We start from the raw sequence: 144179 nt of genomic DNA on the forward strand, positions 1-144179 counted from the left end.
AATATGTTCCAGAAAGGGAATGGAATGAATTTCTCAGATTTGGCATTTAAAAAATAAGTCAATCCAAAGCATTTTTTTTACCTCCATTCTTCCCTGCCAGGGCTTAAACCAGCATCAGTGCGATGAATGTTGTTACCGAGGTGTGTGTTGGATACTTCAGAGGGATGAATGTTCAAACGGGGAGACCCTGCAGAGGTCCAAATGTCAGAATAAATAACGAATCTAATAATGTTTGTGCTACAAAAATTCGTAGCCAGAATATCACCTACAAAATAATATTAAGGTATGTATAGGATTACTCTCTTTAACTCCAGATCTACATACATTGGAGATATGAATGTATTATCATGGCACATAAGCATAGCAGTAATCATTTACTCTAAACTTTTTTCATTTTTTTATGAAATGCGGCTAGTCAAGAATCTGGCTACAATAGTCCCAATTTGGGGGCATATCATCAAGGGACGGCGATAAATAACGCAAAGTGCGCTTAGCTCTTTTTTATTTATCGCCATCTATCTCTGGAATTTATCGCCCTGGTAGCGCGTTATTAACAACGCATTTCTCCAGGGCAATAAGAATTCCAGCGATAGCGGGAAAATCACCCATTTGCAGGGATTGCCGTTTTGTGGTCGTATCAGCATAATCCACCCCCAATGTAAGGGATAGGCAAGTCTGCATTTTAGCAGACGTTAGTTTTTTGCGAAAACTGCGGTTTTCTCCAAAAACTAACGTCTGCTTAAATGCTGGGGCAGCCTTCTAAATATGGCGATATGCACATCAGCGAAATTTGCAAGGTTGTACTGCCAAGTGACTCTCACTTTGCATCTCAATAGAGATGCAAAGGGAGGTGTCAGGTAAAAGGGTGCTAACATGCGCTAATGCATGTTAGCACCCACTTGTAAATAGGGTGAAAAGATTATCTCCACTTTTTTGGCTTTTAAAGCGGAGATAATGCCCTTGTTAATATTCCCCGAAATATTCTGGTGGTACACCCCTGCAGAGCTCAGTATGAAATCGAGAAAGGGCCATGGTCTCCTCACATGTTCTCTGATTGCAATAACATGAGTGCTGTTCAGGGGAGGTATACTATCTATTAATAAAGTGTCAAGAGATACTAAAGTAACAATGGACTAGTACAATATCAGTTTTCGTTAGTCCTTTTTGGCCTATGTCTTTAAAAATAGTTTCAGTATGGGCTTGTCTCGTCAAGTTATGATCATCTCATGTGTATGTTACCTCATCCTTTAATCACATATGACTCCTGAAAACTTTTCAATAGAACTTGAAGGGTAATATTTAAATTAGATAGGGGGCTGACATGTTTGTGCAGCAACAAGTACACAACAGGCTACCAGGGGGCTGAGCTCAGGTTAACTGAGCGACTCAGAGTTCACTCAGACAAAAAGAGTTATTTTTCCGTGAGGTTGGCAATCACTCACCCATAATAATAATCCAATGTTCACATTTACCGAATGATTATTGTGTTTCTGACAATGTATGAAAGTCACAACATTGGGAACAGAGCATGTTCAATGGTGAAAGAAGGTTATATATTATAGGTAAGCATGAGTGTCCCTGGCCCTCCACGCGGCTGTCCCACCCTTTAACCAAGTGGATTTCCTGCATGTTTTTCTTTTTTCCTTGTTTGAGTGCCTCCGCTCTAAATCTAAGGGGTCTTTGGTGGCATCAGATCTGGCTAGAGACAATTTGAGCTGAATGCCAGGTCTCTGGTGATCAAGAAAAGAAAAAAACAAAGGGGCTTTAGCTCGCCACCTTAATTGACAGTAAATTAGGGATGAATTGCCTAGTACATTTTGTCTGCCTTTGTATTGGTATTCTTTGAGTCCTCTTTGATGATAAACAGGAGAGTGCCCCTTTAGTATTGGTTGTTGTCAACACCTGTTTAGTAGCCACTGGCTGGAAAAAGCTGTGCATGACACATGTCGTTTAGGGCTGCTTTTATTGGTGGAGCATTGGAAATCAGCCTGCCTGAGGAGGAGCTCCATTGCAATGGGTGGAAGTGGGACTTGGTCTGGCAGCTGTGGCTGCTGCGCATGCCTATGATGTCTCTGTGTGTGTGTGTGTTCGCCTTGCGACAGGCATCCTCTTTTTCTTTTGGGGAGCTGAAACGCCTCCCAGTCACAGTGCTGTCTATTGCTGGTGCACTGCACTGCTTACCCTAGGCTTTACCATGGCCACGCTTCAAGAGAAGATGTGTATCACTACTCACTAGCCCCTGGCATAAGCAACAGAGAGTACCAGGGCATGAAGGTGTGGGACAAAGACTGCAGGCAAGGATAGCAGCCAAGGCTGGTAACGCAGCATTCCATGAAAGATGATCAATATCTAAGTAGCGCCTCATATTGTCCAAGGATGAGAAGATGTGACCCTCATACCATGATTCCATCTGCAGTGTGTGTGAGAGGGCTTGGTTGCTGGTGAGGTGAAATATCTCTGTGAGCTCTTCTTTTGTGTATCCTGAGTGTTGGGGTTTGATACATAGTGTTAGTGGTAACCTGTGGCTGCTGTCTCCCTTCTCCCAACATGTTCTCATTCCAACCTCTCTGAAATGTTTCCTAAAGCTGCATGAACTTTGAGAAGTAAAGGCATTTTCTTGATGTCTAGGACTGGTCAGAACGGTTCCAGCATACCATACCGTGGCATGGTCAGAACAACACCTACAACAAGGATTGGCCCACATGGAAGACCAGGTAGGAACAAATGCAGAGCTCTTGAAGTGAAGAAGGCCTGCCTTCTCCTTTCCGCATCTTGTGATTTGTGCTGCTGTCTGACTAGAAATATACACAGACGTGTTAAGGCATTTACAACGTGGGCTCTGGCCCAAAGCCCCTGTTTATCTGGAGCCCCCTTGAAACAGCGGCTCTGATTTCCACATAGTTCTGCGAGGATGACCTTGAATGCCTCCGAAAAATAGATTGCTTACATTTATTTCTAATTGGAGTGATGTGTGGGAGTTAATTACAGAAACCTTTTCAACAACATGCTACATCCATGAAAACAAAGTTACTTTTAGATCTAAAGAGCACCTCACAAATGAGAACTGGCAGTGGGTCGCAGAGATTATTTGCCATAATATTAGTGAGCTTTTGTTATGTCACAATTTTAAATACACTCTTCACTATCCCGGAATAGTAGATGAACGCACATTTAGAATTTGGACCAGTGTGCCTATGCAGCATGGAAAAGCTACTGCTGGATCATAAATGCAAAAATGTTCCGAACAGAGGCCCCTGAAATACGTTTGGCCCAGTGCCCAAAAAAAACCTTAAGATGTCCCTGGACATACACAAAGTGAGGAGGACAGTTTCACCTCCCATTGCCTACTGGAGAGACGTGGGGCACTGAAAGGTAAGTCACATTGAATCAATAGCCCAGCAAGGATTATTGGAATTCTGGGCTTCCCCTTTTCAGTAGTAGGGGCAAAACAAGCAAGACTGGAAAGACAATTCCTGCTGCTGTACAGTAATGCTCCATGCCCTGAACAGCCTTTAGAAGCATGTGTTACCTCACTGAGGGTTTAATCAGTTCAGCCTGTTCTCTAAAAAAACTGGATTGACTCCATGTAAATAGCTTTACTCTTTTTAATTCACTAGATAACGGTAGGTGCAGATTAGAATATATGCCCACTCTCATGAAGGAAGCAAACGCTGATTTCATGTAGGCAAACCTGGGGATTCTGTCTGTGGTGATTAGCGACAAACAACCAGAGAGAATCAACCTGTTAGGCGTTTGGTCCTCCTTGTTCCAATCTTTATTCAGCACAGCAGGGAGCTTGATAAATCTGTGTAGAACAGACTAAGGAAATGAACTCAATTGTCTTGCAAAGCTTGCCACTGCCCCAGTAATTTTGATGAGTTTGGCTATCTTCCCCTCTATAAGTTGCTTCCAATTATTCTTAGCATCGAATAGTATCCCTATACATGGAAAGGCAGGTAATAAGTAACCCTTGGCAATGAACTCTGCTCCGCTAGCATAAGTTGCAGAGTTTGATAACTTTGCATTTCATTGAATACACAGAATTCATGCAAGAGTTCTCTCTCCGCTATGCAATGGAGTTATCTACTGTACCCACAACCCTTTGGTAACTCAACATTCCCTTTATATACTAAAAAGCATATAAACAATTCATAAAAGTGAATTTTGAAAACCATCAGGCAATGAGAGAGGTGATGATTTTGGGGTCACCCCTTATCTAGGGTGAGGGCAAGCAGATGCCTTGAACACAAAGAGCATATCATGCTGAACAATTCGGTGGTGGTACCATCCTCCTAGGACCACCCCATGCAAAGTTATGGCCAAAAATACAATGCCATCCAAAGTCCCAGCAAAGCATTATGGGGCGATATTCTAGAGTCTAGTGAATATTATAGTATTAGCTCTCAGCTCAGTCAGAGAGCCTGCCCCTTGAGGAGTGTATTGATATTGGATACTATAATATTCACTGCACTCTAGAATATCGTCCCATATGCTTTTCAGGGCCTTTGGTTGGGATTGTATTTTTGCCCATACCTGTCCTTGGGGTGGTCCTAGGAGGATGGGACCACCACCGAAACATTTCATCATGATGTGCTCTTTGTGTTCAAGGCATCTGCTTGGTCCTTTCCCTAAGTTAGGAAGGCCCCAAATCACATCTCTCACTGATTGCTAATTTTCATTTTCACTTTTGTGCAATGACATATGCATTTTAGCATGTAAAGATAGAATTATTTATTGTTTAACTAAAAGCACTGTTTGCTATATTTTCATTTTTGTGAGATGGCTATATGTATTTTATCATGCAAAGATATATTTATATATATATTTACTAAAGGGATGTCAGATTTCTGTTTAAAACTTTTATTAATACACAACAACGGAATTCATACAAAAACTCTGGATTAAGCTAATGTAACCACATTCCATTGATAAAACCATGTTACCTTTAAATGCTACAAAGCATGTAACCAATTCACAAAAGTGAGCTTCGAAAAATATCAGTCAATGAGAGAGGGGATGATTTTGGGGTCCCCCCTAACCTAGGCGGAAGACCAAGCGGGTACCTTGAACACAAAGAGCATTTCATGCTCAATCATTGTGGTGGTCCCATCCTCCTAGGACCACCCCAATCAAAGTTATGGGCAAAAATACAATGCCAACCAAAGGCCCAGCAATGCATTATAGAGCGAGATTCTAGAGTTTAGTGAATATTATAGCATTAGCTCTCAGATGAGTCAGAGAGCCTTCCCCTTGAGGCATGGTTTGATATTGGATTGAATATTTACTGCACCCTAGAATATTGTCCCATAATGCTTTGGAGGGCCTTTGGTTGGGATTGTATCTTTTGCTCATAAATGTGCTTGGGGTGGTCCTAGGAGGATGGGACCTTCACCAATTGTTCAGCAGTATGTGCTCTTTGTGTTAAAGGCATCTGCTTGGCTCTCTCCCTAGGTTAGTGAGGACATCAAAACCATCACCTCTCCCACTGCTTGCTACATTTTTATTCTCACTTGTGTGAAGTGATTATATGCATTTTAGTATGTAATGATAGATTTACTTGTCGTTTTACCAAGGGTATGTGAGGTTTCTATTTTATTAATTAGGGTGAGACGGAACGGAGTTGCGTAGTGCAATTCACTGAGTTTTTGATCAATTCTGCAGAATTCTGTGTAGTGGCACTCTGCCAACTATGCCCACCCTTAATAATAAGGAAGGTTTAGGACTGCCAAAAGGTTACAGTCCCATATTGAAATAGCAAATTAGAATTGCACCACAATCTGCAGTGACAGGCAAGAGACATGTTTGGCAGGGATACGTTAGTAGGTGGCACTATAAGTACCCCAGCCCAATGGGTTAATGTATTCTAATATACTAGGAAGTTATAAGTAAACTAATTGTGATAATGGTATTTTACCATGTTTTAGGGAGAACGTGAGTACTGGTTAGTGTTTGTAAATTGCCCAGAGCACTAAAAGACAAAAACAATGGGTTCAGCAGAGAAAGGAAGTCAAGGCAAAAAATTTGGGGTGACTCTGCAGCCAGGCCACATCTGACACTCTCTAGTTAGGAATTACTGAGGTATCTCATACAGTGTATTCAAGGGATTCTGAATTCAGCAAGCAGATTCAAGCTGACTTTACATGAAACAATCATTTGCAATGCATCATCTTTGGGACCGTTTATGTATTTAGCTATGCAGCACATTAGCCTGGGTGTTGAAACATCTACTGGTCTTTAATATTGAGGGAAAGTGAGCACTAAACTGTGAGACACACCAGGTATGGAAACACATGGAGAGAAATATTGCCTTTCAGTGGTAAATAGTTTAGTCCAAAGCTCTGTTTTTAATATAGAATCAGGGCCTTCTGTGGCCATATCACTCAAAATACAAGATTTGAAAAAAATATTATTATCTACGTGCAGTGTAATAGGTCTGGTATTTGTGAGAATTTGAGCATTTGGCATTGTAAAATGTACATAAAAAAAGTGCTTTTTTAAAAGAATTCGCAAGTTACCACCAACTACAAGTTGATGGTAATTTGCGAATTCTTAGTCAAAAATCGCAACACTGAAATGCTTGATACATTTCAAATATTAAAGCGCAATTTGCCATTCCTTAAAAGCCTCGCAATGTTAAGGAATCGCTAAATTAGCGATTCCTTAATATTGCGAGGCTTTTTGAATGATACATTCCAAATCCCGTTTTTTTGTCGCAAACTCTGCTATTTTCCGAATCGCAGCGTTTGCGACAAAAAAAAACGGATGATACATCTGCCCCTGTGTGTATAATGCATAGTGTTAAAAAAGTGGACTTCTGATAGATTGAGATTAATTTCATTTTCAAGCCGTACCTTTGTCGGACAGTCGAACCAGCCGGTCTGGGCGCAACAGCTTTACTGGGAAATTAGCTGGATGCACCAACATTAGTAGCGCTTGCAGCAGGACCAGGCTACAAAAAATAAATAAAGGATTAGTAGTGCTAATCTATTTCCTCGCTACGTGCCACCTCGCCCACTAAGATCAGGTAGTCTGGGTTTGGTCTGCTTTCCTAAAACAAGGCGGCAAGTCTTTCTCTTACGAGGCAGCTAAACTATGAAATATTCTGCCCATGGAACTGCGCCTGAACCCAAATAAGATTATTTTCAGGAAAGCACTAAAAACCTGGCTCTTTTCAATGGCCTAACTGGTGGCTCGTCTGTATTTTTCTCCTATAGCGCCAAGACGCCTTGGCATAAGTGCGCTTAATAAATAATTCAGTCAGTCAGTCAATGAAATGCCATAACGTTAGCAAACTGAAGAAAATATTGACAAAAGCAGTAATGTAAAAAAAATAATTAATAAGGAAATTGCTAGCAGTGTCACTTCAGCGATAAAATTTTTTGCAAGTAGAAGACCTGGGTTTAGGGATATATTTCATTATATTTTTTGATACATCATTAAAAAAAGGTTATCAAAAGTAGGAAGAATATTTTAACCTGACTAAGGCACAATTTCACCAGGTAAACATCACCCAACTTACTATGTCAGATTGATTACAGTACAAGGATATTTAATGTAAGCAATTAATGGTATTTATACAGTGCAAACCTAGGATGGCAATGAAGTGCAGAACAATGGGAAAACCCATTGAAACTGTAGGAACAACAGGCACATTGATGTGCGCATGCTCAATTGTGGAGAAGTTACGGCATGAACATTGTAGGGGAAGGAAAATCCTTTAAAGAGAGTCGTCTTCTGTTTTTGAAACTCAGGAGCAGCAACATTGTCGTGATATCACCAGGGCTTTAAATGGAAGCTTTTTCAATAGTATTTACAAGCCATAGTTGCTGCTTATTTATCTTATGAAACTAACAGCCATTGACAAAGACAATAGTCCTGACTTGTGGGTATGATGTTACTTGTTGTATCATATCTGGATGGAATAATAAATACAGCAAAATACAAGTTGTGCGGCACATTATGTTAAGCGCAGATTTTTACCTTACATGTTTTAAGCCACTCCCTTAATTACATTGGCCACGCCCATTTGAGAGACCTTCTGTATTTTTATCCCACTTAAAGTGCTATTAGTGGGTCCATTGCAGTCTGTTGGAGGCCATAGATTGGCTGTCCTTAAGCCCATAGGAGGAGTTCAAGGCGCCCCAACCAGAGTTCTGAGGAGCTCGGAGGCTTCTCGCAGAGGACGAGGGAGCTCACTGCAATCTCCCAAATCACGGATAAAAGGATCATTTAAACAATGGACACGAGTCCCAAATAATGGACGATTACCCTGCTGGCAAATGCTTTTTAACTGCTTTCTTTATTTGTTTGCTGTTTGGTGTTTAAGAAAGAAGAAAACACAGTTTCCAATGCTCATCCAAATATTTAACCGCCCAGACTTAAACATACAAGTTAAATAAAATAAAACTCATCCAGATCGCAGGGCCTGTTTAGGCAGATATGTTATTGCTTGGATGAAGGGTCCACACTACCAACTCAGTAGTCTTCCCTACTCTAAAATAGGGCAGGAAACAATGCTCTGATAAAAGAGCACTTAAGCCTGATCGCAACAGCCTGCACTTTACATACAGAACTAGGTACCCCAAAAGGTGCTCGAATAATGTGGGGGAAGCCACCTTGTATTACGACTGCTGCCGCACCCCAGAGTGACGAGTCCGGAGATTAGTGTTACTCACCATGACTGATGTCGGGGTTCCTCTCTCTGAGGAGACAGATGCACGGCTGCTCCTCACTTCTCTGCACCATGGAAAAGAAGAACCCATCGTGGTGATGACGTGCCACATAGCTGCACAGTGGGGCCCACCCCGTCCACCTCTCAGTGCGGCTGCCAAGCTAAAACAGGCGTGTGGACTTAGGAAACCTCCTCATGAATGAGAAACAAAAAGCATTGCAACAGCTAGTACTTTTATCCCGTCTATGAATGTTTTTAGCTATAACGCAGGCGTGCTGCTGTCCTGTTTCCCGATTTATCCCCGCCCACAACCAGGCAACTGCTGACTGACTTTTGGCGCGCATGCATACGATGGAAAGCATAGGTGCACACTACTTTAAAAACAAGCATTTGTAATGCAATAGATCTCACATTTAGGTGAGTCCTATTGCATTTTAAAAGGGAGTACGGGTGAGCAAAAAGGCACAAACGGATGTTAGGGGGGGTTAGTGGTGTCCCGAGAAATCATGGACTGTGGGAGGGGATGGGGGAGGCACGGGAACAAAATAGTGTTTACAGAAAAGGGGCGATAGCCATGGAAGGACACAAATGACAACATGGCCGTCAGTAGGAGGGACTAACATGGCTAAAACCAATGAGAAGGCTGCATGTAGGACCTAAGCCAATACAAAATATGGGCGGAGAGTGGTCGTAGCTTTAGCAAAGTTTCCACGCTAAAGTATATACTGCATGTCTCAACGCGACAGCGCAAGCGCTGCCTAGGGGAGACCAAAAAACGATGTTGTCATATTCTCAGACATGCCCTTTGATCTGTCAAAATCCCAACATTTGATGCATTAAACTAGGAGAGAGGTCTTTCTCTTTTCTAACAGTTAAGCTGTGGAATTGTCTTATGTTACTGATCAGGAGTACACCAAATCACAACTGCGTAGAAATCTTTTTAAAACATGAGTTTCCAAACTTCCTTAGTCCATTCTCTGTTCACCGGTAAGTTAGGTATGTAGTGCTGGGACATCCTTGAAAAAGTTTCTGTGCTTTAGAAATAATATTTCATTCATGCATTCAATTGATAGGTTATTATTCAGGTTCAGGCATTGGATCTGACGCGTGCTTGCTTCTGGTTCCCAATGAACCATTCTGATTATCCCATTAAATAGTAAAAAAATGTGATGTGCCTACTGATGGACTTGGTCTCATATTTTTCCAGAAAGCCAGAAATTTAAATCTGGCAAGAGCAGAAGAACAATGGTCCAGGTGTGACATATTACATTGTTCTATTCATTCCTATTCATCGGAGGAATGTGGCAAAGCTGAGAGCCTTTACATGCTGACTCAGAGATCAACAAGGAAGATAGGCATATGCCTAGTACAGATTGTCACTGAAACAGCCAGGGGACAGTGTGGCGTCAAACAGAGAGGCCATAGTATTGCCTAAACCTGCAACCACCTCTACTGTCCCACCAGAACCCTTTGTCCGTCCCATTGAAGGACTCCAACATGTGAAACTCAAGTCTCCTTAGCACCTGGCACACCAGCCTTCCCTCTAGAGTTTCTCTTTCCTCTTGTACAAGGAATGTACTATATGGGAAGCAAGCACTCTTGAGGGCCATTGTTGAGCTCATTGAAAAGATCTTGGAGGGTTTTACTACTCTTTAGGAGGGACAGACTAGACTACTCGGCACAGAAATATCACATCTGATACTCATTCAAGCACCCTTTACCCATAGCAAATGAGCAGTCATGGCACTGTGTTCACCCAGCCTTCTTCCATTGTCTCTTGCCTCCATCTGAAAGTGTCGGGCCACGGTCCCCAGTGCAATTCTCTGTACCTGGTGACTGCAGAGGCATGTGCATTTTAAAGGATACATATAGCATATTTGACAAATACCAAGCTACATGGTTTATTCTTGATACAGCTGCAGGCATTTCATGCCTAACATCTTCATTTCTGGTCCTTCTTCCTAACCGCTAACTATTCTAAACATAATGTTCAACAGCTGCTTATCTCACAGTAGCTATAGGCCATATGTATCAAAATCCTCATTTGCGATTCTCAAATAGTGATTTTTTGCGAACCGCTATTTGAGAATCGCAAAATGCTATGTATGTAGGATTTGCGATAAATTTTGCGAATCCTACATATTCCTTAATTGCGAATCTCAAATTGTGATTCGCAATTAAGGAATACCTCCAATTAGAGAATCGCAAATTGGGAATGCAATTTCAAAGGTGCAAGGGTGTCAAAAGGATACCCTGGTGCACCCCTAAAATAAGCATGGGTGCACATGTGCTGCATATACATGCCCTAAGGGCATGTATGTGCTTCACATTGCACGTTGAAAAATGCAAAAAAGTGCATTTTTAAAAGAAATCGCAAATTACCACTAACTTGAAGTTGGTGGTAATTTGCGATTCCTTAAGGCCAAATTGCACTTTTTTGGTGCTTTATACATTGCATTTATTGATTCACAAAATTTGCGATTCCTTAAATGTAATCGCAAAATAAGGAACCGCAAATTTTGCGATTCCTTATTTTGCACGCAGATTTGCCTCATACATATCATTAAGCAAAATTGCGTTCGTAAACACTGAAATTCTGAATTTCGGCATTTGCAATCGCAATTTTGCTTGATACATATGGCCCTATGTCACTACATTTTTGGTATGTCAGGGTACTCTAGCAGTAACTATGTCACTTCTAAATTGGGAACATTTCTTCTTTCTCCTTTTTGAAAAACAAAACACCCAAAAATAAAAAAAAAGGAACGATAACAATTATAAAAAATAAAAAAATAATACTTGTTGTGATTGTAAAGGCTCTTCCTGATTACCTGAATTAGTTGTTTTGCTCTCATGTTATTATGTGCAGGCATTTCAGATGTTACTTCATCATGTAGATCCTGTCTATTTACTGAGTCTCTCTTTCCAAGCAGTTTCTTACACTGTGTTTCAGCACAGAGGTTCAAAATGGCTTCAAATATGTTTAATTGATAATGTGTGTTCTGGTCCCATCTTGTGCTGTCGTTGCTGATCCTTAGATTCCCGTTTTTTTCAATGGGGACGAGTGAATTATACATTCTTAGTTCATCATTTGTTTCTGTTTCACTAAACCTAAAAAGCCCATAATGATAACTTTATTTTTGTACATCTTTAATTGTTTCTACATATTTCACTGTTATTATGGACTCTATTTCTCTGTGTACTACTTCGTCAAACTCTTCTGGGTACTTGTGGAAATGTGTTGTTAACGAGTTTGTCAGGATTGTCCATACATTAATTCTGCGGGAACTGCCCCAAATTGAGTTGCGTTTCTATAATCTTATAGATGTTTGATACAATGGGGGATATGTACAAGGAAGTGGCGGAGAGAGGCGTTTTCCCGTGCATTACTCCCATATATTTTGTATTTCATCTCATAGGTGATACGCCACACCTACAAGTTGATAGGTGAAATGTATTTCCAGTAAAAAGTGGGACATTGCCTATTTTAATGTACCTGGGTTAGCTTATGTTGAAAAAATATCGTTCAAGACAGGAAGTGCTACTGAGGCTGAAGTTGATGTCTCCAATTTTGCAACTAGGAAAAGTGAATGTTGATCAATTATAACAAATAAATAATGTCCAGAATATAATGTCCTTAATAATTTTCTGCTAAAACTGACCACACGGCATAGGGCAGTTTTGACCTGCAACTCTTCAGTATTTCTTTCCCTTGCAGTACGTTGACATAGATGACACATTTGTACAACTTCTACAACTTGAGTACCCAGCATTGGGAACCATACTCTTGTGGAAAGTGTTTTGTTGCTGATATTCTGGTGTGGCTCTCAATTGCTATGTCAACTGCACACCCTTGCAAAACTCATTGAACAATATATCTGACACCCCCTAAAAGTATAGCAGACTATCTCACAGTTAATGGAACTAGGAAATGTTAGATTTTTCTCACTCTCTCATATTGTGTTACAACACTGTACAGGGCTATACCCCCAGGTTGTCTGTCACCCCAGATGTGTGGACATGGCGGACACTTTGATCATGGGACATAAGTTTGAAATTGTGTGTGTTTTTTTCATTTATTGCATTATTCTATAATTGCTATAAAAAGTTATTTTGAGTAGTAAAACATTCTTACAAGTATAGATAACCCCAACCACTGTGTTAATTTTATAAACTCTGAGTTTGTGTGTCAGATTTACTAACAATTTTCACTACCTGGCACAGTGTTGTTCTGAGCATTACTTTCGAACATAAGCCCTGATTTGCGTTGGAAAGTAGCCCTAAAGTAATGCAAATGAGTGCTCTATGCTACTATGCTCTAGTTTGTGTTAATGGAGTGTACAACTCATGGATTTTGGCGTTAATCCCTCTCTACAAACATTGTTAGAATGCACTTGCCACAAAAAAACTATAGATCCATAGGGCAAGCATTATATAGGTGTAACGTTTTATTTTATTCAAATGTTTCCAACTTTGCATGTGTGCTGCACTGCACAGCATAGAAAGGCAGCTTTATTAAAGCATAGTATTTTGTACTGCTCAGTATACCTACCGGTAATCTTCATTACTCCGATTTTACTTTCCTTGACCTAGTACTTCATGAGATTTAGGGCCATATGTAGGTAATTACTATTTACCGATTCTAAAATACCGAATTTTTCTGATTCGGTATTTCAGAATCAGTAAATGGTATGTAGCTAAAAATTCGGTAAATATTACCGATTCGTTAATATTCACTATTACCGAATCGATTTTTACAGATTCGGTAATTCCCATTCATTCCTATGGGCCTGGAGGAATGAATAGGAAGCCATTCACTATTACCGATTCGGTAAATACCGAATCGGTAATGGGGGAACACATTCAAGGGTGGAAGGGTGTCACACTGACACCCTGTTGCACCCCTGAATTGTGCATGTGTTCAGTAAATAATGATTCGGTAAATACAGATTCGGTAAATACCGATTCTGTATTTACCGAATCATCACCTACATTGGAAATGGCTCAATACCGGTCGGTAAGTCTGAAATTTACCGAATTTCGGGTTTACCGACCGGTAATGAACCACCTACATCGGGCCCCAAACCTCTTGTATTCTTGGTACAAATGGTCTCTTTTTTTCAATGAAAGTGATAAAGAAAGTGGATCAGCTCCCTCTATTGAGTCAAAATGATTTCTTTATTTTACAAACCTCTGTTTTGCGATGTGCCAGTCACTGTGGTTGCGAGACAAAAATGTGATCAGGACCACTCACAATAGTTTCTGGTGGCACCAGTCACATCTTGCAATTGGACAGTTTTGGTTATACTAGACTGTGACTTCAACAAGCAATGTTTCCAGAGCTGTAAGTCCTAGAAAAATGGTTACAGACTACCTCCTTTAACTTGTGAAACCAGAACATGTGCCGGGGATATGAAGCCTGACTGCCTTCTAATCCCTTATAGGCTGAAGAAGGGGGCAATATGGTTACCTTTCAAAACATGAAACAGGCTGGGGAAGATGCACTCTTACCCTTACATCAACGTCAACCAAAGTCTAGGAACCCTAAAGAGTCAGCTTTGTATTGAGATTTAAGAAACATCTGGATGGAGAAAAGCAATCAAGCAGAGATTCTGTTTTCGGCCACAGTCTTCTCTCCTCATGTAGGCCTCCTTGGTGTCCAGATAAGAAGAAAGGAACCAAATGCAGTACTTATTCTCATGTTGCAGGGTAGATCCATCCAGAGGATCTGCCACAATGAAAAGTGTGTAGAAGGCTCTAGTCATGAAGAAGACAGCTATCCCTGTTATTGGTTCAATCTATCACATCTGTGTCCACAGTTCATAGTTCAAGCAGTTCTGACTTGTCGAAGTGGTGCATTCATTGGCCTCAGAATGAGACTTCCATCTCCACTTGTTGCAAAAGGAGATAAGCACAACACTGTACATGAGGATGAGTGTTCCTTTTCCTGCATGCATATGTGTTCATCGATGCAAGCGAGTTAAGTGCTATTGACAAAAGCAAATTCAAGTTAGAATAAGTTGCAAGATTGGATTAGGATAACAATGTAGTTCATATTCAATTACTTTTAACTTTTCTGAAATACACTAGCATGAATGTACACAAAAAGTGTGATTGTTATGTGCTGGGGGCAGCAAATTTTATGTACTTTTGTAATGATATTATTAATCTTTCGTCATGATAATATCTCAAGTATCATCATCGATTTTGAAGGCGGATGGAAGACTGGCAATGGCTAGCCTGTGATCAGTCTTTGCAGAAGAGGTAGGAACTAATTGTGTGCTAGCATATTACTTGTGTTCCCATGTAGGGAGATGTAATTGATGTGTACCCATTACAAAGCATTGAGTATATCAAGTTGAAGCACTCTAAAGAGCCTTTGTTGCAATTTACCCTTTTTTAGTTGATACTAGTGGCCAAATGTTCTTAAAAACACATTTGGAAAATATAGCCCCAAACATTTTTTGGGGGAGAATGCCTCTTATGTAACAGAGCTTTTTCAGCTGGACATCACAAAGAAGGTACCCATCATTGTAGAGCCTGCTTGGTTACTACTCTCAGCCTGCCCTGCTGAAGGAATCCAAACTCAAAAAAAGTGACCAGCTGAACTCCACGTGAAGCGGTTGCTCCTGCCCACCTCCCGACCTACAAGCGCCACTGTGGTATCGTTAGCGCTGCCTATCCACTGGCATTTTCATCTCTGATTGGCATTTTCAGTCCTGATTCAGCGCCCAGTTTCCAGCGTAGCGCTCCGCATTTGCGTAGTTAATTGGCGATATTTGGTCCTACGTGCATTGCGCTGCTGACTGTCGTTTACCATTTCAGGGCTTTACAATATTAATTGCAGACCTGTGTGCATAGCGCTGCTGTTTGAGTCCTCGCATTTGTTTATTTGTATTTTCATTGACCTCGCATAGCGTCCTGTTGTTGTTTTTGAGCCCACCATTTTGTTGTGCCTGCAGCCCTCCCCCTTCGCTAACGCCTCCCAGCTCCCCCTCCCACGCTCCGCCCCCCTCCACCTCCCAACTTATGTCAGTAGGACCTACGCGCAGCGTTCACGCGCAGTGATCGCGCCCCATGCGCGCCGAAGGTGCGCCAAAGGTAAGCCCGTCTACGCCCGTCCGCGCCTGGACTGCGCCCAGCGCCAGACCCCCTGGCCCTCGTACCACCCACCCCACCCGCATTACATACGACGCCACCACCCTCTTAGCCCTAAACCCCGGCCGTTCCCCCAACTGCGTCCAAGCCGCTCCTGGACACACCCATGGACCCTTCTCTTGCAACTCCTGCAAGTTCGACGGCACCAAGAAAAACTCCTCATCCACTAACACCAAACAGATATCTGACACCAACCACCTACAATGCATCCTGCTCAACACCCGCTCGGTCCACAGGCACGCCATCGACCTCTGGAATCTACTAGACACCATCTCCCCGGACGTCGCCTTCCTAACAGAAACATGGATGAACGCCTCCTCAGCCCCAGACATCACCATTGCCATCCCGGAAGGATACAAGATCATCCGTTAGGACCGCACCGACCAAACAGGAGGAGCCAGCGCCGAACACCTTCACTTCCAGATCCACACCGACCCCAAGACCACACTCAGAGGCACTTTCCTCTACCGGCCTCCAAGGCCCCGTGCACAATTCAGTGACGACATCACTGACTTTATCACCCCACACGCCCTCCCCTCCGAGGAATACATTCTATTGGGAGACCTCAACTTTCACCTGGAAAAGAGGAACGACAGCAACACCACCACCCTTCAGGACAATCTCGCCAACCTCGGACTCAAACAACTTGTCACTACCCCCACCCACATTGCAGGTCACGGACTCAACCCTATCTTCACTTCCAGCAAACATGTCTCCTTCAGTCACATCACAGCTCTCCATTGGACGGACCACAGCTGCGTTCACTTTATCTATAATAAGACCACAACCCACAGCCATCCTCAACCTACTCTGCGAAGAAACTGGAACAAAATCACCATCGACCATATCTCCTCAGCGCTTCTTCAAAACCCCCCTGCCCACCCCTCAAACCCCGACCAAGCAGCCATTAACCTCACCCAATGGCTATCCAACAGCGCCGACATCCTAGCACCGCTGAAAAAACGTCAAACCAAACTAGGCAGCAAAAACGCCTCCTGGTTCAACGATGATCTTAAGAAATCGAAGAAACTGTGTCGCTCCCTCGAGAAGGCCTGGATAAAAGACCCAAACACCAGCACCAGGGACGCCTTCAAAAACGCCACCCGCATACACCACCAACTAATCCGGTCTGCCAAGAAAGCCGCTTTCAAAGACCGACTAGATAACAACGCCCACAACAGCAAGGAATTATTCAACATCGTCAAAGAATTTACCAGCCCTTCACCCAACTCCAACGACATCACCCCCTCTCAAGCCCTCTGCGACTCCCTAGCCTCATTCTTCCACAACAAAATCGCAGACAGCCACAACAGCTTCGACAACCGACCCGGAGACCAACCCACCCAACCTTCTGCAGGACCTTCAGCCCCCTTGAACATCCTTAATGACTGGAACCCAATCTCCACTGAGGACACCATCCACCTGATGAACTCCATCCACTCAGGATCCCCCACAGACCCATGCCCTCACCACATCTTCAACAAAGCAGACTCCATCATAGCACCACACCTCCAAGACGTCATCAACTGCTCCCTCAACTCCGCCTCCTTCCCGGAAAGCTGGAAACATGCAGAACTCAGCGCCCTTCTGAAAAAACTCACAGCTGACCCCACCGAACTCAAAAATACCGCCCCATCTCGATCCTTCCATTCCCGGCCAAAGTCATTGAGAAAGCTGTCAACAACCAGCTCGCCGCCATCCTCGAAACCAACAAATCCCTCGACTCCTCACAGTCCGGCTTCCGAGCCAAACACAGCACTGAGACCGCCCTCATCGCAGCAACAGACGACATTCGAACTCTACTGGACAATGGAGACACAGTCGCCCTCATCCTCCTCGACCTCTCCGCAGCCTTCGACACAGTCTGTCATAGCACCCTTCTACAGCGCCTCAGAAACATCGGAATCCAAGGAAAAGCACTGGAATGGATCACCTCGTTCCTCACCGGAAGAACCCAGAGAGTCCGCCTTCCACCATTCAAGTCTGAGGCCACTGAAGTCATCTGCGGTGTACCACAAGGATCTTCACTCAGCCCCACCCTCTTCAACGTATACATGAGCCCCCTCGCGGCCATCGCACGCCAACACAACCTCAACATCATCTCCTACGCTGATGACACTCAACTGATCCTATCACTCACCAGAGACCCTAACACTGCCAAAACCAACCTTCATGAAGGAATGAAAGAAGTAGCCGAGTGGATGAAGCACAGCCGTCTGAAACTGAACTCAGACAACACAGAAGTCCTTATCTTGGGTACCTCCCCCTCCACCTGGGATGACTCTTGGTGGCCAGAGGCCCTTGGAAAAGCACCCATCCCGACGGACCACGCACAGAACCTGGGCGTCATCCTGGACTCCTCACTCTCTATGAACAGACAAGTCAACGCCGTTTCATCATCTTGCTTCAACATTCTTCGCATGCTCAAAAAAACATTTCGCTGGATCCCCACCGAAACTAGAAAAACAGTCCCCCACGCACTGGTCACGAGCCGCCTGGACTACGGAAACACCCTATATGCCGGTACCACCGCAAAACTCCAGAAAAAACTCCAACCCATCCAGAACGCTTCAGCCAGACTCATACTAGACATCCCGCGTAAAGACCACATCTCTGGTCACCTGAAAAACCTCCACTGGCTCCCCGTCAATAAGAGGATCACTTTCCGCCTCCTAACCCACGCACACAAAGCACTTTACGAACTGGGACCCGAATGCCTCAACGCACGACTTTCCTTCTACACCCCCTCTCGCCAGCTACGATCCTCCAACCAAGCCCTTGCTACTGTACCTCGCATCAACAAAACCACCATGGGAGGTTAATCCTTCTCCTACCTGGCAGCTAAAACCTGGAACTCACTTCCTAGTCACCTTCGCCTCACTCAGAACCACCTAGCATTCAGAAAGCAACTTAAAACTTGGATATTTGACAAGTAATTCCCCACCCTTCTTCAAGCGCCTTGAGACCCTCTGGGTATGTAGCGCGCTATATAAATCTTTTGACTTGACTTGACTTGACATAAATCTTCATCCAACGAATGCTGCAAAAGGATCCAGATAGTCATAGGTAAAATGGTTGGTTTCATAAAAATCTTTCACAGTTTTTAGTCAGTCAGTGTTGATAGTAGGTGCATTGGCAACACCTCAGTCTTTAAATATTCAAAGCAAGGTATAGTGACAAGAATATGTGAAAATAGTGCTATCACCAAGCATCTGGGATAGTGATGAAAACATGACACCAGACTTTTGGAAAGCATAGAATGCAGTGTCACTTGGAATGCTGCTGCAAAAAGTTTCTTTCCAAGTTCAAAAAAGATTGGAGTGATATTGGTTGTATTTGTAGTGATTCTGCTACATATATGAAATAATTGCTATGATGATCTTTAAAATCGATATCTGAGCTGAAGTGCTTCCTTGTAAGAGATATTTGCCCCTTGTTAGATGGTATGCTGAAAGCATCTTTGCAATCTTCAGCGTTAATGAAGAACACATTTTTAGTCTATTCTGGTGCACTGTTTTGTTATGCACAGGAACTAAAACAAAAATATTTCTCATTTTGTGCTTGTGTGGCATCAAAGAAAGAGTCATCCCAACTGTGTTGCTTCTCAGTCCAAGGGGCTGTGAATGCTATACTATCCATGTGTCAACTGTTTACAGAATTACAGAGTGATGATGCCAACGGCAAGAAATGTGAGGATCGTTGGTCGCATTTTGCTAGTGATGTGAAAAAAGTACACTCTACTGCTTTCTTAGATTCTTACAGGAAAACATAACTGCTGTACCGGACATATTAAAAAAAACAGAGTCTGAAAAAACCCTTGTCTGCCAAGTGTTTAGCATTATTGGTGTAGATGTGAAACATCTCCTTGAGAGTAGGCTGGCCAGCAACTTTAGTGACATTAGAAATGCACCATGTTCCATGTTAGAGAGCTTGCCTTTTGGTAAGCAAAGGAATGTTCAAGAGCAATCCAGGAACTTTTATTTTACAATGTATGAGAAATGGCCTGCAACTATGCATAGAAATGTCCCTTCACCATCCATGGCATTTGAAGTCAATGAAACTTCACTGTGGCTCCCGCCTCCCGACCTCTGCTCCCGCCCCCTCCCCATCTGTGTCCATCCGTGCACAGCGTCAGACCCCCTGGCCCCATGTGCGCCGACGCTGCAACGATGTCAACACCCTTCACGCACTCAATACCGGCCAACCCTTCACCTGCTTCCAGGCCACCCCGAAGTTCACCCATGGACCCTTCACCCACCGAAAGTGCAGCTACCAGCCAGCACACAACAGCATGTCCTGCCCTTCCCACCAAAGCAGGCCACAACAGTCTCAGATGCATACTACTCAACTCCCGCTCAGTCCACAAGAGCGCCGTCGAACTCTGGGACCTTCTCGATTCATTGTCCCCAGACATCGCTTTCCTGACAGAGACCTGGATGAACGCCTCCTCGGCGCCCGACATAGCCATAGCCATCCCGGACGGCTACAAGATCACCCGCAACAACAATCCGCAACAACAATCCAGGAGGAGGAATCGCCATCGTCCACCGGAACACCATCAGAATTTCAACCAACATCGAAGACTCCCTCAGCATGGCTGAACACCTAACTTCCAGATCCATGTCAATCACAACACCACCCTCAGAAGAACCCTTGTCTACCAACCCCTGTGTGACCCCAACCGCAGTTCAGCGACTCCATCGCCGACCTCAGCAGCACCCCCTCGCCTCCACAGACTACATCCACCTCAGAGACCTGAACTTCCACCTCGAGAACCCCAACGACAGCAACTCCACAACCGTGATCGACAACCAAGCCAACCTCAGACTCAAAAAGCATGTCACAACACCCACCCTCTGCGCCGGACATGCGCTTGACCCCATCTTCCCTGCCAGCAACAACATCACCTTCAGCCACACCACCGAACTCCACTGGACTGACCACCACTGCATCCACTTCTCCTTCGAGAAACACACCACGCACATCCAACTGCAACGAATCCCACACCGCAACTGGAACAAAGTCACAGAAGACCAGCTCCTCACCGCCCTTGCCTGAGACCCTCCATCCGAGCCCTCTGACGCCAGAGCAGCGGTCCACAACTCCACAACTTCAGACAATGAATGGACAACTGCCCCGACACCCTCTCCCGAATCAGGAAACCCACCAACAGGCGCACCAACACATGAGCCATCTGGTTCAACCCAACCTCCATTCTTCCAAACAAACCTGCAGGAGAATCGAGAATCAGTGGCACCAAGACGAGACAACCATGCAGCCCTCAAGAATGCCAGACACAAGCACCACCAACTCATCCGATCCGCCAAAAGGACCTCCTTAAAGGAATGCATCGACAACAACGCACACAACAGCAAAGAGCTTTTCAGCATCATGAAAGAACTCGCCTCCCCAAGCTCCAGCACAAATGACATCCTGCTGTCTCAAGAACTCTGCGACTCCCTATCCACCTTCTTCCACCGCAAGATTGCAGACATCCACAACAACTTCGACACCCAGACACCGATGACAGGCGCCGACATTCCTGACCCAACACCCACCGAACACATACCAACCTTCTACTCTCGTGGAACCACCTCAACGACGAAGACACCATCAAAATCATGAACACCATCCACTCCGGCTCTTCTTCCTACCCCTGCCCCCATCACATCTTCAACAAAGCAAGCTAAATCATCGCACACCAACTCCAACAGATCATTAACAGCTTCTTATTTATTTTATTTATTTTTGCACTTGTACTACGCAACAGCTACCCAAAAAGGGTTTCCCGTAGAGCTGGAAACACGCCGAGATCAACGCAGGGACATCTTAAGGATTTTGGGGGCCATGGCCAAACCTATTTTGGAGGCCCCTGTTCTGAACAGCAATGAATTTATGATCTAATTTGAGCCCCCGTTTCCCACGCTGTTTCCGCTTCCTCAGCTGCGTTAGCGATCCAGTTTGCATCACAGGCATTAGCCCATATATTCCTGATGTAAACTGACGCGCACAGCCGACAGCGGTAGGATGTGATGTTTTCGGCCCTGCTACTAGGTGTTTTATACTTTTAAAATTTTATATGTGTGGCTGAATAACTCTGTGCTTTTTAACAATTACACCTACTACCGCGCATTTGCACTTTACTTTATGCTGCTTGCATACACCTCCTTAGCTGCTCCGATGCACATCTCACTTTTCCTCCAGTCCTGGTCCATTGCAGCTGATACATCGATTGTGCGGAGGGCTGGGGCTACTACCTGGCTCCTCACTTCCGCCCATGCAGTTTCTGCTTTCTCAGCTGCATTAGCGATCTAGTTTGCATCATAGGCATTAGCCTATATATTCCCGATGCCTACGGACGTGTGCAGCGGGCGCTCGCCACTGGCGCACCAAAGGCAAGCTCGTTTGCGCCCGTCAGCGTCCCGGAGGCACACAGCGCCGGCCATGCTGCCCAGCTCCCCTGCGGTGATTTTCTAGGGAAAAACTGTTTTGCCTTAGGCGGCTACCATTATGTCAGTGTACAGCGGCTGATCAAGCTTGGAGGTAGACTTTTGATTCAATAATTTCAACTGGTCTCTTCTCAGCCCAGCAAACTAGCACCCACGATCCTCCCACGCAACAATAAGTGTTAAAACAGTAAGAAAACAGAGAACTTAAAGGCCACCCTTTTAAATTGTCACACTATGCAAAAGCATGAACCACACATTTATGACCTACTTTTAGACAAACAGCCTGATCTTTTATTTCTCACTGAGACCTGGCTGTCTGAAGCCTCCAACCCTACTATCATCTCAGCCATCTCTACGGGTTATAAACTCTTCAGGAGGGACTGACCGAGTGGGAAGGGTGGTGGTGTCGCCATAATTTACAATACAATACTAGACTTGAAGCTTTCCTCCCCTCCCGCCCTTGCGGGCCTCATCTCTCCGTATGTCCCCACGCGGTCCCTCAGGTCTGAATCTCACCATCTGGCGATTAAGCCTAGGTTCAGACTGAGTAGGATGGGAGGACGCTCCTTTCGTATTCTGGCGGCTGATCTTTGGAATTCCCTTCCTGGACACATTCGTGCCCTAAATAGTCTCACTCTTTTCAGACGCGCCATCAAAACTCACCTGTTTGTCCCTGTGATGTGATCCTTCTGTTTTAGCTCTGATCTGTTATGTTGTGGCATCTGATCAGGCGCCAGGACGCCCCTTCGCTGGGGCAGCTGTGCGCCAAATAAATGTTATTAACATAACATAAGATAACTGTGCTCCCATCCCGATGAAACACATTGAGGGGGCAGAGTCCTTAGGCTTCCACTGTATCTTATCTCGCCACCGTAGCATAGCTGTTTGGCTGATTTACAAACCTCCCAGTGCAATTGGAAATGTTATTACTATGCTAAATACAGCCATCATCTCCCTGGCCTTCAAATACAACTGCCTTATTCTGGGAGATTTCAGTATACATATGGACCATGGAAAAGACCCTCAAACAATTTCCTTGTTGGAGAGCTGCAGGCCGGCAACATGTTTCCATTTATTTCTTTAGCCACCCATTATAAGGGCGATACCCTAGACAAAATCTTTCCCACCTTTGACATATCAGTAAGCCTACCTCTTCCCATTACCTAGTCTGACCACATCCTATTAAAATGTGTCAATCCCAACTGTGTCACAGCTGCTCGGGCTAACGCAGGGCAGAGGGTCCCTAATTACAGAACGCTCTATAAAATATCTAGCCCGATGTTAGCAGACGCCCTCTGTCATTCGTCACTGGAGCTGTCTGGCTCCCCCAACTCGGGTGCCCTCTCAGTTGATTCATGGCTCCGAACCAACATTGGTGCAGCGGGTACCGGTTGTTTCCCGCTCCTCAAAGAGGTCGGCCCCACTAGCTCCATGGTTTAACGATTCCCTCAGATCTAGCAAAAGAAATTGTAGAAAAATTGAACGGGAATGGCGTAAATCAAAGTAAAATAAAGACACCTTAAAAGCTCATTACATTCTTGTAAAGGCAGCCAAGAAAAACTTCTTTCAACCCAAGATAGAAAATGGCCAAAATAAGAGTAAGGAAATCTTCAGCATAGTTAAATCCATTACCGCCCCGAAAGCCGGCACAAAGGAAGGGCCATGCACGGAAGAATGGTCTAAGCAAATAGCTCTATTCTTCCATGAAAATATCTCTGTGATCCAACAAGCCTTCACTAACATTTCAGAGGAAGAACGGACCATCTACCTTAGTTCTAATAGCAAATTTCCCCTCGTGGATTCTCCGTCGGATTTACCAGCTTTCCCTGAGTTTCAGCTTTGAAGACTCACTTACCCCCTCTCCAGAGCATTAAGTCTTGCTCTCCTATCGATCCATGTTCAGCAAATATCCTGAACCTATCAGCTCCCACTTTAAACCCCACGGTAAACCAGCTCTTTAATGCTTTAATATCCCCAGGAACATGCTGAAATGATTGAAGAATGCTAAGATACTTCCACTGATAAAAAAGGCTAACGCCAAACCAACGGACCCTGCTACCTACAGGCCAATCACCCTTATTCTGGCCCTCTCCAACGTATTAGAGAAGCATGTAAACAAGGCCCTCCAAAAACACATTGAAGATGGAAAGCTCCTTCATGAGCCCCAATACAGTTTTAGGGGTAACTACAGTATGGAGTCCGCTCTGCTGGAAGTGACTGAATTTCTCAAGGGTAAGCTGGCTTAGGGAAGCAAGGCTGTTCTGATACTGCTCGATCTGTCGGCGGCCTTCGAAACAGACTCACATGAGAGGCTCCTGGAGAGACTTTCTAACATCGGCCTGGGGACGACCACCTTAACATGGATGTAATCCTTCTTGGCAAATAGATCTCATACCCGGTTCTGGCCATGAATGTAGGTATCCCTCAGGGCTCCATTCTCAGTCCTACCATTTTTAATATATATCTATCCCCCTTGCATCGTTAGTAGAGGAAGAGGGCACCACAATTGTTTCCTATGCTGATGACACTCAGCTGATTTTTACATGTGAAAAAGAAACAACTTTTACGGGGCAATAATTAGATTTTGCCTCACAAACGTTTTTAACTGGCTTAAGATCAATCAGCTGAAGTGCAATCCTGACAAAAATGAAGTTGTTTTCTTTGGTAATCCAGAAACGCCTGACTGGAGCTCTTGGTGGTCAAAAGATCTACCGCCCCCGTTGGCGGAAAAGGAAAAAGGAAAAAACTTAGGAATTGTCACAAACAAGACACTCTCCATGCATTTTCAAATCGAAAATCGAAATGGCTCTTGCTTTGGCATACAAAAATAATTCCTGCCACTGTTACTGCTTGAGAGCAGAAATATCGAGGTGCAGGTTCTGGTGACATCAAAGCTTGACTATGTCAACAGCTCGCACCTCGGTCTTCTGGAATACCTTATCCAGTGCCTACAAGTGGTACAAAATGCAGCGGTCGGAGTTGTCCTGAGACCTAAACCCAGATCTAATATGACCCCTATTCTTACGTCTCTACACTAACTCTGCATAAAAGAACGGATCGACTTCAAAGTGATGAGCATCTTTATTAAAGCTTTCCATGACTTAACAGCCGGCTAACTAAATAAGCGTGTTAATCACTACACAACATCTAGACCCCTAAGATCTTCCAATGCCAACCTGGCCATCATGCCTAATATATTCTGTGCCCGCACTGGAGGCAGATCCCTCGGCTTTCTAGGTGCAGAATTGTAAAATAGACTCCCTGAGTCTCTGAGACTAACCACAGACCTACTCTCTTTCAGGAAGAACTTAAAAACCTGGCTTTTTAATAACTGATGGGTATTTTATGCATGTTCTCCTCCTGCTGTCACATGCCAGGACACTCTAGTCCGAGCAGCTGCATGCTTTATTAAATACACTATTTCATTGCATTGCATTAGGCCCTGGTAGTGCAAAGGAAACTCGTCCAAATTCTAAGGGCCTTATTTATGAGCCTTTGCTTCACTTTTATTCTGCCGGCGCACCACTTTTTGTGACGCACCAGCAGCGTAAAAAATTTGCCATGCTGCGCCCTATTTACAAAATGACGCATCTAGACAGATGCGTCACTTTGTAAACCCCTGCACCACATTATAACTGCACCAGCTATAATGTATGTAGGGTGGGTGTTCCCCCGCAAATAGCCTCATAAAAGTGGCGCATTGAAATCTATGAGAACTCAGTGCACCACTTCTCGGATGCCATTGCGTCAATATCTTAGACCTGCCTCACAGCAGGCGTACGACTGATTCAGCCCCTTTTACATGTGGCTTGCCCCATGTGAAAGGACACATTGCTGGAGTTGCGTCTATTTTCAGACATACCCTAGCAATACATCACTTTTGCGCCTACAGATACATCAGAAATACTGACGTATCTGTAACTCCTTAAGACATGATGCTTCATATAGTAAATATGACACATCCATCATGTCGCAAGGAGGGCGCACTAAGAAGTGACACAGGGATGCATCACTTCTCATAACTAAATCCCTAAATGTGTTTACATCTAATATTAAGGGATAGTTATGTGCGTTTTCAATATTGTAACACAGCAGCACCTCCTCAATATTACTGCAAATAATCTCTGTGACGCCTTCCCATTTCTTATGTTATGCCTTGTTTTGATCTAAAAGAAACTTTTTTTATGTATATTGAAAGAAACATTGCAAAAAACACAGTTGATGGACAGAATGCAGAACAATGTCCTACATTCACCCCAGTACAAAGATATGGGCCTAAATCCATCGTTTTTTTGCACTCCACACCACCCTAGGTCAGACAATGGCTATATGCAAATCAGCATTGACCCTGTGCCATATTGCAGGAAACATAAACACAACATTTCTATGCAAATGGCTGTAATAGACACATCAAGTACATAAAAAAATAAATGAAAGGAAAACAGTATTAGGTCATTAGGGCAAAACTCTGGAGGATGGAGCTGACTCTGTCAGGAGGACCCCTAAAAGGCTGGGGCCCTGGGCCGGAGCCTACTTTGTCCATCCATTAAAACGTCTCTGGATCAACGCCCTTCTCAAGAAACCTAAGGTGGACCTAAAAGACCACAAGAAGTTTTGACCCATCTCCTTGCTCTTGTTCCCGGTGAAAGTCATTGAGACCGCCAACAGACAACTAACCCATTTCCTGGGGGAGAACAACATCCTGGACACCTCCAAATCGGCCTTCCGCAAAAACCACAGCACCGAAACCGTTCTCATCGCCGCCACCGGCGACATCAGGATCCTACTGGACAATGGCGAAACTGCAGCCCTAATCCTCCTGGACCTGTTGGCGGCCTTCGACACTGTCTGCCACCACACCCTAAGCACATGGCTCCACGATGCAGGGATCCATGAAAAAAGCCTGGACTAGATCACCTCCTTCCTCACCGGCAGAACTCAGAGAGTCCGCCTCCCACCATTCAGATCTGAAGCCACCACGATAACCTGCGGCATGCCCCAAGGATCATCCCTCAGCACGACCCTTTTCAACATCTACATAGCACTGCTCGCCAACATCGTCCGAGCACACCACCTCAACATCTTCTCCTACGCCGATGACACCCAGCTAATCCTCTCCCTCACCAAGGAGCCGGCCACCATCAAATCCAACCTCCATGAGGGAATGAAGGCCATCGCAGAGTGGATAAAGACCAGCCTTCTGAAACTGAACTGTGACAAGATGGATGTCCTCATCCTCAGCTCCACCCCTTCTGCATGGGACGACTCCTGATGGCCGGCCACGTTGGGAGCTGCCACGATACCCATCAACCATGCACGCAACCTGGGTTTCATCCTGGACTGATCGCTCTCCATGACCCAGCAAGTCAGCGGAGCATGCGGAGGGTGTTGGAGTAGTAGGAGGAGACAGGTTTGACTTTCTGGGTCATGGAGAGTGTTGAGTCCAGGATGAAACCCAGGTTGCATGCATGGTTGGTGGCTGTCTCCTCCTTCTGCTTCAACACACTCCGCATGCTCTGCAAGATCTACAGATGTATCCCCACTGACACCAGAAGGACGGTCACCCATGCACTCGTCAGCAGCCGACTGGCCTACGGCAAAGCCCTCTACACGGGAACCACGGTCAAACTCCAGAAAAGACTCCAACGAGTACAAAACGACTCCGCACGCCTCATCCTCAGTATCCCCCAACACAGCCACATCACAGCCCACCTGAGAGACCTGCACTGGCTCCCAATCAACAAGAGGATCCCCTTCAAGATCCTCGCCCATGCCCAAAAAGCACTCCACAATGCTGGACCGGCATACCTCATTGAACGACTCACCTTCTACACTCCGAACCGCCAGCTTCTCTCCGCAGACCACACCCTCGCCACCATCCCATGCATCCGCCGAACGACTGCCGGCGACAGATCATTCTCTCACCTCGCCGCCAAGAGCTGGAACACCCTCCCCATCCACCTGCGACTGACCCAGGACCTGCTGACCTTCAGGAGACTTCTCAAGACCTGCCTGTTTGATCAGTAGCTGCTCATCCCTCCCTCTAGTGCCTTGAGACCCTCACAGGTCAGTAGCGCACTCTCTAAATGTTCTGATTGATTGATACAAGTTCTAGATCCCATTCCTAAAAGGAAATTGTCTCTGTAGTTTCAAAAGTGCTGCTTCATTTTGGACCACTTCAATAACTCTGAGGACATGAGAGCCCAATTGAACGCAAATGTTGCAGAACCTGCCCAGAGAATCACAATCTTCAAGTGCACCAGTATTGGCACAGACAGCTGTCAGTGGCCAGAGTTAGCAAATTGTGTGCTAGCTGTTTCGACGTTGCCTGTGTCAAGTGCCAATGTTGAGAGGGCCTTTTAACAGATAAAAGTTTTCATGGGAAGGAAAGAGCGAGCGCACATGACCAAAGACTCACTGAAGAAGTATTGTGTGGTGTACTACAGTAAGTTTGAGTTGGAAAAATGTATTTGGACCTCATATACACTGTACATATACTGTCTATAGGTGCTGAAAGCAAGCAATAATAAAATCAAAACTTTCCATAAACACCTGAAAAACACAGTTTCTGTTGTTTTTAAAGCCACAAAAATGTGCAACTACTAATAATTACTGTTCTTTTAATGTATTGAAATCACTTGAAAACATTGAAGGAAACGCACAAGAATTTACCCAAAACAGAAACTGAAAACAGGTTTACACTACATTGATCCTGATGCTTTCTCTTATGTCAATGACATTTATTTGACTGATGACGAATTGATATCACATCTAGTACGTGTTGACCGCATCATATTGTCCTTTGCCGACTTCGGATACAAATTTAATTTTGCTAAGTCTCATATGCCTATTTGGCAGTTCTCTTTTGCGGTTATGAAGGAACGGGGTTAGCCCCCCACTTTCTGGAGAAATGTGCTCAATTCCAGCCTCCTTCTACTCTTAAGAAGTTACAATCTTTGCTGGGTAAATTTGAATTTCGGGAGGACATACATTCCTGATTATGCTCACCATATCAAACCACTTTATACTTTGATCCAACCCTCTTTTTCATCTTTCCGCTGGCTTATGGAACATACAGAAATTCTACGGTCTTTGCAGTCTGAGCTGCTTGTGACCTACTTCTTGTTAACTTGTGACAACACAACTAACTCAGTCATACGGATTGTAACTGGTACTGTGGGTTTCACTTACCTAACATTCAATGAGGAAGATATAGTCCCCATTGTCTACAAATCGCATTTGGAAACATCAGTAGAGATGTGTTTTTCCCCCATTGAGAAGATTCTTACTGCCATACAGATGGCGAACCCGTAGGAATGCCCTTTGGTGCAGGAGTAACTCATTCTTATAGTATCGCCTGTGCCTACTCTAGGGCAAAAACACTAATAGGGTAACCCAATATTCCCAAGGAACTGGGTATAATCAATAACACAGCAAAAATGGTTCCTTATGGAATTACTTCACGTTATTTTGAATTTCGAATTTGTCACAACAGTGAACAGAATTTCAAGACGCTCAAGAGATTATTATCAAAAAACCCAATTTTTTTTATAGTTTTTTCTCATAGGATACATAAAAACATATCCTATTCATATTGCAAAGGTATAAATCCATATATCTATTCATGTATGGCAACTCAAATACCCACTGCTACCCGTTTTTTTGACATGTGCAGTGGTTTCTGACACTTTTTCACACAGTATATGGACAATATTTACAAATTTGCCATATACACATTATTCAACACTTATATACATAATTTCATTACAAGACCGGAGGCTACATTATGCATACGACTTTTAATGCAGATCCCAGCAGCCGCATCACAATACCAAAGTTCCAAATGGAACAACGGCAACAGCTAAAAGCCATAAGCCAACAACAGACAGCCTCTTTTAAATGCGGCTCCCAAGCAGATAAGTCTAACCTTATAGTTTTCTCTGATTATCTCTGTTTTATCGTTTTTTAGAGGTTTTATATGTTACATGTGTAATATATTGGGGTTTCTTTGATATTGCTATGAGTGTTTCCTTATGGTGTGGCAGTTCCCTTCCCCCGTAATCCTACACACCCCTTCCACTACCGATCTCCAATATATGGTGATTCCCTCAGCAACCCCCCCCCCTCGCTTACACGCAGGTTGGTTGAATGATTTTAAGATCTCTACCTTAAGTCTGTAACTTTCTCACTCGACTCCCTCCACTCGTCGAAATATTTAAATCCTTGTCTCCCCTTTGTCCGTGCCTGGCACGTCTTCATCCTGGCGATAAACATCGTTTCTTATAAGGTACGTATCGTTTTTTACTTATTTTTCCTCTATTTCTTGGTCGGCTTTCCCCTCGTGCTCAACAGCGAGAGACTCAGCGCATTAAAGGAATGACCCTAGGCAACAGCGACGCCGGGTCATCAGGTTGCTAAGGGCATTTCCTTTACACACCTCGCATCGGCGTAGGATAGAAGGGTGTTTCTATAACAACCCATCAATGACAGCACACGCTTGTATCCACCGGCGAGTGACAGTTGGCATATTTTCGAGCGAGTGGTTTTTTGACATATAAATGTTTGGAAATAAGAGCACGTTTATTTGAAATATCCCTGATTGCCTGAATCTAAGAGATTATTCACTCTTAGGATATTACTGATTAGGTGTTTCACTCATTGGCTGTGTCTCTTTATATAAACACAATGTCCAGCTCTGGTTCAGAGGAGGCTTCTGCACCTTCTCAAGATATCACCAGTAACAAATTAAAAAAATTGCTCCAATTAGAGAGAAGATCTTGTCTAAAAGAAGGACTTTCTAGTGTCATGAGTTCTAAACGTTCTACAAAACAAGATGACACAGTCTCTGGTAAGAGGCTAAAAAAGAGCAATAATGTTGGTTTGAACATGGGAGGTCTTAGCACCTCGTCAATTAGTAGAGGTCCTAGTACCTCAAGGAGCGAGGGAGGTCTTTACACCTCAAGTGGCTTGGGTGCCCTTGGCGGCACAAAGAATAATGGTGTCCGAAGCGACACACATTTTAGAAATGCTCACTATGATGATGATCGTACCTCAGATGAATCTGAGTTTTTAGACGAATATGTACTTGATCTCAATGACCAAGACCATGATTTTGGCGAAGGTCTAGAAAATACAAATTCCTCCACTAAGGATGTGATTTGCAACCCCTTGGGTGAGGAGATGCACTCACCTCAAAATTTGAAACACCCACAGAGCTCAGAGTGGTACCCTCAAGAACATGTTTCCAAATTTGTTAAAAAATGGATTAGATATCCCTTGGAGAGAGAAACTCATAACATTTTGAGAGCAGAATGTACAAGACCCTCGGTCGGTGATAAGACTTGTTACACCCCCAACCTTGATCCTGATTTGATCAAATTTCTTTTTAAATTGGGGCGTGACCCCAGGAAGGGTATGGAGAAATCCTTTAAAACCTGTCAGGATTGTCTTCTCGCCGTCCTTGGCCCTCTCACGGGAATCCTCGACTCTGCAGAGGAGTCCCATTTGGAGGGAACTCACCTCGATACTGAACTAATAAGAGGATGGAGCCAAAGGGCTATTATTCTTTTGGGGAATGCCAATGCAAGCATTAATGCTGAAAGGCGTAGAGTGGTCCTTACTCGTATTAACCCTAAACTCGCCGATCTTGCTGATAAGAAACCTACTAATAATCACAAAGGGCTTCTCTTTGGCGAAGATTTAATTAAATCTCTTGGCAAGTATGTTTCCACATTTACTGCCTTAGACAGAGCGCAACAAAACATGCGCAAAGTTTTCAATACTGGAAATATTCTTTTTGGAAGGGCCGGAAGACGAGGCCAACCTTCCGGCCGTTTCTCCCAGAGGCCCAATTTTAGATCATGTGGAGGTGGCAGAGGCTACCAGCAATACCAACAATATCAACAATACCAACATACAAGTCCGCAGTTCTACCCTCAAAGGGGCAGAGGACAGCGTGGCAGAGAATTCAGAGCACGTGGATCAAACATCCAGAGTAACCCCTCAGGCGAGTGTTTCCCCTCTACCTTCCCTTTCTTTCCCCTCAAAGGTGGGTGGGAGACTGAGGTATTTCCTAAAAAATGGGGAATCCATTACTCAAGATACTTGGGTTCTAAACACTGTAAAGGGTTTTACAATAGATTTCAATCAAGAACCTATTCAGCTTTCTCTTCCAAAAAGTATTCCCATGTGCCCGGAACAACAAGCTATAAAAGAAGAGGAAATCTCTTCAATGATTCAAAAAGGTGCGATTTTGGAGGTTCCTATGGAACTCATAGGTTTTGTGAGCAACCTTTTTTTAGTCGAAAAGGAAGACAAGGGTTGGAGGCCGGTCATAAACCTTCGACAAGTAAACAGATTCATTTCTTACAGACACTTCAAAATGGAGGGTATTCACCTCCTGAGACATCTACTCCTAGAAGGGGACTGGTTGGCCAAACTGGACCTCAAGGATGCCTATTTTACTATCCCGATGGCCAAGGTTCATCAACGTTTCCTCCAATGTCTATGAAAGGGTCGCTTATATCAGTTACAAGCTCTACCATTTGGTCTCTCTTCCGCACCATGGTGCTTCACAAAGGTGATGAGAGCCGTTGTCTCCCACCTAAGATCAAGGGGTGTTCGTCTAATTATCTACCTAGACGATATTCTAATTATGGCACAAGAAAAATCACAATTAATTCGAGACCTGGATTTTATGATGGAACTCATAGAAAGTCTAGGTTTCATCATAAACAGGGAGAAATCTTACCTGATTCCCTCAAAATCCTTAGAGTTTCTAGGCTTCACGGTCGACATCACCCATTGTCTCCTCCTTCTTCCTTCGAAAAAAATCTCGAAAATAAAGAAGCAAATAAAACATGCTCTAAGCAGACAGTCTCTCTCCCTCAGGGACTTAGTCAGGTTGCTAGGTCTCCTTTCATCTTCAATTCAAGCAATTTTTCCAGGGCCACTCAATTATCGGGCTCTTCAGAGGGTCAAAGCGAGAGCTCTGAGGTCAGGCCTTTGGTACGGAGATCAGATTTCTCTGGACTCAGACTCACATTCAGAATTGATTTGGTGGCTGAACAACCTGGAGGCTTGGAACGGGAAAGCCATTTTTGGCTCTTCCCCAGAATTCGTACTGGAGTCGGACACCAGCCTGCACTGCTGGGGTGCTTGCCTCTCAAATAGAAACACTGGAGGACTTTGGTCTCAGTAGGAGTCTCTCCACCACATAAACTATCTGGAGTTGACGGCCTGACTTTATGCTTTTATGAGCTTCAGAAATTCGCTTCAAGGAAGGTCTGTCCTTTTAAAAATGAACAACATGTCGGCGGTAGCTTATATCAATCACCTTGGAGGCACGAGGTCTGCAGACCTCTTGGATTTAGCAAAGAAACTTTGGATGTTTTGCCTGGAGCACAAGCTTGCTCTAAAGGCAGAATACCTTCTGGGCGCTGCCAACTCGTCCGCGGATTGGAACTCCAGGTTCCTTGTGGATTTCAGCGATTGGAAGCTGAACTCTTCTGACTTCAGGACCTTGAATCAAGTTTGGGGCCCTCTGGAGGTGGACCTTTTTGCAAGCAGACTCACCTCCCAACTTCCAGAATATTTCAGCTGGATGCCCGACCCGGGTGCTCGGGCATTCAACTCCTTCCTCCAGTCTTGGAGGGATGTCAGGGGATATGCCTTTCCCCCCTTTGCGATGATTCAGAGAGTGCTTCAGAAGGTAAGACAGGAACAGTGTCTCCTCATTTTGATAACTCCCTTCTGGCCCTCCCAAGCGCGGTTTCAAACAGCTCTGGAACTAACTTGCAGTATTCCTTTCTTGATCCCTTCTCTGGGATATCTTCTCACAGATTCAGAAGGTCGGATATATCCTTTTATTCTCAAGCAGACTTTATACCTTCTTGCCTGGAAGGTGTCAGGAGATCTAACGAAATCTCAGGACTTTCGGACGCGGCTTCAATTCTCCTCAAGGAGTCTTGGGCACCAGGCACACATTACAAATACAATAGAATCTGGAAACTTTGGGTTTGTTGGTGCTTGGAAAGGGACCTGGATCCCTTGGAGGCCCCTATCGTTGACGTGACTAATTTTCTAGTTGAACAATTCGAAAAGGGACTTAGTTATAGATCCATTAATTGCTTTAGGTCGGCAATTTCTGCAGGACATACCCTCGTTAATGGTAAAACCATTGGAAAAATGTAATTATTTGTAGGGTTATGAAGAGTATTCGTCTTAAAAGACCCCCTAGACCCAAGTATGATATACTTTGGGATGTTAATTTGATTCTTCGTCTCTTTAGTAATTGGCCTTCTAATTCTCTCCTCAACAGGAAGAATATTTCTATTAAACTGGCTACTCTTTTATGCCTAGTTTCTTGAAGAAGATCCTCAGATATCCATTCTCTTGATAATTCCTATCGTTCATACAATGTTTTTGGCGTCAAGTTTGATATTCATAGTCGTACTAAAACCATGTCTGACTCCATATTTTACCCACGATTCGATCTGCATCCTAAACTCTGTGTCGTTGAGTGCATGAAGGAATATGACCTTAGAATGGATGACATTTTGAAGGCTGCTGATTGGTCCAATGCAGGTACCTTCGCTCGTCACTATTGTAAACCCATCCAACACATGTCTGATGCTGTTTTAGGAAGCTTCCAACATGCATAATGTAGCCTCCGGTCTTGTAATGAAATTGTGATTCTCATATTTACATGACTAGAGAATCTGGATTTCATTAAAGACTCGGAGGCTGACATTATCCCTCCCTCCCTCCTCCGGAGGCATTCCAATAGATATTGTTACCTTGTACAATTTATTCTAATGTTAATTTTTTCGGTACTTTGATTTATGACCTTTGAATTTGATCTTTTCTCGTGACATGTTTTGAATGGTGTCTATTGAGATTTTTAGATTGATTCCTTTATCTTTTTCAGATAATGCCTGATCTGGACTGCGCCTTTTTCAAGACTACGTCTGCCTGGACTTCTTCCTTTTCAGCCTTCTCCAGTCAAGTTTCAAGTTATGCTGTTTATTTTTCCTTGTTCCGAAGTTTGATTCTTCTCCAACTCAAGCATTTGAACTTTGAACTTTATCTTCTTTGATGTCCTCATTTTAAAGAAGCTGTGTGTTGTTGGCTCATGGCTTTTAGCTGTTGCCTTTGTTCCATTTGGAACTTTGAATTGTGATGCGGCTGCTGGGATCTGCATTAAAAGTTGTATGGATAATGTCAGCCTCCGAGTCTTTAATGAAATCCAGATTCTCTAGTCATGTAAATATGAGAATCGCAATTACAACACAATGATTGATGATAATAGACATAAAAAAGTGTCATATAGTCAACGTTTCGGTCTCACACACTGTTATTCCTCCAGACCATCATCAGGACATGTGTTGCACCATGAATCTATCATAAAGCAACATATATATATATACTCAGCATACTGGTAAACAATCCCTTGAGTACACATATGTGTATTGTCTGCCCTCACCAAAACAGGTCATCTAAAGTGTATATGTACAGTGTATATTTGCCAAACACCTTCAACTCCCAAAAGTGCCAAACGTGCATGAACACCTAAACATCTTTAATCTAATTACATTAGTTGTGCCGTACATTACATCATTGTGCCATGCACACGCAGCTTGAGTCAGTATATAAGCCTTAGTACTCACAATAACGACTGGTATCTAAAACCTTAACCATCTGGTCCTACAAAGAAGAAACCACAGCCAATCATAAACAACTGATTCAAAATAAATTAACCACAAGACCCTGATATCGTGCATCTATCTTACCGTCAGCCTCTTTTTGTTAGGAGTCTATAAATAAAATGAACACACAGGCTCATCAATTCTGATATTCTCTCATGTTATCAGGATCTTAACTTTACATGTCCCCATATACAAATCCAAAACTGTACTTGCATATAAGGAAAGCACTATATTCTGCCCGTGTAGAATCTAGAGAGGGAACATAAGCATAATGCGCTAAGGTCAAAACAATGGTAATTACATAGCCCTATGAATCCCTTTTCTTCCAGTTATAGTTAGAAACGTACTTTTTAAGAAGATTGTCTTAATCAATCATCATTGCACTTGCTCGTCGCAACAGTCACGTGTTTGTCAGCATCTTCCTGATTATTTATGATTTCTCATATGGTCATGTGACCAGGCCTTGCAAAAGGGTGTTGGCTATCTTGGGAATTAATCTAATGCCTGATCTTACATAGACCGAGTTAGGCAGTCAGGCAATATGTCCAATATATACAACACGATGACTACTCAGAAATTTTCGTACTCGTTTTATTTCAACAATGTGCTTTAAGGGACGTATCTCGTTAAATCCTTCGTCTTAACAGTAAAATATTGCTGACGCCTATCTCTTTGTATATGGCCTCCTTATAGATCGTGTGATCAGAACATACAGAAGCGTGTCGGCCATCTTGAGATCTCATATGAGGCCTGACCTTTCATGGACTAAACTAATCCGTCAGGCAAAATGTACAAGGACTAATGTTGATTACATGTAAAAACATGAACCACCAATCACAAACTACATAAGAACGGAATAATATATCACTTTCTGATTCTAATGGTCACATATCAGCTTGACTCTTCATATTGTATACTACATATTGGAACTTTACAGGACCAACTCTGTCACATCAGTTTTTCATGAACCAGGTCATATATTGCACCTCACAATAATATTAGCGGAGGGTTGCCAGCACTTGCCATTCCACAAAATAATGTAATTCCTTATCAACTGTGTTTGCTGACCAAATCCACCTGTTTTCCTTTTGAGTGAGCAGACGATCCACATCATGTCTTCTTTTTGAATGCTTAACAGTTTCTAAAACAAACCATTTCATATCACATGGGTTATGATATTTTTCTAAATAATGTTCCACCAAGGGGGCCGTCTCAACTTTGCACCGTATCCGACACTGGTGTTGCACATTTCTCTTTTCGATTTCCTGTGTGGGTTTACCTATGTAATACAAAGCACACACACATTGTATACAGTAAATTACATTTATCGTTGAACAATTCGAATGTTGTCGTAATATCCAGTTTTTTCCATTAATAGAACAAGATTTTACAACTGACGTTGTCTGACAAGCGACACAAGAGCCACAAGGAAAGTGACCCACAACAGGCATTAGTCCCCACATACTTTGAATTGTACTGGCAGTTTGTTCTTTATAAGCTTTTACAAGATGATCCCTCAGATTGCGTGATGATGGCCGGCCACGTTGGGAGCTGCCACGATACCCATCAACCATGCACGCAACCTGGGTTTCATCCTGGACTGATCGCTCTCCATGACCCAGCAAGTCAGCGGAGCATGCGGAGGGTGTTGGAGTAGTAGGAGGAGACAGGTTTGACTTTCTGGGTCATGGAGAGTGTTGAGTCCAGGATGAAACCCAGGTTGCATGCATGGTTGGTGGCTGTCTCCTCCTTCTGCTTCAACACACTCCGCATGCTCTGCAAGATCTACAGATGTATCCCCACTGACACCAGAAGGACGGTCACCCATGCACTCGTCAGCAGCCGACTGGCCTACGGCAAAGCCCTCTACACGGGAACCACGGTCAAACTCCAGAAAAGACTCCAACGAGTACAAAACGACTCCGCACGCCTCATCCTCAGTATCCCCCAACACAGCCACATCACAGCCCACCTGAGAGACCTGCACTGGCTCCCAATCAACAAGAGGATCCCCTTCAAGATCCTCGCCCATGCCCAAAAAGCACTCCACAATGCTGGACCGGCATACCTCATTGAACGACTCACCTTCTACACTCCGAACCGCCAGCTTCTCTCCGCAGACCACACCCTCGCCACCATCCCATGCATCCGCCGAACGACTGCCGGCGACAGATCATTCTCTCACCTCGCCGCCAAGAGCTGGAACACCCTCCCCATCCACCTGCGACTGACCCAGGACCTGCTGACCTTCAGGAGACTTCTCAAGACCTGCCTGTTTGATCAGTAGCTGCTCATCCCTCCCTCTAGTGCCTTGAGACCCTCACAGGTCAGTAGCGCACTCTCTAAATGTTCTGATTGATTGATACAAGTTCTAGATCCCATTCCTAAAAGGAAATTGTCTCTGTAGTTTCAAAAGTGCTGCTTCATTTTGGACCACTTCAATAACTCTGAGGACATGAGAGCCCAATTGAACGCAAATGTTGCAGAACCTGCCCAGAGAATCACAATCTTCAAGTGCACCAGTATTGGCACAGACAGCTGTCAGTGGCCAGAGTTAGCAAATTGTGTGCTAGCTGTTTCGACGTTGCCTGTGTCAAGTGCCAATGTTGAGAGGGCCTTTTAACAGATAAAAGTTTTCATGGGAAGGAAAGAGCGAGCGCACATGACCAAAGACTCACTGAAGAAGTATTGTGTGGTGTACTACAGTAAGTTTGAGTTGGAAAAATGTATTTGGACCTCATATACACTGTACATATACTGTCTATAGGTGCTGAAAGCAAGCAATAATAAAATCAAAACTTTCCATAAACACCTGAAAAACACAGTTTCTGTTGTTTTTAAAGCCACAAAAATGTGCAACTACTAATAATTACTGTTCTTTTAATGTATTGAAATCACTTGAAAACATTGAAGGAAACGCACAAGAATTTACCCAAAACAGAAACTGAAAACAGGTTTACACTACATTGATCCTGATGCTTTCTCTTATGTCAATGACATTTATTTGACTGATGACGAATTGATATCACATCTAGTACGTGTTGACCGCATCATATTGTCCTTTGCCGACTTCGGATACAAATTTAATTTTGCTAAGTCTCATATGCCTATTTGGCAGTTCTCTTTTGCGGTTATGAAGGAACGGGGTTAGCCCCCCACTTTCTGGAGAAATGTGCTCAATTCCAGCCTCCTTCTACTCTTAAGAAGTTACAATCTTTGCTGGGTAAATTTGAATTTCGGGAGGACATACATTCCTGATTATGCTCACCATATCAAACCACTTTATACTTTGATCCAACCCTCTTTTTCATCTTTCCGCTGGCTTATGGAACATACAGAAATTCTACGGTCTTTGCAGTCTGAGCTGCTTGTGACCTACTTCTTGTTAACTTGTGACAACACAACTAACTCAGTCATACGGATTGTAACTGGTACTGTGGGTTTCACTTACCTAACATTCAATGAGGAAGATATAGTCCCCATTGTCTACAAATCGCATTTGGAAACATCAGTAGAGATGTGTTTTTCCCCCATTGAGAAGATTCTTACTGCCATACAGATGGCGAACCCGTAGGAATGCCCTTTGGTGCAGGAGTAACTCATTCTTATAGTATCGCCTGTGCCTACTCTAGGGCAAAAACACTAATAGGGTAACCCAATATTCCCAAGGAACTGGGTATAATCAATAACACAGCAAAAATGGTTCCTTATGGAATTACTTCACGTTATTTTGAATTTCAAATTTGTCACAACAGTGAACAGAATTTCAAGACGCTCAAGAGATTATTATCAAAAAACCCAATTTTTTTTATAGTTTTTTCTCATAGGATACATAAAAACATATCCTATTCATATTGCAAAGGTATAAATCCATATATCTATTCATGTATGGCAACTCAAATACCCACTGCTACCCGTTTTTTTGACATGTGCAGTGGTTTCTGACACTTTTTCACACAGTATATGGACAATATTTACAAATTTGCCATATACACATTATTCAACACTTATATACATAATTTCATTACAAGACCGGAGGCTACATTATGCATACGACTTTTAATGCAGATCCCAGCAGCCGCATCACAATACCAAAGTTCCAAATGGAACAACGGCAACAGCTAAAAGCCATAAGCCAACAACAGACAGCCTCTTTTAAATGCGGCTCCCAAGCAGATAAGTCTAACCTTATAGTTTTCTCTGATTATCTCTGTTTTATCGTTTTTTAGAGGTTTTATATGTTACATGTGTAATATATTGGGGTTTCTTTGATATTGCTATGAGTGTTTCCTTATGGTGTGGCAGTTCCCTTCCCCCGTAATCCTACACACCCCTTCCACTACCGATCTCCAATATATGGTGATTCCCTCAGCAACCCCCCCCCCTCGCTTACACGCAGGTTGGTTGAATGATTTTAAGATCTCTACCTTAAGTCTGTAACTTTCTCACTCGACTCCCTCCACTCGTCGAAATATTTAAATCCTTGTCTCCCCTTTGTCCGTGCCTGGCACGTCTTCATCCTGGCGATAAACATCGTTTCTTATAAGGTACGTATCGTTTTTTACTTATTTTTCCTCTATTTCTTGGTCGGCTTTCCCCTCGTGCTCAACAGCGAGAAACTCAGCGCATTAAAGGAATGACCCTAGGCAACAGCGACGCCGGGTCATCAGGTTGCTAAGGGCATTTCCTTTACACACCTCGCATCGGCGTAGGATAGAAGGGTGTTTCTATAACAACCCATCAATGACAGCACACGCTTGTATCCACCGGCGAGTGACAGTTGGCATATTTTCGAGCGAGTGGTTTTTTGACATATAAATGTTTGGAAATAAGAGCACGTTTATTTGAAATATCCCTGATTGCCTGAATCTAAGAGATTATTCACTCTTAGGATATTACTGATTAGGTGTTTCACTCATTGGCTGTGTCTCTTTATATAAACACAATGTCCAGCTCTGGTTCAGAGGAGGCTTCTGCACCTTCTCAAGATATCACCAGTAACAAATTAAAAAAATTGCTCCAATTAGAGAGAAGATCTTGTCTAAAAGAAGGACTTTCTAGTGTCATGAGTTCTAAACGTTCTACAAAACAAGATGACACAGTCTCTGGTAAGAGGCTAAAAAAGAGCAATAATGTTGGTTTGAACATGGGAGGTCTTAGCACCTCGTCAATTAGTAGAGGTCCTAGTACCTCAAGGAGCGAGGGAGGTCTTTACACCTCAAGTGGCTTGGGTGCCCTTGGCGGCACAAAGAATAATGGTGTCCGAAGCGACACACATTTTAGAAATGCTCACTATGATGATGATCGTACCTCAGATGAATCTGAGTTTTTAGACGAATATGTACTTGATCTCAATGACCAAGACCATGATTTTGGCGAAGGTCTAGAAAATACAAATTCCTCCACTAAGGATGTGATTTGCAACCCCTTGGGTGAGGAGATGCACTCACCTCAAAATTTGAAACACCCACAGAGCTCAGAGTGGTACCCTCAAGAACATGTTTCCAAATTTGTTAAAAAATGGATTAGATATCCCTTGGAGAGAGAAACTCATAACATTTTGAGAGCAGAATGTACAAGACCCTCGGTCGGTGATAAGACTTGTTACACCCCCAACCTTGATCCTGATTTGATCAAATTTCTTTTTAAATTGGGGCGTGACCCCAGGAAGGGTATGGAGAAATCCTTTAAAACCTGTCAGGATTGTCTTCTCGCCGTCCTTGGCCCTCTCACGGGAATCCTCGACTCTGCAGAGGAGTCCCATTTGGAGGGAACTCACCTCGATACTGAACTAATAAGAGGATGGAGCCAAAGGGCTATTATTCTTTTGGGGAATGCCAATGCAAGCATTAATGCTGAAAGGCGTAGAGTGGTCCTTACTCGTATTAACCCTAAACTCGCCGATCTTGCTGATAAGAAACCTACTAATAATCACAAAGGGCTTCTCTTTGGCGAAGATTTAATTAAATCTCTTGGCAAGTATGTTTCCACATTTACTGCCTTAGACAGAGCGCAACAAAACATGCGCAAAGTTTTCAATACTGGAAATATTCTTTTTGGAAGGGCCGGAAGACGAGGCCAACCTTCCGGCCGTTTCTCCCAGAGGCCCAATTTTAGATCATGTGGAGGTGGCAGAGGCTACCAGCAATACCAACAATATCAACAATACCAACATACAAGTCCGCAGTTCTACCCTCAAAGGGGCAGAGGACAGCGTGGCAGAGAATTCAGAGCACGTGGATCAAACATCCAGAGTAACCCCTCAGGCGAGTGTTTCCCCTCTACCTTCCCTTTCTTTCCCCTCAAAGGTGGGTGGGAGACTGAGGTATTTCCTAAAAAATGGGGAATCCATTACTCAAGATACTTGGGTTCTAAACACTGTAAAGGGTTTTACAATAGATTTCAATCAAGAACCTATTCAGCTTTCTCTTCCAAAAAGTATTCCCATGTGCCCGGAACAACAAGCTATAAAAGAAGAGGAAATCTCTTCAATGATTCAAAAAGGTGCGATTTTGGAGGTTCCTATGGAACTCATAGGTTTTGTGAGCAACCTTTTTTTAGTCGAAAAGGAAGACAAGGGTTGGAGGCCGGTCATAAACCTTCGACAAGTAAACAGATTCATTTCTTACAGACACTTCAAAATGGAGGGTATTCACCTCCTGAGACATCTACTCCTAGAAGGGGACTGGTTGGCCAAACTGGACCTCAAGGATGCCTATTTTACTATCCCGATGGCCAAGGTTCATCAACGTTTCCTCCAATGTCTATGAAAGGGTCGCTTATATCAGTTACAAGCTCTACCATTTGGTCTCTCTTCCGCACCATGGTGCTTCACAAAGGTGATGAGAGCCGTTGTCTCCCACCTAAGATCAAGGGGTGTTCGTCTAATTATCTACCTAGACGATATTCTAATTATGGCACAAGAAAAATCACAATTAATTCGAGACCTGGATTTTATGATGGAACTCATAGAAAGTCTAGGTTTCATCATAAACAGGGAGAAATCTTACCTGATTCCCTCAAAATCCTTAGAGTTTCTAGGCTTCACGGTCGACATCACCCATTGTCTCCTCCTTCTTCCTTCGAAAAAAATCTCGAAAATAAAGAAGCAAATAAAACATGCTCTAAGCAGACAGTCTCTCTCCCTCAGGGACTTAGTCAGGTTGCTAGGTCTCCTTTCATCTTCAATTCAAGCAATTTTTCCAGGGCCACTCAATTATCGGGCTCTTCAGAGGGTCAAAGCGAGAGCTCTGAGGTCAGGCCTTTGGTACGGAGATCAGATTTCTCTGGACTCAGACTCACATTCAGAATTGATTTGGTGGCTGAACAACCTGGAGGCTTGGAACGGGAAAGCCATTTTTGGCTCTTCCCCAGAATTCGTACTGGAGTCGGACACCAGCCTGCACTGCTGGGGTGCTTGCCTCTCAAATAGAAACACTGGAGGACTTTGGTCTCAGTAGGAGTCTCTCCACCACATAAACTATCTGGAGTTGACGGCCTGACTTTATGCTTTTATGAGCTTCAGAAATTCGCTTCAAGGAAGGTCTGTCCTTTTAAAAATGAACAACATGTCGGCGGTAGCTTATATCAATCACCTTGGAGGCACGAGGTCTGCAGACCTCTTGGATTTAGCAAAGAAACTTTGGATGTTTTGCCTGGAGCACAAGCTTGCTCTAAAGGCAGAATACCTTCTGGGCGCTGCCAACTCGTCCGCGGATTGGAACTCCAGGTTCCTTGTGGATTTCAGCGATTGGAAGCTGAACTCTTCTGACTTCAGGACCTTGAATCAAGTTTGGGGCCCTCTGGAGGTGGACCTTTTTGCAAGCAGACTCACCTCCCAACTTCCAGAATATTTCAGCTGGATGCCCGACCCGGGTGCTCGGGCATTCAACTCCTTCCTCCAGTCTTGGAGGGATGTCAGGGGATATGCCTTTCCCCCCTTTGCGATGATTCAGAGAGTGCTTCAGAAGGTAAGACAGGAACAGTGTCTCCTCATTTTGATAACTCCCTTCTGGCCCTCCCAAGCGCGGTTTCAAACAGCTCTGGAACTAACTTGCAGTATTCCTTTCTTGATCCCTTCTCTGGGATATCTTCTCACAGATTCAGAAGGTCGGATATATCCTTTTATTCTCAAGCAGACTTTATACCTTCTTGCCTGGAAGGTGTCAGGAGATCTAACGAAATCTCAGGACTTTCGGACGCGGCTTCAATTCTCCTCAAGGAGTCTTGGGCACCAGGCACACATTACAAATACAATAGAATCTGGAAACTTTGGGTTTGTTGGTGCTTGGAAAGGGACCTGGATCCCTTGGAGGCCCCTATCGTTGACGTGACTAATTTTCTAGTTGAACAATTCGAAAAGGGACTTAGTTATAGATCCATTAATTGCTTTAGGTCGGCAATTTCTGCAGGACATACCCTCGTTAATGGTAAAACCATTGGAAAAATGTAATTATTTGTAGGGTTATGAAGAGTATTCGTCTTAAAAGACCCCCTAGACCCAAGTATGATATACTTTGGGATGTTAATTTGATTCTTCGTCTCTTTAGTAATTGGCCTTCTAATTCTCTCCTCAACAGGAAGAATATTTCTATTAAACTGGCTACTCTTTTATGCCTAGTTTCTTGAAGAAGATCCTCAGATATCCATTCTCTTGATATTTCCTATCGTTCATACAATGTTTTTGGCGTCAAGTTTGATATTCATAGTCGTACTAAAACCATGTCTGACTCCATATTTTACCCACGATTCGATCTGCATCCTAAACTCTGTGTCGTTGAGTGCATGAAGGAATATGACCTTAGAATGGATGACATTTTGAAGGCTGCTGATTGGTCCAATGCAGGTACCTTCGCTCGTCACTATTGTAAACCCATCCAACACATGTCTGATGCTGTTTTAGGAAGCTTCCAACATGCATAATGTAGCCTCCGGTCTTGTAATGAAATTGTGATTCTCATATTTACATGACTAGAGAATCTGGATTTCATTAAAGACTCGGAGGCTGACATTATCCCTCCCTCCCTCCTCCGGAGGCATTCCAATAGATATTGTTACCTTGTACAATTTATTCTAATGTTAATTTTTTCGGTACTTTGATTTATGACCTTTGAATTTGATCTTTTCTCGTGACATGTTTTGAATGGTGTCTATTGAGATTTTTAGATTGATTCCTTTATCTTTTTCAGATAATGCCTGATCTGGACTGCGCCTTTTTCAAGACTACGTCTGCCTGGACTTCTTCCTTTTCAGCCTTCTCCAGTCAAGTTTCAAGTTATGCTGTTTATTTTTCCTTGTTCCGAAGTTTGATTCTTCTCCAACTCAAGCATTTGAACTTTGAACTTTATCTTCTTTGATGTCCTCATTTTAAAGAAGCTGTGTGTTGTTGGCTCATGGCTTTTAGCTGTTGCCTTTGTTCCATTTGGAACTTTGAATTGTGATGCGGCTGCTGGGATCTGCATTAAAAGTTGTATGGATAATGTCAGCCTCCGAGTCTTTAATGAAATCCAGATTCTCTAGTCATGTAAATATGAGAATCGCAATTACAACACAATGATTGATGATAATAGACATAAAAAAGTGTCATATAGTCAACGTTTCGGTCTCACACACTGTTATTCCTCCAGACCATCATCAGGACATGTGTTGCACCATGAATCTATCATAAAGCAACATATATATATATACTCAGCATACTGGTAAACAATCCCTTGAGTACACATATGTGTATTGTCTGCCCTCACCAAAACAGGTCATCTAAAGTGTATATGTACAGTGTATATTTGCCAAACACCTTCAACTCCCAAAAGTGCCAAACGTGCATGAACACCTAAACATCTTTAATCTAATTACATTAGTTGTGCCGTACATTACATCATTGTGCCATGCACACGCAGCTTGAGTCAGTATATAAGCCTTAGTACTCACAATAACGACTGGTATCTAAAACCTTAACCATCTGGTCCTACAAAGAAGAAACCACAGCCAATCATAAACAACTGATTCAAAATAAATTAACCACAAGACCCTGATATCGTGCATCTATCTTACCGTCAGCCTCTTTTTGTTAGGAGTCTATAAATAAAATGAACACACAGGCTCATCAATTCTGATATTCTCTCATGTTATCAGGATCTTAACTTTACATGTCCCCATATACAAATCCAAAACTGTACTTGCATATAAGGAAAGCACTATATTCTGCCCGTGTAGAATCTAGAGAGGGAACATAAGCATAATGCGCTAAGGTCAAAACAATGGTAATTACATAGCCCTATGAATCCCTTTTCTTCCAGTTATAGTTAGAAACGTACTTTTTAAGAAGATTGTCTTAATCAATCATCATTGCACTTGCTCGTCGCAACAGTCACGTGTTTGTCAGCATCTTCCTGATTATTTATGATTTCTCATATGGTCATGTGACCAGGCCTTGCAAAAGGGTGTTGGCTATCTTGGGAATTAATCTAATGCCTGATCTTACATAGACCGAGTTAGGCAGTCAGGCAATATGTCCAATATATACAACACGATGACTACTCAGAAATTTTCGTACTCGTTTTATTTCAACAATGTGCTTTAAGGGACGTATCTCGTTAAATCCTTCGTCTTAACAGTAAAATATTGCTGACGCCTATCTCTTTGTATATGGCCTCCTTATAGATCGTGTGATCAGAACATACAGAAGCGTGTCGGCCATCTTGAGATCTCATATGAGGCCTGACCTTTCATGGACTAAACTAATCCGTCAGGCAAAATGTACAAGGACTAATGTTGATTACATGTAAAAACATGAACCACCAATCACAAACTACATAAGAACGGAATAATATATCACTTTCTGATTCTAATGGTCACATATCAGCTTGACTCTTCATATTGTATACTACATATTGGAACTTTACAGGACCAACTCTGTCACATCAGTTTTTCATGAACCAGGTCATATATTGCACCTCACAATAATATTAGCGGAGGGTTGCCAGCACTTGCCATTCCACAAAATAATGTAATTCCTTATCAACTGTGTTTGCTGACCAAATCCACCTGTTTTCCTTTTGAGTGAGCAGACGATCCACATCATGTCTTCTTTTTGAATGCTTAACAGTTTCTAAAACAAACCATTTCATATCACATGGGTTATGATATTTTTCTAAATAATGTTCCACCAAGGGGGCCGTCTCAACTTTGCACCGTATCCGACACTGGTGTTGCACATTTCTCTTTTCGATTTCCTGTGTGGGTTTACCTATGTAATACAAAGCACACACACATTGTATACAGTAAATTACATTTATCGTTGAACAATTCGAATGTTGTCGTAATATCCAGTTTTTTCCATTAATAGAACAAGATTTTACAACTGACGTTGTCTGACAAGCGACACAAGAGCCACAAGGAAAGTGACCCACAACAGGCATTAGTCCCCACATACTTTGAATTGTACTGGCAGTTTGTTCTTTATAAGCTTTTACAAGATGATCCCTCAGATTGCGTGATCTTTTAAAAGCAAACCGTGGTGATGCTGATCCAAAAGTAGTTACACATGTAATCAAATCACTTACATTGTCTTGTGAGACTTTAGGTTGTAGCAGGGCCTGTCGATTCCTACATCTTTTGACAGTCCAGCATCAACCAGCACTTCCAGGATGGCACATATGGTAGGCGTGGATGTGCAGGACAGACATAGGTATGCAAACCACAGATATGTCCATGCAGGCCATAACTGCTGGTGACTGGAGAGTAGTGAACAGTGGATGCAACCATGTCACCCCTGGCTGTGGGTCAGATAGCGGAAATGTCGCTCGCTGTGTCCCCCCCTGTGTGAGTGAGTGTAGTGGGTTGGCCCTGAGTACGCCAGGGCTGCGCAGGGGTGTGGACAAAAACCCCATGGTGCAGAGAGTGGTTCTTTCCCGGTAAGGCAAATGTCACTGACAGGGAGGCACCCCGCAGTCTACCACAAGGCGGACGCCATGAGCAGCTGGGTCTGCGACCCTGTGCGCCTTCTCACCCCATGACGCTGATACCCAGACCAGGCCTGCCCACCCCAGTGCCCCCAGGCCACACTGCTCACCTGCCAACACCGTTGTGTGTCAAAGGGTGACCACCATGTTCCGGTGCAAGCCCCAAACCCGAGTCTCTCGACCTCTGCATCCTCGGCAGACCATTGCTGGCCGCCACGATGCTGGCCCACATTACTCCTTTCTCATAGACATACTCCATGGGCGTCCTCATCGTTCCAGTAGGTCCCACATGTGGAACTCTGTCCTGAGTCATGAATGGCAGTGACACTAAGTCTGTGGCAGTGGCCACAGTACCAGTTTCCTTTCAATCAATGAGGCATAATTGCATATGGCACACCGGCGAAAACATGGTGCCACTAACCCTGTTCAACTCAAGCCGGCGACACATGGTGCCATTAAACCTGTGCGCTGTAAGTGACCGTCAGCCTCTGGCAGAACATTATTGGTGTCTGAGCCTGTGGCCTGGAGGTTGTCATCAGCAACAGGCAGGTACAGACTTGGTCTCTGGCATGAGTATGTGGCATTCATGTCCGCCATGTTGCCGGACACAGGTGGTATGTGCCCTCTGCATCATGCCGTGGGGGTAGACCTCCTATTCTCCCCCAAGACACTCTTCGGTAGGCACCTATGACACATACAAGACCCTGCACTGCCTTCATTACCCTGCCCCAGTCTCCCACAGGTCAATGTCCCACGGCGGTGGGCCCATGTCGGACGCTGTGCATCTGGGGCCACCAACCCTGTGCGACTCAAGTCCTCCCCCCTTGTTGTTCTGACATTGCAGTGATGAGTGCCTGATGACTGTTGGAGTTGTAGCCAGCACAGCTACTCCCTGAAGGCTGGCTTACACTCACCCCACAGACAGCCCGCACAGGTGTGACTGGATTAGTGGGCCTGCCTGCTTCACATCCTGCCGGAACAAGTATTGACTCTTTTCTTCCTGCACTGTCACAAGTGTTCAAGGATATGCACTCTTCCCTTGGATGATGACACGCCTCCGAGACCCGAACAAACCCACCCAGAGGCAGTTCAATGCGGCCCACATATGCACCAGGGGCATTGTTGAATGCACATTTAGCGTGTTGAAGTCACGTTTCAGGGGCCTGGACGGCACAGGTGGAAAGCTCCTGTACAGCCCGGACATCGTGTGCAAGATGATTGTTGCATATTGTGTGTTGCACAACATTTGTGTACGCACCAATGCACCATGGATCCCAGTTCCAGAGGTACCGGAAGATGATGGGGATGATGGGGTTGGGGTCCCACATCCCACTGCAGCTGCGGTAGGAATGGCCCATAGGAACGCCATTATTGACAATTACTTCTCATGAGCACGTGACATTGTGGTCGTCCCTGGCAATCATGGGACAGTACAAAATGCCCAAAAGCACAGCATGTGTGAATAAAACATATTTGCAGGTTACAGTTTTTACTTGTACATTGTCATGTCACAGTTTCCTGATGTGCCAGATGTCATTTGCCATGTTGTGCATCCGTGGTACTTCGCAGTTGATGTAGTTTTTTACTGGCATTTTCTGTATGCTGTTTTTGTGCTTTTGCATGCATTACGTGTGGGTATTGCTGGCCTCTCGCTGGTTATCACTGTTTTCTTATCACGTTTGGGTACATCGCGTCTTGTTTACATGTTGGGGTTTTGTTTTTATCTGTGTCGCAGTGGTTGTATCGTGGACATTGACTGCGTTTTTGTCAGACTATCGCATCGTACTACTGTTTTGTGAATCCCACGTTGACACAGCGTTATTTTCCCAGGATAGGTAGCGATGTGTAAAATTGCGTTAGCATTTTTTGGTGATGTTTAGCACACTTTCTTGTGAATGTACCCCTAAGTCTTTCTTAGTCCACACACAGTCTCTTGGTGACTGCACGGCTCAGGTGGCTGAGCTGCAGGCTTCAGTATTGGCTCTGGAATTCACTGATCCAGATGTACTTACACTTGCAGTGTGTGATTCTTTTTATTGTGTACAGTCTTTTAATGACATTTGTTCTCAGAACGATTATCGGGACTCTAAAGGTAGGGAAATCAGGAAGTCAAGCATGAGACGCTTGGATTTGAGTGGCAGCTCTTAAAAAAACTTGCTGCTAACACATGTTATACATACTCTTGCCCATCAGTTTTTGGGAGCATATGCTGTGGGTAATTCTTTGGCTGATGAGGCGGCCAAATCCTCGTATTCAGTAGCAGCAGTTACAAGGTCCATGACTAAAATTGATAATGACATTCTGACAGCTAAAGCTTCTACAAGGGATGGGGCGACATTCCCAAAAGTTTTCCCTTCTAAGTATTCTTATAATTTATCACCAGAACAAGTTCCCTTCGCATCCATTCCACCTGTTGGGGATCGGCTGATTTCTAACGAGTACCGCAGTATTCCGTTAATCATTGTTACACAGAAAGGCATGGCATCTGCACATGCTGGAGTTTCAGCGACGGTGTCTCTTTTGCAGCAGCATTATTGATGGTTTTGTCTGTATAGACAGACTCATAATTATGTACTTTCTTGTGACATTTGTCAACATTTTCGACCATCCACGGTTGCACGTCCACTTCATACACAGCTATACATCTCAAATCAACCATTTGGATGTATTTATCTTGATCACTGATGTCCTTTGACGTCCGACACTGCCTATAAACATATTATCGTTGCAGTGGATTTGTGCACTAGACTCCTTTGGGTTTGGCTGTTACGTAGTGCTGGTGCTCAAAATGTCATTAGAGATTTTTGTTTAAATCTGTTTTTATTTATTGTCATATTTGTATTGTATATCAGGTCATGCTTCTACATCACAATTCAATTTGTACACAGGGATGCTCCTGAGCAGATTTTCAACATAGTTTGTCTCAATGAACACCAGAGTCACGCTCAGCCTATTAACTGTAGCGGCAATGCCCTAGTGGTTTACATTTATAGAGATTTGTTTTTCATTACCGGAACATTTGCTTGTGGTACCTTTCATTGTGACCAAGGTCCTGCATTCACCTCTAAGGCTTACAAGGATGCAATGAGGTCAGTGGGGGTACTATTGTAATTTTGGTCTCGATACAGGCCTGAGGGCAATTCTATAGTGGGGCGAATGAACCATGATTTCAAGCAATCTTAGACAGCTAGAGTCTTATGTACTGGAAGGGGTTAACTGACTCATTCATATGGGGTTCAAAGTACACTTAATAATCTCCCAAGAAGATCTCTGAGTGGGTGGACCCATACAAAATGCTCTTTGACATCAAAATGTTTGAGCCAGACCTTGGTCTAGACATTGTGACAACCTAAATAACCATTGTGCTATGTTACAGAATCTTCAAAAGACTTGAGACACTCTTGCTAAAGCTGAGTTGCACTCATCCGAGGACACAGCAGTGATGATCCCAGTCACAGGGTGGCTTCCTAAAGTTGGAGATCCGGTTCGGGAGAAGATAAAAAATAAAAATAGAATTTGGTCCCCATTTTCTGTTCTTGGATTAAAGGGCATCTGAACTGTGATTTTGCCTCCACTACCTGGATGCAAGGAAAATCGCTACATTTCCATTGAACATGTCAAGGTGCACCATTTGGCCGATACTGAATAGTATGGCCAAAACATTCCCGCCAAGAGTTGGTGCACTTCCTGTGAGGTCCTGGGCGGAGAATACCATACACCAGGTGGTTGAAATGGAAACCTAAATTGATGTGCTGCCTGTTTTGTCATCGCTTTCAATGACTACACCTCATAAACATGTCTCGCCGCCTATGGAGCCTAATGTGGACATTCCTGGCCTTGCGCTCCAATCAACTTTTAATGCTGGCCGACCACCTTTGTAACATTTAGCAACTGTGGTTTATTACATGGACAGAGATAACTTTTCTTTTACTTCGTGTTCCTCATCGAATTCTACTATGGAGGAACCCTCGACTCGTTTTTTTCCTTTTCCTTTCCTGGTTTTGCAGAGTTTATTTGGTTCCTTCTTGGACCTACATTTGGATGGTACTTACAATGGTATTTCTCTCCATATGGATTGGGTTTGTGACTTTCATTTTTCTTTAAACTAATGGACAATTTTTGCCTGAACGCTGTAGTTTACACTTGGTTGATGGTGTTTTGGCCCCACACACCCCATCTCATATAATGAAAAGAGTTCAATCCCATGTTAACATATCAGCTGTGCCTGTACTAGATGGCATCATTTGGGATAAAGTTCAAAGATTTTGATGTCCTCACTAACCTAGGGAGAGAACCAAGCAGATGTATTGAACACAAAGGGCGCATCATGCTGAATGATTGGTGGTGGTCCCATACTCCTAGAGCCTCCACAGGCACAGTTATGGGCAAAAAATACAATCCCAACCATAGACCCTGCCAAGCATTATGGGAAAATATTCTAGGGTGCAGTGAATATTATAGTATCTAATATCAAAATATTCCTCACGGGGAAGGCTCTCCGGCTCAGCTGGGAGCTAATACTATAATATTCACTAAACTCTAGAATCTCGCCCCATAATGCCTTGCTGGGCCTGTGTTTGGCCTTGTATATGTTGCCCATAACTTTGCTTGGGGTGGTCCTTGGAGGATGAGACCACCACAATCATTGAGCATGATATGCTCTTTGTGTTCATGGCATCCCAACCAAAGGCCTTGGAAAGAATTATGGGACGAGATTCTAAAGTGCAGTAAATATTATAGTATCCAATATCAAAACATTCCTCAAGGGGCAGGCTCTCAGCATGCTGAATCCTTGAATTCTGATTTCAGAGTATGTGTGACTTCTGAACCCTGAGAAATGTATTTTTTGTTTGTTATTATGTCCCAAGGAACCAGGTTTTGTTAAATTGTTATCATATATCTTTGTCAATTAAGCAGTAGAATGAGAATACAGGCTGAACAGTTAATGATTTAATTACTCATTGGTAATCCTTACTACTTTCTTTTACTCATAACAATACTTATAGTCCTCCCTCCTGGTTCCCATTTCACAACCTGAGTCACGTTATTTTGCTTGGAAATATACTGGAAGTGTAATGGGTTTAAACCCCCTTTATTACTGTATTGGTAGGAAGAGTTTAAGGAAGGGACAGAGAATTTTTGAACTATGATATTCGATTGACTACATTTAGGTCACATTGTACCAGGGTAGAGGTAAGACAACTCATAAAGTAAGTAATGGTACAAGAAAAGGGTATTCATTGTAATGAAGATCCCAGGTAAGTAATTGAATCATTAATGCTCAATATTAGTGTGGTTTCTTGGGGCGAACAGTGGAATGTGGAGTAATGTAAATTCTACTAGTTGTTGATGTATGCTTAGTGGACTGTTACAGAGACAGATGTTGCTGGGACACTCTTAGAGGTTTAGCCGTGCATTGAGTTTTTATATTCTGGTGATGAGGAAAATACTTTGATTTACTCTTTATGCTCCAACACAGCAATTTGTATCTGCCTGCCACCTTCTACGATGATTTATTGCAACATAAAACTCCCCATGGCGGGTGAGACTGGAGGTGAGATTAGAGTTAATAATCAACTACTCAACTTAGATCTTGTACGTGATGTCGTATTTCGGGATTTCTTCATGATCTCACAGACTTTCCAAACTTAGGGGCATATTAGCAAGCCTCAGCGATAATCATCGCTGAACATGCTTAGCGCGTTTTGTACTAACGCCGGCTATCGCAGGAAATTATCACCAGGCTAGCGCTGTATCAACAACGCTTAGCGCTTTGGCGATAATATTTCCAGCAATAGCCGGTGATATGGGGCGACATCGCTGGAAAACTAGCGATAATCCAGCAGAATTGGAGATAAGCTTGCTGATAGGGCCCTGTGGCCTCAACCCTAGAATCCACCTTCAATAGTACACATATTGTAGTCAAGAAAAAAACAGATGTTAGGATCCAGTGTTAAGGGGCATTATCGCTACTATTATCGGTGCTTCGTGGCTCTGAGGCATCCTTGTTAATATCGCAATGCTGTATCAGCGATGTTTTACATGGATTCTATGTGAGGAAAGCCTACTTTGCATCTAATTAGTGATGCGAGGTGCGCTAATGCATGTTAGTGCCGCCTTGATGATCGTGCGTTATTAGAATCGCCACTTTTTCAGCACTATATGCCGAAAAAGCGGCGATATGTGTCTTGATGATATGCCCCTTAGAGTTATTTGGCAAAGACAAGTAGGTTTGTGTGCTGCAGCTCTCAGCAAGACGCATTTGCTTACAATCAGCATTGATGCATATGTACCTAAAGCAAGAGGGTCAGACTGCAGTTGCATCTCAGAGGTTCTGCATGCAATCGGGTTCTAAGAGCCCGTCAGTGCACACATCGCATCATGCATTTCACATTGCATATCATCATGCAGGCCTTGCACAGCAGCCATCTTTGATTGGGGAGTTCTACATTCAGTATGGGAAAATCACCATGATCTGCACATCGTATAAACCTATTTTATTAGGAACTTGCTAAACTGTAATTCACATACCAGCACAGGCCATTGTGAGCCTGTTTCAAACAGTGGTGATTTACACACCTATGCTATTGGATATTGACATACCTCGCTTTCACCATAGTAGATAATCAACTGCGATTTGCGCACCAACTGGATGGATTGTAGTTGTTTAGAGAGTTAACTGTCATTTTCATGGACTCTGTAATGTACTTTAATGGTTCAGTGGTTTAGTCTACTAAATTGATATCAACTGTTATATTTAATGAGAGACTAAATGTGTAACAGCTGTTATACGAATCAAGCAATTAACATGCAAAACGTGTCTCCCCCACCATTTTTCCTATCACATCCTGGAGAACCATTGATTAGGTGGAAAAATGGAAACATTTATTTTCGAAATATGTCAGGGCATCTGGACCTATTTTGAGTGCGGAGAGGAACGGACCATTGTTTTTTCAGTATTTGGATCCTGAAGGGAGAGAAATATTTGATCATCTTTCACAATTGTCAGGTTAAGAAATTGATGCCAGGCATGCATTTTAAGTGTTTTAAAAGAAATTGGATGGTCATTTTTGACCCACAGTTTCATCAATGTTGGAAAGATTACAAAGGCTAGATTGCTTGTATAAATTTAGAAATAATTTGGTTTAGTGGATAAGAGACCAAATCATGATTGGATGTATTAATGATAAAGTCAGAGAAGAATTGTGGTCACAAGATGATCCATCATTAACAAAAGTTTTAAAGTTAGCTACAAGATTAGATCATAGTCTAGCATGTGTGGAAGTAATGCAAAGAAAATCTACCCATAGTTGAACCAGCAGTGCAGTATCTACAATAAATAAATCAAGTTCTGGGGTGATGTGGGGCAGTAGGCCACATGGCTGATCACATGAAATGTTCAGGGTGGAAGTTAAGTTATACACTATGCTTACGGAAGGGACCTATGAGTAAGAGTTGTAGGAGTAAGAGCCGTGATTTTTAAAGTGAATTAACTAATGCATGATGAGGAGGAATGTGAAGAAATAATATTTCAAGTGACTAGTAAACAAGGTGATGGACCGCATGATGATGTGATGGTAGAGGGACAGAAAGTAAAGATGTTTTTGATTCGGGAGCAAAACACACAATCATTTCACAAGAAGTATTTCTGAATAACATTAAGAACAAAGTACTTTTTAAAGCAGACATAAGACTGACTGCTTATGGGGGTGCCCCCATAAAGTTGGTGGGGAAATTTGGGGGAGTGTTGGAATGTTTATGAAGATTGGCTGAAGGCAAGATTAATGTGGCTGGTAAAGGTGTGGTGGTGATGAGCTGGTTCCAGCGACGAAATTTAGGATCCATGTTGGATCTCAATTCTGACCCACCTATTTGACTGAGAGATGATGTAGATTTGAAAGTTGTTATATAAAATGAGTTTTGCAAAGGAATTCTGGAAGTGTTCAGTGATTCTTTAGGCTATTTGAAGGGAAATGAACATAAAATTCAAATTAGAGAAAGTTCCAGTCCCATGGTTAGCAGGATGAGGAAGGTTCCTTTTGAGGTTAAGAAAGTGTATCTTAAAGAACTGGGGAACTTGAAGCTACGGGAATGATTAAAAAGGTGGAGGTAACAGATTGGTTTTCTTCAGTGGTGATAACACGGAAGCAGAGTGGGATATCAGTGTGTGTGTGTCCTTAAGGGGTTTGAACAAGGCGGTAGTATTGGACAGATTTCATTGGTGTGTATGCTGGGTGATGTGAGAAGGTTTTCCATGCTAGACCTAGCCTCTGAGTATCACCAGATCAGGTGGTTCTCACAGGGGTTCATTAAGCACATAGATTAAATAGCAAGCACGGTTGCTGCGCCCACTACTTACCTTTTTACAAAATTTTTGTTTAAAAGGGAGAACACATTTTTCTTTCTTCTTTCACACACACAAAGGGAGAGAGCAGCTGATGATGATAAGTGGGTATACAGGCAATTACTAGCCAGCAACCCCCTTGGGTGTCGCTACCGTGAGATACTCTCTCTCTTCCTTCACAATTTGTTGATGAAAGTGGAATTCAGCCTGTTTGATGTTGTTTTTAGAGTAGAGAATAAGACACCGTGACATATCAGAGTAGTGCAAGTTGACACACTCAAGGGAATTCGGAAATTATTGAGAACCCTTAGATTGTCATTCCTGTTGGGTGTAGGTGTGATAGAGGTGAGGTCCTTATTGTTTATATGGGTGAAAGTGTACCAGGATGATATCTTTATTTTTGAAAGCACTCGCGAAGAATATGATGAAAGATTTTGTAAGGTTTTGGGAAGGTTACAGGATAAAGGCTTGATTCTCCGAGTTGATACATTTCATAGAGATCAACTTGACTTTTTTGGTCACAAGTTGACTAGGGAAGGGTTGAGACCCAAACAGGAACTTGTGCAAAGCATCAGATTGATACCTGAGTCACAAAACAAAGAAGAGTTAGCATATTTCTTGGGATAAGTGAAAAGTTTTCAGAAAAGATGTTTGTGATGACAAGTTTGTTAAGAAAGAATGTTTAATTCAAGTGTGATAAGAAGTGGTAAGATGAATTTTTGTGATTAAAAGGAGAACTACAGAATATACAACATTAAAAATGTTATTGTACATAATTTAAACATGTGATATGTATAGATGCAGCATGGCTTTGTTTCAGAGATGAGTTGGGGTTAAGAGAACTGTAACTTTTATTTCACATATCCTTAAACCAGCTGAGGTCAGTTACTTAGTTATTGACAGCAGCACACTTGTAGTCTTCTGGGCAGTGAAGAAATGGAAAAATGTTGTATGGGGCCAGGAATTTACAGTACGAATCGGCCATAAACTGATAGGGTAAAATTGTATCAGATAAGCAATATTTCTAGCAGAAATGTGATTTGGGTAACGGCGCTATAAGAATTCGATGTCCAGGTTGTTCACATGTGGATTGATTGTCTAGAAAGGTCAATTTAACTGATGTGGAATAGGATGAGGCAGTAGATGATAAAAGGTGTGTGTTGTGAATGAAGGTGCTGTGGAAAGGGAAAAGTAGAGGAAAGAAGTTTGTGATGATAGGGTGTTGCTAAATGTGATGATAGAGATGGAAAAAAGTTGGGGAGAGAAGAGGTTAATGGATGAAGAGGTGAAGCCTTTTTGTTGTATTAAGGATGAGTTGGCATTTGATGAAGGCATAGTGTTCAGAAAAACAATATTAATTCCTTCTGAGTCGATTCAGAAGAAATTGGTTTGCATGGCTCATGAGGGTCATCAAAGCGTTCCCAGAACTAAGGATCACTTATGTTTGAGTTACTGGTGGTCAGCAATGGATAAGGAGATAGAGTGAGAGGTGAGGGAGTGCATGGCAGTTTGTCTGAGTGACAAATCGTGTAAGACCAGAGAACAACCCATGGTCATTCGAGAACGTCTGAATAAAGCATGGGATGACATTGCTGTGGATAAAATAGGACCATTGAGTGGGTTGGCACAAGGAAAGTTCATCTTTGAGCTACTAGATCTGTATTCAATATGGCCGGAAGTAAAGGTAGTGAATGAGGTTAGCTCCGAGAGAGTTTTTTGCTGCAGTTTTGGCAGGAGAAGGTTTGCCAGGATCTGTATTACCAGTTAACGGTGTCCAGTTCATGTCAAGAGAAATTAGCAATTTACTCAAAGAGAAACTAATGATACAGTGGGGAGACTAAATTTAACTTTAAAATATGCTATACAGGTAAGAAAGAGTGCTGGGAAGATTGGAAAAAGGAACTTTTGAATTGGTTGGAAGAGTATAAACTGTCTCCTCCTGCAACCACTGGTAGATCTCCTTTTGAATTGTTCTGAGGGATGAGGGCTAATTCCATGTTGTCACCACCTTAGCTAAAGGAATATAAGGGGATGGAGGTAGGTGTTAAAGAGTTGAAGAGTAGAGTGAGGAGAACATTGGATGAATGGAAAAGTAAGACAGGCAAAAGCAAATAAGTCAAGGTTCTGTGTGTTAAAATGGTGATATTGTGAAGGTCAGAGCTCCAGTTACTCTTGGGTTGTATTCCAAGTACAGGAAGCCTCTGAAAGTCATCTAAGTATTTAAAAAGGCTGTGCGAACAGAATATGGTTGTATGTGGAACTTGAATAGAGTTGCGAATTTTCCACAAGGCCTTGATAAAAAGAAAATGGGTGAAGAAATTATGTAGGGAACAGAGCGGAACCAACTGAGAGGATGGAATACAAATCAGAAGAGTCCTGAAAGATTCAAAGATTTTGTTATGTATAAATGAATCGTTTAGTGTATAGTATTATGTTTGCTACAGAAAGGGAGATGTGTGGTATCTTGGGGTAGAAAGTGGAATGTTAAATATGTAGATTCTACTAGTTATTAATGCATGATTAGTGGAATGTTAGAGACAGTTGGTATTGGGACACTGTCGGAGGTGAGGCCATGGACAGAGCTTTTTTATGGAGTACACATATACCACCAAGATAACTGCCTCTACTTTTCTATTCTAGTAATTGCCATAAATTGTCAACACGAGTAAACACTAGAGTCAGTGATAAATGAAATTGTGTAAGAACAGTAACTGTATTACACGAATGCCAGTTCTTGGCTGCCACTGTTTGCTACCACATAGCATCAGGAAGATGAGTCTGACAGAAATGTAAAATTATGCCCAGAAATTTACATCTAGAATGCAACTTTATACAGGATTCAGGGGCTGGCATTCATGAGCTTATTTTGGGAACAATTTGAGGAAATGAGCTCATTTTGCATGTAACCATGTTTTTTCTCCATTTGCAGTAACCATAAACAACACCAAAAGCTGGAATTTCGACAAAGAATCAGTGCTAAAGGTAGGATCATATTGAGTCAAAGTGGCATAATATGGCATGACACATACTGCAGAATGTCACCTCTTCAATGAGAACATGGGAGTTAATATGAGCATTTTAATGACACATCCAGGGTTGGTATCAAATCTGGTACTCAATTCAAGCGGACAAAATCAAGATAATAGCATATTTGTTAACAAAAATCAGGCACATAAATATAAATACAAATGTTAATCACATGACTCATGAAGTCGGCCTGATGAGTCATTGTTTTTTTGTACCAAGAAATTGCAGTGGCTATTAATTAATTCCAAGTTGTTGTTTTCTATGTTTTAGATGACTCTTTTCAACCTTCTGGAATACCCAAACCAAACCTCGGTTGTGGAGTTCTTCATTATGTGTTTCTCCAGCTACCGCCAACTACAGAACATTTTCTTTGCTGCTTTCCTCTTGATCTACCTGCTCGCCATTTCAGGAAACCTACTTATTACAATTGTCATACATTCAGACACTCATCTTCACACTCCCATGTACTTCTTTTTGGTCAATCTGGCTCTCTTGGACATCTGCTTTACCTCAACTGTTATTCCCAACATCATGGTGATCCTGCTTTCTGAGACCAAGTCCATGTCATATTGGAGATGCATGGCACAAATGTTCCTGCTCTCCGCTGCTTTGGGCACTGAACTCTTGCTTGTCACAGTCATGTCTTTTGATAGGTACGTGGCCATCTGTAGACCACTACATTATCCAATCATCATGAGTAAATCAGTATATATTTCATTGGCAGCTGCAGTATGGATTCTTGGCATTTTAAACTCCATTCTTCATGTTGGCTTGATCTTGAAGCTGTCATTCCTTGAAAAAAATGTTGTGGACCACATTTTCTGTGAAATACCAGCTGTGACCAGGGTTGCCATTTCTGATACTTATGTAATTGATCATGTGACAATGGTTGCAGATATCTTCCTTTGCATGGTATGCTTCATCTTGATAATCATAACATACACCTACATCCTTTCATCAATCTTAAAAATGCGCTCTGCCGAAAAAATGATGAAGGCCTTTTCCACCTGTGCTTCTCACCTATTGGTGGTCTGTTTGCTCTATGGCACCACTAGCTACACCTACCTACTCCCTGCTATGGGCTTTGGAGGTAAGAAGGATAAGGTAGTGTCAGCCCTGTATGCAGCTGGATGTCCAGTTTGTAACCCAATGATCTACAGCTTGAGAAACCAGGATGTTAAGCAAGCCTTCCTCAAGATCTATTCCAGTTATTTTCCCTCATTTAAAAATTGATAAGAGTTATGGGCAGCTATATTTATTAGAATGCAAGGAGTTCACATTCTTATGAATAGTATACTAATATTGTCAAGCAATGAAAGTTTTAAGGTATTAAAATATGTTGGAAGCTAATGAGAGCCCAATAACAATTACGAACTACTCATCTGTGTGGGCAATAGAGTTATGGAGAAAACATCTATAGAAACAATTTTTAAGACGATAGGCCTGATTTAAATGGCAGAGTCGAACTTCATTGCATCAGCGAACATTATGGTGCATCCCTCTGAGTTAGAATTGAGCAGACCAGACGTTTGGTGACAGCAGAGAGTACTCCGTCACCATTTTGGTCAAACCCCTCCAGTGGCCCCACTGAGTAAGGGCTCTTGGAGGTTTGGCTGTATGTCTGCCCGCCTAATTATTTGGGAGGCCGTACGGCTGATTTGTAGTGCCCGTCACTGCCTAGAATACTTGGAGGTAAGGCCATTGAGAAGAGATCCAAGCCCCTCTCGCCATAGGAGGAAACTCCCATGGCAAGGGAGGATCATTGCGTTTTTTATTATCAAAAAGAAACTCCCATTTTGGGAGTTTCATTTTGAAAATTAAAAAATACATTGTAAGTTTCCCAGATGCAACCTCACTGACAGCAGTTTTTGCCAATGCTAGAAATGTCCACTCGGCCGGGGCACTTTTTTAAACACGGCAGACATCACTTCTGTCAGTGCGATGGGGTAATACACTCAGTTGTCCTGGGGAACAAACAAACCACCAATCAATATTTAAATCGGGCCCTGTGCTCATATTCAGTGCTAAAGTGGCTATACTCCAGTATCACAGAAAACCTCATTGACGCTATAGACCCAAAGATATTTTCAGATGTTATGGCTCAGATTTAGGAAGAAGTCCCACAACTTGGGGCAGTAATCAAGTGTCTGCACTCCCTTAATTGAAAGGGAGAGAGCAGGACAGCACGAAATCTGCAAAGATGTGACGTTGTTTTTCACACTCCCTGCGCTTGTGCACATTAGGTAGTCATGCGCCAATACAGACAGCCTTGTGCCATAGTGCAAGGGTATCTGCAGTGCATGACGCATAGGTTCTGTAATGGAAGGTGGCTCTTCCAGTAAAAACCTATACTTTAAGAGTTTTGTTGAAAAGCCCAATGAAGACACCTCCTTTGTGCGTCTATCTTGATGAGGTGTAGGATTTTGGTGATAGTCCTTTTAGATAGGGATTTGTAGCAAAACATGCAGGTGGTTGCATGGGAACGCCCATGCACCATCCATTGAATGTCCTCTTGACTCAAAGGAATGCAGGGCAGCACTTTGTGCAACAGTGCATTAATTTGGGATACTATCAAATGCAAATCACAATTTGTGTTTTATAGTAAATCTCAACTGAACACTTTGCATCAGGTTTAAATCAGAAAAGTAACACTAACCACAGGCAACGTATCTGTAAATCTAGGCCTATGTGTAGTCCTTTATTTAATATAGAGCGTGATGTGAGAGGATAATCTGTAGGCATTGATATGATTGTGAAGTGCTGGCTGTATTAATTGAAAAAGAAAACAAATTAACGACTGATGGGCATGACATAAATTATGAACCATCAAAAGTCTGCCGTATCTACTAGTGGTGTAGCTGATGCAATACTCAGGGGCCTCATTGGCCAGGACAACCAGTCTGCCCTTCACTGGAAAAGTTATGAATTATTTGAGTTGTCTTTGAATTCTATTTTTCAATCAATCAATCAATTAATCAATCAGGATTTATAAAGCATTGTCAATCACTTGATAGGGTACCCAGGCACTTCCAGGTCATGTAGGCTTATTCAAACCACCCGGTCTTGAGGGCTATTATGAATTCCGAAAATGAGGTAATGGTCCAGAGTTGCGTGAGGAGGCTGTTTCCGGGCTTTTCTGTGATGTTCGAGAAGGACCACGCTCCACTTCTACATTGCTAAATGAGGGTAATATGCGGGAGTGAAAGGGAGGCAGAGCGTAGTCTTCATGATGGTTGGTGGAAGTTCAGTAGGTGGTTAATGTATGTGTGTCCTTGGTTGTACAGTGCTTTGTGTGCTTGAGTCTGAAGCTTGAATTGGCATCTCTTCTGTGTGGTGAGCTAGTTTAGTTGCCTGAGGTATGGTGCAGTATGGGTTTATCGGGGAAGGTCGAGGATGAGTCTGGCTGCAATGGTCTAAAGTCTCTGTAGGAAGTGTGTTGCCGAAGTCCAGTCAGCTGGTGATTAAGGCCTGTGTCCCGGTGTGTCTCGTGTACAGAGTAGCCACTAGAAGATCTTATGTAGCATACACAGAGTGAGGAAACAGACAGTGAAGATGGAGGTAATCATTGATTTTATGGTGAGCTTAATCTCAACAATGATTCAGAGTTGGGGTGGGCGGAATTTGCGTAGTCAGGCGACGCAAAGCTCAGCATAATGGTAAAAAATCTCTGAGAGCATGCAAAAATTCAGCGAACACATGGAATTGCTTGTTATGCCCGTTCGCATTGCTTTTTTCCTGTTTGTGAATGCTGTTTCCATGCTCAGGGGGAAATATCTCATGAACACGCATTTTGAAAGCACGAACAAGCAAAACATTCCGCAAAGCTGTGGATTGCGGAGTTTTGGGCAATTCCGTGTTCTCCGAAGGGAACACAAAATAATCAAAATTCTATGAATGGAATGGAATTTACTGCTCAGGCCAAATTCAGAGGTTTCTGGTGTGTCCGGAGGGAGTGGGTGCAGGTCCTAGTTCTTATGGCCACAAGGAGTCATTCCATGTATTGCTGCTGTTGTTTGTGTTCAGCTGCAGACAGTTGTTCTTCATCCAGTCAGAGACATTTGTCATGCATCTGTGGTGGGGGTGGAGTTGTTAGTGAGTGAGAGGATGAGTTGGTGTCATCTTCATAGGAAATTATGTTGCGATCTTGGGATCTGATGATGTTGGCCATTTGGGTCATATATGCATTGAACAGCATGGGGCTGAGGGGTGAACCCTGAGGGGCACCACAGGTAATTCACTTTGGTTCATCATTGAAAGGTGGATAATCTGGGCCCTTTCAGTGAAGACAGAAGTGATCCCTCTGAGCGCGTACTCTTGGAATCCAATGGGGTGGAGTCTTTTGGTCAGTGTGTGGTGTGATACGATGTTAAAGTCTGCTGAGGAAAATCAAAGCTGAGGAGGGTTCGGATATAGATGGTAGCTGCCAAACGGTGGATGTAGTGCTGTGATTGCTGCAGAAGCTGGATTGAGCGGAGTCGAGTAGCTTGTTCTGCTCCAGGTGTGTCATGAGCTGATTGTTGATGATATTTTACAGTACCTTCACTGGAAATGTGAGCAGGGAGATTGGCCAGTAGTATTTGAGTTTATTGGGGTGGCCCGAGATTTCTTTGAGTAGTAGTCTGATTATGCATGTTTGCAGGCGATTGGGAATATTGAGGTGGTGATAGAAGGGTTGAGTAGGGTTGTGAGTTCCTGGCCGATCCTCTGGTTTCCGAGGTTGAAGATGTGGTGTGTTTATAGGTCTCTGGGAGCTCTTGAGTGGATTTTTTTCATGGTGGAAGTTGTGTCCTGAGGATATTCCAGGTCGTCAGTGTGTGGTTCATATTGGTTACGGTGTTCAAGGAATGCTTTGGTATGGCTTGGGGTTCGACGTTTCTGTATATGATTGTGGAAGAAGTGGGCGAGTTTCACGCACACCTCCTTTGAGAGTATAATGTTGTTTGCGCTAGCAGCATGGTTGGAAAATTCCTTAACGATGTTCTTGGTGCTGGTGGTGATGCATGCAGCAAAGGCTGTCTTCTTTGCGGCCTTCAGCAGGTGGTGGAAGAGGTTGAGGGAGGTTTTGAACGCTGCCCAGTCAGAGGTGAAGAGGTGATCTGCAATCCCTGTTTGGTGAACGTTGCCGTAGCCCAGTCGGCCAGAGATGATGGCCTGGATAATCGGGCGTCTTGAACTTTGGAGTACCTGTTTGACTATCTTATGAAGCATGTGCAGGATGAAGAACCAGGAGGAGGAGATGGAATTGACCTGAGTTGTCAAGGTTAGCGTCTTGTCAAGAAAGATGTAGGATCTTAGCTTGCACAGTGGGGGTAGGAGTAGGTCTGAGTTCTGAGGGCCACCAGGATGCACCTCATGAGGAGAAGATCAGAACCTCCTTGTCCTTCATTCAGTTGTGACGTCCGTCATGTAGTTGTGAAAGTTGGTCTTAGTGTTGGGGGTTTTCTTTTGGAGAGGGAGAGGATGAGTTTTGTGTAGTTGGTGTAGGATAAGATGTTAAGTCCATGGGTTTTGATGATGCTGGCCAGAGGTGTCATATAAGTGTTGAAGAGGGTGGGGCTGAGGAGCCTTAGGGTACTACACAGATTTCCCGGGTTTCAGAGTAAAAGGCGGAAGTCAAACCTTTTGTGTTCTTCCAGTGAGTAATCAGGTGATCCATCTGAGACCTGCTGCTTGGATGCCTATGTTGTGCAGCCTTGTGATGATTGCGTGGTGGGAGACAATATCGAAGACTGCCAGGAGGTCTAAGAGAATCAGAGCTGCAGTCTCTCCTCAGTCAAATAGGTCTCGGATGTCATTGGTAGACACTATGAGGGCTGCCTCAGTGCTGTGGTTGCAGCAGAATCCGAATTGAGAGGAGTCAAGTACGAGGTTCCATTCCAGATGTGGGGAGAGTTGTTGGTTGATTGCTTTTCCTAATATTCTAGCCAGAAACAGGAGCAGAGAGATTGGTTGGCATTTAGAGTTTGTTGTGGTCCGGTGATGCGTTCTTTTGTAGGACGTTGACTGAATGTTTTCAGTCCTCTGGGAAGGTTGTAGTGTCTATTGAGGCTTTGAACAGTGTGGTGAGTATGTGGCTGTTTCTGACTTTGCCTAGGTTGAAGATGTGGTGAGTGCATGGGTTAGTTGGGGCCCCTGAGAGGACTGAGTTCATGGTGGTGGGAGTGTCCTGTGGGGCGAGCTGGCTCCATTCAGTTAGTCGGATATCTGTGGTGGGGGTGGGTCATTGTGTTGTTTGAAGAAATGGGTGGCCTTGGGCTGGGGTTTGAGGTTTCGTAAAAGTTGGTGAACTTGTCATGGAAGAACTTTGAAAGTTTTTTGCCAAGTTCCTGTCGGGAGGTCATGTTTTTTGCTGAATCTGATGAGTTGGAGAATTCTTTGAGGATGTTGAAGAACTCTTTGCTGTTATTGGAGCTTGATTTGATGAGTGAGGCTAAGGCCTTTTTCTTCTATTCTGTCAATTGTCTGTGATAGAGGTAGAGGGCAATCATGAAGGCAGTTCTATCGGCGGTGTCCTTGCTGGTGTACTATCTCCTTTTCAGTACTTTTTTTAGGTTGTAATTTAGTGGTTCTAAGGTTTTCCGTGTATTAGCTAGTCTGCTTTGTGGACCTTCTGTGACGATAGGAGTGAAGCTTTTGGTGCAGTTGGCAATCCAATTGTTGACGTTTCTGATGTTCTGGTGTAGGTTGTTAGAGGAAACGGTGTGGCTGGGGTTGAGGGCATTGAGCCATTTGTCCTTAGAGACTTTGCTATAACTGTGGTGGGTACAAAAGGGGGTGGTAATGGACGGAGCATCTGAACCAATCAAACACTCACACCCAATCAAAAGATCTGGGTTTAAACCATCACAGTTCTTTAGCCCACTCTGCCGCCCCAGTTCAGACATGGCTATATGCAAATCAGTCTGACCCTGTGCCTCATGGGAACAGTCCAGCCCGAACTGCCAAGCCATGTCTTCCCTGGACCGGAAACAAGCTTCCGAGGACCGGTTTCTGGCATTCCAGCCGTCTTCAGCCCGGCTTGCTTGAATCCAGTGGCAAAGTGAGCAAGGGACTCACGTCTGAGCATACCCAGCCACACTTATGGCGGCCAAAAGTGGTATAAAAGGGGGGTGGGGATGGACGGAGCATCTGAATCAATCAAACACTCACACCCAGTCAAAAGATCTGGGTTTAATCCATCACCATTCTTTAGCCCACTCTGCCACCCCAGTTCAGACATGGCTATATGCAAATCAGTCTGACCCTGTGCCTCATGGGAACAGTCCAGCCCGAACTGCCAAGCCACGTCTTCCCTGAACTGGAAACAAGCTTCCGAGGACCGGTTTCTGGCATTCCAGCCGTATTCAGCCCGGCTTGCTTGAATCCAGTGGCAAAGTGAGCAAGGGACTCACGTCTGAGCATACCCTGCTACACTTATGGCGGCCAAAAGCGGTACAAAATGGGGTGGTAATGGATGGAGTATCTGAACCAATCAAACACTCACACCCAGTCAAAAGATCTGGGTTTAATCCATCACCGTTCTTTAGCCCACTCTGCCACCCCAGTTCAGACATGGCTATATGCAAATCAGTCTGACCCTGTGCCTCATGGGAACAGTCCAGCCCGAACTATCAAGCCATGTCTTCCCTGGACCGGAAACAAGCTTCCGAAGACCGGTTTCTGGCATTCCAGCCGTCTTCAGCCCGGCTTGCTTGAATCCAGTGGCAAAGTGAGCAAGGGACTCACGTCTGAGCATACCTCGCCACACTTATGGCGGCCAAAAGTGGTACAAAAGGGGGGTGGGGAAGGACGGAGCATCTGAATCAATCAAACACTCACACCCAGTCAAAAGATATGGTTTTAATCCATCACCGTTCTTTAGCCCATTCTGCCACCCCAGTTCAGACATGGCTATATGCAAATCAGTCTGACTCTGTGCCTCATGGGAACAGTCCAGCCCGAACTGCCAAGCCACGTCTTCCCTGGACCGGAAACAAGCTTCTGAGGACCGGTTTCTGGCATTCCAGCTTGCATACTCCTCAACACCCGCCCTGCTCGCAAACATGCCGTCGAACTCTGGGATCTGCTTGACACCTTCGCCCCAGACCGAAACCTGGTGGAACGACTCCTCAGTGCCTGACATCGCCATAGCCATCCCGGAAGGCTACAAGATCACCCACAGGGATCGCACCAATGGAACCGAAGGAGGAATAGCCATCGTCCACAAGTCCAGCCTCAAGGTCGCCAACCACGCAGCCGACACCGTCCACACCGCCGAACACCTGCACTTCCGGATCCCCACCAACCCCAACACCACCCTCAGAGGAACACTCATCTACAGACCCCCCTGGACCCCGGGCTCAGTTCAGCGACTCCATCGCCGACCTCGCCAGCACCCACGCACTCGCTACCACGGACTACATCCTCCTTGGGGACCTGAACTTCCACCTCGAGAACAACAATGATGCCAACTCCGCCACCCTGATTGCCAACCTCAACAACCTTGACCTCAAACAACTCATCACCGTACCCACCCACGTCGCCGGCCACACGCTGAACCCTGTCTTCTCCACAGGCACCCACGTCACCTTCGACCACACCACCGAACTCCACTGGACCGACCACCACTGCATTCATTTCACCTTCAAGAAACCAACCACGCACCACCGCACCCAACAGCTGCCTCGCCTCTGCTGGCGCAAAGTCACCGAAGACCGGCTGATCACCACCCTCACCCAGAACCCACCTACGTACCCCCTCAACCCAGACGCAGCAGCCCCCAACCTTCGATAGTGGATTGACGACTGCGCCAATACCCTCGCCCGCTCCAAAAACTCTCCAACAACCACACCAGCAAGAGAGCCACCTGGCTCACCGACGAGCTCCAGACCTCCAAATGCGTATCCCGGAAACTGCAGAAAATATGGCTCCACGAATGCACACCGGACAACCACGCAGCCCACAAGGACACCACTCGCAGACATCACCACCTCATCAGATTAGCCAAGAGATCCTCCTTCAAAGACCGCAAGGACAACAACGCACACGACAGCAAAGAGCTCTTTAGCATCGTAAAGGAACTCTCCAACCCCAGCGCCAATGTCAACATCCCACCCTAACAAGAACTGTGCGACTCACTAGCCATCTACTTCAAAACCGCAAGATCGCTGTTATCCATGACAGCTTCAACATCGCTACCGCCCGACTATGCCTGACCCCACCTCCCCTGCAAACACCATCAGCACCATCCGCTTGATCTCCTGGTCCAACGTCAAAGACAACGAGACACGCAAGGTCATGAACTCCATCGTCTCAGGATATCCGTCAGACCCGTGCCCACACCACATATTCAACAAAGCAGACCCAGCCATCGCACCCCAACTACCGAAGGTCATCAGCATATCCTTCGAAACAGCGACATTCCCGGAAAGCTGGACGCACGCCGAAATCAACGACCTCCTCAAGAAGCCCAAGGCAGACCCCAAGGACCTCAATAACTTAAGACCCATCTCCCTGCTCCTGTTCCCGGCAAAGGTCATTGAGAAAATCGTCAACAGGCAATTGGTCCGCCACCTGGAAGACAACAACATCTTGGGCCTGTCCCAGTCCGGATTCAGACAAAACCACAGCACTGAGACAGCCCTCATTGCCGCCACAGACGACATCAGGCGCCAACTAGACAACGGCAAAACATTAGCCCTCATCCTCCTGGACCTATCGGCTGCCTTTGACACGGTCTGCCATCTCACTCTAAAGACACGCCTCCTAGAAGCCGGAATCCAGGAGAAAGCCCTTGACTGGACCACGTCCTTCCTCTCCGGCAGAACCCTGAGCGCCCACCTCCCACCCTTCCGATCCGAAGCCACCAACATCATCTGCGGCATCCCCCAGGGCTCATCCCTCAGCCCAACACAGTTCAACATCTACATGGCCCCCCTCGCACAAGGACCCTCACACTGCCAAAACCAACCTCCATGAGGGAAGGAAGGCTGTCGCCGACTGGATGAGGAGCAGCCGTCTGAAGCTGAACTCAGAAAAGACGGAAGTACCCATCCTCGGACCCACCACCTCAGCCTGGGACGACTCCTGGTGTCCGACCACACTGGGAACAGCACCAACACCCACCGACCATGCACGCAACCTAGGATTCATCCTCGACTCCTCCCTCTCCATGGCTAAGCAGGTCAGCACAGTCTCCTCCGCCTGATACAACACCGTCCCCATGCTCCGCAGTATCTACAAATGGATCCCGACCAAAACAAGAAGAACGGTGACACAGGTCCTCGTCAGCAGCAGACTGGACTACGGCAACACACTCTACGCTGGAATCCCAGCCTACAACGAATCCAAAACGGCACTGCCCGACTGATCGTCAACATCCCCCGCCGCAGCCACATCACCCACACCTGAGAGATCTACACTGGCTCCCCCTCGGCAAGAGGATCACCTTCAAGCTCCTCACCCACGCACACAAAGCACTCCACAATGCCGGACCAGCCTACCTTAACAACAGACTCAGCTTCCACACCCACACCGCCAGCTCTGCACCGCCAGCCTCGCCCTTGCTGCTGTCCCACGCATCCAACGAATGACCTCCGGCGGCTGATCCTTCTCCTACCTCGCCGCCAAGACCTGGAACACCCTCCCTCGCCACATACGGCAGACCCAAGACCTACTCGCCTTCAGAAGACTCCTCAAGACCTGGCTCTTCAAGCAGTAGCGGCACCCCCTCCCCTCAGCTCCTTGAGACCCTCATGGATAAGTAGCGTGCTCTACAAGTTCTCTGATTGATTGATTGATTGATTGATTGATTGATTGATTGATCGATTGATAGGTCAAATCCCAGCAAATGGTTCAGGCTGGACCATGCAGGAACTAGAAGTCACAGGCACATAGCAGGCTAGGTGCCAAGGTGTCCACCTGCACCACGTGACCCCTGCCCATTTTCAGCTGATAAATATAGGCAAGTGCAGTAAACCAACTCCATCTGCCTCGTATTTAGTCAAATGATTCAGATTGTGCACTTCAGAGTCCTACTTCCTTTCTGCCTTGGCTTCTGGATTGTGTACATGAAGATCACTGAGATTTTTGGCTTCTGGTAATGGCGAATGACGTGAAAATAAAGCTGCTACAGGTACCAATGTAACAATGCATTCATTGACAATATTGCATGTTACTATATTTATTGTGTGAGCAGGCAGGGGAGGAATACTGGGTTGAGCTAAGACACCTTCACTGTTGGGACAGAAAGGGTTATTAATCGTTAAAAGGGACTTTTACTGCCTCTGTGCATTGTGTAATTCATCCGCTCGCTAGTCTATTGCTGCAACACGCTCAGCTCATCATCAGCATACGAGCGCCGTAGCTGATGACGAGTTCGTCATCAGTATCGAAGTGGTTAAAACACCAGAGGCCCAGCCCCTTTCTCCACCACTATGCAAAAGCGCCTCCTGCTGGTTGAGGGTTGAATTTCCCTTGGGTTCAGAGGGTCATTGGGGGCCAACAAGATCTCCTTTTACATCCAGTAAGTACCACACAGTATGAGTTAAATGTAAGCGTAATTATAACAGCCCTGTAACGTTGGGTTTTTTCAGTGAATATCTATGTATATATATTTTCTCTCAGCCTTCATGCAGAAACGCCTCCAAATCACCACACGTCCCGATGGCGAACAGAAGAACAGCACAACACAATCCTTTGCGACGAGGTAGTTGATTATTTCTTTGTTGAATAAGCCTCCATTTGTTACAGGGCCATGTACAGCAAAGTGCAGAGGTGCATACAAACAAAGATGACCAAAGCATTTCGGCTTGCACGTTCTACTGGGTCACAGAGTGAAGTAAAGAGTGTCAATTTAAAGGTAAAAAACTGCCCTCCCCCTACCAATTAAAAACAACATCAGTTTTAAATGGGGCCCAACTAAAAAACGTCTAGATTAGTTCATTTTGGTTACAGAAAAGAAACACTTTTAGAAATATGTCAGCAGCATTGCTAATAGACATATCAACCTTGTAAAGTCAGGAACATATAAATCAAACTGTCAAAATAGAGACTTTCCTAAAGTTTCATCTGGCAACAGGAATGTTTCAAAATTAATGGAAAATTATACTGAATCATATGAATCATTCGTGGAGTGTCAATACAAAGTAGCATCCCAGGCGTAACAAAATTAGACGGGTACACCAAAATTTGAATTGAATCATTTTGGGGCTGAAGTATTCCTTTCTGCAACTAATCATAATGACTCATCTGTGACTGTGCATTAAACAAACATTCCTCAAGGAAGGAGCTGTGTCAAATATTTCAATGAGCCAATATTTCATCCTGGATATAAAGATGGGTAAGGTATAGCAAGGGAGAGGAAATCCCATAAGTTACACCAGTATTGGATGTCCGACATTGGATATCATAGCATAAATCTTCAGGTTTCTTCACAATCATTGCCAAATATATTAAATATATATATTTAGTTCATACTCAAAATAGGTTAAAGTGCACAGATTATCAGGTGTGTTCAGACTCATGGCCAGATATACTAAATATATATTAAGTGCATACACATGATATGTTGAAGTGCACCATGCATATTTCATGTAAAGTACAGAAAAAGGCATAGCTAACATTGTCCTAAATTTGCATATTTACAAAAAAAGGAGGTCTCAAGGTGTAATTAAATGCCCATGAACGAGAAAAGTGACTCATGCTTATGTAAACAAGGTTCATTGTGCAAGTTTCCTGTAATGCATGAAGAAAACTGAGGGAAGGTTCCTCTGGGTAGTATTTATCAAGATTGAATTTATACCTATAACATTCTGAGTGTGATTCTCATCCTGAGTAGATAAAAAAAAGATGGCTTGAGCTCGTACTAGAGTAACCCTCTTGATGAAAATGCATTCATACCCAAGACATAAAGGTCAGCATCTGATACCATATCACCCTATCCCCCAGAGTTACTCAATCATTGATAAAGTGTGTAATGCAATTGTACCCTATTTAGGTTTGTCTTAAATCTGTCTTAAGACTAACTTAAGACAAAATCCTAACTTCTGTGAATACCAAAAGTAGTAAGTGCGTTCTGTGAATACCAAAAGTAGTAAGTGCGTTCTGTGAATACCAAAATAGTAGTAAGTTTAGGATTGAGTCTTAAGTTCATTCTGTGAATTGGGCCCTGTACCTTTCTGTAGGTAATATTAGCATGTTCTGGAATAAAAGGTTTAAGATCTTGGTCTGGCTTTAAAATATTCCAATGTTTGTTTATTATCTGTTTGACTTTGGTGTTGGACCTATTAAAATCTGTGATAAACCTCATTATTTCAGCAGTAGATTCAGTTTGTGTAACAGTACACTTTTTAGGTTGGTGGCCCTCAAACGTGCATTTTCCAAGACAGTGACTGGATATCCTCTCCTCAGGGATTGATCAAACAACATGTCTACTTGTCTTGTGTACTCCCCCTCCTTGGAACAGTTCCTGCAAGCCCGCAGGAACTCTCTATGTATGGAATGCTCCACATTTGGGTGTGCTCTGTTTGCGGTTTGAATGCTGTTGCACAATGTGGTCTTGCGGAAAAGGGTGGTACATATTCTCTCATCCTCAATGTATATCTGTATGTCTAGGTAATCGACAGGGTTCCTACTGTATGTATAGGTAAATTGTAGGTTAAGGGCATCCTCCTCTCCCTACCATATGATGAAGAGGTTGCCAATATAAGGAGCCTGAGCTGTACCCTATACAAGTTGATGTTGTTACTTTCTGACCACTAGCATCATGACTCCAAAAAGCCCATCGTTAGATTTTGGTATGTTGGAGTTAAAGAGTTCCCATGTCAGCTCCTTGATTCTGCCTATAGAACTTGCCATTGAAGATAAAGACATTGTTAGTGAGACAAAAGGACATCATTTCGAGAAGCATTTTCGTGTGACTCAATAGGTTGAGGGACTGTGATATCATAAAGTATTCACACACTTTTAGACCATCCCCATGAATTATTGAGGTGTACAAGGAGACCACGTCGATCGTGGCCATGATGTAACTTGGTTTCCGAGTGGTATTGTTGACCCAATTTCGAAAATACATAGAATCGTGTACGTAAGATGGTAGATCTGCAATGTAGTGGAAGAAGAAAATATCTATAAATTTAGAGGTGTTCTCAAGAAGAGATCCACACAAACCGACAAGTGGGTGGCTGGGAGGATTTTCAAGATTCTTGTGTACCTTGGGCATTACATAAAGGGTCAGCAATATTGGATGATTAATCTGTAAGTATTGTAATTCACCATCATTGATAAGACCCTCTACATGCCAATGATGCAGCTTTGCATGGTAAATGGACTTTATATTGTGATTGGATTGTTCTTTATTTTCTCATAGTTATTTGGAAATATATATATATATATATATTCAATGAAAAAACCATAGGTTATAGTCCATATATAGTTAGGAATTAGCATTTACAAAACCTTATTTTACTCGCATAAAACCATTGAAATTCCATATATAGTTAGATGCGCTAACTATATATCGCGCACCCGCAATCCACTGCTGATGATGTCACATATTACATCATTCATGACATGGTCAGTGACATCACTGATGACATCACTGATGACAACTCAAATGACATCACTGATGACATCTCAAATGACATCACTGATGACATCACTGATGACAACTCAAATGACATCACTGACAACATCACAGATGACATCATTCATGTGTTAATACGATGAACCTCTACAGACTCTGATATATCCTTAGATACACTCAGTGAAAACAGACACTCACAGATTGTCACTCATCCATGGAGTTACTCATACACCTAGACAGTCATGCAAAGAATCAATCACACCTCCAATTCCTCAACTATACAGTTATACACACCTTACTTATTGAAGCATATTCTAACACATATTTACTCTCTTATATAATCCCTAATAAAAGTTCACAATGATCCATACAGCCATTCACACATTCACTGGCTCTAATGCACAGTTATTTATATATGTTAACTCTCACATGTACTGTGTTTTACATATGTACTTACTTTGACATGTAGCACTGAGATATCCATTCACTCACCAATACACTCATGCACACAGTCAACCGCCCATACAGCTGTTTCCACATGCACTTTTGAAACCATACATCTAGTGAATCAACTGCTCACACATCTATGCACAGAGTCACACACCTCCCAGCCACTCACACATATACTCAGTCTCCCATACAAATACTTGAGCAACCAATCAATAACCCATATAGTTATTCATATAGCTACTGATCAACACATGCAGCAGTTTACAGAACAACAGATATAATGATGCACAAACTAATATAGTTTATTCACTAACCCATGCACTCAGTGAGACACATTTAATCACTCCCTCATACAATCAGTCATGCACCTACTAAATCCTTCATCCAGACATTTATACATCCACTCATTCTTCAATATGTAAGACATATTTTAACTTTACAGAAACATACAGTCACTGGATGTTGTGATCAGTGATGTCATCAGTGATGTCACTGACCATGTCATGAATGATGTAATATGTGACATCATCAGCAGTGGATTGCGGGTGCGCGATATATAGTTAGCGCATCTAACTATATATGGAATTTCAATGGTTTTATGCGAGTAAAATAAGGTTTTGTAAATGCTAATTCCTAACTATATATGGACTATAACCTATGGTTTTTTCATTGAATTTCAATGGTTTTTTGAAAGCTAATATTTGTATCTGTAAAATGTATTCTTCTTTAAATCATAAAATATATTGTACATGTTTTTTATACATTTTTAAAAAAAAAAAAAATTGTTCCGCTCCTATTCCGCGAACTGGTCAGCTTCCCGTTAGCTGAATTCAAAGCCGCGACTTGGTGCGCGAGCCGGTAATCGTTCCTTAAGCGTAACTGTTACGTTATCATGACGTTTTGCGTTGTCGCGTAATACGTTATCCGACGCGCCAAGTTAGCGGACCCGGAAGCGGATTGGATAGTGGCGCAAAGCGCGAAACGTAAAGACAGCAGGTCATGTGACTCGATAATAACACTTTTCATTAGTTCATTTCACTTTTGGTTTCCTAATGATGTAATACTAGGTCATGTGACCTAAAAATAACACTTTTCATTGGTTCAGAACTTTTGCTTTTCCCAAATCATGTAAACCCCTCCTTCTTTCCTCACTCTGACTTTCATCTTGGTGAGAGAAAGACCATTTACCTGAAGTTCAACAATGGCTTCCATTCTTGCTGCAGCTGGTACACCCCCACCACCACCTCCACCTCCTCATAAGAAGAGAGGACCACCAAGTCAATTTACCTCCAACAGAGAGCAGGAAGAGGAGGAAGAAGAAGAAGAGGATCCACATCAACAACAATTTATCCCAGAGTTGCCCCGTGTTTCAAAGAGAAAAACTAGTTTCATCTGGCAGTTTTTTTCCATCCCTCCAGGGGAGAAGAAGGTGAATGCGAAATATGTCACCTGCCTCATCTGTGATTACAGATTGTCAAGAGGCACAGAGAAGAAATATAGTATGGGCAACTATACTATGCATCGACATATGACCAGGTGGCATCCCTTGAACTACAGCAGGGCTGAGTTAAGGGACATACAAGACAATCCCCCGACAACTCCTGTGGCCAGATCTACCTCATCAATGTCTTTGTCAGGAAGAGAGGCACAGGAAACTGTGCCAAATATTCAACCAAATTTCCAACATATGAGGTTTACTTGTATATATTGCGGTGCAATGTTGTCGTATGGGAACATGAGCATCAATTTGATTAATATGGTGTTCGAAAACCATAAGTGCCCTAATGCACCCAAGAAGTAATTTTTTTTTTGCTCCTGTTGAGCCGTTTTCAATGCCTGTTTTTTTGTTGTTTCCCCTCCATAAAAAACACAAAAAAAACATAAAACTGTTCTAAAAATACAAAAAAATCAAAAAATGTTCAGAAAAAAAAAAAAAATATATAAAACAACAAAAACAAAAAAAAAAAGTTCTTTTCAGAACTACCTCCCCTTTCAAATAAAATTGCTAGAATGTTTATCACTCTGGCAAGCTCTATTTCTTTTGGTTCGCTTCAAGTTCGCTGACCGGTTCGCGAACTTTAAGCGAACTAAAAAAATATTTTTTAAAAAAAAAGAAGAGTTAGTATAAGGGAAGTAAACAGAGAATAATGTAAAAAGAAAGACAGCTATAGAGAGTAAATGAGAGATAGTGTCAGTGACATCATCAGCAGTGCATTGCGGGTAAAAAGAGTAGAAAACATTTACCTTATAATTCTTGTTACCTTTTTAAAATATTTTTTCATACTTTCAATCTGTAAAACAGAGAACAAACATTTCCAAAAATATTAAAACATGTACTTAAAAATTAGAAAAGACAAGGGAAAAGGTTCAAGAACAAACAGTTTTTCAACAACTTTGACATTTACAGAAGTCTCTGCTTCTCTACGTCCCCTACACAATCCTAAATATATATATTTTACAAAAAACTGTATCTTGATGTTGAAGATGTAAAGCCATCATAAAATTGTCTCTAATATTTTAAATGATAGTTTCAGGATGCAAATAAGATGTCTGCTTTGAAGAGCTTTCTTTGAGGTGAGGCCTATTCCTTTTAAAAAAAACAGTACCCGGAAATACAGCACTATAAGCATTAAAATTGACACTTACAAAAGACTCAGTTTTTCCATATCTACCTCACATTTCTAAATGTATATCATAAGTACAAACAGAAGAACATTAATTATACATGTTAAATGGTTTATTTTTGCTGTTCTCAGAATGTATCAAATTTCACTTAAATCAGTGACTTGAAGATATTCATCATGTAACAGCAGGGAAAAAAAAACACAATCAAAATGACTGTGTTTAAAAAACCCATACAACCTAAGAAATCTGATTTCAAAACTCCTTAAAATTAACTTACTTTCAATGACGTCGAAGGATCTCCTATGAACAGCATCCACTCTGTTGTGCTATAAATATTTTCAGCCCGCCACTTTCTGAAAGAAAACCTCCATCGATACGAAAAATATGTTACATAGAAAAAAAGACTTCTCTCATTCTATCACATGTTTCCACTAGGCCAAATCATGTTGCCGCGATTCGCAAGTCTTGTAATTCTTCCAATCAAATCCCGACATTTTCTATTTTCGCAACTTGCAAAAAGAAAACATTTGAGATTATTTTCACAATCCTGGACTACTAATATCTTACTCTTCTTTGTCACTCATGTTCTCCTTTTCCTATGACACTGATACTGCTTACTATGAAGCAGACTTACTTGCATCAGGTTTATATAGTCGGATTTTACAAAATAACATTATAATTAAAAGTTTTGGACCAATAATCTAGACAGCATTGCAGACTTACATTCCCTCAACTTGATGAACCTTTTCCAATTCTTCACAGGAAATCTCGAGATTCTTTCTTTAAAATTTTGGTTTTAAAAACACCAGGTAAGAATTTTTAAGGTCAAACGGCAATTTTTTTTTGAAACTTACAACGGAATCATTGCAGACTGACCAGCCGTTTCGAGATTTTAAATAAGCTGTATAATGTCCTGAAGTTGTTGAAGGACCATCGTGATAGATAATTGCTACAGTTACAAAAGTCCTTCCTGATATTGAAAGCTGAGAAGCCACAAAATTTTTTATTAAAGTTGACAATTTTGATCCATCAGGCCTACATCGTTGGATCATTAAAATGACATACTGTCCATATCTACGTATAAGTAATGTTGACATCATTTCAGATTTACATTGGCTACACTCCATGTTGTGATCCGCTGCATTTACTAGCTTATTAAAGGAGACTGATTTACTGTCTGGCAAAGTTAAATATATAAATCTTTCTGAGTCTACACTAGTAGTACTTGATACCCTACAATTCTCGCAGTCATGCTGCCATTGATAAGAAAGCCCAAACAGGTGATCTACATCTACACCCTCAACTTGCAATATATCAAGCATATACATTAAAAACTCCTGACAATCTTGCTGATTATTTTCAGAGAAGTCTGTTTGACCTGAACATTCATCTAACAGATAACGAACTTCAGACACACTTTCTACTTTTGTTCGATCAGTGCTACATTTCTCGAAAACAGAATTCAACAAACAGCATAAAATTTGTTCAGAATTCAACAGAATCTGTTCTTTTAAACTCTCTAGTGAAAAGAGAACATTAACCACTACATTTGCATAGCAGTTGACACCAGAACTGTTTTCAAATTGAAAACCGACAACATCTTCAACAGAATCCACTTTCTTTCTGCTAACAATTTTCGGTTCATTGACTTTTAGTCTTTTTGCAACAACCTCCCTACTATTACTGCTATTTCTACGTTTGCGGCCTACCACACGTTTCTCAAACAAAGGATATTGAGGCAAATGTGGCGCATACTCTCTTCTTAACCTATTGTATTCCTTAACACAATCTAGATCCGCACAAATGTTTGTGACATCACAGTCAATCAAGTACAATCCCGATAAAGTTCTAACTCGTGACAATGCCACATATGCCATACCCTCCTTGAACACAGAACTGCCAATATTCACCAATGCACAGTCTACACTTAAACCTTGCGATTTATGGATTGTCACCGCATATGCCAAGCAAACAGGAAACTGTTTACGGCGAACATATAAATCTTTAACAAGCAAAAACCTAGCAGAACAACGACCAATTTGCTGTACTTCCTCAATGCCATCAAATTTAATTCTTAAAAATTCTATTCCATCTCTATTTCTGTATTTCTCAAAATCAACAACATTACCCATTGATCCATTTACCAGACCTCTTTCTACATGTAAATTCCTTCTCAAAATAATTCGGCAATTTAAACACACATTCAAAGTCTTTTCAAAACCCGCTGTTTTAGATATAGTCTTCTCTAATGAATCCAATTTTGATTTCAAATTGTCTGACAAAATAATTGTTGATCCCATATGCTCTAATTTGTCGATAGCTTCAAGTTTCACAATCTCTTGCTTTTCTAAATTCAACATTTTGTTGTTGAAGATGGCACATTCTGCAAGAGTTGGCATGAGACATATCCCGGATTTCTTCTCAGTAATTTTCTGAAAAATATTCTCAGGCACAATCTCTTGTTTGGGATATAAATTTGACAGTAATCGTGCATTTAAAGCTTCTTTCCCATGCTCAGTCACTTTTCCAATTCTAATATCTTGTAGAATATTCTTGTAATCTTCATCCTTTGCCTGACGCATATTTTGATGCAGTTCTGCATAATTGAAGTTTAACCATATATTGACGTTGCCAATGCTCCCTAGGCACTTCCTGGTATCTTCATGCGTGAGTATTTTGAACACAGGTTGACCTTTTACTGGTGTCAGCTGCAGAAGATCTCCGAAAACAATGATGTGTTTCCCACCAAATAACACATCATATTCAGTTTTAAGTACTTCTTGCATTCTCAAATGCACAAAGGCAAGCATGACATTGGAAACCATGCTTACTTCGTCAATGATAAGTAGTTTCATTTTCCTCAAGACTCTTGAAACTTCACAGCAAGCATCTCCAGATAACTTGTTGTATTGTAATTTGTTGTCATGCTCCACCGGCAGCATCAGTAGACGATGCAAAGTAATACCTTTAATGTTATGTGCTGCCAGTCCAGTAGGAGCGGTGACAACACAAGACAGCGATGACTCAGTCCTTTCCTTCAAATAACAAGAGATTGCTTTAATGAGGAAACTTTTTCCAGTTCCCGCTTCTCCACTCACGTACAGTCGGACAGGCTTCAACGATGTACATGAGCACTTGTTCTTCTCATGACTTAATCCGTGCTCAATTTCCGTGGTAACTTCATCATATATTTTCCTCTGCTCAACGTTGAGTTGTTTTTCCAAGTCTTCTAAGTTAACTGAATCCTCCTGAGCATGTGCCATGGCTCTTTCCACTTCATTCATAGCAGTGGCAGCTTCATTTTCGATAATAGGTCCTCCAAGTGGATCTTGACTCAATGAAACAGAACTCTGACTGTCCTGAGAACTGTCTCTGGCAATCACGGCTGCAATCGTTGCTTCCTGCTCAATTTCCAAAGTTAGCATTTCTTGATATTTAGAAAAAGCAGGACATTCTATGGACTCCTTGGCTGCATTGAAAGAGTCTTCGTAACAGAGGAAATCTCCAAGCAGTTCCTCTTCTGCACGCCAAGGCTTGAAAAGTTGCAAAAGTGCTAAATAAAAAAACTCCTTTTTTTCTGGAGATTCACCACTCAATTTTCGATGGTTTACTAATTGGCATTTTCTTTGCTTGACCAGGCATCCCTCACTTCCAATTACAGCATACACTCCTTTCTCAATATCTTCTTTGATGTTCCTCTTGAATATATAATTTTGGAGAACCTCATATAGACAAACATTCTCAAGGTGACTGCTTCGATTTGGATAATATGTATCCAACATGTTGGTCTTCAAAATGTCGGTACTGTTTGGTTCCTTTTCTGCCAAATACTCAATTTCCCGGACAGGTTTTAGAACTCGATTTCGCGTTGCAGCAAGACCAAGACTCGCCCAAACTAGACTCCTGGATTTGGCATAGAGACTTGCTGAAGACAACCGGTCAGAACATTCGTAAGCTCCGATTTCTCGATGCGACAACATCTTCAGACTGAAACTGTACAACTTCTTGCTGAGGCTCTTTTCATGAGAAATATCCTCCCACATATCCTTCAGTTCGGTCTTTTCTTTTTTGGTGATGTAAGATGTCACATACCGAGCCACAGCCATACAGTTGTCAGCCACAAACTGTATATCCATGTTAGCATTCCACATGGACAAAATCACTGGGTTGTAGTCATTGATGTACTTGGACTCTTCGTTCCTTTTCAAATTGTATGTATTCTTGGGTGATTTCCTCGTCACATTATGTCGCAGCGAAGACATCAAACTGTTCACTCTTCCTTTAGAAATCACCGGTCGTGGAAAGTTGAAACGACATTTGGTGTAGAACTTGTCCTTGTTTCTGAATTTACGACGACAGTACTTTCCACAACGATGGCTTTGGAAACGTAGAACTTGTTCTCTTAGACTTTTCTTCTCCGTTGCGTTTGGAACAGCACACGTAGAATACTGTTCGATGAAATTCATCACTAAGTCATCCGGATCTGTTCCAAATTTAGGTGCATCCTTGATCCACAACAACATATGTATATGAGGGGCACCTCTTGCTTGGTACTCCTTTCTCCAGAAGAAATCCAACACCTCTCCAAGAGGTGGATTCTTTTTATTTGTGATGAAAGACATCATAGCTTCAAATCTATGATTGAAGTACCTGCATACATTCACTGGATCCAAAGAACACAGTTCTCCAGGTGTCTTGAATTCAATGTTTTCAATATTTCCATTTGCCTCTCGTAGAAATTCAAGTAAGTCTTCCCAGCCATACTCGGCACAGCTCAGAGTGAGGAACCATGTTGGAGTTCCTAAGTTCCTCAGCATACATTTTAAATCACCATGACGACGGTACCAGTACTCATTAGTACCACGCTGACACGCCATGAGATTAATTAAGTGAGAATCCAAAATACTGTCTTGGACATTGACTTTATGCATAAAGTCACTTGCCGAGATGTTTCGCATCTGTATACCACTTTTTAAGATGTGGTTCACTGCATATGACAGTCCAGACAGATCGCTTTCAAACAGGAGATGAAACAAATAGGGAATGCATTGCCGAAACCTAGGATCTGCTGCATACAATCGTAAAGTCCTGTATTCAGACGCAGGAATTTGATGAGGTCGCTCATCATATCTTCCTCCTTGACCTGTGGGAAATAGCTGTGGGAAACACCGAGCTTCCAAACTTTCCTCCCAAACACTAATGGGACTCCCTTTGGCTTGTTTCATTTGAAACAACTCAATAGCATTCCCCATGACTTCCTTGGAATGCAAAGGATGAACACTATAATGTTCATATATTTCTTCACTTTTAGAGGCCTCTACTTTCTCAATTTGGCCAGCACACAAATCGCTATCCTCTTCATCACTTACTTCCTCTTCTGCAACATATACATTCTTATAGTACTTATTATTTTTCTTCAAATACACTGTTGCCTTTTTGACTTTCCTAACATCCACTAAATCTTGCCATATTTTCTTATTCTTTGTCGGAACCCCATTAACCAAGATAACCAGAGGTTCCTCTTCCACTTCTTCTATTCCAATTGTGTTAATGTTTTTGTTCAAATCTAGAGGCAAATAAACAACTCTTCCCTTTAATCCTCTCTATAAATCTGCTGGAGGCAACTTCCCTGTCTTTGGCTCCATTCTTACAATAGCCTGAAAGGGATGGATACTTTGAATCAAAATAGATTCATAAGTATTTAAATCCTTCAATTCAGAAGGAATCTCAACCAATTCCAGATTATTATGAACTGCCCTAGCAGGCATCTGGTTTTGGTTTAATTTATTACAACAATAAGTACACACACGTTGATCCGATCCCAAATCAAAATAATTTTCTACCATCAAGTATGTGGCAAAATCCTTCCATTCACTATTATTTTCCCTTTCACTTTTTGCATATAAATCCACTACCTTAGTCTGATTCTTATAATAAGTGCGTCGACAACATACACAAGTGAAATTAGGCCTCTCACTTGATTTCATCTGAAACGTGGCAATTTCCTTCTGAAAATTATCTGTACTGGAAACCTGTACATTATCTTCCACATTACCCTCTACTTCTGGGTCAATTTGAACATTCTCATCTTTACTACCAAAGTAACAAAACTCAATTTCTTCACAAAGATTCTTCACATCTATTTCAGAACCATGCAAAAGAGCAGCACATAACTGTTTAAGCATAATTGCTGGACTCTTAGCATAATACAACATTCTCACTAATTTTCTCACTTTATTATGATGCACTGCTAGCATCCTGAAATGATGAAAAACACTCTGGCATACTCTCCTGGAAAGACAAGCCAGTGAATGACCACGCAAACCTGTCATTTGTCTCACTCTGCAAGGATCTAAATCTTGCAACAACTTCATTTTCTGCTTCAAACTTTTCTTATTAAATGTCCGTATAAAATCACAAAGCAAATTGATGGAAACCTGTCGCACACTGCAAATAGAACTACACTTCCAAATGTACACAGGACCCTTAGGACGTCTTCCTAAAACCTCATCACTTAGCGCCTCTTCTGTCTCTGTTGTCACAAGTTGTTCTTTTTCAACTGGACAACCATCCTTCACTTCATAAGCTCGACCACTGATGTCAACTGCATGCACCAAATCATTATCCTGAAAATAAGTCTCCTCATTAAAAAATGCCTCAGAACTTGAACTATGCATCCATTCTCCGGAAAAAACTTCACAAAAGTTAGTACGATTTACTACTCTCTTCCATCTACTTTTTGTTTTGAAATCAGAAATTACCTTGCTTAGTTTCCTAATTCTATTGATTACCAAAATAAACAACTTTCGCTTAATTTCAAAAGCATGATCAATAATTTTCTCTACATTTTTCTTCTTCTTATAAAATGCCGCTTTCTGTTGGCCTTTCTTTTTAATATTTTTCAATAAATTAACTAATATCCTAATTCGGAACATTCGATTTCGAATGTCCCTAAACTGTTGTTTCCTTCTACTATCATGCACAGAGTTATCTCTTCCTCTACCAGTAACATTTGTGATGGGTCTCTCCTTTCCATTTAAATTACTTTTCTTTTTGTGAACTGAAACATTTTTTTGAGCAAAACTTTTTTTACTACAAATATTTCTTAAGAATGATTTCGTGCTCTTACCCGGACCTTTCTTGGTGTTTTGACAAGTATTTGGGGAAGAGGACTGCTGCAATAAAACATCATCCTGCTGTCTTTGACGTTTTCTAGCCTTTCTTATTCTACTTTTGGAAGCCATTTTACAAACTATGAAAGAATCTGCAGTTGAATCTGTGGAAAAATATAATATAAAATGTTATTAACCACTATTACCAAACAGTAAATAAATAACAGTCATCTAAAACTTAATGCCGTACTAATTATTTAACATAGCAAATATTTTCCACCAGCACTGCATCACAAAAATGACACTCAATGGTACAAAACAGGCATACAACACTCATAAATCACTCCCTAATATTTTAAATCATTAATTTAGGATGACGATAAGATGTAGCCTATCTACAGATTTGTTTAGGCCCAGATCTTTAGACTGGGGTGAATGTGTGTCATTGATCCACATTCAGTCCATCACCTGTTTTGTTTATTTGAGGTGAGGCCAACACATGGTTGCAGATAAGATTATCACTGAAAAAAAACAAGGTAAAAAAACATGTGAAGGCCTACCAATGAAGTAAATCATTAAATGAAAACCAATACATTTCTGGAAATATGCACTACTAGTGCTTCATAAGATGTTTTGGGTCATATTTATAAGGCATTTGAGTGTGTAGTATGCTATTTTACGTTGTTCATGGTGCAAATTTATTGTAAATACGCTCCCACCTGCGGTTGGCAAATTTAGATTTTGATTATGGGAGTTAGATAGGCATGTTAATAATTTCCCAAAAATGGTGTATAACCCCAAACAACCTTTGAAGCAAATGCTCTTAGCCATGTTATCCACCTCCCATTGGATAACATGGCTAAGAAGTGCTTGCAAATGTGAAAAAAAACGGCCGCAATGCATGAATATCGCAGAAAAATCAGCGATATTCATACATTTTCCAGCAAATGCTCTTAGCCATGTTATCCACTTCCTATTAAATAACATGGCTAAGAACTGCTCAGGGCCCCATGAGGAACGCTTTCCATTTAAAAAGGGAAAAATAACATCAAAGACACTAAAATGCCTTCTAAATATGACCCCAAACAACCTATGAAGCTCTAACAGTACATATCCTGAAATTTAATTGATTTCAAAATTCGTTTTTAAACACAGCATATAAATCAATTGTATACCTGCATTCATGAAGAAATGACTAAAAATGTCCTTGAGACACATGAAAGTGTTTTCTGGAATGCCCTAGCACCATTTTTGGGACACTATTAACATGGCTAGGTAACTCCCATAATCAAAATCTAAATTTGCCAAGCGCAAATGGGAGCGTATTTACAAGACACTTGCCCCAAGAGGAACACTTTCCATTTAAAAAGGTAAACATAACATCGCAGAAAAGTCAGCAATATTCATGCATTATCCAGCAAATGCTCTTAGCCATGTTATCCACCTTCCATTGGATAACAGAAAGCTGATTGGCTCTCCGGTGTCTGTCAACATTCTAAATAGTCCGGAGCGGCCGCCATCTTATCTCTCGGTAGGATCGAGAGAGAAGAAGAGGTGAAAAACGAAGGGGGAATTTATTGAAAGGGGGCAAGGTATACCCCTCTTGACCCCCTAGGAATGTTGTTGGGGTTATTAAAGGGTCCCGTGGGGAAAATAAAAAAAAAATGATTTTTCACGGTAGAAGCGCTTCACGGGCCGCAAACTGGGCCGCAAACTGGTAGCGAAACGGGAATTCGCCATTTTGTGCTTCGTTTTAATTGTTTAGAGACAAAAATTATCGCCGCACATCGGCCACAATGCATGAATATCGCTGAAAAGTCAGCGATATTCATGCATTATCCAGCAAATGCTCTTAGCCATGTTATCCACCTTCCATTGGATAACATGGCTAAAAACCGCTCTGTGCGTGAGCTTTTTTTTTTTTTTTTTTTGCTGCGTGACGTTTGTTAACGTTCGATTCGATGGAAATCAGGAAGTGTTGAACACCATTTTGTCACTGCGAGTAAATATTTTATTATAAATGAATCCTTATTGATAAACATTGTCTGCGCCATCTTGCGTTTTTGTCCAATGCCACAATTTTGTCGTGCACGGCAGCCATTTTAGATGCCTTGACCAGGGCCACTCTCTGCACGCCGCCGATTCTCAGCATGGCTCCCCACCCTCGCACGCATCTCCCCCACGCAATGGTCACCCCCGCTCTCTCTCTCATGCATGGGCCATATACTTCCCCCATCTGCGCTGCTCTTCTCTGAGAATCACACCCTGTGCCCGCTCGACACCTCCCTTTCACCCTATTCACTACCGCACCCTCTGACACTTCTCTTCCTCTGTGTCCGATTGTCCAGGCCGGACCTAGGCTATCACCTAGCCCTGCGGATGTAGTTTATGGCTCCAGCTGTAGAGTATCCAGACATGCCAACCCTCCCGATTCAGGTGTGAGACTACTGATTTCAGTGCTAGTCTTTCGCTTCCCGATTCCTGCAAGGAAAAACCCGGGGGCATATTTCCAACAACTAGCGGTAATTTTTGTCTCTAACTTGTTTAGAGACAATAATTATCGCCGCACTTCGGCGAATTTTATCGCACATAAATTGATTTCTTAAATCGTTTTTAAAAACAACATATCTGTTTCAGCTTACATAACAAACCATGGAATGGGCTCCATGTACCACAATAACTTGTGTTACTGCATGCCAGAATGTTACACCAAATATGCAATTACAATTTCTCTATAAAACTAATTCTATTACTATATCACTAGAGACAAGACCACATTTTAAAAACACAGCTTTCTTCATCATTTTCTCCTTAAATCATACTATTCTCTATCTAAATTAAATAAATCTTTTCTCACCTTAGCAAATATTGTTTGAGTTTTGAAAACAGTCTCAGAAATACACCAAATTGTCTTCAGCAGAAGAAAAAGGATGCACTCCAAAGGCTGCAGCTATTGAAAGCACAGAAATACAGATATTCATTTCACATATCTCTCATATTAGCCAATCATACCTCTTCCCTCACTTTTTTCAAATCAAAACCCTTCCCCCCTCTGCCCTCTCTCCCTTGTTTCCATAGCAACCACCTCCTGGAAGACCTCTCATGTTTGCAAATTCACACAACAATGTTTCAATTGAACTCTGAACTCTCAGTGCACCTGCGTATCCAGAGCAATCTTTCAATAAATGTTTCTTCCTTGACCATTCAAATTACATCTTTCAAAGAACACATCCATGCACCCTAACTTTCTGTTTTCAGAAATGGAAATGCACCAATCACTGCTAATGAATCATTAGCATTGTAAATCCACCGTTTTTTTTCTTTAGAAACTCCTACTGTTTCAACTGCCCTTTCATTACCACACTTCATCTGACTGCAGAACAACCTTCTCCCACCATGTTTAAGGTCTGGATTGTTGGACATAGTTACATCCACTGGGCTCAAAGGTATGCTGAGAGCAGAAATTTACCTAACCTCAATTTACAAGATGTGGAAATTAAGTGGTTGGGCCAAAGAGGATTAAAATGTCACCAATTGATACCATTGGTGAAAACCTTTATGCATTTGCCAAAACCTGACCTGTTAATAGTGCACTGTGGAGGTAATGATTTGGGCACTTTGACAGGGGTAGGTCTGGAAATGCTTTTAAAGGACACCTTTGAGCAATTAATGGCACTTTTTCCTCAAACTGCCTTGGTATATTCCAATATATGCCAAAGACAGAAATGGAGGTGGTCCAACCAATTTTGTCCACAAATTGAGAAAGCGAGGAAGCATGTAAACAAATCTGTTTCAGCTTACATGAGAGACCATGGAATGGGCTCTCTGTACAACAATAACTTGCGTTACTACATGCAAGATATCTACAGAGGAGATGGAGTTCACTTCTCAGATGAGGGCAACAGAATTTTCATTCTGAATTTAAGACTGTGCATTGGTACCTACTTATAAGTACCTAAATGTACCATAAACCCAAAAGCTCTTCTCAGAGCTACCCTACATCTGATCACTCACAATTATTATTTTCCTCTAACTTTTTTCACTAATTTTCCACAAAATTCGCTCCCCGGAGCGCTACCCGGTTCGCTAACCGAAAGCTAACCTCGCGGATTTTTTTTAAAAAAGTTTTTTTTCCGCACATATAAGCCTCCTCAGCCACGCTCAGAAAACCTAGGGGGTCAAGATAAGTCTACCATGACCCCTTCTACCCATTCTAAACATTATTTGCCCTCCATCTTGTATCTTAATGCGACCGAAACACAAAATGGTGGACTCCCGTGACGCTTAAGGTTCGCTAACCGGGCCGCTTTCCGGAAAGCGGTCCTAAAAAAAGGCGGGAAAGTAATTTACAGAAAAACGACTAGAGACACTCTCACCAAATATAGATTAGCTCATACTACATAACAATCCCTTCCATTCTCACAAATTTCATTGAAATTCAATTTAGCCATCTAGCCTGTAGACCTCTCCAAGTACCGTGAGGTAAATTACTTCACAAAACACATCTGAATTGTTGGCATTGACAACCAATGAAAATGTTACTTTCATTTTCTACTTTTATTACCTGACATTTGATTGGTTATATACCTGTATATATATAAAGGGAGAGAAGGAAACACAGCCATTTTGACTACTACTTCTTGTTGTACCTCCTATTTCAATAGCTTCAAAAAACTTCAACTTCTTTGTGAAGGTAAGTTATAATTTAATATATTGTGCACTATGACTTAATATAGTAGACTTTTTTTGCTAGATATACACTATCCCTCTGTAGTAGTAATGTATTTAGATAGACTTCTCTGTTATAGTTATCAATGGAGTAAGGCTTGTCTTGGTTAAATCACATACACTTTTTTATAGTCCTATTTCCACTCTCATACTATACACTGTCAAAAGATAAATTCACTGATAAAAACTGCCTATCTAAAATTAATCCCAACAGTGCCCTATCTCTACTAATATATATTTTTTTAATCCAAATTTCAGGCAGAATTATAGTCCTATTTCCACTCTCATACTATACACTGCCAAAAGATAAATTCACTGATAAAAACTGCCTATCTAAAATTAATCCCAACAGTGCCCTATCTCTACTAATATATATTTTTTTAATCCAAATTTCAGGCAAAATGGAAGGCGAGCAGCAAGTTTCTTTTGAGATGGACCTGCAAGAGAGCAGCCAGGAATTAATTGAACAAATTGACATGGAATTTATGGATGAAAGCTTGGATAATGAACTGCTGCAATGTGTCCAAGCAGTAGATGTCCTCCTTGCAAATGAGGACATTTTGCAACCTCACAGATTGCAAACAATATATCAAGAAAATAATGACATTTCAGACACTGAAATATTAGAAAGTTTAATAAATTATGAAAAAGAATCAAAATAAAAAAAACACTTTAAAAAAAAGAAAACAAAAAAAACAAGAAAAACAACAAACAATTAACATACAGCATTAGAAAAGTCTTTCATTCTTTTATCCATAAAGTTCGCTGCCCAGAACGCTTTCCGGTTCGCGAACTTGGCGCTTATCACGCAAAAAACCCTCCTAGGCCCTTTTAAAACCTCCACATAAAACCTAGGGGGTCAACGAGGATCTACTATGCCCCCTTATGGTAATTTCCCCCTTTGTTTTGCCCTCCTCTTGTCTCTCGATCCTACCGAGAGACAAGATGGCGGCCGCTCCGGACTGTTTAGAATGTTGACAGACACCGGAGGGCCAATCAGCTTCTCATCGCAAAGTTCCGTTACGCGAAAGGTTCGCTAACCGGATAGCTGCCCGGAGCGCTGTTACAGATATATATCTTGATTTAAACGTTAATTTCTCAAAATCCACTGAAGCACATATATTGAGACCTAGCAAAGGCACATCGGGCTAACAGTCCCTACAATTTTGCCAAGTTTCGTGAAAATCCATTCAGCCGTTCGGGCTAAAAGTGAGTCCAACCGCCCTATGGAAATTAACATGGGAAAAACGTGTTTTGGGACCCCCCTTTTTTCTCGGCCCCACCTTGACGAACCGCCCCCCCCCAAATTTTCAGGGGCTGCTCAGATACAAAATGTGCCATTTTCCTGAAAATTTCAGCCAATTCCGTCCACAAACGCCAAAGTTATTAGGCATAGAATTTTCAGAAATCCCATAGGGAAAAAATCCTAACTATATATACCTACTGGCGACCGCTAGTAGGTAATATATATATATATATATATATATATATATATATATATATATATATATATATATATATATATATATATATATATATATATATATATATATATATATATATATATATATTTATATATATGTATGCAAGAGGACATCAATCCCCAATCCTGCTGGGACAAAGGACAACGCAACAGACTTATTGAGCAAAAAGAAAATAATCTTGTTTAATTTTCACAAGTGTTTGCAAACAGAACAAATTCACACATAGTATTATTCCTATTATAAAAAAATCATCAAATCACAATATTCTAAATCAAATCATGAGAAACTGGTTAATCAGCATAGCTCTGGGTGTTATAATACCTGGCTGGAACTACATTTTCCATTAAACCTCCCCTCACCTAATTGTGATATGTTGGGTCAAGAGTAGTCATGTTCAACTTGGAAAAAAGTCCCAAACACCATTGCGATCCCTAAAGCCGTAGGGTGTGAGCCTCAAATGGCAGTGAGTGTGTCATATTATGATAACCCGGGGGCCAGAGGTAGACAAGAAGGGGGAAGGAAATAACTTCCTGTGCCTTTTTAGGGTAAAGTACCCAGGTAAAACATTTGATTACCTGGGGTTCAAGAGGTGAGTACCTTTGCTTCCCTCTTGTGTTTAGGACCAGTATTTATATATCTTTATCTACGTCTATCAAGCACCAAGATGGGCTAAGGGCTCTAAGTTACTATCTGGCAGACAGAGGCCCGGACTTTGTGCAACACAATGCCATGTTGGTTAGCATGGTGAAAGTCTGCCTTAATACCAATGGGGCATATTACCAAGCAATAGCGATAATTATCGCTATTGCTTGGTTAGAGACAAAAATTTACCGCTGAGCTGCGGCGATTTTTATCGCAGATAAACCTTGGTATTACCAAGGTTTATCGCAAATGCGATAAAAATCGTCTGCAATGCATGAATATCGCTGAAAAGTCCGCGATATTCATGCATTAGTGAGCTAATGCTCTTAGCCATGTTATCCACCTACCATTGGATAACATGGCTAAGAACTGCTCAGGGCAGGTGTTAGCTTTTGGAGATATTCGCGCTTAGCGCAAATATCTCCAAAAGTTGGTAATAGGAGATACCGATATTAGCGACTGTTTCCAGTCGCTAACATCTTGGCACGCCCACTTTGCATGTCATTAGTGATAAATATCACTGACATGCAAAGCGGGGCCCAAGATGGTCGCTATCTCCTACTAGCTGTCGCTAACTGGTGTTAGCGACAGCTAGGTAATAGGGAGATAATTTTATCTCTGCTTTCTTGGCTTTTAAAGCCAAAAAAGCGGAGATAAACCTCCTTGATAATATGCCCCAATATCCTTATTTTTGAAAACTCTCTATACCAGCAACAAAGTGGAGTAACATTGGGGGGCAGCTTCTCTTCCAGTTATGCCTGTATGCATATGGGATGGTGGGAGGAGCTGGTCCCCCATACAGAGCACAGAATTGTGATGACTAACAATGTCAAAACATGTTATAGATATATTGATCGTTTTTTTTTGGTTTGGAAAAGTGCCAGAAATGATGCAGAGATATAGGTGCAAAAGTTAAATTTCAACAACTTAAACTTGAAATGTACTGCCTCACTCAGTGCAGAAACAGTAAACTTTTTGCATGTACATATTTACATAACAAATGGACAGGTACATACCACATTGCACAGAAAATCCAACGCGGGCAACTTTGCTACATGCTTGCAGTGCCCACCGCAACACTTAATTCAAAGTATTCCATTTGGAGAAATGTTGTGGTTGAAACGTATATGTAACAGTGAGGATGACTTAAGACAGGCACAAATGGCTAGTAGAGATAGATTCCTAGCACAAGGTTATTCCCACGAATGTCTGAATACCGCTATCAGAAAAAACAGTAAGATCAGCAGAGAAAGCCTCCTTCGACACCAAACTAAGCCAGACTTAGAGGGTAGGAGCACAGATGGGACTTTCAGGTTCATCTTTGGATACAGCAAGCATGCCAAAACTATCAAAAACATTATAGATAGAAACTGCCCATACTTTTGGGAGATCCCATGATTGAACAGATCCTACCAAGTAAATCTGCCATTACTTACAGTAGAGCACCCTCCATGAAGGATCGTTGGTTTGAAATAGACAATATGCCACATTACAGACGTTTTCTAAACTGGGACCCAGAATAAACACCTTAGAGGCCATAGCTCATTTCACAGAGCCAGCACCAAATGGCGGCACATTGATACCTACTTCCTGCATTACCCAGCGGAACCATCAAGCTATGGTGAGGCTGCAATTCCTCCATCATACTCTCATATGCCTTTCGGGACCTCACCACAAACTGTTTTTAGCAATTTAGCAAATGCAGAGCAAGAGACCACCCTTGAAATAGAATTTGTTCTACTGGAAGTATGGAGAGTAACTTCCTCAAGGGTAAAAACGATGCCTGTGCCATCACAGGCTCAATCATTCTAGACTTAGCAGCAGGAAACCAGACAGAGTAGCATGACAAGTTTCCCCGAAAGCTCTTTGCGAGATAAACACTTGTTTCTCTGCCAAGATTGGAAGATATGTAGGACTTTATATACTTCACATACGGAGGACTATCTAGGTTCTTGTAGCAATACCAAACAAATGCCCCTCATCAGCTTACGTACCAGCAGATGTTCTCTTACCTGTTAACCTTGAATCAGAATGTGCCTTAATGAAATAGCCAACCTAAAGGTATTCACCGTCCTATAGGTTAGGCACTGAGATGCCAAAGAAGACAAGAAATTTATGAAGAGTACGCAAGGGATCCTCACCTTTTTTGTATACACCAATGAACCCATCTAAACCACACTGATTTGTATAATTTGGCAGTACCTTCGGCCCGTGCTGTTGCCAACATCCGCTCATGATCTTGTGAAAGTCAAGGGACTTTTTATCTTTCCCTGTAATCCTCCACGCCATGAGAGGCAGCTATACCGGCAGGATTAAAAGGTGAGAGCAGCCTAGAGGATCCCCAAGAAGATCTAGAGCGTGGGGTAAAAGGACTGGAAAATCTATAGAACGTTTCAAAAGAACTGGAAACCAAACGTCTCTGCTCCACAATGCAGTGATGAGGGCTAACCTCACTTGTTGCCACCTTACCTAGATTGACAACCTCATTAACATTGCAAAAGGGGGAAAAGCATATCCACGCCTCAAAGATTAGTCCTATAGAAAGGCATCTGTCACTGCCTTCAAGGGGCCAGAGTCCACTTGAAATATCTGTCTACCTGGTGATCCAGCCATGAAGTGAATAGATCCACCATGAACCGACCCCACCGACTGTTGATCCTATTGAAAATCTGAATATCCAGCTGCCATAAGTGACCATTTCCTTGAGCACCAATCGGCTACTTCGTTGGAGACTCCCAGGCATAGATATTGTTGGACTGGCAGAACATCCAGAACACCTTGGCTAGGTCCATCAAGACTTTCAACAAGGGCCCTCCACAGGGGCCGAATTACACATTGGCATTGTTTGCACCCGGTACACCTTTCAAAATGTGCACTGGGCACAAACCATGCCAATGCAACCTATTGTGAAATATGCGCTGCCCGGGGGCAGCTGTGCCCCAGCAATGCCCTGGGGATAGCACTTTCATGTGAAAACACGGAGCAGCTGCTCCCTTTTTCACACCCCAGGTGGCACCCACCTGAACTTTCAAAGAGGATTAGAAATTCCCTTGCAGGCGGGTGCAGTCAGTGACTCCACCTACCTTCAAGGGGTTGTCTGAGGGGGTTTATGGGACCATGTTTACAGCCTGCAGGAGCTGCTGTGAGAAGGCGCACTGAGAGTGCGCCACCTTTTAAACTTTTAACTGTCTCAGTTTCCTTCATCTTCTTAGAAGGTAGACTGTGAATCTTGTCCAATGAGTTGAGGACAAAACCAAGGAAAAATGTCTGTTTGGACAAGGTCAAGGGAGACTACTTCATGTGAATAACAAAAACAAGCCTTCCGGCAAATGAGTTGTCATTTGCAACTGCTCCCTCAATCTATTGAAACATTGATCCATCAGAAGAAGGTCATCCAGGTAAATGATGAGAAGGAAGTCCTGAGCATGGAGGGACTCCATTGATGGCTTTAGCACCTTGAGGAAGCACCACAGTGCAGAGTAGAGCCCTTTCTGCGGATGGTGGGTGGACCAGAGCTCAAGATCCAGCATGTGCAAGGGATTCTCAGTTTCTTGGGCGTTGTGTGGGGGCACTGTGGGAGTAGTGACAGGGGATGGACATCCGAGCCTAGAAGGCCCTGCATCATCATTCAAATTCCAGTAGGAATCATCATCCTCCCCATTTGGGAAGAAGGGGGAAAAGGTCAGGTCGTAGGGAGCAGAGCCATTACTTCTGCCAGGTCTCCATCAAGCCCATAGGGGAAAGACCTAGAGAGGAACACCTTTTTTAGCCTCAACTCCTAAGTCTGCCTTGTGCCTAGAAGTTTATGTTGGCTAGGCTCTAGAGCCCAAAATGGGCGAATGGGGCAGGAATAGGCCTGTTGAAGCAGGCACCTTTTTTGGGGCTCAATTGCCAAGGCTACCTCCTGGTGAATTGGGGCATCCACTGCCTCACAGAGGGAGGACCAAGATAGATTTTTCCCCCATGTACTCTGAATAGGTTAGTTTTCATCGATAAAAACTTTTTCCCCAAAACCTTCTTAAGAGCCTCATATTCTCTTGCTGTATCAGTTCAAGGTGAAGCCATTTTGGGTCGAACAATGCCTCTGGCACTTTTCAGCACTAGGAAAATGATGTTCTCCTAGGGCTGAAAGTCTTCTGTGTCGCCCACCTGGATGACACTATGGTGTCTAGGCTTGTGGCTCTGCACTGCGCACAGCCGGGGAACCTACACAGCATGGCTTTAGATGCATGTTGGGGGTTGGCTGCAGGCAAGACCCTGTGGGCAACCCCCAGCTTTGCATGACCGAAGTATCTGCACAGTGTGGGTTGGCTGTCTTTAGGGGGGTTTACTCCATGTCAGTCATACACAGCGGAGGGTTGGATTTACATTTTGGAATTAAATATTACTTTTGTTTAAAAAAAAATAATTGAAAAAAACAAAAGTTAAAGTAACATTATAGTTTGGTGTAATAAAATGATCTGTTTTTCTTTTTAAAAAACATTAGAAAATCATTGAAAAAACAGGTTAAAATAACATCATAGTTAGGTGAATTTGTAAATGACAACATAACATTTTGAATGGAAAAAAAATACAGAAATTCACCAGTTACAGTCAGCAAAGCTAGCTACAACTTTTGCCTCTGCCATGCACTGCTTTTGACCATACATATGATATCATTCTTGAGAACTTAAATAACACCATTGATGACATCACTGATGATATCATTCAATGAGTTTGTTAGTTGACGGTTAACTACCATATTACTTTTCTACATAATTTAGTACAGCCCATGTCCAGCTAATTGGTATATATTTTTACAAAACGCATGTGCTTCTAAAGCACCTTTAGCCTTAGTTTTTTTCAGTGAATATCTATATCTATATCTATGTATAATTAGATATAAAAATATATATCTATATCTATCTACCTATCTATCTATCTATCTATCTATCTATCTATCTATCTATCTATCTATCTATCTATCTATCTATCTATCTATCTATCTATCTATCTATCTATCTATCTATATTACCTACTGGCGGTCGCCAGTAGGTATATATAGTTAGGATTTTTTCCCTATGGGATTTTTGAAAATTCTATGTCTAATAACTTTGGCGTTTGTGGACGGAATTGGCTGAAATTTTCAGGAAAATGGCACATTTTGTATCTGAGCAGCCCCTGAAAATTTGGGGGGGGGGGGTTCGTCAAGGTGGGGCCGAGAAAAAAGGGGGGTCCCAAAACGCGTTTTTCCCATGTTAATTTCCATAGGGCGGTTGGCCTCACTTTTAGCCCGAACGGCTGAATGGATTTGCACGAAACTTGGCAAAATTGTAGGGACTGTTAGCCCTATGTGCCTTTGCTAGGTCTCAATATATGTGCTCCAGTGGATTTTGAGAAATTAACCTTCAAAAAAAGATATATATCTGTGACAGCGCTCCGGTTAGCGCTCCGGTTCGCGTACTTGACGCGAAACTGAACTTCGCGAAGCGAAGCTGATTGGCTGTTCGGTGTCTGTCAACATTCTAAACAGTCCGGAGCGGCCGCCATCTTGTCTCTCGGTAGGATCGAGAGACAAGAGGAGGCCAAAACAAAGGGGGAAATTACCATAAGCGGGCATAGTAGATCCTCCTTGACCCCCTAGGTTTTATGTGGAGGTTTTAAAAGGGTCCCGCAGGGCAAAAAAAAAAAAATATATATTTTTTTTTGCGTGGGAAGCTCCCGGTTCGCGAACCGGGAAGCACTCTGGGGAGCGTACTAAAAGGAAAAAAGAATGATAGACTTTTCAAATACTGTATGTTAATTGATTGTTGGTTTTGTTGATTATTTTTTTAATTTCTTTATTTTTTAAGCAATTATTTATTATTGTGATTGTGTTTTATAATTTAATAAACTTTCTAACATTTCACTGTCTGAAATGTCATTATTTTCATTGAACATAGTTTGGAGTCTCTGAGGGTGTAAAATGTCCTCATTTTGAAGGAGGTCATCTACTGCTTGCACACATTGCAGTAGTTCTTGGTCCCAAGTTTCATCCATAAATTCAATGTCATTTGGATCAATTATTTCTTGGCTGCTCTCTTGCAGGACAATTTGGAATTCTTCTTTGTGTTCGCCTTCCATTTTGCCTGAAATTTGGATAAAAAAATATATATTAGTAGAGATAGGGCACTGTTGGGATTAATTTTAGATAGGCAGTTTTATCAGTGAATTTATCTTTGGGAAGTGTATAGTATCAGAGTGGAAGTAGGAATATAAAAAAGTGTATGTGATTTAACGTAAGTAAATAAATAATTATACAAGAGAAGCCTAACTCCATCCATAACTATAATAGAGAAGTCTATCTAAATCTATAACTACTATAGAGGGATAGTATATAACTATCAGAAAAAGTTTACCATATTAATTTATAGTGCACAATATACTTCAGTTTTAAAAATAACAACTTACCTTTACAAAGAAGTTGAAGTGTTTAGTGAAAATTCAATTGAAATGTACAACAATAAGTAGTAGTCAAAATGGCTGTGTTTCCTTCTCTTCCTTTATATATATTCAGGTATATAACCAATCAAATGTCAGGTAATAAAAGTAGAAAATGAAAGTAACATTTTCATTGGTTGTCATTTCCAACACTTCAAATGTGTTTTGTGAAGTAATTTACCTCACGGTATTTAGAGAGGTCTACAGGCTAAATGGCTAAATGGAATTTCAATCAAATTTGTGAAAATGAAAGGGATTGTTATGTAGTATGAGCTAATCTATATTTGGTGAGAGTGTCTCTAGTCGTTTTTCTGTAAATTACTTTCCACCTTTTTTTTTGGACCGCTTCCCGGGAAGCGGCCCGATTCGCGAACCAGCAGCGTTACGGGAGTCCACCATTTTGTGTTTCGGTCGAATTAAGATACAAGATGGAGGGCAAATAATGTTCAGAATGGGTAGAAGGGGGCACGGTAGAAGTATCTTGACCCCCTAGGTTTTCTGAGGGTGGCTGAGGAGGCTCATATGTGCGGAAAAAAAACATTTTTTTTAGAAATTTTGCGCAGTTATCTTCTGGTTCGCGTACCGGGTAGCGCTCCGGGGAGCGTAGTTTGTTGAAATTTAGAGAAAAAAGTTAGAGTAAAATAATAATTGTGAGTGATCAGATGTAGGGTAGCTCTGAGAAGAGCTTTTGGGTTTATGGTACATTTAGGTACTTATAAGTAGGTACCAATGCACAGTCTTAAATTCAAAATGAAAATTCTGTTGCCCTCATCTGAGAAGTGAACTCCATCTCCTCTGTAGATATCTTGCATGCAGTAACGCAAGTTATTGTTGTACATGGAGCCCATTCCATGGTCTCTCATGTAAGCTGAAACAGATTTGTTTACATGCTTCCTCGACTTCTCAATTTGTGGACAAAATTGGTTGAACCACCTCCATTTCTGTCTTTGGCATATATTTGAATATACCAAGGCAGTTTGAGGAAAAAGTGCCATTAATTGCTCAAAGGTGTCCTTTATAAGCATTTCCAGACCTACCCCAGTCAAAGTGCCCAAATCATTACCTCCACAGTGCACAATTAACAGGTCAGGTTTTGGCAAATGCATAAAGGTTTTCACCAATGGTATCAATTGGCGACATTTTAATCCTCTTTGGCCCAACCACTTAATTTCCACATCTTGTAAATTGAAGTTAGGTAAATTTCTGTTCTCAGCATACCTTTGAGCCCAGTAGATGTAACTATGTCCAACAATCCAGACATAAAACATGGTGAGAGAAGGTTGTGCTGCAGTCAGATGAAGTGTGGTAATGAAAGGGCAGTTGAAACAGTAGGAGTTTGTAAAGAAAAAAAACTGTGGAGTTTCAGTGTTAATGATACATTAGCAGTGATTGGTGGATTTCCATTTCTGAAAACAGAAAGTTAGGGTGCATGGATGTGTTCTTTGAAAGATGTAATTTGAATGGTCAAGGAAAAAACATTTAATGAAAGATTGCACTGGATACGCAGGTGCACTGAGAGTTCAGAGTTCAATTGAAACATTGTTGTGTGAACTTGCAAACATCAGAGGTCTCTCAGGAGGTGGTTGCTAAGCAAAAAAGGCAGAGAGGGCAGAGGGGGGAAGGGTTTTGATTTGAAAAAAGTGAGGGAAGACTTATGATTGGCTAATATGAGATATATGTGTAATGAATATCAGCATTTCTGTGCTTTCTATAGCTGCAGCCTCTGGAGTGCATACTCTTTGTTCTGCTGAAGACAATTTGGTGTATTTCTGAGACTGTTTTGAAACTCAAAAAGTATTTGCTAAGGTGAGAAAAGATTTATTTAATTTAGATAGAGAATAGTATGATTAAGGAGAAAATGATGAAGAAAGCTGTGTTTTTAAAATGATGCTTTGTCTCAAGTGATATACAAATAGATTTTGTTTCTTTGAGAAATTGTAATTGCATATTCTGTGTAGAAATCGTGCATGCAGTAACGCAAGTTATTGTTGTACATGGAGCCCATTCCATGGTCTCTCATGTTAGCTGAAACAGATATGTTGTGTTTAAAAACGATTTTTGAAAACAAATACATTTCTGGATATGTACTGCTAGAGCTTCATAGGTTGTTTGGGGCATATTTATAAGGCATTTGAGTGTCTATGATGTTATTTTTTCCATTTTAATTGAAGAGCTTTCTCCATGGGGCAAGTTTCTTGTAAATATGCTCCCACCTGTGCTTGGCAAATTTAGTTTTTGATTATGGGAGTTACATAGCCATGTTAAAAATGACCCAAAAATGGTGCAAGGGCAATCAAAAAACGCTTTCATGTGTCTTAAGGACATTTTAAGTAATTTCCTCTTGAATGTAGGTATTCAATTGATTTATATGTTGTGTTTAAAAACGTTTTTTGAAATCAATTACATTTCTGGATATGTACTGCTAGAGCTTTATAGGTTGTTTGGGGCATATTTATAAGGCATTTGAGTGTCTATGATGTTATTTTTCCCATTTACATTGAAGAGCTTTCTCCATGGGGCAAGTTTCTTGTAAATATGCTCCCACCTGTGCTTGGCAAATTTAGATTTTGATTATGGGAGTTACAGAGCCATGTTAAAAATGACCCAAAAATGGTGCAAGGGCAATCAAAAAACGCTTTCATGTGTCTTAAGGACATTTTAAGTCAATGAGGAAACACAGATGATGTAATTCTGAAATGAGGAAAAGAAACTCCACATTTTTCAATTACATCACTAGTGTTTCCTAAGTTTATGAATGACATTGTGCAGATGAAGTATAGGTCTGACCACAGATTCAAAAGAGGTCTGCCCTTTGTTCAAGAGTGAAGTGGACATGACTTACTTCATTGGTAGGCCTTCACATGTATTATCTCCTTTGTATTCTTCAACAAGCGAAAATCTCATCTGCAACCGTGAGTAGGCCTCACTTCAAACAAACAAAACAGGTGATGGACCGAATGTGGATCAATGTCACACATTCACCCCAGTCCAAAGATCTGGGCCCAAACAAACCTCTGGATAGGCCACACCTTATCGTCATCCTGAATCAATCATTTAAAATGTTAGGGAGAGATTTATGATAGGTGTATGCCTGTTTTGTACCACTGTGCGTCACTTTTGTGACGCAGTGGTGGTGAAAAAGATTTGCTATGTTAAATAATAAGTAGGGTGTAAAGTTTTTGATGACTGTTATTCATTTACTGTTTGGTAATAGTGGTTAATAACATTTTTTTTATATTTTATCACAGATTCAACTGCAGATCATTTCAAAATTTGAAAATGCCAACTAAGAATCGAATTAGAAAGGCTAGAAAACGTCAAAGACAGCAAGTTCAGCTATTACTGCAGCAGTCCTCTCCCAAAAAAACTTGTCAAATCACCAAGAAAGCTCCGGGTAAGACCACGAAATCATTCATAAGAAATATTTGTAGTAAAAAAAGTATTTCAGTCCAGAAAAAGAGAAGCAATTTAAACGGAAAGGAAAGACCAATCAAAAATGTTACTGCTAGAGCAAGAGATAACCCTGTGCATGATAGTAGAAGGAAACAACAGTTTAGAGACATTCGAAAACGAATGATCCGCAACAGGATAATAGTTAATTTGTTAAAAAATATTAAGAAAGGCCAACAGAAAGTTGCATTTTATAAGAAAAAGAAAAATGTAGAGAAAATTATTGATCAGGCTTTTGAAATTAAGCGAAAGTTATTTATTTTGGTAATCAATAGAATTAGGAAACTAAACAAGGTAATTTCTGATTTCAAATCAAATAGTAGATGGAAGAGAGTAGTTAATCGAAGTAATTTTTGTGAAGTTTTTTCCGGAGAATGGATGCATAGTTCAAGTTGTGAGGCATTTTTTAATGAGTTATTTTCAGGATAATGATTTGGTGCTTGCAGTTGACACCAGTGGTCGAGCTTATGAAGTGAAGGATGGTTGTCCAGTTGAAAAAGAAAAACTTGTGACAACAGAGATAGAAGAGGTGTTAAGTAATGAGGTTTTAGAAAGACGCCCTAAAGGTCCTGTGTACATTTGGAAGTGTAGTTCTATTTGCAGTGTGCGATAGGATTCCATCAATTTGCTTTGTGATTTTGTACGGACATTTAATAAGAAAAGTTTGAAGCAGAAAATGAAGTTGTTGCAAGAATTAGATCCTTGCAGAGTGAGAGAAGTGACAGGTTTGCGTGGTCATTCACTGGCTTGTCTTTCCAGGAGAGTATGCCAGAGTGTTTTTCATCATTTCAGAATGCTAGCAGTGCATCATAATAAAGTGAGGAAATTAGTCAGAATGTTGTATTATGCTAAGAGTCCAGCAATTATGCTTAAAAAATTATGTGCTGCTCTTTTGCATGGTTCTGAAATAGATGTCAAGAATATTTGTGAAGAAATTGAGTTTTGTTACTTTGGAAGTAAAGATGAGAATGTTCAAATTGACCCAGAAGTAGATGGTAATGTTGAAGCTAATGTACAGGTTTCCAGTACAGATAATTTTCAGAAGGAAATTGCCACGTTTCAGGTGAAATCAAGTGAGAGGCCTAATTTCACTTGTGTGTGTTGACGACGCACTTATTATAAGAATCAGATTAAGTTAGTGGATTTATATGCAAAAAGTGAAAGGGAAAATAATAGTGAATGGAAGGATTTCGCAACATACTTGATGGTAGAAAATTTTTTGATTTGGGTTCGGATCAACGTGTGTGTACTTATTGTTGTAACAAATTAAACCAAAACCAGATGCCTGCTAGGGCGGTTCATAATAATCTGGATTTGGTTGAGATTCCTTCTGAATTGAAGGATTTCAATACTTATGAATCTATTTTAATTCAAAGTATCCATCCCTTTCAGGCTATTGTAAGAATGGCGCCAAAGACAGGGAAGTTGCCTCCATCAGATTTACAGAGAGGATTAAAGGGAAGAGTTGTTTATTTGCCTCTAGATTTGAACAAAAACATTAACACAATTGGAGTAGAAAAAGTGGAAGAGGAACCTCTGGTTATCTTAGTTAGTGGGGTTCCGACAAAGAATAAGAAAATATGGCAAGATTTAGTGGATGTTAGGAAAGTCAAAAAGGCAACATTGTATTTGAAAAAAAATAATAAGTACTATAAGAATGTATATGTTGCAGAAGAGAAAGTAAGTGATGAAGACGATAGCGATTTGTGTGCTGGCCAAATTGAGAAAGTAGAAGCCTCTAAAAGTGAAGAAATATATGAACATTATAGTGTTCATCCTTTGCATTCCAAGGAAGTCATGGGGAATGATATTGAGTTGTTTCAAATGAAACAAGTCAAAGGGAGTCCAATCAGTGTTTGGGAGGAAAGTTTGGAAGCTCGGTGTTTCCCACAGCTATTTCCAACAGGTCAAGGAGGAAGATATGATGAGCGACCTCATCAAATTCCTGCTTCTGAATACCGGACTTTACGCTTGTATGCAGAAGATCCTAGGTTTCGTCAATGCATTCCCTATTTGTTTCATCTCCTGTTTGAAAGCGATCTGTCTGGACTGTCATATGCAGTGAACCACATCTTGAAAAGTGGTATACAGATGCGAAACATCTCGGCAAGTGACTTTATGCATAAAGTCAATGTCCAAGACAGTATTTTGGATTCTCACCTAATTAATCTCATGGCGTGTAAGCGTGGTACTAATGAGTACTGGTACCGTCGTCATGGTGATTTAAAATGTATGCTGAGGAACTTAGGAACTCCGACATGGTTCCTCACTCTGAGCTGTGCCGAGTATGGCTGGGAAGACTTACTTGAATTTCTATGAGAGGCAAATGGAAACATTGAAAACATTGAATTCAAGACACCCGGAGAACTGTGTTCTTTGGATCCAGTGAATATATGCAGGTACTTCAATCATAGATTTGAAGCTATGATGTCTTTCATCATGAATAAGAAGAATCCACCTCTTGGAGAGGTGTTGGATTTGTTCTGGAGAAAGGAGTACCAAGCAAGAGGTGCTCCTCATATATATATGCTGCTGTGGATCAAGGATGCACCTAAATTTGGAACAGATCCGGATGACTTAGTGATGAGTTTCATAGAACAGTATTCTACGTGTGCTGTTCCAAACGCAACGGAGAAGAAAAGTCTAAGAGAACAAGTTCTACGTTTCCAAAGCCATCGTTGTGGAAAGTACTGTCGTCGTAAATTCAGAAACAAGGACAAGTTCTACACCAAATGTCGTTTCAACTTCCCACGACCGGTGATTTCTAAAGGAAGAGTGAACAGTTTGATGTCTTCTCTGCGACATAATGTGACGAGGAAATCACCCCAAAATACATACAATTTGAAAAGGAACGAAGAGTCCAAGTACATCAACAACTGCAACCCAGTGATTTTGTCCATGTGGAATGCTAACATGGATATACAGTTGGTGGCTGACAACTGTATGGCTGTGGCTCGGTATGTGACATCTTACATCACCAAAAAAGAAAAGACAGAATTGAAGGATATGTGGGAGGATATTTCCCATGAAAAGAGCCTCAGTAAGAAGTTGTACAGTTTCAGTCTGAAGATGTTGTCGCATCGAGAAATTGGAGCTTACGAATGTTCTGACCGGTTGTCTTCAGCAAGTCTTTATGCCAAATCCAGGAGTATCGTTTGGGCGAGTCTTGGTCTTGCTGCAACGTGTAATCGAGTTCTGAAACCTGTGGGGGAAATTGAGTATTTGGCGAAAAAGGAGCCAAACAGTACCGACATTTTGAAGACCAACATGTTGGATACATATTATCCAAATCGAAGCAGTCACCTTGAGAATGTTTGTTTGTATGAGGTTCTACAAAATTACATATTCAAGAGGAACATCAAAGAAGATATTGAGAAAGGAGTGTATTCTGTAATTGGAAGTGAGGGATGTCTGGTCAAGCAAAGAAAATGCCAATTAGGAAACCATCGAAAATTGAGTGGCGAATCTCCAGAAAAAAAGGAGTTTTTCTATTTAGCACTTTTGCAACTTTTCAAGCCTTGGCGTGCAGAAGAGGAACTGCTTGGAGATTTCCTCTGTTACGAAGACTCTTTCACTGCCGCCAAGGAGACCATAGAATGTCCTGCTTTTCCCAAATATCAAGAAATGTTGACTTTGGAAATTGAGCAGGAAGCAACGATTGCAGCCGAGATTGCCAGAGACAGTTCTCAGGACAGTCAGAGTTCTGTTTCATTGAGTCAGGATCCACTAGGAGGACCTATTATCGAAAATGAAGCTGCCACTGCTATGATTGAAGTGGAAAGAGCCATGGCACATGCTCAGGAGGATGCGGTTAACTTAGAAGACTTGGAAAAACAACTCAACGTTGAGCAGAGGAAAATATATGACGAAGTTACCAAGCAAATTGATCATGGATTAAGTCATGAGAAGAAAGAGTGCTCATGTACGTCGTTGAAGCCTGTCCAACTGTATGTGAGTGGAGAAGCGGGAACTGGAAAAAGTTTCCTCATTAATGCAATTTCTTGTTATTTGCAGGAAAGGACTGAGTCATCGCTGTCTTGTGTTGTTACCGCTCCAACTGGACTGGCAGCACATAACATTAAAGGTATTACTTTGCATCGTCTACTGATGCTGCCAGTGGAGCATGACAACAAAATACAATACCACAAGTTATCTGGAGATGCTTGTTGTGAAGTTTCAAGAGTCTTGAGGAAAATGAAACTTCTTATCATTGACGAAGTAAGCATGGTTTCCAATGTCATGCTTGCCTTTGTGCATTTGAGAATGCAAGAAGTTCTTAAAACTGAGTATGATGTGTTATTTGATGGCAACCACATCATTGTTTTCGGAGATCTTCTGCAGCTGACACCAGTAAAAGGACAACCTGTGTTCAAAAAACCCACGCATGAAGATACCAGGAAGTGCCTAGGGAGCATTGGCAACGTCAATATATGGTTAAACTTCAATTATGCTGAACTGCATGAAAATATGCGTCAGGCAAAGGATGAAGATTACAAGAATATTCTACAAGATATTAGAATTGGAAAAGTGACCGAGCATGGGAAAGAAGCTTTAAATGCACGATTACTGTCAAATTTATATCCAGAACAAGACGTTGTGCCTGAGAATATTTTTCAGAAAATTACTGAGAAGAAATCAGGAATATGTTTGATGCCAACTCTTGCAGAATGTGCCATCTTCAACAACAAAATGTTGCATTTAGAAAAGCAAGAGATTGTGAAACTGGAAGCTATTGACAGAATAGAGCATATGGGATCAACAATTATTTTGTCTGAGAATTTGAAATCAAAATTGGATGCATTAGAGAAGACAATATCTAAAACAGCGGGTTTTGAAAAGACTTTGAATGTGTGTTTAAATTGCCGAATCATTTTGAGAAGGAATTTACATGTTGAAAGAGGTCTGGTAAATGGATCAATGGGTAATGTTGTTGATTTTGAGAAATACAGAAGTAGAGATGGAATTGAATTTTTAAAAATTAAATTTGATGGCATTGAGGAAGTACAGCTAATTGGTCGTTGTTCTGCTAGGTTTTTGCTTGTTAAAGACTTATATGTTCGCCGTAAGCAGTTTCCTGTTTGCTTGGCATATGCGGTGACAATCCATAAATCGCAAGGTTTAAGTGTAGATAGTGCATTGGTGAATATTGGCAGTTCTGTGTTCAAGGAGGGTATGGCATATGTGGCATTGTCACAAGTTAGAACTTTATCGGGATTGTACTTGATTGACTGTGATGTCACAAACATTTGTGCGGATCTAGATTGTGTTAAGGAATACAATAGGTTAAGAAGAGAGTATGCGCCACATTTGCCTCAATATCCTTTGTTTGAGAAACGTGTGGTAGGCCGGAAATGAAGAAATATCAGTAATAGTAGGGAGGTTGTAGCAAAAAGCCCAAAAGTCGATGAACCGAAAATTGTAAGCAGAAGGAAAACGGATTCTGTTGAAGATGTTGTCGGTTTTCAATTTGAAAACAGTTCTGGTGTCAACTGCTATGCAAATGTAGTGGTTAATGTTCTCTTTTCACTAGAGACTTTAAAAGAACAGATTGTGTTTAATTCGGAACACAGTTTATGCTGTTTGTTGAATTCTGTGTTAGAGAAATGTAGCACTGATCGAACAAAAGTAGAAAGTGTGTCTGAAGTTCGTTATCTGTTAGACGAATGTTCAGGTCAAACAGACTTCTCTGAAAATATTCAGCAGGATTGTCAGGAGTTTTTAATGTATATGCTTGATGTATTGCAAGATGAGGGTGTAGATGTAGATCACCTGTTTGGGCTTTCTTATCAATGGCAGCATGACTGCGAGAACTGTAGGGTATCAAGTACATCTAGTGTAGACTCAGAAAGATTTATATATTTAACTTTGCCAGACAGTAAATCAGTGTCCTTTAATAAGCTAGTAAAAGCAGCTGATCACAACATGGAGTGTAGCCAATGTAAATCTGAAATGATGTCAACATTATTTATACGAAGATATGGCCAGTATGTCATTTTAATGTTCCAACGATGTAGGCCTGATGGAACAAAATTGACAACTTTAATAAAAAATGTTGTTGCTTCGCAGTTGTCAATATCAGGAAGGACTTTTGTAACTGTAGCAATAATCTATCATGACGGTCCTTCAACAACATCAGGACATTACACAGCTTATTTAAAGTCTAGAAATGGCTGGTCATTCTGCAACGATTCTGTTATAACTTTCAAAAAAAAATTGCCGTATGACCTTAAAAATTCTTACCTGGTGTTTTTAAAACCAAAATTTTAGGGAAAGAATCTCGGGATGTGCTCTGAGGAATTTCAAGAGGTTCATGGAGTAGAGGGAATGTAAGTCTGCAATGCTGTCTAGATTATTGGTCCAAAATTTTGATTATAATGTCATTTTAAAAATCCAACTATATAAACCTGATGCAATTAAGTCTGCTTCATAGTAAGCAGTATCAGTGTGATAGGAAAAGTAGAACATGAGTGAGCAAGAAGAGTAAGATATTAGTAGTCCAGGATTGTGAAAGTAATCTTAAACGTTTTCTTTCTGAAAGTTGCGAAAATAGAAAATGACGGGATTTGCTTACAAGAATTCCAAGAGTTGTAAATCGCTCTAACATGATTTGGCCATGTGGAAACATGTGGTAGAATGTGAGAAGTCTTTTATTGTATGTAACATATTTTTCAAAACGATGGAGGTTTTCTTTCAGAAAGTGGCGGGCTGAAAATATTAATAGCACAAAGGAGTGTAAGCTATTCATGGGACATCCTTCGACTTCATGGAAAGTAAGTTAATTTTAAGGAGTTTTGAATTCAGATTTCTTATGTTGTATGGGTTTTTTAAACACAATCATTTGATTGTGTTTTTTTTCCCCGCTGTTACATGATGAATACCTTCAAGTCACTGTTTTAGTGAAATTTGATACAATACATTCTGAGAACAGCAAAAATAAACCATTTAACATGTATAATTAATTCTCTACTTTTTGTACTTATGATATACATTTAGAAATGTGAGGTAGATATGAAGAAACTGAGGCTTCTGTAAGTGTCAAAGTTAATGCTTACAGTGCTGCACTTCTGGGTACTGTTTTTTTTTTAAACCTGAATAGGCCTCACCTCAAACAAACCTCTGGAAAGGACACATCTTATTTGCATCCTGAAACAATCATTTAAAATGTTAGAGACAATTTTATGATGGCTTTACATCCCTTTTGCGCTGCCATTGCATCACTATTGTGAGACATCAGCAGTGCAAAAGATGCACCATGTTCCAAAATAGGCCTCACTTCATCAGCATCAAGATACTGTTTGTTTAAAATACATATCTTTAGGACTGTGTCGGGGACGTAGAGAAGCAGAGGCTTCTGTAAATGTCAAAGTTGTTGAAAAACTGTTTGTTCTTGAACCTTTTCCCTTGTCTTTTCTAATTTTTAAATACATGTTTTAATATTTTTGAAATGTTTGTTCTCTCTTTCACAGATTGAAAGTATGAAAAAAGAATTGAAAAAGTTAACAAGAATTATAAGGTAAATGTGTTCTACTCTTTTCGTTACATTTCAATCACATTCACCTACTATAGGGCTTCAGACTATAGAGCTTTAAACAAAGATTATTTAAATGTGCAAATTTGGAGCTGTGCCCGTGGGTTTTGGTTCAATACACAAGTGCATTGACCTAAAATGCGTGTGCACATTACCAAATCGCCGTCTGTTTCCTCAGGCGTACTCCTCCCACACATTTGAAGTGAAGTTTAGCTTCACTATAAACGCCCCGGCTGCTTTACCTTCTCATTCTACTGTCCCCGCTCCGTCCCCTCCCCTGTCTGCCGTATGCATTTCTCCTCCCCCCCTCACAGTAACGTCACTCACACACGCAACGCCATTCACACACGCAACGCCATTCACACACGCAACGCCACTCACACACACAACGCCACTCACACACACAACGTCACTCACACACACTACGCCATTCACACACGCAATTCATCCACGCAATGCCACTAATCCACGCAATACCACTCATCCACGCAACACCAATAATCCACACACCGCCAATTATCCACGCAATGCCTCTCATCCACACAACGCCACTCATCCATTTGCAAAACCAAAAGAACAAACTCTTCTATTGTGAAACCTATTGCATTTTCAATGCTTGATTCTTTCACTTCCTTATGTATTTTGTTTTCCACAATTATATTCTCTTCCTTCTTTTCTTAGGTAAATAAATCTATTAAACACCATTTCTGGTTTAGTCCCTATAGCTGTCTTTCTTTTAACATTACTCTCTGTTTTCTTCCCTTGTACTTACTCCTTTATTTATTTTTTTTAAAAATTGGGGTTAGCTCCCGGTTCGCGAACCGGAAAGCGAACTAAAAAAAAACAGCTTGCCAGAGTGTTACACTTTCTAGCAATTTTTGTAAAAAGGGGAGGTAGTTCTGAAAAGAACTGTTTTTTATGTTTTTGTTGTTTTATATTTTTTTTTCTTTTTTGAACATTATTTGTTTTTTTTGTATTTTTTGAACACTTTTTTCAAAGAACAAAAAGAGGCATTGAAAAGGGCTCAACAGGAGCAAAAAAAAAAAATTAAAACTTGGGGCGTTTAGAGCATCGGTGTTTCTCAAATGCTAAATTAATTAATTTCACACTCATATTTGCGCATGAAATAAAGTGCCACAATATAAGCAAGTAAGCTTCATATGGACACATTTTTTTTGAATATTTGGCACTGTTTCGCTTGCCTCTGCAACTGTGAGAGAAATATCAGTAGATGTTCTGGCCACCGAAGTTGGGGGGTTCTCTTGTAGTTCACGCATCTCTGCCCGACTATAATTTAATGGATGCCACCTCTGCATATGTCGGTGCATCGTGTAGTTTCCATAGCTGTACTTTTTATCAGTGCCCCTGGATAATTTATCTTGGCATATAAGGCACGTAGCATACCGTGCATTAACTTTTTTCTTTCCTGGTGGAATGGAAAAAAATTGCCAGATAAAACTATTTTTGTGATGAGATACCCGGGGTAACTCTTTGACAAATCGTGGTGCCTCTTCTTCCTCTCCCTCTTCTGGATCCTCTTCCTCCTCTGGGTTTCCAAGAAACTGTGCAGGTGGTCCTCTCTTCCTATGAGGAGATGGTGGTGGTGGGGGTGCACCAGCTGAAGCTACTATTGAAGCCATTTTTTAAACAGAGCAAAATAGGTCTTCCTTTCTCAAAGTTGAAAGTCAGAGTGAGAAAAAAGGTGGGGGCTTTCATCATTTGGGAAAAAAAATAGTTCTAAACCAATGAAAAGTGTTATTTTTAGGTCAAATGACCTAGTCTTACATCATTAGGAAACCAAAAGTGAAATGAACCAATGAAAACTTTTATAAACAAGTCACATGACCTGTTCCGCTCACGTTACGCGGTGCGCGCCGCGCCCCGGATCGCTTCCGGTTCGCGGTCCGGAGCACTTCCGGGAGCGCTAACGCGGCGCGTCATAAGACACATTACGCGACAACGTGATATGCCGCGTTTCCACGACGCGTCACAATGTTGATTTCTGATGCGGTAGTTGCGCAAACGGAAAGTTTACCGGTTAGCGGACCGGGTCGCGGCATCAAATTGAGCTAACGGAAAGCTTCCCGGTTCGCGAACCAGGAGCGAACCAAAAAAATATTTTTTTAAAAATTAATCATAAACATATAAAATATAATTTGGGATATAAAGAAAAAGACATTGTACAGCTACAGATATTAGCTTTTAAAAAACCATTGAAATTCACAGAAAAAAACATAGGTTATAGACCATATATAGTTAGGAATTAGCATTTACAAATCCATATTTTACTCACACAAAACCATTGAAATTTCATATATAGTTAGTTGCCCTAACTATATATCGCGCACCCGCAATCCACTGCTGATGATGTCACATATTACATCATTCATGACATGGTCAGTGACATCACTGATGACATCACTGATGACATCTCAAATGACATCACTGATGACATCACTGATGACATCTCATTTGACATTACTGATCACATCACTGATGACATCATTCATGTGATAATACGATGAACCTCTTCAGACTCTAATATAACCTTAGATACACTCAGTGTAAACAGACACTCATAGACTGTCACTCATCCATGGAGTTATTCACACGCCTAGTCAATCATGCAAAGAATCAATCACACCTCCATTTCCTCAACTATACAGTTATACACACCTTACTTATGCAAACATATACTAACACATATTTACTCTCTTATACAATCCCTGATACAAGCTCACAATGATATATACATTATGCACAGTTATTTATATATGTCAACTCTCACATGTACTGTGTTTTACATATGTACTTACTTTGACATGTAGCACTGAGATATCCATTCAGTCACCAATACACTCATGCACACAGTCAACCGCCCATACAGCTGTTTCCACATGCACTTTTGAACCCATACATCTAGTGAATCAACTGCTCACACATCTGTGCACAGAGTCATACACCTCCCAGCCACCCACACACACATCCAGTCTCCCATACAAATACTTGGGCAACCAACCAATAACCCATATAGTTACTCAAATAGCTCCTGATCAACACATGCAGCAGTTTACAGAACAACAGACATAATGATGTACAAATTAAGACAGTTTAGTCACTAACTCATGCCCTCAGTGAGACACATTTAATCACTCACTCATACAGTCAGTCATGCACCTACTAAATCCTTCATCCAGACACTTATACATCCACTCATTCTTCAATATGTAAGACAAATTTTAACTTTTCAGAAACAGACAGCCACTGGATGATGTCATCAGTGATGTCATTTGAGATGTCATCAGTGATGTCATCAGTGATGTCACTGACCATGTCATGAATGATGTAATATGTGACATCATCAGCAGTGGATTGCGGGTGCGCGATATATAGTTAGGGCAACTAACTATATATGAAATTTCAATGGTTTTGTGTGAGTAAAATATGGTTTTGTAAATGCTAATTCCTAACTATATATGGTCTATAACCTATGGTTTTTTTCAGTGAATATATATATATATTCACTGAAAAAACCATAGGTTATAGACCATATATAGTTAGGAATTAGCATTTAAAAAACCTTGAAAATTCACTGAAAAAACCATTGGTTATAGACCATATATAGTTGAGGATTAGCATTTACAAAACCTTATTTTACTCGCACAAAACCATAGAAATTCGCATATATAGTTAGTTGCAATAACTATATATCGCGCACCCGCAATCCACTGCTGATGATGTCACATATTACATCATTCATGACATGGTCAGTGACATCACTGATGACATCACTGATGACATCTCAAATGACATCACTGATGACATCACTGATGACATCTCATTTGACATTACTGAGCACATCACTGATGACATCATTCATGTGATAATACGACGAACCTCTTCAGACTCTAATATAACCTTAGATACACTCAGTGTAAACAGACACTCACAGACTGTCACTCATCCATGGAGTTACTCACACACCTAGTCAGTCATGCAAAGAATCAATCACACCTCCTTTTCCTCAACTATACAGTTATACACACCTTACTTATTCAAACATATACTAACACGTATTTACTCTCTTATGCAATCCCTGATACAAGTTCACAATGATCCATACAGCCACTCACACATTCACTGGCTCTTATGCACAGTTATTTATATATGTCAACTCTCACTTGTACTGTGTTTTACATATGTACTTACTCTGACATGTAGCACTGAGATATCCATTCACTCACCAATACACTCATGCACACAGTCAACCGCCCATACAGCTGTTTCCACATGCACTTTTGAACCCATACATCTAGTGAATCAACTGCTCACACATCTATGCACAGAGTCATACACCTCCCAGCCACCCACACACACACTCAGTCTCCCATACAAATACTTGGGCAACCAATCAATAACCCATATAGTTACTGATCAACACATGCAGCAGTTTACAGAACAACAGACATAATGATGCACAAATTAAGACAGTTTAGTCACTAACCCGTGCACTCAGTGAGACACATTTAATCACTCACTCACTCATACAGTCAGTCATGCACCTACTAAATCCTTCATCCAGACACTTATACATCCACTCATTCTTCAATATGTAAGACATATTTTAACTTTAAAGAAACATACAGTCACTGGATGTTGTCATCAGTGATGTCATTTGAGATGTCATCAGTAATGTCATCAGTGATGTCACTGACCATGTCATGAATGATGTAATATGTGACATCATCAGCAGTGGATTGCGGGTGCGCGATATATAGTTATTGCAACTAACTATATATGCAAATTTCTATGGTTTTATGCTAGTAAAATAAGGTTTTGTAAATGCTAATCCCTAACTATATATGGTCTATAACCAATGTTTTTTTCAGTGAATTTTCAAGGTTTTTTAAATGCTAATCCCTAACTATATATGGTCTATAACCTATGGTTTTTTCAGTGAATTTCAATGGTTTTTTAAAAGCTAATATCGATAGCTGTAACATATATTCCTATTCTAATTCACAAATATATTTTATATATTTTTGTATTATATTTTTTTAATTCAATTTATATTATAGTTTAAATTATATTTTCTTGTTTCGCTGCCAGTCCTTGAACCGGTAAACGTTCCGTTGGTGCAAGTACCGCGTTAGAAAGCCACATCATGACGTGTCGCGTAAACGCAACGTATCGCGTTACTACGTAATGCCCCTTATGACGTGCTGCGTTAGCGCACCCGGAAGCGTTCTAGAACGCGAACCAAGGCGTGAAACGCAAAGCCCCGGAAACGATCCGAGGTGCCGCGCGGAACGCGTAACGTAAGCATAACAGGTCATGTGACTAGTTCATAAAACTTTCATTGGTTCATTTTACTTTTAGTTTCCTAATGATGGAACGCTTGATCATATGACGTAAAATAAACACTTTTCATTGGTTTAGAACATTTTTTTTCCCAAATGATGAAAGTCCCACCTTTTTTCCTCACTCCAACTTTCATTTTTATGAGAGAAAGACCTGTTTTTGCTTGGTAAGACATGGCATTTGTATTAGCTGCAGCTGGTGGATCCCCACCACCTCCACCACCACAAAAGAAGAGAGGACCAACTAGCCAGGTCATCTTCCAACAAGAGGAAGAAGAAGAGGAAGACGAAGAACAGGAGCAAGGGACAAGGGGATTTTTGAAAGAAATGCCAAGGACGTCCCATGTGAAAGAGAATTTTATCTGGCAATTTTTTTTTTCCTTCTCATGAAAAGAATGTAAATGCCAGGTACGTTACCTGCCTCATCTGCAAAGATAAACTCTCGAGAGGGACCGAAAAAAAATATAGCTATGGTAATTATACCATGCATCGACACATGGAGAGGTGGCACCCTCTTAATTATAGTGCTGCACAACTTAGAGATTTGGTGGATAGCCCCCGACCGGCAAAAACATCAACCAATGACTTAGCAATAAGTGAATCAGAGGCAAGGGAAACGGTCCCAAATCTCCAAAAGAACTTTGGGCAGATGAGATTGACATGTGTAGCTTGTGGAAAATTAATTTCATGTGGAGAGAGGAGTATTACTCTAATAAATAGATCATATGAAAATCATCAATGCCCAAAACGTCCAAGAAAGTAATTTTTTTTTGTTGTTCCTGTTGAGCCCTTTGAAGTGAATCATTTTTGTTTCCCCTTCCTCCAAAAAAACACAAAAAAATATAAAACATCAAAAATAATAAAAAAAAGTTCTTTTCAGAACTACCTTCCCTTTTAAAAAAAATTGCTAGAATGTTTAGCACTCTAGCATCCTCTATTTCTTTTGATACGCTTCCCGTTTAGCGTTCCGGTACGCGAACCGGGAGCGAACTAAAAAAAAATTTTTTTTTGCAAAAAGACGAGTAAATAAACAGAGAGTAATGTGAAAAGAAAGACAAATAGAGGGAGTAACACACAGTTACTGTTAAAAGAGGGACTGATAAAAGAAGTGAAAAGAGTAGTATATATAAGTAATAGAAAAAGAAATGAAGGAAGTAGCAAAGGCAGGAAACTAAGGGTTAAAGAAATGAAGCAGTGGAACTAATAAAAGTTAAATCTGATAGACATGTAACGTAAAGAGTACTAAACACTTACCTTATATTTGTCATTACCGTACTGAATTATCATTTTTATACTTTTAATCTGTGTAAGAAAGAACAAAAAAATGTAAATTAATACAAGGTGGTAAAAAAAGAGTGAGCATGAGACAAGATGAATACATATTAGAAATCACAATTCAAAGTAGAAAATTAATTAAACATATGTAATAGTTTATTTTTGCTGTTATCAGAAAATATCAAATTTCACTGAAAACAGTGAGTTGAAGGTATTCATCATATAACAGCGGGGAAAAAAAAACACAATCAAAATGATTGTGTTTAAAAAACCCAAATAATATAACTAAGCAGAAATAGGAACTCCTCCAAAGTAACTTACTTTCTATGACGTCAAAGGATATCCTATGAACAGCTTACACTCTGTTGTGCTGTTACTATTTTCTGCCCGCCACTTTCTGAACGATAAACTCCATTGTTTTAAGAAAACTGAGACATACAAAGCAATTTAAAACAGCACACTAAGTTACAGCAACACCTAGAATCATTATAGTCCAATTACCTACCCTAAATTCTGACTTCAAAAATCAAGTCAAAAGGCAACATTGCTTCGTACTCAATTAAAAATGTTTGCTGAAAGACTAGCCTTTTTTTAAATTTCAAATAAGCTGTGTAATATCCAGATGTTGTCAAAGGACCAGCATATTATATAATAGCTGTAGTTGCAAATGTTCTTCCTGAAATCGATAACTGTGTAGCCAAAAATTTTTTAATTAGACTTAACAACTTTTTTTCATCCAGTTTATGTAGTTCAAATTGTAAAATGACATTTCACCCATAAGTTTCTATAAAAAATATGGACAGCATTGCTGACTTACGTTTCCTCTACTTTTTATTTTGATCTGCTGCTTGACTTAGCTTATAAAAACAAACAGTTTTCGCTCTGTACTACAATTACCCACAAGGCCATATAGAGTAGGAGCCATTAGAACTTCTGGAAATTCCTCTAAACAAATCCCAAGCTTCCTTTCCTAAAATTTTGGTTGTAAGAACACCAGGTAAGAATTTTGAAGGTGGAAAGGCAATCTTGTCTTATAAACTTTTATTCGATTATAAAAAATTTACATAATCATAAAAAGTACAGTTTAAAAAAGAGCCATCATTTTTGTACTGAAGTTTACATATTACAATTTATAACTTATAAGACAATGTTCTGTCGGATTCTTATTACTGTTTTTAAAAAGATCACTGTCATTTTGGCTTCGTACGGGTTTGCCGGCGACTGTAGGTAAGCAAGCGCTGGATATGTGTTTCTATGGCCACTTAAGCGTAGAAGGGGAAGGATCCATTTTTTCCTGGCCACACTGTAGTATTTGCAGAACAGTGTGACATGGACCGTTGACTGCTTGGAGGCCCCATCACAAGGACAACAAATCATGTTCCGTGACCAATTGTTCTGTTCTGGAAATGAGACCAGGCGAAAAAAGAGATCAAACCGGAGTCTAGTCAATAGGAACTTTTCATGATTCGAGAGAAAAAACGTGAGGTAAGGCTGTATCAGTTTCTCTGTTTGCAGTTTGGAGATTTTTTCGTTTTGTGTTTTCACTATCTCCGCTTGATTCCGAAGTTCTCTCAGGTGGCCTATACACAGTTCTTTCAGCTGTTTTTTAGAAATATCTTCAATTGAAGGTGGATCAAAAAAGTATTGCTCACGGTTGAGATCTTGGAAGAATTTAAAAACGTAGTTGAGCCAGGGGATTTTTCTCCAGTGAGCTAGGCTAAGACAGTCTGTGATGAGGGCGCGTGATACATGGCTTTCTGGATTGCACCATATGCGATGCCATAAGATGAGGGGCTGGCAGCGTATGGTGTCTGTCACAAATTCCATCCCTAGCTCTCGATGAGATGCTAAAATCGGGGAGCTTTGGGGAAGGGCCAATACATATTTAATAAAGGCGTTCTCCGTTGCCTGTAGTTGCTTAATGCACCCATAACCCCAGATGCCTGCTCCGTAACTCGCCACACTGTGGCATTTTGCGTAGTATAGAGTTAAGAGTTCTGACGGAGCAGGTTTGCCTAGTTTTCTGGAGAAGGCACAGAGTGCAGATGTTGCTCGACGAAAATTAAGGTTTCTGGCTTCTATGGCTTTTCGCCAGGTCATTGAGTCGTCTACAAGTATACCCAAATATGGATATACTGACGTTTTTTCCAGCTTGGTGTTGTTTATGTATATGGGTTTTGAGTTCCCAGGTTTGGATCCTATGGACATTGTAAATGTTTTCTTTGTATTTACTTTTAGTCCCAATGAGTCCATAAACATCACATATTTGGCCAGCTGTCGTTGGAGTTGGTTGGCTGTTCGGGCCAGGATGACCGAGTCGTCGGCGTAGAGTAGGATGGGTATAGGGCGGCGAGCTATTTGCGGGAGGTCCTGGCTCCCTGCCAACATTGCTTTTTCAATCCCGTTGGTGTATAGATTGAATAGGAAGGGAGCCAATATGCACCCCTGCCTTACTCCTCGTGTGATTTTGAAAGGGCGTGATAGGTCGCCGCCGATGCCATAACGCACTCGGCCTTCTGCGTTGGTGTATAGACCCCTGAGAAAGGCCAGAATCTCTGGATCTACTCCGAGATTCGACATGATTTCCCACAGCTTTGAGTGCTGGACGCAGTCAAAAGCCGCGCTCAGATCTACGTAGACTAGATAGATCTTCCCTTCTTTCGCGCGGGCGTATTTCCCAGCCAGAAGGGTCAGATTTAGGGCTTGCTCCACCGTACCGAGCCCCTTCTGGAAGCCGTATTGCAGGTCAGTGAAGATGTTATTTACCTTGGCCCAAGTTTGTAAGCGGTCCAGGAGTAGTCGACCTGCAATTTTACCCGTAGAATCCAGAAGGGAGATCGGCCGGTAGCACGCAGGGTCGTTGCGGTCCCCTTTCTTAAATATAGGCAAGAGGGTGGATGAAGACCATGACGGAAGGAGACCGACTTGAGCGACTGCGGTCATTACCCGAGTTATTATTAACGACCAGTAGTCACTGTTGTGCAAGAACAAGTCCATGGGTACCCCATCTGGGCCGGGAGCCTTGCCAGTTTTTGACGCTTGGATTGCTTTTCTGACCTCGGTAACTGGGAAACGTAAGTTAATTGGAAGAAAATGGGTTTCTGCTTCGGCCTCGCATTCTGTTCGGGGTGTGTCGGATGCCAAGCCGAAAATTTTTGTGAAGTGGAGGACCCATTCATTCTCTGTCACTGCAACATCGAGGTGGTTTGGGTCAGTATCGTTTTCCAAGAAGGGTGATCTAATGGTCTGCCAAAAAGTGGTGCTATCCTTTTTTAGTGCGCTCTCGTGTAATTGGCACCAGAGGTCTCTCTTAATCTGACGCCTTCGATTTTTCCTTGTTTCATTATACACTTTCCTCCGGGATGAAATTAGTTGGGCGTCTCTTGGTTTCTGCCGAAGAGCTTCTTTTAAGGCCGAAAGGGCCTTTGTACAGTCCGAGTTAAACCATCTTTTAGTTTGAGGTGTTGGTTTGTTTGTCCTGTATTTGACTAACTCGTCTCTTATAGCCCCTTGTATGTTGTGAAAGGAGGCGATGATTAGTTCAGGGGAAGCTTCTGCGGACAGACAGTCCCTTAGCCAGGGGTGCGTTTTTTCGAGTATCCTTTGCGTAGTCGTCTCAGGGTCGACTTTGGCCCATTTAATTACAAACCCGTTCCTCTTCTTTAATGTTATTGTTTGCTGATCGAGAGAGCTAGTTCTCGTTGTGGAAGGACCTGCTTTCTCCATTGTGATCTCCACGCTTAAAGGATAGTGGTCGCTGATCGGACTGGACCCTACTTTGTAGTTAGTTAACATATTCTTACAAGTATTAGAAGCTAGGATGAAATCAATGGTGGATGTGCAACCTCTCCCATGGAAGGTGGGTCGAAATTCCTGGGCCGGGTCCACTAGCTCATTTACAAAGTCTAGGTCCAGGGTAAATATGATTTCATTCAGCTTGTTTCCACTTTGAGTGTGTGCAAAATGAGGGATCGGATTGCCGGATACGGATTGTAGGCCACAGATCCCGGTTTTGTGGTTCGGACATATTGGGTGGTTGAAGTCGCCTCCCCAGATGTATTTTATTGTTGCGCTTAGATTCGAGTTTTGCAGTGTGGATATATGAGCCACCATTTCATCCAGGTTTGTACAGCAGTCCTGGGTGCCTGTGTTATTATAGTAGTTAATGAGTATGTAGATATTCCTCAATGCAGTGGTGTGATGTGTGATTTGAATGACTTGGAAGGCGGATGTTTCTTTTGTTAGTTTTACCGTAGTTGCTAGAGTGTTGGAGAAGTAGATCGTAAGACCACCTTTGGGTCTTCCCATTGTGCTTGGCGTTGCTTTGGTGAAAAATGTCTTGTATCCCGGTAGGTGGAGGGGGGATAAACGCCAGGTCTCTTGTAAGCACAAGATTTGATGACTTCGTGCTATTTCTAGCCATTGAGGGCATGTTATTTTGCTGGCTAAGCCTGCAACGTTCCAGAAAGCTATGCCTACGGCGGTGGCCTCATTGATCGTCGAGGTGGCGGGAGTGGTTTTGCTACTGGTTGTGACTTCAGTGGCTACGATTTGCTCAGTGAGTGGTCTTGCGCTCATGGCCGGGTTCTCTGAGGGACAGAGGGTCAAGAGATTGTTTTGTTGAGTCATAGGTGACTCTGCTAGTTCAGGCTGTTCGGATGAAATTATCTGGTGCTTATCAGGGGCTGGGAAGGCAGCTATAGGTTGGTTCGGATCGACCGTGGGTGGTCAATCGATCATGTCGAGACACTCATAGCGGTTACGGGTCGTGAAGCCCTGCCATCCTTCATATGCGGGGTAAGGTCTATCCTGCCAGTATGGAACTTGGGTATCAACGTACCTTTCTCTTGGTCCTCCCCTATCTAGATACTCGCATGGGAAGTCCCGCCGATTCCATGGTGTTTGACGCCATGGGTCCTGATTTCGTCGGGCTTTGGGAAGATGGTGCCATTCCCAGGGAGGGGGGTTGAGTTGTTGTTTCATTGGGGGGTAAAACAGAGAAAGGTGGCAGGCGTCTATTCCCCCTTTTTTCTCGAGTTGTGGCCAGGCACATATATAGTCAACCGTTGCGGGATCTTTGCATGTTACAATAATACAATCACCGCGTATTGATTTCTTGGTTTTGCCTATCCAGGCTACCCTGCGTGCTGATGTGATTCCTCCTGATAGATGGGATTCAAGAGGTCTATTTATGCTAAGCCACTGCATGGCCTTGTTTTTAAGTGACCATGCAGTTTCTGGGGTGTCATCTACTAACTCGGGTACTCCTGTTAAAACTATTGTGTAGGGAGTAGCTTCAGGGGGCAAATGGGCAGGGCGTCTGACTGCAGGGTATTTTTTCGGGGTGGTTTCCGATGTGGTCTTAGGTGTTTTTTGGGGAGGTAGGGAATTCGTGGGCTGAGAGTCGAGTTTCTCCTGAGGAATTCTACTGGGATCTAAATTTTGTGCTGGACATGGGGTTCGTGTCGCAGCCTTTCCTTTGGTGTCTATCTGTTGCACTTTGTTTTGTTGTGATGACTTCTGTTGTGTTGGTTTCTCCTGCTGGGGATGGAGTGTATTTGTTATAGGTTTGGGTATGGTTGTCGGTGGATTGGGATTCGTTTGTACTGTGTGTGTTGCGTTTGTAGGATTGGCTACTTTCTGATTTTGTTTCTGGTTTTGCTTTTTTGATGGGTGTGTGGTATTTCGCTGTCCCTTTACATCTATCCTGGTGTTTGTATCTAAAAGAGTAGCTGATATTATTGTTAATTGAGCCTCAAGGTTTCTTACGCTCAGCTGGATGGGTTTTAGATATTGGTAGAGTAAGTCTTTGGTGGTAGTTAGCACTTGAGTTGTAATTCTACAGGTCTTACATTGCTCAGTTGAATTATTGATGCTGGATATTGGCTTGTGTGGGAGGGTACAGTCAGGAATGTGTAATATGCTGTTAGAACATGGGGAGTTTGAGTTGGTCACAGGTGAACTTTGTGTTTTTTCGCTGCGTGGTAGTCGGGTTTCTGATGTTGCCCTTTCCCTCACATCATGCTGGGTTAGGTTGTCGTAAGTTTGGATGTCTCCTTGCGTTTGACAACCAGCTAGGTCTGGGGTTGCTTCCAAATCTTCTGATGATAATAATGAGGAATCCAACTCGGAGTGGGTAACTGACAGATCAACTACTGAGGGAACAGTGTTGAGTTCTGTGGTTGGGAGGAGCACTGGGAGTGAGCTGTTTTGGGAGGTCAGATTGATTGGAGATGCAGCATTCGCTATGGCGCCGAGTGATGAGCGCTTGGCATTTGCGCTCATGAGATCCAATGAGACCCTCTTTTCCATTAGGGCTATGCTTTGGTTTATTGTTTCATTGACCCGCGATATAAACAGGTCAATGGGGCCTGTTACCTGTGCTACCTCCTGCGCATGTTTAGATTTAGGTTTGGGTTTAGAAGTGCTTCTGGTTTTTGCTGGCATGTTGTTTGTTGCCAGGTCGTTGTTGAAAGAGGGATGGCCCGGTCCGGTCTCTATCGGGCACTAACGGGCAACAACGGGCCCGCCCTTGGCCCGGGCTTCGCCCCGGGCTGCGTCCCGCGCGCGTCCCGCGCAGCGGGTGCCGCGAGAAGTTATTGCGCTTCGCTGGGGGCGGGGCACTGGAAGGGGGCGCGGCTCTCACAGGAAGAGGACCAGCTGGAGATGGTGAATGCTGGTCCTCGCAGTCCTGGGGCCGGCGCCTCGTCCTCCTCTGCGGCCTCCCTCTCCCAGTCGCGCTGCGGGGCTTCAGGTGATGAGAAATGCTACTCCAGTAGCGGAAAACGGCAGCTGGTGCAAACAGTGAGTCCTGTGGCGATTAGGCTGTCTCTACGAGTGGCACCCGCGCAGCGGGTGCCGCGAGAAGTTATTGCGCTTCGCTGGGGGCGGGGCACTGGAAGAGGGCGCGGCTCTCACAGGAAGAGGACCAGCTGGAGATGGTGAATGCTGGTCCTCGCAGTCCTGGGGCCGGCGCCTCGTCCTCCTCTGCGGCCTCCCTCTCCCAGTCGCGCTGCGGGGCTTCAGGTGATGAGAAATGCTACTCCAGTAGCGGAAAACGGCAGCTGGTGCAAACAGTGAGTCCTGTGGCGATTAGGCTGTCTCTACGAAAGGCAATCTTTTTTTGAAAGTTAAAACAGAATCATTGCAGAATGACCAACCATTTCCAGATTTCAAATAAGCTGTATAATGTCCTGAATTAGTTGAAGGACCGTTATGATATATAATTGTAGTAGTTATAAAAGTCCTTCCTGATATTGACAACTGCGAAGCCACAAAATTATTAATTAAAGTTGTCAATTTTGTTCCATCAGGCCTACATCGTTGAAACATTAAAATGACATACTGGCCATAACTTTGTAAAATTAACGTGGACAGCATTCCAGACTTACATTGGCTGCACTCCATGTTTTGATCGGCTGCCTTTACTAGCTTATTGAAGGATACTGATTTACTGTCAGGCAAAGTTAAATACATAAATCTTTCAGAGTCTCCACTAGTAGTACTTGATAGCCTACAGTTCTCGCAGTCATGCTGCCATAGATAAGAAAGGCCAAATAGATAATCTACATCTACACCCTCATCTTGCAATACATCAAGCATATACATTAAAAACTCCTGACAATCCTGCTGAATATTTTCAGAGAATTCTGTTTGACCTGAACATTCGTCTAACAGAAAACGAATTTCAGACACACTTTCTTCTCTCGTTCTGTCAGCACTACATTTCTCTAACACAGAATTCAATAAACAGCATAAACTTTGTTCCGAATTGATCACAATCTGTTCTTTGAAAGTCTCTAGTGAAAAGAGACCTTAACAACTACATTAGCATAGCAGTTGACACCAGAACTATTTTCAAATTTAAAACCAACAACATTTTCAACAGAATTCATTTTATTCCTGCTTACAATTTTTGGATCATCTTTTTGCTTCAACCTCCCTACTATTACTGATATTTCTTCGTTTCCGGCCTACCACATGTTTCTCAAACAAAGGATATTGAGGCAAATGTGGCGCATACTCTCTTCTTAACCTATTGTATTTCTTAACACAATCTAGATCCACACAAATGTTTGTGACATCACAGTCAATCAAGTACAATCCCGATAAAGTTCTGACTCGTGACAATGCTACATAAGCCATACTCTCTTTGAATACAGAACTGCCAATATTCACTAAAGCAGTGTCTACACTTAAACCTTGCGATTTATGAATTGTCACCGCATATGCCAAGCAAACAGGAAACTGCTTACGGCGAACATATAAGTCTTTTACAAGCAAAAACCTTGCTGTGCAACGACCAATTAGCTGTACTTCCTCAATACCATCAAATTTAATTTTTAAAAATTCAATTCCATCTCTACTTCTGTATTTTTCAAAATCAACAACATTATCCATTGATCCATTTACCAGACCTCTTTCAACATGTAAATTCCTTCTCAAAATGATACGGCAATTTAAGCACACATTCAAAGTCTTTTCAAAACCCGCAGTTTTAGATATAGTCTTCTCTAATGAATCCAATTTAGATTTCAAATTCTCAGACAAAATAATTGTTGCTCCCATATGCTCTATTTTGTCAATAGCTTCCAGTTTCACAATCTCTTGTTTTTCTAAATTCAACATTTTGTTGTTGAAGATGGAACATTCTGCAAGAGTTGGCATCAAACATATTCCAGATTTCTTCACAGTAATTTTCTGAAAGATATCCTCTGGCAAAACGTCTTCTTCTGGATATAAATTTGAAAGTAAGCGTGCATGTAAAGCTTCTTTACCACGCTCAGTCACTTTCCCGATTCTAACATCTTGCAGAATATTCTTGTAATCTTCGTCCTTCGCCTGACGCATATTTTCACGCAGCTCAGCATAACTGAAGTTTAACCATATGTTAACGTTGCCAAAGCTCCCTAGGCATTTCTTGGTATCTTCATGTGTAAGCAGTTTAAACACTGGTTGTCCTTTCACTGGTGTCAGCTGCAGAAGATCACCAAAAACAATGATGTGTTTGCCACCGAATAACACATCATACTCTGTTTTAAGAACTTCCTGCATTCTCAAATGCACAAAGGCAAGCATGACATTGGAAACCATGCTTACTTCGTCAATGATAAGAAGTTTCATCTTCTTCAACACTCTAGAAACTTCACAACAAGCATCCCCAGATAATTTGTGATATTGTAATTTGTTATCATGCTCCACTGGCAGCATCAGTAACCGATGCAAAGTAATCCCTTTAATGTTATGAGTTGCCAGTCCAGTTTGAGCGGTCACAACACAAGACAGCGATGACTCAGTCCTTTTCTGCAGATAACATGAAATTGCTTTAAAAAGGAAACTTTTTCCAGTTCCTGCTTCTCCACTCACGTACAGTCGGACAGGCTTCAACGACGTACATGAGCACGCTTCCTTCTCATGACTTAATCCATGCTCAATTTGGTTGGTAACTTCGTCATATATTTTCCTCTGCTCAACGTTAAGTTGTCTTTCCAAATCTTCTAAGTTAACCGCATCCTTCTGAGCATGTGCCATGGCTCTTTCCACTTCAATCATGGCAGTGGCAGCTTCATTTTCAATAACTGGTTCTCCTAGTGGATCCTGACTCAATGAAACAGAACTCTGACTGTCCTGAGAACTGTCTCTAGCAATCTCGGCTGCAATTGTTGCTTCCTGCTCAATTTCTGCATTCAACATTTGTAGATATTTTGGAAAAACAGGACATTCTATGGACTCCTTGGCTGCATTGAAAGAGTCTTCGTAACAGAGAAAAACCCCAAGCAGTTCCTCTTCTGCACGCCAAGGCTTGAAAAGTTGCAAAAGAGCTAAATAGAAAAACTCTTTTCTTTCGGGAGATTCGTAATCCAATTTTCGATGATTTATCAATTGACATTTTTTTTGCTTGACCAGACATCCCTCACTTCCAATTACAGCATACACTCCTTTATCAATATCTTCTTTGATGTTCCTCTTGAAAACGTAATTTTGAAGAACATCATACAGACAAGCATTCTCCAGATGACTGCTTCTATTTGGATAATATGTATCCAACATGTTGGTCTTCAAAATATCTGTACTGTTTGGCTCCTTCTCCGCCAAATACTCAATTTCCCGTACAGGTTTCAGAACTCAATTACGCGTTGCAGCAAGACCAAGACTCGCCCAAATGATACTCCTAGATTTGGCATAGAGACTTGCTGAAGATAACCGGTCAGAACATTCGTAAGCTCCGATTTCTCGATGCGACAACATCTTCAGACTGAAACTGTACAACTTCTTACTGAGGCTCTTTTCATGGGAAATATCCTCCCACATATCCTTCAGTTCTGTCTTTTCTTTTTTGGTGATGTAAGACGTCACATACCGAGCCACAGCCATACAGTTGTCAGCCACAAACTGTATATCCATGTTAGCATTCCACATGGACAAAATCACTGGGTTGTAGTCTTTGATGTTCTTGGGCTCTTCGTTTCTTTTCAAATTGTATGTGTTTTTGGGTGATTTCCTCGTCACATTATGTCGCAGCGAAGACATCAAATTGTTAACTCTTCCTTTTGATATCACCGACCGTGGAAATGCAAAACGACATTTGATGTAGTACTTGTCCTTGTTTCTGAATTTACGACGACAGTACTTTCCACAACGATGGCTTTGAAACCGTAAAACTTGTTCTCTTAGACTTTTGTCTTCGTTTGTCTTTGGAACAGCACATGTAGCATACTGTTCTATGAAACTCATCACTAAGTCATCTGGATCTGTTCCAAATTTGGGTGCATCTTTGATCCATAGCAGCATATGTATATGAGGAGCACCTCTTGCTTGATACTCCTTTCTCCAGAAGAAATCCAACACCTCTCCAAGAGGTGGATTTTTCTTGTTCGTGATGAAAGACATCATAGCTTCAAATCTAAGATTAAAGTACCTGCATACATTCACTGGATCCAAAGAGCACAGTTCTCCGGGTGTCTTGAATTCAATATTTTCAATATTTCCATTTACCTCTCATAGAAATTCAAGTAAGTCTTCCCAGCCATACTCAGCACAGCTGAGAGCGAGGAACCATGTGGGAGTTCCTAAATTCCTCAGCATACATTTTAAGTCACCATGACGGCGGTACCAATACTCATTAGTACCACGCTGACAAGCCATGAGATTAATCAGGTAAGAATCCAAAATACTGTCTTGCACATTGACTTTATCCATAAAGTCCCTTGCCAAGATATTTCGCAGTTGTACACCACTTTTCAAGATGTGGTTCACTGCATAAGACAATCCAGAGAGATCACTTTCAAACAGTAGATGAAATAAACAGGGAATGCATTGACGGAACCTAGGATCGTCTGCATACAATCGTAAAGTCTGATATTCTGAAGCAGGAATTTGAACAGGTCGCTCATCATATCGTCCTCCCCGACCTCTGGGAAATAACTGTGGGAAACATCGAGCTTCCAAACTTTCCTCCCAAACACTAATGGGACTCCCTTTGGCTTGTTTCATTTGAAACAACTCAATAGCATTCCCCATGACTTTCTTGGAATGCAAAGGATGAACACTATAATGTTCATATATTTCTTCCTCTTTAGAGGCTTCTACTTTATCAATTTGTCCAGGACACAAATCGCTGTCCTCTTCTTCACTTACTTCCTCTTCTGCATCACATACATTCTTGTAGTACTCATTATTTTTTATCAAATACAATGTTGCCTTTTTGACTTTCCTAACATCCACTAAATCTTGCCAGAATTTCTTACTCTTTGTCGGAACACCATTAACTATGATAACCAGAGGTTCCTCTTCTACTTTCTCTACTCCAATTGTATTAATGTTTTTCTTCAAATCCAAAGGCAAATAAACAACCCTTCCCTTTAATCCTCTCTGTAAATCTGATGGAGGCAACTTCCCTGTCTTTGGCTCCATTCGTACAATAGCCTGAAAGGGATGGACACTTTGAATCAAAATAGATTCATAAGTATTTAAATCCTTCAATTCAGAAGGAATGTCAACTAATTCCAGATTATTATAAACGGCTCTAGCAGGCATCTGGTTTTGGTTTAATTTGTTATAGCAATAAGTACACATACGTTGGTCCGCTCCCAAATCAAAACAATTTTCTACCATCAAGTATGTGGCAAAATCCTTCCATTCACTATTGTTTTCCATATCACTTTTTTCATATAAATCCACTAACTTAGTCTGATTCTTATAATAAGTCCGTCGACAACACACACAAGTGAAATTAGGCCTCTCACTTGATTTCACCATAAACGTGGAAATTTCCTTGTGAAACTTATCTGTACTGAAAATCTGTACACTGTCTTCCACATTACCTTCTTCTAGTGGTTCAATATCAACATTGTTCTCTTTACCAGCAAAGTAACAGAACTCAATTTCTTGACAAATATTCTTCACATCTACTTCAGAACCATGCAAAAGAGCTCTACTTAATTTTTTAAGCATAATTGCTGGACTCTTAGCATAATACAACATTCTAACTAATTTCCTCACTTTATTATGATGCACTGCTAGCATCCTGAAATGATGAAATACACTCTGGCATACTCTCCTAGAAAGACAAGCCAGTGAATGACCATGCAAACCTGTCACTTGTCTCACTCTGCAAGGATCTAATTCTTGCAACAACTTTATTTTTTGCTTTACACTTTTCTTATTAAATGTCCGTATAAAATCACAAAGCAAATTGATGGAATCCTGTCGCACACTGCAAATAGAACTACACTTCCAGGTGTACACTGGTCCCTTAGGACGTCTCCCTAAAACCTCATCACTTAACACCTCTTCTGCATCTGCAGACACAAGTATTTCTTTTTCAACCGGACGACCATCTTTTACCTCATATGCTCGACCACTGCTGTTAACTGCATGCACCAAATCATTGTCCTGAAAATAACTCTCCTCATTAAACAATGCCTCACTATTTGAACTATGCATCCATTCTCCTAGGAAAACTTCACAAAAATTACTTCGATTAACTTCTCTCTTCCATCTACTATTAGATTTGAAAACATAGATTACCTTGTTTAGTTTCCTAATTCTATTAATTACCAAAATAAATCACTTTCGCTTAATTTCGAAAGCCTGATCAATAATTTTCTCTACATTTTTTTTTTCTTATAAAATGACACTTTCTGTTGACCTTTTTTAAATTGTTTTAGCAAATTGACAATTACCCTGTTGCGGAACATTCGCCTACGAATGTCCCTGAATATATTTGCCCTTCTACTGCCATGCACAGAGTTATCTCCTGCTCTAGCACAAACTTTTTTGACGGGCCTTTCCTTTCCATTTAAATTGGCTCTCTTTTTCTGGACAAAAACTTGTTCTGTAGTTATACTTTTGTTTCTACAAATGTTTCTAAGGAATGATTTAGTTCTCTTACCCGGTGTTCTCTTCGTGCGTTGAGGTAATTTTAATGTAGAGGACTGCTGGAAGCTTTTAGTCAACTGCTGTCTTTGACGTTTCGTAGCCTTTCGAATTCTATCCTTAGACGACATTGTCTAATTTCCAAATAATCTGCAGTTGAATCTGTGGTAAAATATAATAAAAAATGTTATTAACCACTATTACCAAACAGTAAATCAATAACATAAAGAATTATATTCAACAATGCTATAAAAATGATTCAATAAAATATTTTTAATTTAACTGTGATAGTGATAATATTACAGGGCTTTCATGCAAATGACTGCCCACCCTGCACCGAAAAGACCACATTAAACTTTACGCACATTAAATTGTGTACTTACCTGCAATAATCCATATGCCAGTGTTTACGTCCCTCCACCTTGCCCCTCCCCCTCCCCGCCTACCTGCCCCACCGTAACTCCCTCCACGACCCGCGGCTGCTGTTGCGTCACTTTTATAATGCAGGAGAGATTTACAAGATGCAGCCACTTTTATAATGCAGGAGAGATTTACAAGATGCAGCATGTTGCAAAACACTGTTTTGCAACATGCTGCATCTTGTAAATCTCTCCTGCATTATAAAAAGTGACGCAACAGCAGCCGCGGGTCGTGGAGGGAGTTACGGTGGGGCAGGTAGGCGGGGAGGGGGAGGGGCAGGGTGGAGGGACGTAAACACTGGCATATGGATTATTGCAGGTAAGTACACAATTTAATGTGCGTGAAGTTTAATGTGGTCTTTTCGGTGCAGGGTGGGCAGTCATTTGCATGAAAGCCCTGTAATATTATCACTATCACAGTTAAATTAAAAATATTTTATTGAATCATTTTTATAGCATTGTTGAATCTAATTCTTACTGTTATTGATTTACTGTTTGGTAATAGTGGTTAATAACATTAGATGCAGCATGTTGCAAAACACTGTTTTGCAACATGCTGCATCTTGTAAATCTCTCCTGCATTATAAAAGTGACGCAACAGCAACACAAAAGAGGCGCACAACCATCATAAATCTTTCCCTAAAACTTTAAGGGACAGATGTAGGTCGGTCGGTATCGGACGAAAAACTGTATTTTCGGCCGTTACCGACCAGTTTACAAAATTTGTTATGTAGGGGACAATATATTACAGAATCGGTAAAATTACCGAATCGGTAATTTTACCGATTCGGTAAAATAAAACATCGGTAAATATACCGATTTCAAGCCACCCATATGTAGGTGGGACTCTTCAAAGTGCCACGAGCCTTTACGAATCGGTATTTTACCATCAAAAACAATTTCACCGATTCTGTAAATGTAGATTTACCTACATGTGGCCTTGGATTTAGGCCCCTACATACCGATTGGCCATTTACCGGTCAGAAACGGCCGTAACCGGTCGGTAAATGGCCTGAAGCGACCACCTACATCGGGCCCTAAGTGTGCATGCATTTGATTTCAAACAAAGTTTTACAACTTTTTATGTAAAACAATTATACACCTACATTCATGTGGAACTGACTTAAAATGCCCTAATACACATCAAAACGTTTTTTTAAGATACTTGCACCTTTTTTTCATTAACTTTTAACATGGCTATGTAACTCAAACAATCATAATGAAAATTTTATAAGCACACATAGGGGCGTATTTACAAGGGCCTTGCAGCACGGGGAAAGTGACTTCAAATGACCAGACACACATGGGGACGTATTTACAAGGCCATTGTACCCGGGGGAAGTGACTTGAAATTGCTAAGCACACATAGGAGGGTATTTACAATACCCGTGCAACACTTATGCATCATTTTCTTTTAACATGGCTATGTAACTCAAACAATTAATCATTCCTATGGGCTTTGAAGCCCATAGGAATGATTAGGCATTACCGATTCGGTATTTACCGAATCGGTAATTAAAGAATTCACAAGGGTGCAGGGGGTGTCACTTTGACACCCTCTGGCACGCTCAAAACAGGCACAGGTGCCATGTGGCAGGCACACCTGCCCTAAGGGCAGGTCTGCCTTTCACATGACATAGGTGAGCATGCACACATGTGCATATACACCGGAATCGGTATTTTACCATGAAGTTGAATTTCATGCTAAAATACCGATTCGTTAAGGCCTTTGAGACTCAGAAGAGTCCCCCCTACATAGGAAATTTACAGAATCGATAAAATTACCGATTCGTTATTTTACCAAACCGATAATTTTTCCGATTCTGTAAATGTAGATTTACCTACATGTGGCATTGGATTTAGGCCCCTACATACCGATTGGCCATTTACCGGACGGAAACGGCCGAAATCGGCCGTAACCGGTCGGTAAATGGCCTGAAACGACCACCTACATTGGGCCCTAAGTGTGCATGCATTTGATTTTAAAAAAAGTTTTTAAACCTTTTATGTAAAACAATAATACACCTACATTCATGGGGAACAGACTTAAAATGCCCTAATATACATGAAAACGTTTTTTAAAGGAACTTGCACCTTTTTTTCAATAACTTTTAACATGCCTATGTAACTCAAACAATCAAAATGAAAATTTTTCAGGCACACATGGGGGCGTATTTACAAGGGCCTTGCACTACGGGGAAAGTGACTTCAAATGACCAGACACACATGGGGACGTATTTTCAAGGCCCTTGAACCCGGGGGAAGTGACTTGAAATTGCTAAGCACACATAGGAGAGTATCTACAATGCCCGTGCAACACTTATGCATCATTTTTTACATATACACCGTAACAATAACAACACAAATGCATCATATATCTGTTCCGCAAAAGCGACGCATTGCAGGAGTCACATTACAAGTACATAATTTCTCATTATTTTTTAAAGCATGCCTTTTCCTTAAAAACGATTTTCTGATCATAATTTGAAAACACAGCACAGCTCCTATGTACATACACACCTTGTCAGTACTAATACTTTACATTATCTACAATTACAATTGGTAAAAGAATCCAAAATCGCCTTTGAAAGCAGAATGCAAACACTTGACGCAAAACATCATTTTAAATACACAGCTGACTTTCTTATTTACGCAAAAAAAGCATACTAGTCTTTATCTAAAATATATAAACGATAACTCACCTTTACAAATTCTTTTTGAAATTCAAAACAGACTCAGAAACACACCAATTATTCTTTAGCAGAATTAAAGGTATGCACTCCAGAGGCTGGAACCACCAAAGGCACTGAAACGCTGATATTCATCACACATATCTCTCATGTCAGCCAATCAAAACTCTTCCCTCACTATTTTCAAATCAACACCCTTCCCCCCTCTGCCCTTTCTACCTCTTTTCCATAGCAACTACCGCCTGCCAGACCTGTCATGTTCACAAGTTCACACAACAATGTTTCAAAAGAACTCTGAACTCTCAGTACACCTGCTAATCCACTGCAATCTTTCATAACAACATTTTTAAATAACCATTTAAAATACATCTTTCAAAGAACACATCCATGCACCCTAACTTTCTGTTTTCAGCAATGGAAGTACACCAATCACTGCTAATGAATCATTTGCACTTAAACTCCACAGTTTCTTTCATTACAAACTTCACTATTTCAACTGCCATTTCATTCCCACACTTCATCTGACTGCAGCAAAAACTCCTCTAGCCATGTTTTCAGTCTGGATTCTTGGACATAGCTACATCCACTGGGCTCACAGGTATGCTGATAACAGAAATTTACACAACCTCAATTTACAACATGTGGAAATCAAATGGATTGGTCGAAGAGGATTGAAATGTCACCAATTGATACCATTGGTGAAAACCTTTTTACATTTGCCAACCCCTGACCTCATAATAGTGCACTGTGGAGGAAACGATTTGGGCACTTTTACTGGGGTAGGTCTGGAAATGCTCCTAAAAGACACCTTTGAGCAATTGATGACACTTTTTCCTCAAACTGCCTTGGTATATTCCAATATATGCCAAAGATAAAAATGGAGGTGGTCCAATCAATTTTGTCCACAAATTGAGAAATCGAGGAAGCATGTAAATAAGTCTGTTTCAGCTTACATGAGAGACCATGGAATGGGCTGCATCTACAACAATAACTTGCGTTACTACATGCAAGCTATCTACAGAGGAGATGGCGTGCATTTCTCAGATGAGGGGAACAGAGTTTTCATACTAAATTTAAGAATGTGTATTGGTTCCTACTTATAAGTTTCTAAAACTTACACAGAACCCAAAAGCTCTTTTCAGAGCTACCTTAACTTAGTTTACTCTTTTGAAATTTCGAATGTACCTTTTTTCTCTTATTTTCACTTATATTCGCTTCCCGGTTCGCTACCCAGTTCGCGTACCTGCAGCTAACCACGCGAAAAAATAATTTTTTTTTTCTCGTCATATATGAGCCTCCTCAGCCACCCTCAGAAAACTTAGGGAGACAGGATACGTCTAAAGTACCCCAATCTACCCATTCTGAACATTATTTACCCTCCATCTTGTATCTCAATTCTACCGAAACACAAAATGGAGGACTCCCGTAACGCTGCAAGTTCGCGTACCGGGAAACGCACTGACAAGCACTCGCTCAAAAAAGGTAGGAAAGTAATTTACAGAAAAACCACTGGAGACACTTTCACCAATTAAACATTAGCTCATACTACATACCAATCCCTACCATTTTCACAAATTTCGTAGGAATACCATTTAGCCATTTAGCAAGTAGAACTCTCTAAAATCCCTGAGGTAAAATACTTTACAAAACATATAGGAAGTGTTGGAAATGACAACCAATTAAAATATTACTTTCAATTTCTACTATTATATCATGACATTTGATTGGTTATGTACCTGAATATATATAAACAAAGAGAGAGAAACACAGCCATTTTGACTACTACTTTGTGAAGTGCATAACCACTAAAAATCAACTGATAACTTCAAGTTATATTTAAAAGGTAAGATATTATTGTTCTGTACTAAAAGCTAATTAGAAAAACATTTTCTGACAGTTATATTCTATCACTCTGTAATACTTATAGAATAAAATAGACTTCTCTGTTTTAGTTATGGCAGGGCCAGTCCTAGGATTTGCAAGGCCCTGGGCTAAAAGGGAACGTGCGCGAGGCCCCCTCCAATTTACAGAAGTGGCCCCTTGCAAGGAGAACATTCACAGACACTGTGGGGGCCCCATTGTCCAGCATTTTGACGCCCGCACAGTTTTAACTTTTACTCCACACACATTTCTCACACCTTCATAGGTGTGAGAATTGATAGTGGTCTAAAAGTTAAAACTGTGGGTGCGCCGAAATGCTGGACAATGGGCCCCCCACAGTGTCTGTGACTGGTCTCCTTGCAATTGAGGGAGCGTCTCCTTCTCCCTCCCCTATGCCTCCTGACACCATCCATGAAAGGCCCAAGGAGGAGGCCCCCTCCAAAGGGACCTTAATTGCAGGCGACACCTTTCTTTGTGATAGATCTCCAGGAAAACAAAAGGACACATCACCAGTGCGTAGCCCCATGCTGGTGGGCTGAGTGCGAGACCCTGAGCGGCAGCCCACGCTGCCCATACCTAGCGCCGGCCCTGAGTTAAGGATGGAGTTAGACTTGTCTAGTATAATTCAGAATTGACTAAGAGTTTATTTGATAATTATCTTCATATTTCTACTTCCAATTTAATACCATACACTGCCCAACGAAAAAATCACTGTTTAAATAGCCAAACTGCCTGTCTGTACTGAAACCCAACAGTGCCCTATCTGTACTGATATATTTTTTAAAAATTCATTTTTCAGAATACAAAATGGAAGGACAACAAGAAAAAAACTTGAAAATTGAAGCAAAAACACAAAAAGAGACGGAAGATGACCATGATTTCTATGGCGATTCAATAAACAATGAACTTCTGCAATGTGTGGATGCAGTAGATTTTCTACTTGAAAATGAAGAAAAAAATGATCATGATTTTTTAGAATTTCTTTTACATTTTGAGAAATAATCAGAATAATACATTTTTGTTTCTTAATTCAAAAATTGTTTGACACATTATTCATTTTTATATGTATATTGTAAACTAGTAGCAGATTGATTATAACGTGAAGTCAGACTTTAAATATACTGTGCAACTTTTTGGTGTTACATACTAACTTTGTTCATAGTCACTTCCTTTCTTCCACTATATAATCTCCAATGTGTATTTAACATCTCTTTATCATCTTCTGCCTCCATGTTGTTTCGGCTTTACTGACAGACTATGGTATGAATTCCATATATCACAATAACTTCTTTAACAACAGGCAAGATATCTACAAAGGAGACAGCGTTTATTAATTTGTAGACTCTGCATTGGTACCTACATGTTGCTACGTAAATAAAAAAAACCAAAAAAAAAAACCATCAAAACGAACAATCAATAAACATACAATAAGTTAAAAGTCAATCATTCTTGTTTCCTTATAGTACGCTCTCCAGACCGCTTTCCGGTACGCGTACCGGGCGCACCCCACGAAATTTTTTTTTTTTTATTTTTTTTTATTTTTGGCCGGCGGGGCCCTTTTAAAGCCTCCACATCAAACCTAGGGGGTCAGGGAGGATCTACTATGCCCCCTTATGGGCATTTGCCACTTCGTTTTGGCCTCCTCTTGTCTCTCGATCCTACCGAGAGACAAGATGGTGGCCGCTACAGACTGTTTAGAATGTTGACAGACACCGGAGAGTCAATCAGCTTCGCTTCGCAAAGCTCCGTTACGCGAAAAGTACGCGAACTGGTGCGCTATCCGGGACGCTGTCACAGATATATCTGTTTTTTAAAACGTTAATTTCTCAAAATCCACTGGACCACATATATTGAGACCCAGCAAAGGCACATCGGGCTAACAGTCCCTACAATTTTGCCAAGTTCGTGTAAATCCATTCAGCCGTTCGAGCTAAAAGTGAGGCCAAACGCCCTATGGAAAAAGTGAATGGGAAAAATGCGTTTTGGGACCCCCCTTTTTTCTCGGCCCCCCCTTGACGAAACCCCCCCAAATTTTCAGGGGCTGATCAGAAACAAAATGTACCATTTTCCTGAAAACTTCAGCCGATTCCGTCCACAAACGCCAAAGTTATTAGACATAGAATTTTCAAAAGTTCCATAGGGAAAAAATCCTAACTATATATGCCTACTGGCGACCGCCAGTAGGTAATATATATATATATATATATATATATATATATATATATATATCACACCAAAACTCCTCCAAAAGAAAGAGCAGAGGCGGCAATATATATATATGTGATCAAATTTCCTTGTGCAGGTGAGTAGTCTGGCAGCCACATTGAGGCAGGCTTTTAATGGTGCTAGAGAGATATTCGGTAAGCCAGAGAGGGTGGAGCAACCATATTCCAGTCTAGAAATTACTAGTGCTTGGAATGCCATTTTTAGGTCGGTCGGAGGACAGTATAAGGCGGTGATGGCCTTAATCAAAGTCTGAGTTTCAGGGTCGTTTTAGGAGGGGAAATGAGAAGAAATTCAATTTTCTTTGCGTTGAGTTTGAATTGATTGGATTCAAGCCATTGGACGGTCTGCTTCAGGGCCTCATTCAGGGAGAAAACCTCCTCAAGATATGAGATTTTGATGTAGATCTGCGTGTCATCACGTACATATGATAGGAGATATTTACGGTGCCGAGGACTTCGGCAAGTGGTTCTAGATAAAGGTTGAAGAGGGTGAGGGCACTGTGACCGAAGAGGGAGCGGACAAGATGCCGTTGACTAGGAGTCTTTGAGATCGGTTTTGGAGGAAGGAGCTAAACCATTCAAGGACGGTACCATCTAGTCCCTTCCTAAGTTTTAGACGTTCAAGAAGTTTCCCATGGTTGACCATGTTGAAGGCAAAGGATAGGTCTAGGAGAATTAGGAGACAGGTTTTGCCTTGGTCAAGGGCCTGGAGGGCATCATCAACAATGTGGAGCTTGGTGGTTTCAGTGCTGTGTCCTGGCCTGAATCCATATTGGAAGTCATCGAGTAGGTGAAAGTTATTGATGTAATGACTAAGCAGCAGCTGCACACATTTCGCCAGCACTTTGGCTAAGAGAGGCTAAGAGTTGGAAATAGGTCTGAAATTGTCAGGAGAGGCTGGATTCAGAGATGGCTTTTTCAAAATGGGGAGGACTTGGCCCACTTTCAGGGAGTCAGGAATTGATAACTGCCATTAATTATCGTGGTCCAGCTAGGGATAATGGATTGGGCGATGGTAGCTATGCATTTGATGGGGAGCGGGTCATTGAAGTGGTTGTTCGGCTTTAAGGAAGATAGCATTTTGGAGGCAGGGTCCTCGTCGTAGAGTGTGAAGTTGGTCCACTGTGCTTGGCTCTTGGATGAGGCCTGTTGGGGCGGCGTGGGTGGAGGAGGCAGGTCAGGGGGGGTTAGAGAGAATGGGGCGGAGCTAAGCTTGTTACCTAAGCTTTTAATTTTGTCTGCAAAAAACGAGGAGAATTCCTCAGATGAAATTAGAGACTTGGGGTTTTCTTTTGATGTTTTGGCCAACTTTTTGGATTGGTGTTTGACCAGTTTAAAGAGTTTGCTGGGCCTGTTCTGAGCGTTCCCCAGTTCCGCAGGATGTTCTTGTTGTATGTATTTCTGGCCTGTCGGAGAAGTTTTAAGTGAGCGGCAGAGGGGTGCTGCCTCCAGTTTCTTTCAGCTTGTCGAAGGGATCTCCTCTCAATGTTGAGTGATCCAGTGAACCAGGGGTTTCTATCTTTAATTTGAGTTCTTTTTAGTTTTAGAGGGGCCAGGTCATCCAGAATAATGGACATAGTAGCAGAGTAGTGACCGTTGAGGTCATTGACTGTTGTGATATGCGGGGGAGGTGGGAGGTCAGAGCCTCGAGTTCCTTGTGGTCAAGGTTCTTAGTGTCTCTGGCCCATCGTTTAAGAAGCACCGGCTGGGGGGGGCCTTGTCTTGAGGGAGCCTGGAAGTAGGAAGGCAATGGTGTGGTGGTCGGACCAGTCACAGGGGTCTATTGAGATAAGCTTGACGTTTTTTTCCTTAGCAATGATCCAGTCAAGAGTGGCTCCTTTCAAGTGGGTTGGGAGTAAACAAGATTGTGTCAGGTCTTGATCGGTCATGAGGTCTTTAACGGCGTTGACGTGAGGATCCTTGAGGTCATTCCAGTGTAAGTTGAAGTCGCCGAGGAAAATGTTATTAGCACTGGAGGAACTCTTTGCTGTGAGGATTTCCAAGAGGAGGTCAGTGAAGGAGTCGTTAATTCCTGGGGGGTGGTAAAAAATGTGGAGGTTGCAGATTAGGGTGGGATTATTGCAAATTAAGTATTCACAGGAGTCAGAGGTATCCAGAATTTCAGTGACAAGAAGGTTAGAGCGATAGATGCAGGCAATTCCCCCTCCTTTCTTGTTATGTTGTCTGTCCAGCCTCGCAATGTTGTAGATGGGAGGGACTAAGAGGTCCAGGCATGGGGATGAGGAGTCATTTAGCCATGATTCGGTTATGATTGCTACGTCGAACTTACTGTTCATGATGAGAGCAGCAACATCAGCGCGTGCTTTATTGTGGATCGGCAGTTAATTAAGAGACCAGTCAGGGAGCGGTCACGGGGGTGTCGGGTGTCGGGGTAGACAGGAGTATAGGCGTTAGATTACTTCTAGTCACACTTTTGTTGCAGAGGGTGGCAGATCTGCAAGGGTTCATAGTGACCGTGCCGATGGGGTGTTCTTCATTCACACCAGAGGGACACAGGGTGACTGGGCTGCATTGTGGTCCTGTAGTATTGCGAGGATTTCTTTTTCAGTGAGGTCTAGTGAATTTGGTGAGGTGAAGGGGAGGTTATAGGAGAGGGCGAGAGCTAGGGTTTCATCCTCTGATAGGTGGCCGGGGTGCTTGCGAGGGCGAAGGTGCCTCGGGGATAGAGGTAGAGGGTGTTTGGGAGCTCTATTGTAGGTGGGGAAGTGGAGCTCAACCGGGGCTTGAGGCTGGTGTAGGAGAGTTCAGCGAGGTGGAGGAGGTTTTTTAGATCCAGGATGGAGAAATGGATGCTCTGGATTATTTTGGTGGTGCTGGAGTGCAGAGTATCGATATCCACATACAGGGGGGGCGCGGTAGGAGTGCTATGAGGGTTAGAATGGGCTATGATGGGAGCAGGTGAGAAAGGGGGACAGGAAGGGTTAGGATGGGTTGTGATGGAAGCAGGCGCGATAGGGTGAGGGTTAGAATGGGCTGTGAGGGGAGCAAGTGTGATAGGCGTGTCGGGAGGGATAGGATGGGCTGTGATGGGAGCGGCCGTGGTAGGAGTACTGGGAGGGTTAGGATGGGCTGTATTGGAAGCAGTAGGGAGGTGATTTGTTGGCTAGCAGGATTAGCTTGATCTGCATCATAGGACATTGGAGGATTACCGGTCTCAGAGTCCGAATGGGGAGCTAGACGGGAGGAGACCAGGAGTTTCTGGACGATTGCGTTAGCAGGGCCGATAGATGAGCTGAGGAGGTTAGGGTGTACTAAATAAGAGACCTCCGGTACTATAGAGGGAGAGGGAGGGCAAGGACCAGGGGTCCCGGAGCCGAAGTGTTGGCAGGGCTGATAAGCGGACTGGAGAGGTTGGGAGGAGTAGTGTTGGAGAACCTTTGAGAGGTGGTTAGTGGGCGGTTAGATATACGGGGCGGGCAGGTCGGAATGTTGTCGCAGTGGTTGTTGGTCGCCCGGCTAGTGCCATGCACATGGTTTCTGAGGAGGGTAAAGACGTCTACAAATTTATTGAGGTTTTTGGTTGAGGCTTGGACCAGTACAATGCCGCTTTTGTAGAGGGTGGTGGTAAGGTCGGATCGCAGGGTTGGGGAGGGCGCTATTGAGAGTTTAGTGCCGTAGGGAATGTTCCTGGTTGAGCTTACATTGAGGAGGTGCTCAAGGGCATCGCGCCAAGCGGGGGTTCTTCTGGAGTAGAAAACAAGGTTGTTGATGACTGTGCCATTGTCTGCACTGAAGCGCAAGTCAGAGATCAGAGTCTCAGTGTGGTTTATTATGGTGAGATGCTTGAAGTTTTTCGCGGCTGGTTTGGTTTGGTAAACCAGGGTGTATGTATTTACTCCAGTAGCAGTCAGGCCAGGATCAACTATGTTGACACGGGTTGGGCACTAAGGCACGACCAGGGTCAGAATCAGAAGAACCTATATGTCCTTAGAGTTCGGATAGTAAATTTGCGAGGTAATAGTTTGGCCAGGTTGAAGGGAGACGAGATTCCAGGAGCTTTCGACGTTCGAACAGCCTCTCTTTTTTTAATGGTCAAACGAGGTGCAGGTGAGTAGAAAACCGGTCCCTTTATGGTGTCATCGGGCTGCTCCTCCAATAGGTAGCATGCTGCCCACTCGTGCTTTCAGCCAGCCAGGCAGGAGCAAGATTGTAAATGCGGTCCAGAAAGGTGTCTGTACAGTGACAAACACACTCCTCACATCAAGTGATGTCCCAGATTGCTGGATATGGGCCGCACTCCAGCTCAAGTGCCCAGCAGGTCAACCAAAAGCCTCTCACCTGGCTCCTTAATCAGGCGAGCGACATCGCCCCCTCTCTCCTCAATGCAACATATCATACCTGAATGGCAATCCAAGCTGCTAGGAAGGCCTCCGTTTCTTGTAATTCATGTAATTGTTCCAACAAATGTGCTGGTCTTAACACAGTTCACCATACATATATATATGCGGTCACCAGTAGGTAGTTATAGTTAGGACCTGGAAAAAGAGTTTTGTGTTCACTCAATATCTTTGGCGCCGGTTGACGAACCATCAAAAAATAATTTTAACTTGGGGCTCGCTCCGGTCAGCTCCTGTCTTAAAAGTTTCGGGGTGATTCGACAAGCTAAGACTGAGAAAAAAAAGGGGGGTCCCAAATGTTTTTTCCCCATTTAATTTTCGATAGGAATCTTCAGACACAGCTACAGCCCGAACTGCTGAACGGAATAACACTAAATTTGGCAAAAAAGGTAGGTCTTGTTTCATAAAGAACCATTCTTGTAAAATGGTGTATTTGAAAAAGAAAAAGTATTGATATCTACAGCCGCAATAGAACCGCGACTCCTCCCAAGCACCAGCTTCACTGTGATTGGCTGCCAACACTCCAAACCAGGAAGTATTGGCAGCCATATTGTGACTCGGTAGAACAGACTCACAAGAAAACAATAAAACATAGTTGAAAAACAAGAAAGGGGGCAGGGTAGAAACATCCTGACCCCTTAGGCCTGCTCAGGGGGTCCCACAAGGACCCCCAGGTCCAAAAAAAGCATTACAAAATATATATATTCACGGTGGGGTCGCGAATCCAGCTGAAATTTTTTTTAAAAACTAAAGCACCGACTCTCAAGCTTGATTTAATTGAGGCCCCGAGGTGGGCCAGATCCCAGAGGCACTGCCCAAAAATATTAGCATGGTCCTGCAGGGACCGCCGCAGCCCCGGGGACCGCCACCTCCCCGGGCTATGTTTATAATATGCGGGAGGGAGCGGCCCTCCTGCAGCCCCAGGGACGCCTGGGGGCTGTTTATTTTGTAGGTGGCCTCCAAGGCCTCTCCAAGTCCTGGGCACCACCACCCCGGGGTTTTTTTCAAATATTCACAGGGGCACACAGCGCCCCGCAGCCCCGGGGACCGCAACCCCGGGGCTTCTTTTTATAATAAAAATTAAGCTGTGGGGGGGCTTGATCCCCCCATATGCCCACGGGGACCACCACTTCCCCGGGGCTGAGCACTAGCTGAGAGGGGGGCCGCGTGCCCCCCTTCTGGACCTCTTGATGGCCCTGGGGACTGCCACCACCAGGGCCGGCTCCTGCTGTGTCCCCCTGGGACACTGCTGTCTCCAATGACATGGCAGGAGCCATGCGGCTCCCGCCCTGTCATTGCAAACTCTGGTTTGGATTTTGGAAAGGAGAGCAGTTTTACTGCTCTCGAATCCAAAATCCAAAGCAGATACCTTTTCCACACGGGGAGATGCATGTCAGCAGCAGCCAGTGTGGAAAAGCAATGCCGGCTCCCGCATGAGGCGTGAAGCTGGTGGGACCGTGGGGGCATTGGGGCTTCCCTCACAGTCCCCAATGGATAGAGTCGGCCCCCCCGGGGGAGGGGGTACCTGGGGCTAGAAGTGGCCCAGGAGGGGGGCCACACGGCCCCATCTCCAAAAAAATAAAAAGAAATAAAGGCCGGCCACAGGTAATAGAGTCTCTGGGGCCAATAGAGGGTTCATGAGAAGGGCCATGCAGCCCCCGCCTTAAAAAAAAATATGTGTGGCCATGCCACAGGGAATGGGGTCCCCAGGGCCCAAAAAAAGGAAAAAGAAGGGGGCCACACAGACCCCTTCTAAATAAATTGTCTGTTTTAAAAAAACAGGCATCGTGCCAGAGGCCCCACCACCTCCCAGCAACACCCTGCAAACGCAACCTGTGGCGCATTTGAGTTGGGTAATACTTTTCCCTTCAATACTGGTGGTCCCTGGGGGCCAAGTAGCCCAGGTACCTCCAGTATGCGCCACAGGACTGCCTTGCAGAGTGGTGGTCTGAGGCAACGCCCCTTTTTCCACCCCTCTCCAACACAGCTTTGTGGAGCTTAGTGGAAGTACCTGGTGGGCTAGTTGGACCCCAGGGACCCCCAGGACTCAAGGGGATTTAATCTCCAATTTACAACGCACCAGGGGGCACGTTTGCACAGTGGTGCAGAGAGGGGGTGTGGCTAGATTTGACAAGTGTGCAAACACGCCATGTGGCGGGTCTTAAGTTGGAAGATTAAGTCCCCTTCAATCTTAAGGATCATTGGGGGCCAACTAGTCCACCAGGTAACTCTTGTAAATGCCACAGGGCTATGTTGCAGAGAGGTGCTCCGAGGCCACTCCCCTTTTTACATCACTCTGCAAACACTGCTTCCGGTGCACTGCTAGTGGGGTGATGAGGTCCTCTTGTTTCTTGAGGACTTCAAGACACAAGTGGACTTCATCCTGTGAGCATCAGTGTGCCAGAAGTCGCATTTGCAGCGTGGTGTAAAAGGGACGTGGCCTCAGAACACTTCTCTGAAACGCAGGTCTGTGGCACTTACTGGATGTACCTGGTGGGCTACTTGGCCACCAGGTACCTTCAGGATTCAAGGGGACTTAATAGGGATTTCAGAATTAGAAATTAGCATTTAAAAAAAAACATTCAAATTCACTGAAAAAACATATATATATATATATATATATGCATTTCAATGGCCTCAGCTTTTCAGGGTGCACTCAACAGTGCGTTACCTCAAGGGTCATTTAACATCTCTCGCCATCATCCGGGTAGTTACGTTCGCCTGACGCGTTTCTGTGGTCCAATTACCACTTCATCAGAGGCGTTCTCCTGCATTTAGTTGAAACGCGCTTCTTTGACGCATGCTCATTTGTTAATTTCCATATGTGGGACTGACATGATTTTTAATTGATCCACACAGCATGCTGGTCTCTGTAGTTCTTTGCGCTGCATTGTTTGTTCAACTAAAGCAGATCTTGGAGATAATGTTTTTTCCTTAGTAGGATCCGATTCGTGAAAGCGAGTCATTTGATATACAACGCGCTGTGCTGACAGAATGGAGAAGTTCCTTTGCCTTAGCCGCTCGGTGTCTGAGCCGGTGCATAATGCACGGGAAGGCCCCTGTGTCTAAAATTTGCATTTCAATGGCCTCAGCTTTTCAGGGTGCACTCAACAGTGCGTTACCTCAAGGGTCATTTAACATCTCTCGCCATCATCCGGGTAGTTACGTTCGCCTGACGCGTTTCTGTGGTCCAATTACCACTTCATCAGAGGCGTTCTCCTGCATTTAGTTGAAACGCGCTTCTTTGACGCATGCTCATTTGTTAATTTCCATATGTGGGACTGACATGATTTTTAATTGATCCACACAGCATGCTGGTCTCTGTAGTTCTTTGCGCTGCATTGTTTGTTCAACTAAAGCAGATCTTGGAGATAATGTTTTTTCCTTAGTAGGATCCGATTTGTGAAAGCGAGTCATTTGATATACAACGCTCTGTGCTGACAGAATGGAGAAGTTCCTTTGCCTTAGCCGCTCGGTGTCTGAGCCGGTGCATCCTGCACGGGAAGGCCCCCGAGTCTAAAATTTGCATTTCAATGGCCTCAGCTTTTCAGGGTGCACTCAACAGTGCGTTACCTCAAGGGTCATTTAACATCTCTCGCCATCATCCAGGTAGTTACGTTCGCCTGACGCGCTTCTGTGGTCCAATTACCACTTCATCAGAGGCGTTCTCCTGCATTTAGTTGAAACGCGCTTCTTTGACGCATGCTCATTTGTTAATTTCCATATGTGGGACTGACATGATTTTTAATTGATCCACACAGCATGCTGGTCTCTGTAGTTCTTTGCGCTGCATTGTTTGTTCAACTAAAGCAGATCTTGGAGATAATGTTTTTTCCTTAGTAGGATCCGATTCGTGAAAGGGAGTCATTTGATATACAACGCGCTGTGCTGACAGAATGGAGAAGTTCCTTTTTCTTCCATCGACCTTAACATATACATATATAAAATATATTTATTTTTCAGAAAGGCACACATTCACTGGACGATGTCATCAGTGATGTCATTTGAGATGTCATCAGTGATGTCATGAGTGATGTCACTGACCATGTCATGAGTGATGTAATATGTGATGTCATCAGCAGTGCATTGCACGCGCAAGTTATAGTGAGTCCGACTAACTATAACGTGGGAATTTCAATGGTTTTATATCAGTAAAATTTCCAGCTAACTATAACTGGTGTGAAACCTATGGTTTTTTCAGTAAATTTAATAGGTTTTTTAAATGCTAATTCCTAACT

At 42.1% G+C, this 144179-nt stretch overlaps 1 protein-coding gene across 1 annotated transcript; it reads left to right on the top strand.

Annotated features, from left to right (window-relative positions):
- Nucleotides 1-2635: 2635 nt before the first annotated feature.
- LOC147734834 (olfactory receptor 13A1-like) lies at nt 2636-60548 on the top strand. Its single transcript, XM_086952497.1, has 3 exons — nt 2636-2714; nt 59218-59270; nt 59586-60548. The coding sequence occupies exons 1-3, from the start codon at nt 2666-2668 to the stop codon at nt 60546-60548; spliced, it is 1065 nt and encodes a 354-aa protein (XP_086808623.1). The 5' UTR covers nt 2636-2665.
- Nucleotides 60549-144179: the final 83631 nt, after the last annotated feature.

This window comes from Lissotriton vulgaris, chromosome 1_2, assembly GCF_964263255.1.
Source record: "Lissotriton vulgaris chromosome 1_2, aLisVul1.2, whole genome shotgun sequence".
NCBI lineage: Eukaryota > Metazoa > Chordata > Amphibia > Caudata > Salamandridae > Lissotriton > Lissotriton vulgaris.

What these genes read in the sequence shown, in the direction of transcription:
- LOC147734834 (XM_086952497.1), top strand. Translation starts at nt 2,666, where the DNA reads ATGGTCAGAACAACACCTACAACAAGGATTGGCCCACATGGAAGACCA. An exon ending in TGGCCCACATGGAAGACCAG is followed by an intron (nt 2,715 to 59,217) that starts GTAGGAACAAAT and finishes CTCCATTTGCAG; the next exon opens with TAACCATAAACAACACCAAA. An exon ending in ACAAAGAATCAGTGCTAAAG is followed by an intron (nt 59,271 to 59,585) that starts GTAGGATCATAT and finishes TCTATGTTTTAG; the next exon opens with ATGACTCTTTTCAACCTTCT.